This window comes from Mauremys mutica, chromosome 10, assembly GCF_020497125.1.
Source record: "Mauremys mutica isolate MM-2020 ecotype Southern chromosome 10, ASM2049712v1, whole genome shotgun sequence".
Lineage (NCBI taxonomy): Eukaryota > Metazoa > Chordata > Testudines > Geoemydidae > Mauremys > Mauremys mutica.
Window position 1 is genome coordinate 61,544,980 of NC_059081.1, and position 144,179 is coordinate 61,689,158.

Sequence of the window (144,179 nt, forward strand, 5' to 3'; positions counted from 1 at the left end):
AAGTCAGTGCCCCGTTGTACAAGGCATGTACAAACATATAACACACAGCCAGCCCATGTCCCAGAGAGCTCTCCGGCGAGGATACAGACCATACGCAGCTGGAGAATAAGCCGACCCACGGTGGGGAGAGGGATGGGAAGGCAAGGTAATAGCAGAGACGGGCGCACTGAACAGAGTTAAAATCCTAGGGAGCTATGGAGTCAGTCACAGATGGAGGACCATGTTTTTTATTTTTGTGTATGTATTCTAAGAGCTGATTGGGATGTACCTGCTAGTTCTGCTACTGGGAAGAAAAGGTGCTCCTTCTGGACTCAGTCCTGCTCCCACTGGAGTCTTTGGCATAGAGCAACTCGTGTGAGTTCAAGCCCCTTAGGAGTACTCTCACTATTGGGTGATTTACGTTAGGTAGCTTGGTACAGCAATCTTGGTTACCAATAGAACATCCTCACCTCAGATAAGCATATAACATACAGCACAGCCGCATTTTCCGCAGCGCCTGAATATCCCTAAAATCTGCCCCAATGTCTCTAACAGCTCCGACTGAAGAGTTGGGAGATAGTCCTCCAGTATCAGTCCTTCCCCACCTTTAGTGGCTTTTCAGCATCTCTGCTGGGCAGGCAGGGCGCAGGGAGGGGCACGTGCTTTTGTTGGTTAAACATAAGCATGTGTAAATTTAGTGTTGACAAAAGAGGGACACGAATAGTATAGGCTGGAGTTCTTCCGGGTGCAGACACGATTCCAGGTTTTCTCCTTCGTGTTGCTCCTAGACACCCAGAAATTAGAAATGGGTGTGAGAGGCTTGGTTACTTAATGTAGCTAAGGTCATCCAGGAGACCAATGGTAGAGCCAGGTAGACTGCTAAATGGTGCTGCCTCCCTTTACTATACCAAGTAGGATCGTTTCATGGGTACTTTGACCTCCCACCTGTTTGTGTTTTCCTAACATAGTGTCTCTTATTTGGTTAGACTGCCAGCATTTTGGGGTAGGGCCTGGTTTTTTAAATTTAATGTATTGTGTTTATACAGCCCTGGTTCCTGACTGCAGTACAAACAATAAATTATATTATTATTTTAGACTCACTTCCCCGTCATAGTCTATCTAGATTGTCTTAAAATTGTTCCTCGTTTCTGCGTTTATGAGAAGAGCAGTATGAGCTGGATCGTTTCTGAACATCCTATTATTTGATTAGGCAGGTTTCTGAAATACATCACCTCCATTTCACATGAAGTCTAAAAGGCATCCTATGAGTTACATAGACACTTGTATCCTTGAGGTGGTTGTTTGCTGAGTTAAGCCCAACATGTTAAAAGTGGGGAAGGAGAACTAGAGCTTGTATTAAAATTGCCTGAGGGTTTTTGGACTGGTTCATAAAAATAGCGGCATCAAAAATCTGAAAAACAAATTCAGCACCAAATAGTTTCTAGTGCCCCCGTCTATTTCAACTAGTGTGATATTAATAGAACACACAACAGCAGGGAGTGGGAAAATCAATGTATTCTCACTCACATAAGGGACTGACTAAATGACTCTCAAATGCAAAAATAAATAAATGGCTCCCCATGATAATCTGAAACTGTATTACACTGGCTGAAACAACTTGGCTTTTTAACTGTAACCTAACATGTTAAATTCAATCAGTTTTATTTGAGGCCATAGATAGATTGAGTGATCAATCTCCATTACCCTGGGCTCTCTCTTTTTTTCCCCCCACCTCCTCATCTTTGTGTTACCATTTTTCTTCTTACTAGACATCTGAGTTCATTTCTGTGAGCCTTCTTCATCTTAATGGCTGAATTCCATATTTAACAATAAACCCCTCAGACATCTAAAGGGAAGTGTGTGTGTGTGTGTGTGTGTGTGAAAGAGCAATGACCATTTTAAAATAATAGAGGCTCATTAACACTTTGTGCACTGCTGTCGCTGGATAAATAACATATTTTAGCTTTCACAAATGGGATGTTCAATGTTGTACTGCTGGCTTCAGATGCCATTAAAAAAACTCCCTCTCCCTTCCCTTCCCCCCCCCTTGTATAATTGGCAAACAGGTATCTCCCCCCCACACACACACACCCTGTGAGAAATGGAATGAGGACATAGCAATTAACTCTCCAGTTTCTGCAATCAGAATGCTAATCACATCCTTAGCAACTGCTTGGTCACTACGGTACTGGCACCATCCCTAGCTCAAATCCTTTCTTAGTCATTCTCATAGTAACTTTGGTCAGAGCAGAGGTTATGCCCACTTGCTGACACGCCGCCAAACAATCCCATCAATCTCCATTCTGCAAAGTCGGACCTCACTGCAAATGAAAGCAAGCTGGGAGGCTCAAAAGGCAGCCATTAACTGGCCAGAGAACCCAGGCTGTTTGCTTTCCAGACCCAGCGTGTAAATGACAGACAGAACGTTTTTCTACAGCCTCTCTACTATAATAGTCTTAAATGTGAGGCTAATGAACTTTATCTTTCAACTCCATTGAACCTCATTATACTGTAAATACCCCTTGTGTCACATCTTCCAGTGAATCAGCTGCCAAAAACAATAACGATGCTATCAGTAAAGAACTATGGTCTAAAAAACAGCCCAACTAGATTAATTTTTCTCAGTAAATGTTTGCCCTCTGAAGAGTAGAGACAAACTACAGAAGATGTAATAGAAGAACTATAGACGTCCTGATACCTGAGGATACTGAAAGAATCAATCAGCAATATACAGTCAATAGGTCAAAATTCTCTAGTCCTGCTGAAGTCAATTGACTCCTGTGTCACTAAGATTTAACCAGTTAAAATGGCTCAGTTTCACTCAGCAGTTCTCATTTGGCCAAAGTTCTGCTTTCAGATCCACCACTATAAATCCAGAGTAACTACTGTATGCAGGTGAAGCAGAGAGGAATTTGAATCTCATCTAGTCTATAATGAGCAATCTCCCAGACCAGGTGTGAACTATTGTAACTGGGTTTCATTCACTGGATATTTGGAGTCAAATTCACCAGCTCGCTCTAGTGCTTTGAGCCACTCCAGCAACACAAACCAGTCATCAACCCAGTTTGCTGGTCCATTAAAGTGAGCTTGTGAGTGACAACTTTGCATTGCCAGAGCAGTATAAAACAGCCAGCGTGTGTTCATGAATCTAGCCCTTAATTTTTAAATGGCAAAATTCTTGTCTATGGAATGGATCCTTTTACACTAGTCAGCCAGTACTCAGAGAAGGAAATCATAGTTGGAAGGAGGAAAATGAATGTGGCCTATTCAAAGTATGTGAGAGCCCATTTCATGTGTCAATCTCTAGCTATTGGGGATACAAGGAAACAACTCCTGGGGGCAGGTGATTCCAAATCTTCCTAATGCAGGATTTCTCCCTCTGGAGAAGCTGGTATTGGCCCCTGTGGGAGGCAGGATACTGAACTAGCGGGTTTGGCGCAGTATGGTAATTTCTATGTTCAGATTTGGAGAACACATTCAGATATAAGGTCTGGGTGTTGAGATGCTGTAGAATAGCCAGTCATTAACCCAGAGATCTGTCTAAGCATTAAATAAATGCATGGCTTCAAAATGAGGTGCAGAGTGGACATTTTCAGTAATGGCAGCATTTACTATATATTTTTAATTGGAGGATATAAATTTTCCATTTTCCTAATTGATTCCTGTAACAAAGATGCACTGAGTGCTGTATACAGCTCTCTGATTGCTGGGCAAACATTATTGCAGTGTCAATATTTGCTCTTTTTTCCTAGAGCTATCATTGTCTGAGAGGCTGTAATTCATTTGGGACAATGCTCTAGTAGTTTTGTATTTAATACACATGGAAAGTATCTGGCAAATTAACCTACTTTTCTTTTAGTTTGCAGTTAAAACAGTTGTAACTTCATTACTAAGATTGAAGGCCAAGATGTTCAGAAGTCACTACTGATTTTGAGTGCCTTTTTTATTCTTACCCTATTGAAGATACCTTTAAAAGGGGCCTGGATTTTCAAAGGATGTGGGGCCCAGAATTCCTATCCACTTTAAGGCCCTTTTACACTGCCAGAGAGAGGCTGTGTAACTATGTTGGTCCTTCATCTTCCCATGCCCCATCTCCATCTGCTCTGACTGTTCCAGTCGCTTGTGGCATTCTGATAGGCTCTTTAGGATAGGCACTATCTCTTACTATGTGTTTGCACGGCACCTCATGCAACAGGGACCTCCATCCTGATTTGTCTCTCCTGGCACTACTGTAACATAAACTAATCAATGATAAATGTGCCCCAAACGTTTATGCTGGCTGTGGGGGTTCCGTTGCCTGCAAGAGAAGGAATAAGCAATACACCCAGATCTGGTCTGATTTTATTGTGGATGGAATGAGGAGGATAGTGGATTGAACAGGAGGAGGGAGAAGCTTTATTCCGCTCTAGCCAGGGATAGGGATAAATGAGACTTACCAATTCCTAAAGGGCTTATCTTTTTAATTACTACATGGCTCTGCCATGTAACCCTAGAGCATGAGCAGCAAACCTCCCGCTACTGCTGGTGGGTCCTTGGAGACTTCCTATGACTACAATTTTGGCCAAGTTGTCTGAATTAACCTAAACGTCATGCAAACCACAGCACGGGATCTTCATGGTATTTATCCTACTTGCAATTTTTGATATGTTGTCTGGGATGCACCACCATTGAGTAGTACTTCAGATTATTCCACTGGTCCCTGGGTCTTTTGCATATACATAATTGTGTTTCAGATAATACTATTCCCAGTTTCACAGATGATCACTATAATTTATGGTAATGAAATGGCTAGGGAGACTCTTCTGTGTCTGGAAGGAAGCCAGAACTAAAGAACATTGTGAGAAATAAGTGCCTGGGTGCTAGACCCCAATATAGGACTAGGTATTGGCTGAACAGTGTTCATCTGTTTCAGATGTACAGAGCTAGACATCCATACCAAGGTCTTCTCACAGCCAGATCTGAACGGAGAAACTGGAATTCTGAAAGGATAGGATTGACTACAGGCTATTCATAATTGCTGCTTTGCTTTGCTTACTGTAATGTTCATTTTCTGTGTTCCAAAGGGCAGAATTTGGTCTTGTGTGTGTAAAAGGGGAGGAAGGGGAAGAAAAGCATCTTTCCATGGGCAACTAAAATGGGTCACTCCTCTGCAAGCTGATTTGAGAGGAAGCCCAGAGTCCAATATTCAATTCTCCCTTACATGCATGGAAATTCAAGTTGCATGAATGAAACCCCATCCAGAATATTGGAGTCAAAATCCAAAGTGTGGATCTAAGAAGAGTTTTGCCAGATCTGTGAAAAAAACTTATATTTATATGAGATGTTACCAAGATCCTGCTGCCCAAGAACTCATCTTACTGATTAAAATGATGATCATTGTGACACACTGGCCCGTGTGGGCTACAGGTCCCGCTCTGTGCCCAATCCACAGAGGCTATGAGTCTTACAGAGCCCCAGCTGGAGAGCATTAGTTTAAGCTGTAGCCACTCACGCGTTTAGCTTTGGAGGTCCCCGGTTCGGTCCCCAATATGTCAGCCAAGATCATAGCTGCACCGGACACTTTGCTTTTTGTTCTTCATTTCTGCCAAAGTTTCCTCTGACAGTCAAGCTGATGGTCCAGCATTAACCAACAAAATAATTTGAATTTCAAAATAAAGACAGCTACCCCGCGGATAAACTATTTTTCTGAGTCCTCAAGCATTCTCCCTCTCAGCCCTCCTCCCTGTCATGTCTTTTTCTGCCACAAGTTCACCTGGACCTTGCTGCAGCTGATAACGCTTCCAGTAGCAACCCTTGCAGATTTGTCTCTGGGACAAGTTCTGATCTGACCCCAGTTTTACATTAGTGTAACTGCATGGACTTAGATGGAGTTATTTTTGGTTGACACCAGGATAAATGAGATCAGAATAAGGTCCAGATTGATTGTCAAAATCAACTGGTCGGTTTTCTCTAGACTCTGACTTGAATAATGAAAAATGAATTTTAATGTGCTGTTCTTTAACTCCAGCAGCCCTAATATAAGAGATTCATGGCCTGGTTGTCATTGCCATTAAGGTCCCTTTACACCACTCCACAATTTGAAGGAATCAGTAAATTGATATAATTTGTCACTTATACCCACTTTAAGACCCTTTATACTGCTAGAGCAATGTACAAAGGCCTTTATGTAAATGAGAATCAAGCCCTTAATGACTATTTTGTAGCACCAAATACTTGTAAGCAAAAATGACTGCATAAAATGATGGTCTGTTCTTAATCTCTTCCACTGCATTTATAAAATCAGAAACATAAAGACCAGCTCCTGTGCGACAAAGACACTTCCTGCTGGATTCCTCAGTAACAGGGGAATTGTAGCGAAAAGCTACCCAGTTGCAGGAGAATTTCAGATGTGCTACCAACAGTTGGCTACCAGAGCCTAGATCTGCCTTTTCCTATGGATATGGGCTTTGTAGTCTAATAGAAAAGACAAAAGGAGGAAATTAACAAGAACTTAACAAGAAGAAACTTCAGAAAATAGAAACAGGATTATCTACTAGGGATGCCATTTCCTCCTATATCCCATTTAAAGCCCTGAATCTGGGAAGCCCTTAAGCATGTGCTTAATTTTAAGCACGCGTCTAAGTGCCCTTTGAGCATAGGAATGCCTTCCTGAAGTGGAGCCCTGAGTGCTTTTTCCATTCTCTGGCTCTCTAGATTCTACCCCCCCACCCTTATGTACAATGGAATCTCTGAAAAGTTTCTCTTTTCACATTGCTAAATATGGTGGGTGGGTGGATCACCATGGGAGGCAACTTATTCAGATAGTAAGTTAGGGAATAGGTTATAAAAACAACAGCACATACCCAGCTTTTTAAAGAGGAATTTGTGTTTCTAAATCATTTCAAGTTCACTGTAAGCTTGAGAACTAAATATACATACATACTGACCCAGGATCTGAGTTTTATATGGATGTTCTTTTTCTATAAATACACCAGCTTAGTATGTTTTGGAAAGCCATAAATTAGCACCAAAGAGACTAACAAATAGTAAGTTCTTGCATGTTTTTGGTTTTTTTTTAAGTTGAGTCATCTCTGGGTGGTTTTGGCCATCTTTTGGACCCTTGCCACAGTATATTTCTTCTGGACATTTTTAATGTGTGGGAAAAAGTTTCCAGTGCTTTTTAATACACTTGATAAAAAGGAAGGCTTTTTTCTTTAATTGCACCTCAAGAGCCTGCTCCTATTGACAATGAGTCTCTGTAACATTTGCCTCTGATTTTCAAAGAAGCATAATCAGTCCCTACGATCAGTGGAGGAAAATGACCATTTTAGATCCAAATTTCTGGGGCCAAGATTGTCAAAAGTGACTAGTGATTCCTCAGGGTTGTTTTTGTTTTTTGGAGTGCCCAACTTGAGCCACCTTAAAGGAGACTGATTAGGAAAGGGCAGGGGTTCGGCTCTTTGTAAAAGTCACTCTTCAGGGTGTCTCAGGTTGGAGATAGTGGTTTACCCACTGGCACATGGCTTGAGAATCCACATGAATCCAAGAGAATCTCACTTGGAACCAGGGACAATTTGTATAGTGGGGGTGCTGAGCAGGGGCGGCTCCAGGTACCAGCGCACCAAACGCGTGCCTGGGGTGGCAAGCCGCAGGGGGCGTCCTGCCGGTTGCTGTGAGGGCGGCAGTCACGCCGCCTTCGGTGGCGTTTCTGTGGGAGGTCCACTGGTCCCGCGGTTTCGGCAGTAATTCGACGGCGGGTACGCCGAAGGCGCGGGACTGGCAGACCTCCTGCAGGCATGCTGCCGAAAGCCGCCTGACTGCCATGCTTGGGGCAGCAAAATACATAGAGCCGCCCCTGGTGCTGAAAGCCATTCAACAAAACTGTATATGATGGAAACCACTTCAAGCCAGGGGTGCAGCGCCACCCCCACCCCTAGTTCCAGCACGTCTGCTTGGAACCCAAAACTTGAGACGTCCAGAACACTAGTCACTTTTGAAAATATTGTCCCTGCCTGTGTGTCACTTTGATAGAAACTAGTAGCTGAACCTCTAGAATGGAGAAAAGTAATCTTAAGGGACTTTTAATTTAAATTTTTGCTACTTCTATTTCTGTTCTTCCTGAATACTTCTATTACTTTCTTTTTTTAAAAGATATTGAACTTCCTGGAACAGTCTATACATAGCACAAGCACTCGCGATACACAAACCAAGTGGGGACTATAACCTGCATTCATTACTCACTCCCGTTGGCTACAATGACCTTAACTCTGCAATTTGCTTCCTCGTGTGGCCTGATAGAGCCCAAGTCTGCTGACCACCTGCCGGAGAGTGCCCAGTGCATCTGTTTACTCAGGGGCTAAGCTGGGAGAAGGGGGTTATAGCTCATGCTGTGGGATTTTACTTGATGTTCTTTTAGTTTAATGTGAACATTTGGGGCCATATTGCACAGCTGTCAAGCATTGACCTAGGTGACTAATCCCATTGATTATTGGATGTGCTCTATGAGAATGTCTGCACTGCAATACTAAAACCTGCTGTATCGAGTCTCGGAGCCCAGGTCAGCACAGGGTCACCCAGAGGATTCAGGGGGCCTGGGGCAGGGCTGGGTCTTCGGGGGCAATTCAGTGGCAGGCCCCTCTCGGAGGGAAGGACCCGCCACTGAAGAACGAAGCGGCGGCGGTAGAGCAGCCTAAGTGCCGCCGATTGAGCTTCTTTCTTTTTTTTCCCCCGCCACTTGTGGCGCTTGTACTCCCTGGGCGGCGCTCCGAGGCTTCGGCAGCACTTCAGCGGTGGGTCCTTCACTCGCTCCGAGTCTTCTGCTGCACTGAAGGACCAGCCGCCAAAGTCCCGGAGCGAGTGAAGGACCCGCCTATGAAAACCCGGAGCAGCTCGCGGGGCCCGGGGCCTGGGGCAAATTGCCCCACTTGTCCGTCCCTCCCTCCCCCTCTCTGGGCGACCCTGGGTCAGCAGGCTCGGTCTGGGGCCGCAGGCTATAGAATTGGTAGTGTTCACATTCAGGCTCTGAGAACCTGCAAGGGGAGGTGGTAGGTCTTAGAGCCTGGGCTCTAGCCTGAGCGTCTACACTGCTATTTTTAGCCCCACCGCCCAAGCCCTGTGAGCCAGAGTCACCTGACCCAGGCTCTGAGGCTCGGTGCCATGTGGGTGGGGAGGGGTGGAGTTGTTGCAGTGTGGACGTACCGTTATAGGCCCCGGTCCTGTAAAGGGTTAACCAGACTCATTGAGAGTAGCCCCACTGACTTCAGTGGGACCAGAGGTGAGCTGGAGCCGGTTTGCGTGAACCAGTTGTTAAATTCTGAAGTGGTTTTAGAACCGGTTGTTAACCCACTTCCCTGCAAGGAGGGGGCACTGCGGCTTTGATGGGCTCTGGCCGGGAAGGGTGTAATTCCTCCTCTGGCCGCCAGGGGCGCTGCGCTGAGGGAGCCATGGGGGCTGCCACCTGGACCTGTTGCTGCTGCTGCTCCCCTGGCCCTGGGGCTCCCGCTGCTGCCTGGTGGGTCCCCGGCTGCTCTGCTAGGCCTGGGCTGCGTCCTGCTGCTCGGGCTGCTCCAAGCTGCTCTCCCAGTGAGTACCCCGCATCCCCTGCCCTGCCGCAGCCAGCCCCTGCCTCCAGCCAGCCCTGCACCCCCTGCCCACAGCCAGCCAACCCCTGCCGCTCCCCCCTGCAGCCCTGCCCCGTCTCCAGCCAGCCCCGCACCCACCTGCCCCGTCTCCAGCCAGCCCCGCACCCTCTTGCCTCCAGGCACCCTTGCACCTTCCTGTCTCCAGCCAGCTCTGCACCCCCTGCCCTGCCCGCAGCCAGCCCTTCCCCCCCCGCCTCTAGCTAGCCCTGCCCCATGCCCCTGTCTGCAACCAGCCCCACGTCCACTGGTGCCCTGCAGTTCCCAGGGCAGTAACCCTGCACACCTGCTTCAATGAGGAGGGAGCAGCTGGGACCCACACATGTGCACACCCTAGGGTGATCAGACAGCAAGTGTGAAAAATAGGGACAGGGGGTGGGGGGTAACAGGAGCCTATATAAGAAAAAGACCCAAAAATCGTGACTGTCTCTATAAAATCAGGACATCTGGTCACCCTAGCACACCCCCCCAGGCGTGGCGGGGCCCCACACATGTGAAACTGAGCTCATTTCTAGTTCAGGCCCATCTTTTTCAAAAAGAACTTTAGGTGGGGTTAACATACAGCCGTATTTTCCCAGACATGTCAGCCTTTTGGTTCTTAAATCACCATCCGGGAGGAAAATACGGACGTATGGTAACCCTATTGGTACAAAAAATACGTACTGTGGCACATCCCTTAAATCAGAACTTTTTATAGGGAACCGGTTGTTAAGATTTTGGCAGCTCATCACTGAGTAGGACTCATTGCCTGCAGTAGGATTGCTCTGAGTGAGGTTTTGTAGGATGGGGGATGTAGTTTGTATATACCTCCTGATGGCACAGGACTATTTTATACACACACTGCCAGCATCTGGGAGACAGCTGGACTATCACTAACAGGACAGCGTTCTGGTTCAGGGGCCACACAATGGGAAGAATCCCTTCTAACAAAATCTCATTTGTAACACTGGGGTGGGAGCCTAACAATTGCCTACTTTAACCCTCTACTGCCCAAGTTAATACAAGAGGCTATGTGCTACCCTTGATGCAGATGTAAGTAAGGCTCCCCATGTCTGGAGGGTATCAGTGGGGACAGATCTAGAGCTCTGAAAAGACAGGCCTTGCACTCTTCATTCCCCCCCCCCTCCGCCCCCCCCCGTGGCCTATGACTCTTGGGGGTACTCAAATAGCCTCCACCTTGAGCCTACAGAAGTGAATGTCCGCACTTGAGACTGTAAGATCTTTCTGACTAGCCATCTATGTTTTTAGATTCTTCTTACCGAAGTTGAGTATCGCCATGCTAGATCTTGGCATGACTCTTCCCCAGTGGATGTCAGAGTTACGCTGTTTTATTTAGTGGCTCAGTGAGAGTTAGTGCTTTGAACATGATTCAGATACACATTCAACTGTCTGGTCTTACCACTGAGAAATGCTATCTCCTATGGCATCTTTCAGTTCTAGCGTTGGTCTCCCACCTCTGCGACCTAATCTGTCCTTGCTGTCCAGTTTAGACAAGTATTACAATAGCTTATTGATTTTTGTCATTTCACCATTTTTCAGAAATGCCCGTTATGTCAAATTCCTCTTCCATTGCCAGGCATGCTACTTAACCTGTTAGCAGTTTTATGTTTCTGATTTATAGACATGTACAAGATTTGTTTTTGACTATGTATCTATTTTTAAACAACTATGTTTGCCTGACTCCTTATTACTTTTCCACAATATGGTCTCAGTCCACCTCTCCCTTTTCAAGGTCAGTGGCCATTCTTGTTCCTGTCCCTCATTACTGGGTACACAGTTGCCTTTATATCACTGACTAAGGCTGGTCAAAAAGAGGACACACAAGAATGCCTTTCCTTTATCATCAGTGAATTTTGAAACTATTTTTTGAGCAGTGATATCATAGAGCTGGTCAAAATATAGGATTTTTTTAAATGCAAATTTTTCAGATGTGAAATGGTTTGACTAATGCTATTATTGACATCTCCATGAAGCTGGTTGGAAAGTGGTAGAGTCTTTGTGGGGAAAAAAATCTGGAAAACATTGAAATTATTTTTTTCCTGCAAAAAGGAATGATTTTTTCATTGTATTCAACATTTTTCATTAAAAAAGGAATTTTTGAAAGTGTGGGTGGGTTCTCTTTATTTCCCCCCCCCTTCTCCTTTTTCCACTTTTTCACTGAAAAGGTGGAGGGGGAAACTGCATTGTCATCTCATCCATGCACTTCACCTCTCATTTGTCCTATATCTAAGCTGACTCTGTGAGTGAAATTGAAAGCATTTCACAGAAGGCGAGCCTATCAGCCCTGAGCTGAAGCTAAAATTCAAACATTTTTAAAATAAACTTTTTTTTTTTACCAGAATGGTTTTTAGAAACTAACATTTTTCAGTTTTTGGTTTTGATTTTTTTTTTAATTGAAAAACAGATTTTATTTTTTAATTTCACACAAAAAATGGCAGTTTCCGTAGTTCCCTTAACAACTAATTGAGCAGTGCCATTCCCTCAGTTCTGAATGCCCACGCGTGCCAAGCTCCGTTGTGGTCACTCTGTCAGTGCCTCACTCTAACCCAGTGGTTCTCAACCTATTTACCATTGTGTCCCACAATGTGTTACGTGGGCCGCATCCAATACTACCTCTATGGCCCTGAGGATGTCACGTGGGCTGCAGCTCTGTGTTTTATTGGGCTACAGGTTGAGAACCACTGCTCTATCCCAAGGAGCCTCTCAGTTTGAGAATCTACATGAAACATGAATTCCAGGAGAATATCACAGGGCTTCAGGTTTTGCCGGAAAGGTTTCACACAGCTTTACTGGCAGGCGGGATTAGTGACCCACAAGCGGAGAAGAAAACCACTCAAGGTAGAGTGAATTAAAAAACATGTCACAGTCATTGTAATGCTTGGAAAAGATGTCCTTCATTATTGCCACGTGGAAATATGTGGAATAAAAGTATCTTCAGCACCATTTTGGAGCATTTGCTATAAATACACTTGGAAGGAATCTAACTCTAGCCATAAACCATAATTTTATAGGAAATTCAGCACACTGGGTCACCATCACCCAAGGGAGAAGTACTTGGCGGATGTTGTTAATTTGTTACATTATTAATGCTGAGCCCTGGCGTGGTCCCTGTAGAAAACATTGCTTTCTGTCTCCAGCTGTGCTTATTAAAATCAGAATTGTGCAGAAGAGCAGAGTCTTCACAAGACCTTGCTGCTTGGGGGACCAGGATCATGGGTGCATACAGAGAAATTCAAGTCAAATTATCTGCTCTTTGTTTCTATTTTATGACCCAAAAAAAGCTGGAAAAGCTTGGTATGGGGAACGAAAGTCTCAGGATTCAGCACCAAGAATTCAAGGCCTGATCAAAAATCAGTTGAAGCAAATTGGAGACTTTCCTCTGTGTGTGTGTGTGTGTGTGTGTGTGTGTGTGTGTGTGTGTGTGTTGTGGGTCTCCCCCCCCCCTCGGTGGGCTTTGGATCAGGTTCCAGGTTAGCAACGATTCTTAGATGGGAGCTCTGCATCTGATTCGCACCTGAAAACTGCACACTGAATCTAGCTGCTCAGAGATGCAATAATTGAGCTTCTCTCTCCCTCTCCTTGGAGATGGTTTCACCTCTCCCTCCCCCCCCAAAAATAACCCAACAGAGTAATAGCTGCCAAAGTATTCCGCCTCCCTCTTCCTCGCCCATACGCGTGGAATGCCCATGAGCTTTAATACTTGCTACCCAGGATGCTCTAGGAAAGAGAGAGATTGAAGCATACACTGATGTGCTCAAGCAGTCCTGAGGCAAGTATGTAGCGCACACATGCTGCAGAAAGCGACTCATCGCTCCTCACATATGTATCTTCTTTGTTACCTTGGAGGGACAAGATGCATTCGTTGTTGATCTCAAAGCTTTTCATGGAAGCAGCTGGGTGCATGTTTTGTTTCTGGTGCAGATTGAGATTTGTGAATTCTGCAAAGATCTACTTATAGATTACAGCTACAAACAAATAGGCATTGAAGCTAGGTTTAGGAATAATGATTCTACACTTGTAAAGCAGCATCTAAGCGTTGTATAGCCATTAAAATACCCCTCTTAAGCAGATATTCATCCCCATGTTGTAGATGAGGTATAGAGGCCACATGACTGGCCCAAGACAATGCAGCAGATTGGTGGCAGGAGCTGGGATTGAAACTCAAGAGCCCCCAGCCCCAAAATCAATCCGCTGCTCCCTGCTGTTTGTAGTTTTCATATGGGAGGATAGTGCCCAAGTAGGTTTATTATTGTGTATACAGTTTGTGAAAGCGTGCTAGGCACTTCACAGAACACACATGAAGATACTGTCACTGCCCAGCAAAGCTTTTAGATGTGATGCCACAAGTGACAGTAACAAACAATAGCTAGCATGAAATAGGGAAGGAATAGGGTTGTTGAGTTGTGGTATTTGCATACCCTGATGTTTCCATTAACTTTAATCTTATTTTATGGTAAATTAAGTTGTTTCTCTAGTCAACAAAGGAGTAGGTGTTTAGGAAGGATATGAACGAAGCCAGGGCTTAGGGGAGGGTGTTGCAGGCCAGGGAAAAAGTCAGAGGTGAGTGAGGTGTCATTTTGTCGAGTATATTTATATGGCTCCCCTTGCTGTAGCATGTGAACACCTCATGTTGAAAGGTATTTATCCTCATGACACCCCTGTGAGGTAAGACAGTGGTATTATCCCCATTGTACTGATGGGAAACTGAGGCAGCTGACTTTCCCAAGGTCATGTGGGAAGTCTCTGGTATAGCAGAAAATTGAATCTAACTCCTAAGTCCTAGACTAACATAACCACTGGATCATCTTTCTTCATTTGCTTCAAGTAGGAGTGGGCATGGGAGAATGAGACAGGAAACCAGGCTAGAGATGGTGTTGCCATCTTACCTGTCTTGATCTCTTCAAGGGCAACATTTTGATGCTGTGACATTGCACGATGAGTCCATGATGTTGCATGAGTTCATAAGATTATCTGTCCTGTCCTGTAAATGTTAGGAGAGATGCAGGGGCGGCTCTAGGAATTTGGCCGCCCCAAGCACGGCGGCATGCTGCAGGGGGTGCGCTGCCGGTCGCCGGTCCCGCGGCTCCGGGGGACCTCTTGCAGATGTGCCTGCGGAGGGTCCGCTGGTCCCGCGGCTCTGGTGGACCTCCCGCAGGCATGACTGTGGAAGGTCCGCCGGAGCCGCCTGCTGCCCTCCTGGCAAAATGCCGCCCCAAGGGCGCGCTTGGCACGCTGGGGTCTGGAGCCGGCCCTGGAGAGATGGCAGCCCCAGAGGAGAGGTAAAAGGGCATAGGGATTTTCACAACCACGTCTCCAGTCTGAATCTAGAGTCGGATGGTAGTGACCATCTGTAAACTATCTCATAGCTGATTGGTGTCCTACACACAGCAAATGGATTGGTAACTCCAGTCTGTTTCTTAGACCTTGTCTACACTTGCCTATACTTGTGGCGATGTGTACGGTACATTTCGCTACATGCCACAGCGAAAGTCAGACTGTGTCCACGCTCACTGCATAGCTACACTGTGTGTAGCTACATGTGGCAGTGAAAGGCTCTGGCTCAGGGAGGCAGAGTAGAAAAGCTATGGCAGCTTCCTGCTGCTGGAGCCTTTCACTTCTGGCAAGGAAAGGCTCTGGCAGAGGAGAGGCAGTGTTTATACCTGAGCTAGCCAGATATCTAGTATAAGTACTCTACACACCACCAAAAGAGAAGACCTTCCCTTACTGGACATGTATCTACCTTCACAATTGGCATTGCTTGGCACCGTTGTAGGCAGCCAATGCAGCAAAGACAAGGACTGAATAGGAATGGAGATTAAATTTTCCTTTCAATCCTAGAGGAGGTCACTCTGGGTCAAGGTAGATGCACATCGGTGGTGAGGTATCAGGAAGGTTCTTTTCCCTGGACAGGGAATCTTAGCATTTTCACCAGCAATAAATTCTCTCACACACACAACCAAACCAAACTCTCACAAGAGGGATGGTGTGTGGGCAACAGGCAGCTCTTGTTTTCATTGTCACTTCATCATAAGAGAGTTGGCAGTGTAATTAGAGAGAGAAGAATAGCAGAGGTGCATGAAGGAAAACATCCTTCAATTGGAACAGTGAGTTCTCTGTGATTATTTACAAGATCTCTTCAGAAAAACCATACAGGAATGACTGAAAGCTCTCCTCCAAAACAGTGTCAGAGGCTGCTATGTAAACAATGAATTGCATTGTAATACATGTTTTGGACTAGGTAGTGAGAGGTGCCTTTCCCAAGCTGCTGTCAAACACAACTCACATGCCATATAGACTCCAAACTTACCCTTCCTGGAATTTTGGGTTCGTTAACACGGAAATAAATTAGAACAAATAAGAGCTCAAAACTTCTTCCAGGCATGGTTGCTCCTAGGGTTCCTCCCTCTCAATTGCTCAGTCCTCACTCTAGATCTTCTTGTTCTAGCAAGTCATTTCCACCTTCCTTATATTCTGGTTAGGTGACAAGCAACCTACTTTAGTGAGGCAGCAGAACCCCCTTATCTGCTAGCAGATGAGGTGTCTCGGGCAAATATTACCAGCTTGTGACTTTGGAGTTGTTAAATATGAGGGGAATGATTTCATTTAGCTGAGTATGAGCACATAAATGGAGGAGGGCATGGGGAACTGAGGCAATGAAAGATTAAGTGACTTGCCAAAGGTCACACAGGATATCTGTGGCAGAGCTAGGAACTGAACTCGTGTCTCCAGAGTCCTAATTCACTCTTTCACCACAAAATTCTGCCGGGGTCTCACTGTCTCTAAATCTGTGCATGATCTTTTCTCTTTAACTTTCGCTTCGTTCCTCTCCCTGGGCCAACAGCTGCAAAAAATCCTGAAGTCTGAGCTGTGTCTATTTCTCTATTAAAGTAGAGTGCCCAGTGTTGAAAGCAAGCTGGACAACCTGATCTGACACAAACATATAAGCAATTTACTTGTAGCTGTTGACTTCTTTTTAATCTACTCAGACCAGCTTCCTTCCGGTTTCTTTTCCGACTGGAAATGAAGCCTTTTAGAGGGGGTTGGCCAAACCCCTTTTGACATACAGACTTGCTGCCAGCGATTACTGATTAATTAGGGGTATGTTCTCCCCTTGGTATGTGTGTGATACAATTCCTACTAACATCAAAGGGAGAACCGCCCCCTTAGGTTGGCTGAGCAGCAGCTGCCCAGGGGCTGCTTCTGTCTCTTGATAACATATTGCTCTGCTTCCGGATGTTTGGTTTGCCCATCCATTGTAGTTGCCCCGCTCTTTCCCACACCTCCTTCTGGATCTCCCTCCTCTTTGCCTGTTAACTCAAAGCACAGCAAGACAAAGAAGGGGGCGATCTCAAGCCTGACTGCTGGGGTCTGGCACATGCCTGGATGCCCTAGCAGCGTTGCTGAGTATTGTACAAGGCTGTATCAGGGGCACTGACCGGTCACCTTTCAACCCTGGGGGGACAGGTAGTGAGGGTAACACCTACTCACCGTGGCTTGGCTCCCCATACATCCCTGGTGTCCTCCCTCACATGCAGTGGTCACCATTAAAAGGCCAACAATTGCTTCCAATTCCAAGAATAATGGCAAGCCTGTGGAGCCGTGCAGTCCGCCAGTGCCTTTCAGTAGCAACGACTGTAGCTGGTGCACCAGGCTGTGTTGCTGGATATACCAGCTGGGTCCATTGTAAAGTGTCAGCATGGCAAAGAGACCAGCAGCTAAGGGGTTGATCACAATTGCGGCCGAGAAGAATATTTCCAACTGCAGCATTTTTATAATTTATTTAGTAACCAACCCTGCGAGAGAAACTCGAGACTCAGCAGCAAGCGCAGCTGGCTTTGCAGCGGGAGCAGACCACAAGAAGCTGAGAGGGTGGGGAAGGTCATCACATGGCTGCGCAGGGAGAGAACGGCATGATTTCCACGTTCTGTGAAAAGATTGGCTTCACCTGTGTTTCCTGTTGGTTCCCCTTCACCATCACAGGTCTTGCTTCCTCTGCAGCGATTTCCAGTTAGTTAAAGAAGCGTTCAGGCTTTCCCCAAAACCAGCCATCACGATCAGGGCCAGCTCCTGCGTTTGAAGTCAGGGAGTGTTGGTTGTACAAGAGAAGCACGATCTGAACCCCAAGATTCAATGTGCCATGTAGTAATTTCCCTCCACGCTCAAATTCAATAGCTTTCCTGCTGGAGAAAGAGAGGCCTGGTGGTTAAGGCATTGACCTTGGGTTCAATCCACCCAGTTCTGCTACAAACTTCCTGTGTGGCGTTGGGCCGGTCGTTTAATCTCTCGGGCCCAGATGCCCAAAGGTACCGAGGGACTGTTCTGCTCAGCATTGCAATACCTAACCCATAGTGGAATCCTCAGCCAGGTGCCCAGGCTCCCTAGAGAATATGTGGGGAGAATTAGGTGCCCAAGAAAGGGATCCTCAGAAACCAGAAAGCTGAGTTGGGAGTTGCCTGAGGTGGCGAGGAGAGGGGTGGGGAGAGGCGCCTCAGCGGCCAACCTTGGGTGCCCGTCTGATGGGACAGGGAGAGGCACCTCCTTTCACTTGGAATCCTCAGCCACAAACACTCTCCTTGAGTTAGACACCTAAGCCAGGTCAGCTACTTAGGGAGCCCATGTCCTGGCATCTGAACCAGCTTCCGGCTCCTGCTCGATACCTGTCTCGCTTTCTCCCTGCATTTTCCAACTGTCTCTTTTGTGTCCGTGCTGTGCTGTTGCCTACTCCTCCTACCCTGGCTACATCTAGCCCTCCTGTTGCTGGGTGAGATAGGTTTTTCCCCCACCTAGTTTGAGAACCCTGCTTCAGGGCGAGTGAGGGCTGTTAGCTGTGGGACGGCATGGGGGCTTAGCAGCCTTTGCAAAAGCTCACCCGAAGAAACTTTCAGGCCTCTATGGGGTAAGGTAGCATGAGGGTTTTTTTTGAAAATGTCAGTGTGGCCTAAATGGTGGACTTTGCTTCCTAAAGAGGCAGATATGTGCCTAAATAAATTTGAGGCTTTGGGCCTTGGTGCCTCAGTTCCCTGTCTGTGAAATGGGGGTGATACGTGCCCTCTCCCACCTCTTGTCTTTTATATTTTGAGGGGTGCGATTTAGTATTTTTTCTCTGCCTTTGGCCAGGCCCTGCTATGTGAGGTGCTACAAAGTGGTGCCCGTAACTGGGGAAATTCTAAATGCTATCTGGTCAGGAACATACAAAACTCCTTCCAACAGTTGTGGAGGAAGAGAAAGCAAATGAGCCCTCTCTCTTAATCACTGCCTCACTCTGTGCTGAGCTTCCTGCCCCCTCTTCCTGCCTGTACTCTCCAAGAATCACAGGAAATTAGGTTTCTAATGTGGAAAAAATAACCCCAGCACTTAGCAAAGAAAATTGTAAACATTTCCACCTAGGAGAGGCAATGCTATTTGGCTTGCTGAGAAAACAATTAACTTTATAGAGAAGGGATCTCTGAGCAACAAAAGAATTTTAACCCCCTACACTGAGCGCTAGTTATTGTGGGAATGAAGGAAAGTGTGTACACTTCAGTGTGCACAGAGGGAGGAATGCTGAGGAGGGGAGAGAAGATTGACAGCTGTATCACAAATACCACAGCAGAGCAAGGCTGGTCCAGTGGATGAAACACTGGACTGATACCTGGGTTCAATTTCTAGCTCAGCCATGGGTTTCCTGTGCGACCTTGAACAGTTCACTTAATCTACACTGTGCCTCGGTTTCATCTCCCTTTATAAAATGGGATACTTCACAACATCAGTTTCAGGTGGGGAGGATAATGTCCATTAGTGACTATGAGGTAATCAGATACTATAATGAGGATGAGGGCCATATAAATTTATAGATGGACAGTGTAGCTGCGTCCTCCTAGGGAAGTTCCTTCTAGTGATGTCTAATTACCCAGGCACTTAGAAGAATTCACCGTTCACTAATGGCCCACTGATACAGTGCACGTATAGTGAAAATCTGTCACTCCTTCATTCTTTATTTTTAGGTCAAAGCGGCTAAGTTTTCTGCTTTACCTGACACACACTTAGGCTCTCTTCACACTGACTCACCAACACATCGTTCTCTTCACTGAGCTGTGGAGACTGTGACCAGGTCACTGTGCCCATTGTTTCTTGGTGGCCCATGTGCTCCCTGTAAGTAGAGCCTCTTAAACTTGAAGGAAACAGCCTATTGAAGTGGTCAGGCAGAAGTACCAACGTGTTCTTTCTCCAGGCAATATTAGAAACCTGAAATTCACTCAACGGCAGCAAGGGATGAGACACTTCCAATTGAGATGAATTCGAGAGACAAGGTGCGTGAGTTAATAAAACTTATTGGGCCAACTTCTGCTGGTGAAAGTGACATACTTTTGAGCTATCCAGAGCTCTGTGGAGCTTGAAGGCTGGTCCTCTCACCAATAGAAATTGGTCCAATAAGAGAGATTACCTAGCCCACCTTGTCTCTCTCTAATATCCTGAGAACGTGGCAAACATGAAGCTGAGAAACGTTTGGAACAGATGTAGACAAGCAAAGCATTATAATCTGTTCACACAAGGATACTGTGATGACTGAGATGATCTGGGCTTTGTTTGTTGATGGAGTTGTCCGGGAGCTACTACTTTGAATTTATATGGAGAGGTAAAAGGAACCCTTCCTCCTCTCCAATGGCGCTCGGAGAGTTCATGAACACATAAGCACTGTTCACAAACATTTCCCACAGTGCTACGTCTCGTTGCTCTGATTACCAGGACTGCTTTATCTTCCCCTTTCCAGATGAGCTCAGCTATCGCAGATCTCTTCCTGTGTCCTCTGCTAACCATATCATTGCAAGGTCTGAGGAAGGCATTGGAGAGAGATTTGTATTTGGCCTTTCAGGGAGATTCTGTTACTCGAGGCTCTTTTTGCTAAGATTTTGACTCCCAGCTCTGCCCCAGCTTTCTACTTCCTAAGATAAGTGGAGTTTTTTTGGAGAGTAGGAAGCCGCCTATTTTCAGAAATCCTTCCTGAGCATCCAAAAATACTTTTACACCTCAGTTTTGAAATAGTGCTCCATTTAGCATCTCCATCTCCAGTACTTGTGTGGCCCTCGTACCACAGTGGCTCCTCACAGTCTTTAGTGAATTTGTCCTCACTACACCTTGTGAGGTAGGGCAGTGCTATGATCCCCATTTTACAGGCGGGAAAATGAGGCACAGAGAGGCTTACGTGCCTTCCTCTAAGTTCCCTGGGGAAGGGTCTGTCCGGGGGGGCGGGGAGGGGCAGGGGAGAGAGAGTAGGAAACTGAACCTTGGTCTCCTGACTCTTAGGCTTCTACTCTAACCACTGGACCATACTTCCCTTCGAGTACGTACTCTGCACTGGACTATTCAGTCTAGTGAGGACTGGGCTAAAATCACCATAGCTGATTCTTTTCCAGCTTAGACCAGTTTTACACCACTGTAACTCCAGTGACCTACAGGGATTACCCCTGATTTACGCCAGGGTGAGTGACAGGAGAATCATGCCACCAAATGTAGGCCCTGTCATTAAGCAAATTTCCATCAGTGTCCTTGTATCGGGGAGAATTTCCTAATGTTTCCTAATTATTTCTCTCCGAACTGCTGGATACTAAGATGGGGATGTATCATGAGGTACACTAGTAAAGTTCAGAAACTTCATAATGAGCCCCAGACCAGATGAAATCTGCCTGGTTTGGGCTTTCAGCCTGAAGTCAACACTCTGTGCTGCTTTGGGAACACGGGCTGAGTTTGAGGCTACTCCTCCCCGCCCCACAGGGTAGGTAGAGATTTATGGTTTGGGATAGTTTCCAGATGAAATGCAGCAGCTTCTGGTGAGTTTTGTCAAGTTTCTTAGTGCATTTGGGGGAAGAAAAGCAAATGCCGAGGAGCTGTGAATGCACATGATTAGACCCACTACAACCTGTGCTGGTACCTCTATAATTTGAACACTAGCCAACCAGTGTAAGCAATAAAAGAATTTGAATCCGCTCAGTTGGATGCCAAGGAAGGGTCTTTGAACACAGGAAACCTCCTACGTGGTTTGAAGCAAAATAGCGTTATCAGGAAACGAAGCAAATCGGCAACCCCTTGCCCTAGAGAGCCCCTGTGACTCGGAGCTTTGATGACTCTGGTTGCCTTCCTACACTGTGGTGAAGACACACACGCCAATGCTGGGTCAGCAGACGTGGCTGGAGAGAGAACTGACTTAACTCGGTGATGTGGAGGATCTTTGGAAAGACGAGGGGGAGAGGGAGCTGGTCAAATTTTCATTGAAAAGGGTTTTTTTTTTCATCTTCAATTTTGGCAACAATTTTAAAACTATTTTAAAAAAATTCAAAATACTTCAGAATGTTTTCTTTATTTTTGGTGGGAAAGCCTCCAACTGGAAAAAAGTGAGGAAAAAATAGTTTCTTCGTTTTCTTTTGCAAAACCATTCCTGCATTTTGTTTCAACCAGATCTAGATGAATTTCTGACTAGAAAACAAATGCAAGCTGGCAGCCTTCTATGACACTTTGTACTGTCCACCAGATAGCCTTATACTCTTGGAGTCATGGCTAGGAAGAGGCTGATGAGTTAATTCAGGAGATTGGATTCTTTTAGCCTGAAGGAACAGCCTTACCAGTTCTGCTCTTACCACACCCTATTCCAGCTGATGGGCCTTGGAGGAAGGGTATCACTTCTAATCTGGGTGGGGAAACAAGGGGGGACTGACCCTAGCATCAGTGGATGCAGATTTGTTTTAAATGGAGCGAATGCAGTACTGGAACTTGCCCCACGGCAGGAAGAGCACTGGCAGTGGAAGCTGTTGAAGGAGCTTGTTCTCTTTCTGTTAGTTGAGCAGTTTGAGTGGGAAGATGTTTCTTTATATGATCAGCTTTCCTGGCCTTAAGCCCAGGGAAGCGTGTGACTGCTATTCTTGTAAACTAAGTATGTAGCGGCTCCTAAGAGGAAATGAAATATGATAAGGTAAAGGATAGGATTTTTCTGAAAGTTCCTAGAGAATAAAATTATTAAAATGTTTACCTGTAAGTGAGAGTTCTGCATCTGATACACTAGTCAAAGGTTTGGCTCAGTCCTTTATCACAGGCTAAGCAGGCAGAAGTCAGTCAAATTGCTCCAAAGGTTTTAGTGATGATGGCTACACTTACTTAACCCAAAACTTCCACAGCACCCAGTGGGGGAGAGAGGTTAAGGATTTGGGCATAAGGTTTGTATGAAAGATGTTATAAAATGCTTATTATATGGTTATAATTCCATATATTGTAGACAGTTGAAATAATTATGTACACTGCTATAAATATAGCCACATAATACAAGTATTTCCACCTATAATAAATGGACAAGTGTTTCGGCCTTGTATTTTTGTGGCATGATATCAAACTACTAAGACTATTTCACACATACTGTAAGAAAATATTTCATTTAAAATACAATGGCTTTTTTTAAAGCAACATCAGGTTTGGACTAGATGACCTCCTGAGGTCCCTTCCAACCCTGATATTCTATGATTACTATTTGATCAGCAGAGAGTAAGGAATGCAACCTCAACACTTAAATAAGTGTTGCATTCTTTGTTGGCACAAGTGTAACTACTAATATACTCCCAGATAGGACATGTAGTGGTCACCATTAAATATGAAGCATTGATTTATGCCATCATATTGATTACCAGTCCTTAATTTGTGGTTGGGCTGAGCCCTGGCACCTCTGGGCTTGGCAGTTCATAGCCCCAGCATCTTTCAGCTTGCTGCATCAGTTATGAATGGAAAAAAATTGCTTGAGCCCTGGCACCTCTTTCATTACAAAGTAAGCCCTGCTGATTATCCACCCAGCTGGAATCTTTGTCTCCTAACCTATGGCAGGATTTTCAGAAGTGCTCAGTATTGGCTGAGCTCTTCATCCATGAAAGTTGTTGGGAGTTTCACCATTGACCTAAATGGGAAAAAGAGTTAAATCAGTGCTGAGTTCCCACCCCCAAATGCCTCTTTTCACAAGCCCCGTTAAGTGTATGTGGAACATTAAAATGACAGCTTTTCTCTTATCGAAAACCCAAAGCACCCACCACTTTTATATTTCACCAGAAGCCCTTATTAAAAATGTATGCTTATAATAATACAGTGCTCATTCACTAGTTACCACCCACGGATATTGGAAATACTGTGGGTACCCTCTTTAGTCTTCCCTCAGATATGACTGTAGTAGACTTGCATCAGTTTTGATCAATATCACTGAGATCAAAACCAAGCCATGGATGTACTACCAGCATCGAAGCCCAGTGGGGATCTCATAGAAGTCACTGGGAGTTGTTCACACGCAACTGACTGGATGATCAGGTCCCAAGTGTCTAACATTAATAATGCTATTAGTAATTCTCTGGGGTAATGAGCTAAGCTGTCCTAAGGAGGAAAAACAGATAGATTGCATCATAAGGGCCCAACCAGCCCATCGGATGAGTGCATGCAATTCCTAATGAAGCAGGTGGGGTTGAATATACACTTCCACCAGCATAAACGTAAAGGGTTTCGAGACAGATTTTAAGAAGTTGGCCTCTTTATTTTATGCCAATTACTGTCGGCCATCCAAGTACTTGATTTGTTGGTACAGTCAGGGGCTGGGACATCCAAGTGAACTAACTTGTGTCTGCAAAATTGCAGCCACAAAAAGAGGGAGACTAAGCGAGAGTGAAGATGGACATTTTGCTCTATAGTACCTTGGGATGGAATGTGCTCCATAGACAGGAGCATAGGCCTGGAAGTTGGGAGACCTCAATGCTGTCCCCACCTCTGCCACTGAGTTGTTCAACCTTTAGCAAGTCACTGAATCTCCTTGTAAAAGGGTATCATAATATTTACTTACCTATATAAAGTGTTTGAACCGCTATAGATGTAAAGAGCTATGCAAGTGCTGTATGTTGTTATAAAAATGCCATGGGCCAGATCCTCAGCTGGTGTTAACTGGTGTAGCTCCAGCAGAGTGATGCTGATTTATACCAGCTGAGGATCAGGAACATTTTTAATCAAGGGAATATCTTTAGGGTCAGTCTCCCAAACCAGGCATGTAGAGGGCATGTATGTAAATGACACTCAGCTGGTCTAAGGTAAAAACGAAGTAGATAATTTAGTTCCTGATCCTGATTTCAATGGTCCCATTCATATACTTTAAGGCTGCCATAAAAAGAGATGGAGAAAAATTGTTCTCTCTTGCCCCAGAGGGCAGGATAAGAGGTTCAAACTACAGCATGGCAGATTTAGATTAAATCTCACAAAAAACTTCCCAACTGTGAGAACAGTAGGACAATGGAACAGACTGCCTAGGGAAGTCATGGAATCTCCTTCATGGGAGGTTTTCAAAAAGAGGCTGGACAGCCATCTGTCTTGGATAATTTAGATCGGGGTCGGCAACCTTTGGCCTGCAGCCCGCCGGGGGAAGCTGCTGATGGGCTGGGCCGGTTTATTTACCTGCCGCGTCCACAGGTTCGGCTGATTGCAGCTCCCACTGGCCGCAGTTTGCCATCCCAGACCAATGGGGGCTGCGGGAAGGGTGGCCAGCACATCCCTCTGCCCACGCTGCTTCCCACAGCCCCCGTTGGCCTGGGATGGCGAACTGCGGCCAGTGGGAGCTGCAGTCGGCCAAACCTGCGGACGCGGCAGGTAAACAAACCGGCCCGGCCCGCCAGCGGCTTTTCCCTGGCGGGCCGTGTGCCAAAGGTTGCCGATCCCTGATTTAGACACAACAAATCATGCATCTTGGCAAGTGGTTCGACTAGATGACCCCTGCAGTCCCTTCTAACCCTATGGTTCTATGATTCTATGTACGTGTTTGCAGCGTTAAGGCCTTATTATCTAAAGAGGTTTCATTCAGAGAAGTTCTGATAAGGAAATAACATTCAGGACACACTGACCATTTTCAGGCCAAACACATTCTACTGTTTATTACACATATTACATTCTTAAATAAAAATGCATCACATAACATTTTTGCATAGATATCTTACAATATACCAATTTAAAAAAGAATTATGAAACAGACCAGTAACAAAAATAAATTTTTTCTTCATTAATAATTTTGTAACATTAACATACCACCATCATATAATACAAATAATATTTTTTAAATCTTAAGACTTTTTGTACAGCAAAAAAACTGACAAAGTAATATATTTATATTTATATATATATATATTTATAAAAAGCTTAAAAAAAATAAAATGTCAAAAAAAGGCAGAACTGAGGGCTACAAGATTGGGTACTTCTGTGATATATTAGAAATACCAGAGTAGGCCTGAGAGAATGTGACTGAGGGCATCTCCAAATGCACTTGTTAGACACATTTGGCAAAAGAAAAATTATAGTGCAAAATGAACATCCTTCAAGCTATGGTGTGTGTGGGTGGGGGTGGGGGGTTGTTTTTGTTTCAAATGGGGAGCACTCAGACTTTTGTTTGTTTTTTGTTAAAGGAAAGACTGATATGGTAGGGAGCAAGAAAGAGCTTAAACGGGGGTGGGGGGGCAGAAAGTAAACTTTGCTATAAAAGAAAAATATCTTGGCCTTATTATTGTTTACTTCCTGTTTAAATGAGCAGAAATACTAAGGCCTTGTTTTATGTGAGAAAAGTTACAGCAGTTCCTCTGGACTGATTTTTAAAAATCAATCTAGTTAAACCGGAGCCAGCCTCCAATATAAAGGCACCTAAAATAGCTTAGCTGTTTCTTACATCAGTTAAGATTAATTAAAAGTTACCAATTCAAACTAAACAGACTTGAGCAAAGGTTAAGTGCACCTATGTAGCGGCTTTTTTTATTAGTTTAACTAGCCTGATTTAATAAAACTGGTGCAACTTGTCTGGTAGAGACAAGGCTCCGGTAACAAAGTAGTGTTTAAACCAGTGTTTCAAGCTACTCTCAGGGCCTGTAGGGCTCGTGTTCTAAACTACCGGAGAGAGGAGTTAAAATATAAGCTAAGGATCAGCCCCCGCAACCAACAGGCCTTTCTGGGACTGTTGGTTTTTATTTTGCTCTACAGTCCAAAGATAAAGGCTAAAAATGTCATCTCTCTCCATTCCGTTTCATTCTCAGGGTATAGTCTGAGCCCTCTTTTCCCCCGCCCCCTAGTTTGCAGCCGACTAGCTCACAATACACAGCAACAAATATGGTTGAAAGCTTCCTATGTGCGCCCAAGCTATTTCTAAAATGCACTGGCAACAGTAAGCGACCCTCCCCAAACCAAAGGCAATAGGCACAGTTGGCTACCACACTGAAAATGTCAGTAGCTCAATTTCTCCTTCCATGTAAGTACGTGCTGTACATACACACCCAGAGAGAGGGGGTAGGGCCTGTTTTCTGGCAGTATACAGAAGTTGGAATCAAAACACTTAAAAGGAAATGCTTTCATTTTGAAAATTATGAACAGTCCAACTTTAATTTTTACATAAAAATGCTATTGATAAGCTTTAAGGGGGGGAAAAACCCAAAACCCTGTTTGAAAACACCTGCTTCTGAATGTTTTCAGTTAGGTAAATCGACTTTTGAGGTGGTACAGAAGGCAGCCGGTCACCACATTTTTTAATATAACTGACCTCTTTCTCAAAGAAGGGAGAAAAGTTTCACTACATAAGAGAGACCTTAGTGTGTGGAGGCCAACTCTTACAGTTCTTTTATGGGCAAAACTTGCCACTGAGATGTTGTGGCTGAGTAAGATTGCAGAATTTGTCCAGGTTATTATTAATGCAACACTTGGAAGATTAACCACATTAGCTTCATTGTGAAATCATCATTCCAAGGGACTAGAAATAATGCTAGTAAGAGAAGGCAAGACTCTTCAATCAATGGGTGTAAAATCTTATGAAGAAGAGGATTTTCATGGTTTTGTTTTTCAAGCCAATGCTGAATAGAGTTATTTTCACATTCTTTGTAAAATATATGATCTACCAGAAACCAGCAAAATGTATTTTAAGGGAGTGTTGGGTTAGAGGTTTTGCCCACAAATATGAAAGCTTAAACATACAAAATCATACTGCATGGGGATGCCAAGATGTGTTGACGCATGAATAAAAGCGTGATTTAAAAACCCTGGAGCCACTGGCGGTTGGCCTTGTGAAAGTGAAATTATTTACGAACTTTTTCCCCTCACTTTTTTTTGTATACGTTGACACATGTAAGGTGGAGGGGGAAAAAAGGAAACAATTAAACAAGCTTGATTTGTTTCTTGTATTGCAAGCATCAGTTATGATCTCTTCGGTACATAGAGAAGCAAAGATCCCAACAGCTTAAATAGGGGGGAAATCTTTGTATTGAAAACTGCTAAAGAAACAAAAATGCCCCAAATTGGGGAACAATGAGAGAACGAGAGAGAGAGAGAGAGAGAGAGAGCTTCTGAGTTCGCAAATAGTGATCAAGTCACAGAGAAGGTGCATTCAGTCACACTAGCCACCATATTCATCCATTGTCTTGGTTTTAAGCAGGACATCAAAGGTTAGTTGCTTTTAGTTTAAATTAAACACAGAGTCCTGAAAGCAACGAGTGGGTCCCACTTTTACATTCCAATTCACCCTCTTCTCCCATATTTGGTCAATGGTTTCAGGGTATCAAGTAAAATGGTGCTTGCCTTTTTAAAAAAAAAATAAAAAAAATCAGATTCCAGTGAACCCTGCTGCCAATGAGAAGAAAGATAGTATTCTAATGTGCATATGCACAGTGATGTAAATTACGTTAGATCTAAAGTAATTTAACTCCAATGTGTCGGGCAAGAACCCAAGACATAAGAATAGGCTGCATGTACAGTAATGTCTGCTGACAGAGTCATACTGGGACTTCCATAACGTTTTTTTCCCAAGACTTCTCTCCTCCTCATTAAATTCTATAGGACTTTTCTATTAGGAAACTAACAGAGGTCTGTAGAACACCTCTAGGCCTGATTCTATGTTTTGCTACACCAGTCTAATAGAGCGAAGAATCAATGCCACAAAGTGAAATTCTGGGCACCAGTGAAGTCAATGGGAGTCTTGACACGGGGCTAGGATTTCATTCATGGAATTTAATAGCAAATTATATCCACCTTTTTGTTTTCTAACCATTGAGGATGTAATTCTCTGGTGCAGCAGATAGAATGCTGGTCACTGGAGTAAAGGATTGAAGTATTTGCTAGGCTCTCACTTGAATTGCTGGAATTGTCTGGCATTTTGTATATTATATCTACACTTTTGGGGGTTGTTTTTGTTACTCTGAAAAGTGACTAAGAACATGGCATTATGGCCCTCCATGCTTGATATGGGAACAGTGAGACACAACAGGAGTGCTGAGGATACACATCAAAAAGGTGACCCCAAAGAAAGAAGGAAACCCAACTTGCATGTCAGATCCCAAGCTGAGTTATGAGATAACCGGCTTTTACACCTACACCAAGAAAATCTGGTATGGAATAACTGAAAGAAAAAAATAAAGCCTCATAATGAAACTTTAACTCACTTTTTGAAGCAGAACCCCATTAAGGGTGTACATTCTGCTCGGTTACACCAGTGTAAATCCAGAATAACTCAGGTACCCCAGTGTCCTAATAGATGAAGTGCTCTTCTCCAGACTAATGCTACATCATATTCAGAGAAACTCGTATTCCTCCTCTGTGCTCTTTTTCCACCAGTTTATAGGCATCAGGTTTTTTTGTGGGACTTGTCTCAATTTGTTCCCACCACACAATTTCCCCAGTGATCTTGGAAGCCATGTCTGGTCATTTTATATGGCTTCTGTTCTGCAAATGGGCATGAATTCAGTCTGAAGGGAAACCGGGTAAAGCCCTCCCTTTAAGGCTCTTTTGTAAAGCTGCTAGATAACTTGGTTCCCAAAGCAGCCTTACAGAGAGAATTAGCCCTTTCCCATTTTTCATGTATCCCAGGTAGATTGTTACTAGTGATTCTTTACAATGTGGATGAAGTGAATGCAGCTGTAGCAGAAAAACATGGACTAAGACCTTCAAAAGTGGCTAGTGATCTTGGGTGCCTCAGGTTTTGAGCTCTCGACTTAAAAGGGCCCTGGTTTTTCTACAGAGTGCTGAGCACCAATGCATGGAAATCAGACCCATTTAAGTTGTCTCAAGTTGGGCACCCAAAATCCTTGGTCGCTTTTGAAAAATCTTAACTATGAACAAACTGTTTGCTTTACCCACTGTCCTCTATGATACTAGAACAAGCTTTTTCTGCTATAAAATGACTGACAGAGTGCACTGAGCTGAGACACAATATACGCAGATTACAAATGTCTCTGAACTATATCAGTGATGGTCTTGAAACCCAACATTTCTCTTTCAAAGTTAGAGGACCATTACTGACAGGGCCCAACTGAGAAATCCCGGTCTTGGTTTGGATTCTGAACCTATTTCCTATGGTTTTGGGGTGTTTTGATCCAGGATTTTGATTCAGGCCTATCGGTAGAAACTAAAGAGTTTCCAAATATTTCAAAAAATTTTGATATTTATCTAAAGGGCCCTTGTTCTGCTATATTTTAAATGAGATGTCAACAAGACCTCAAGTGACAAGAGGAAGCAAATATTTTCTCTCCATTTTTTTTTTCATTTTTAAAATAGCCTTGTACTTAAATTGCCTTTAAAATTAAGTCTTCTGGACTATTAGTAACATTTCTAGAGGCAGGAGTACCTAGAGTTCTGAAGAGAATATTTATACAGGTTCATAGCCAATGACTAATGTAGTGGCAGGTATGTGCACATGTACTGTAGGATGCTATGGGAATGAATTTCTTCTAGAGTTTACTATAATTTTATCCAATGCACTGAATGGATGCTCTATAGTTTCACTCAACTGAGGTTCAAGTATCCTCAAGCTCCCATGACACATCCTGGTAAGATGCTCCACATATTCAAACACAAGTTGGGTGGTAGGGCCCTCAGAACCCAACTGAACTCCTGGTTGGAATGGCCATAAGAAGTATGCAAATACAGAAGTAGAGAACGACGAGATTGTCAGCAAGCAGTGCTCCAGTAATTTTTTTTAATAGTATAGTTAGTTTTTTAAATCTTTGGACTAAAACTCAATTTTCTCTTACCTTTTTCACTGTTACATCATTGCCCCCTAAAAAGATGGTTAGATTTTGGTCCATATCTCATGCCATATGGGCCAGATATCATATCCCTCACCAAAGTGTCCAACTGACAGTCAGTGTTTGTAAAAACTGTGAGCAAAATAAACATCTTTCAGGTAGATTCAATCTCTGACTGGAACAAAGGTTGCGCAAACGCTGAGAACGCAAGTACCAATGATTCCAGTGACTGCTCTTGCGTTTTACAGCTATGGATTTTTTTTAAGAGTTCAGTTTTGCATCCCAAAAGGGAAATATTTAACAGTCAATGAGTCAAAACAGTCAAAGGAGGGCAGTTGGCTAGTACAGTATAAAGAGCAGCAACCATTTGTGGACCACATGCCATTTTGTTTCATTTCTAGACATGTCTTGTAGGGAGGGTCCCAGAATATACAAAATATACAACCTGTCCTAATGACCACCCCACCTGCTTGCATAGGCCATTTTATATGGTCCTAAAGGCAGTCTTTGGAGTTAGGGCCAGTGCCAACTTGCTATAAATGCAAGTTGTGTGTATATATATATAACTTTTTTTTTTTTAAACAAGAAATTTAGTCCACTTTGAGCCAAGATGGTCAAATTATCTACAGGATTCAAGGGTGAGCATGAGGCTTCCACTGATCCTGGATGGTACAGACTGAAGGTCGAATAGGACCCATGCTACCAATACTTTAGACCGATCACTTGGAAAATCCTCAGTGCTGTGCACAAAAGCCAACCCTTCATTCACCCTTTAAATATTCTTACAATTTTTTTTATATCAGTGGGCTAAACCATCACCTTCATGAATGGCAAAGGAGGACTGTGATCTTTACTTTAAAAGATTAATGCTGAATGAAGCCACTTTATTTGGAAGCGGTCTCACCTTCCCACTCTGGGACTGGAGTAGTATTTTTGGCTTTTTTTTTTTTTTTTTTAAAGATGCTTAACCAAGTTAGGCTTAGAAAATAAATGTTTGCAGGTGCTCTTTCAAGAAATAAAAGTCCAATGTTTTAAACTGGTCAATAGAATAACAAGAACACGCAACACAATTTGTCAATCACTGTGGATTGTAGCCAACATGCTCACATGGTGCTGAAGGAAATCTGTAGTCATGCCTGATTGGCCAGTCCAAGACAGATAAGCAGGTGAAGAAAAGGAGTTCTGAAGATCACTTGTTCATGGAGAAAAGATAAAATGTCTAAGCTTCCACGTGAGCTTTTCAAGTTTTCATTAGACAAAACAAGAAGTCCTAGCTATGGCAATAAGGTGATGCCTATGGAGATATAACGTGGTGTTTCAGGGACTCTTCCTTTGGCTGCTTTCCAGTCATGCCAGCAGCTTCCATAATCCCTACCAGTGCATAGGGCATGCAATAGCCAAAAAAAGTTAACACAAAAATACCCAAACAAAAATATTGTCCTCCATGAAGTCTACATAAACTCAGGCCAAACAGATGATGTATATGTCACAGGTGTCACTCCACAGTCAACTGCCATTAAGGCTATTGGTATTGACGTAAAAGGATCTTAATAGCTCAGTTCTAGGAAGAACCAAAACAGATCAAAGTGTCTGTGAGAAGTTTGACGTGTCGAGCATTAGGAATTCTCAGACAAAGAACAAAGGAACCAAGAAGTTAATTTTGGCTACCAAACTGGGATTTGGTTTTCTAGGTCATTATTTCCCACCCCCATCTATTTAAAAAGAAAAGTTAGTGCTACAAATATGCAACTTCAAGATGACATATTCTCCTATGGAGTTGCATTGAGAAGCGAGTTAAATAAGCCCCTCCTTCTTGCTGTCCACCTGCAGAGAAGCCTCTTCCATTTACTTTGATTTCTACTGGCAATAGCTGGAAACAAATCCAAGGGTGATGAAGTACTGTAAGCAATTGTTCTATCTTACTGACTTCACCTCTACCCCATCTCCTCTCCTGCACCTTCTTCCATCCAGCTGGGGCAAGGCATAAAGAACAGATGTACATATTTAAGTATAGTTGGGTGCATGACAGTGTGAGTGTGTGGTCTGTGTACAGAGGTTTACATGTGATCAAGTTCTCTTCTTCTGCAAGGCAGCGGGTTATAACTGAGTTCCACCCTTCATGCCATGTCTTTTAGCTCAGCTGACATCTATGCCATGCTGACTGATTTTAGGTACTTAGATGTGTCTCTTCATGTGGAGGGCAAGATGGTCAGACCTGGAAAAACACCTGTGGAACAAACAAAATAAGGATTTTACAAAACAGGCCTTTCTGCTCCTCCACCATCATGCACAAGAACAATGTTCACCCAGGAACATGCCACATGTGGTCACAAAGTCAAGGTGACTTCCCCTCCACCATTCAAGATAAGCAGCTATGCTGGCTCTTCGTTAATAGATTATTCTCCCTTCACTCCAACCCCACCAGATTCATACTGTTAGAAACTGGGGAACGGGCAAGCTAACTCATTAAGCAAGTAGCTGTAGTAATAAAATTAAATAATTTTTGCATATTTTCCAGTGCTCAGCACCCTTAGGTGTGGTCATTTCTTCAAAAGACCTCAGCACCCATTTGGGCATCAAAATAAGAGGCCAGATTTGAGGGCTGAGCTGCTCATTTTGGTACCTAAATCGAAGCAGAGCTCTGTTGAAAATCTGACCCAGAGAGCCTGAGTGCTATACAGATATTGATGACGGTAGTCTTGCAACATCCCTGAGATGAAGCTAGGCATTATCCCCATTTTATAGATGAGGACACTGAGGCACAGCGAGATAAGGAATTTGCTCGAGGTCCCACAAGAAGTCTGGCAAACCCAGCAACAGAATCCAGGTCTTTCACTTCCCGGTTCTGGGCTTTATCCCCCAAGGCCATCTTATTTTTAGTCCGCATGCAAAACATGCTGGCACTTCTACAAATGTAGATGCATGTTCGTGCTTATGAAAGGTTCTCAGAATGAGAGCCCTAGAGAATGAAAACCTCTCTCCAATCACAACATTAACACAGTGCTTTGCTCCACCAACATGTATTCACTGTGACTGAACTTTTGAGGACAATGGGCAATTCTTTCTTCATGGCCATTCGATCCTTGACCCTTCTGCTAACATTTCCAAAAGGAAGAACGAACATTAATGCCAAATATGATATGCTAGGAATTGGACTGAGAGCAGCAACTCATTTCACACTGGCCACCCAAATGCCACTATATACAAAGCAGCCTTAGGCCAAGATTTTCAGAAGTGCCTAGTGATACCTTTTTAAAGAGGACTGCTTCCAGAGGGCAGGTCCTTGGCACTTTCTGAAAAATAAGGCCCCTTTAAGATGCCTCAGACTGGGCACTCAAAACCTGAGATGCCCAAAATCGATTGGAACTTTTGAAAATCTTGGCCTTCACTCTTGTCACCCTAACCGGTAAGACACTTTCTAAGTTATATTTAGTAATAATAAAAAGAATCCACCACAAATTACATTTGCTGCTTGTTGCCGGAATCTTAGCGCAGTGGACATTGTGGCAGACCACTTCCAGAATTAACTTGTCTGTGATGCTTTGAAAATTCATGCACTGCCACACAAAGCTACATTACAAAATAAACACTGGCACGCGCTTTTTTTTTTTTTTAAATGCTTGTTGCTAGAATTTGTCATGCACACAAACAGATTTAGGCTGAATAAATTATGATCAAAGTAATAATGTAATTGTCTGCATTTCTCAGTAAGAAGCAGGTAAGGAAATTAACTCAGTCTTTTTTTTTTTTTTTAAAGTTTAAAGAAAAACATCCAGATAAACAGGTCCCATAGGTGCCTTCAGCATAAGGGAAAAAAGAATCATGAAAATCAGAGGGGAAAGACTTGGTAGTGCACTTAGTCTGTCCTTTTGGCATTATTCTCTGATTCTCTGTGTGCCTACTTCTACTTGTATGCAGGGGTGAGCAAATATGATAAATGTTTGTAAGAGCAGAAAATCTGCAAGAAGACTACCTTGGCCAGATCCTCAATGGATCGGCATAGCTCCAGTGTAATCAATGATGCTATGTTTCATACCAGCTGAGGATCTGGTCCATGCTTCTTTACAAAGCAGAGTAGGAAAAAATTAAAAAGAACAATTTTAGTATGGTATGGACTTAGAATCCTGCCTTCTTTTAAGTTCCAGGGTGAAGTATGTGCATTAAATCTGGATAGAGAGAGACAGAGAGAGGAAAGCCTTACAATGGACAGTGGGTTTCTAATACACAAGGCCCACCACAGCTAGTATTGTCCAGCTGCAGGGTACCAAATATATCCCTGGACAGCTATCCCTCTCATCAGGATAATGGAGAAAGCAGCATGCTATGGATATTACAGCTGCCAAAACAAGCCTGGGTGCCAGTAAGAAAGGCACCAGCTGGCATTTTAGACTATGATCAGCCATAAGACCATCACCTGACCATTGCTTCTCTCAGGTGCCTGCTAATAACCAGAAGCAATTCTGATTAAAAGTTTGCTGAGTCACTGACATGGCAAGATTTGTTAATGTTAATAACAGAACCAAAACTTTGTTTTGTATCAATAACCGTATGTTCTGCTCCAATATATTTTTACACCTAATAAAATGATACATAACTAATCCTGCGGGCTTTTTCCCGGCTAGTAACTCAGTTAACTTCATCTACTGGGGAGGCTCCTAGAGGAGGACAACAGTTTCAACTGGGGAAAAAAAAAGTCAAAAAAGAATTAGATAAATTCATGGATGATGGGTCCATCAATGGGTATTAGCCAGGATGGGCAGGGATGGTGTCCCTAGCTTCTGTTTGCCAGAATGTGGGAATGGGCAACGGGATGGATCACTTGATAATGAACAGAACAGGTAATCCCTTCTGGGGTACCTGGCATTGGCCACTGTTGGAAGACAGGATACTGGGCTAGATGGACCTTTGGTCTGACCCAGTATGGCCATTCTTAGGTAAGTCCCCACAAAATTTTACAGCTAAATCCTACCATCAAAAAGCCCAGGACACATCTGCAGCTATTAAGTTGCTGAGGTCCAGCCACATTTTCCCTTCTTGGAACTGGTGCTGGCTGTAGAGTTGGCCCAGAATGGGCAGTTGTCCTCAATAGGTTCTGAGATAGGGATCCATGAAGGAAAATCCTGTGGATCTCTGGTCTTCCACTGGACAAGTCTCTGTCTCCACAATTTTGCCATCTCTATTTGCTGCATGTTGTACCCACACCCAGCACGTACCCCCTCCAGGATTCAGAAAGGCTGCATGTGTCCCTGCATTGTTCCTAGCAGTGCATAAAAATATCATAATTCCTGATGGGCTTGCATGGACATAAACTGCCTACTCCCAAACATGCTGCTGGGTTTCATCTCCGCATCTGCAGAGCAACAAGAGGAGGCAGCTGGGATGGGAAGAGAATATAATGTTGAGCCATCTTTTTCCTCTGCCCAGATCCTGCCCAGTGGGATTTGGGCCTCTTAGCAATCTACCTACCCCTCCAGCTGTGTGGAGGGGAGCACATGGGTCTTCGCTTGCAGTCCAGGAGGATACCCATATATATATTAGAATAAAGTTGAAGAGTTTTACATCACGTTTCCCTCAGTTGAACACATGTGACAGCTATGGCCATGGCTCACCCAGGTGTCCTGACATAGGGTATGTAAAGTCACCCATGGTTCTGAAAAGCTTCTCAACTAATTCTTCGGCAACTCCAATAACCAACACGGTCATGGTGCCTCAGCCACCCTGGGGACTCTTTCATTTCCTTCTGGGCTACTTCAGCTCCCTCTGCTATCTCCCCTGCTGCCTCCAAAGCACACACCACTCGCTGTACATATGCTGCTCCTCACATCGGTGGTAGTTTGCCAACCAACATTTACAATACGATCTGTGTCCTGTAAGACGTGGGGGCAAAACTAAACACTTCATTTTAAAAGGATCCTGTTTTTCCAGAAGAAACTTCAGCTGTTAACTCTTTGTCATGAAAGGGGATTGTGTTTACACCCAAGGCCAAAGGTCTGCTACAAAACCCTCAGCACCCCCGTTTACGCCAAAGACTGTGTGTGCCTGAAATTTCGGTGCTTTAAAAAGATGCCACCAGCATTGTTTGAAAAAGAGAAAGTGTGTGTGCGTGCACACTTAGGGAGAGAGAAAACAAAGTGACAGACTTCTAGCTTCCTGTCTTCCCACCCCCACTTCCTTTTGTCACTAAAAGTTATAACACCTGAATCGACCTATATGTGTTGTTTTTAAAATTGTCCTCTAGGCTGATAGCATGAATACAATCCAAAAGGCTAGTGGTGTAAACCCACAGCCCTGAAAGAGGGGTTTTCAATGGACTCGTTGATGGATCACGTACATAAACACTCCCCCTACTGGTAGTTCAATCACCATTTTCATGCTCCGATGGCCAAAGTACTCGCCTTCACCTCTGAAGAGTGGTGTGCAGTTGGTTTACACTACATCAAGACTCCTGAAAGATGTACCTAAGGCTACTTAAAGCTCAGAAAACCAGGATGTTTACTGTAGGCAAGGACCCTTCTGTCATTAGTGGACGGTGAAAAGGAAGAACTTAAAAAGAAATCTAAGAGGCAGCAGTTTAGAGATGGAGAAATGTGATTCTATCTGGGACCTTAATTCAGGAAAGCACCTGTTTAACTTGAAGCACGTGCTTAAATGTTTTCCTGAATACAGCTGGACTGAAGTATGTGCTTAAGGGCATACCTGAATCCAGGCCTGGAGTAGGGGGAGGTTAGCACACTTGGAAAGAGGAAGAGAAAGGAAAGAAAGTGTGAAGTCCAAAGCAGGCCAGCGACGTAAAGGGCCATCACTCTGAACCACTTTGAACACAGCGAGTCCCTGAGCTTCCCAAACTAGACTCAGTGAAAGGGCGGTGGGAAACTGGTGGACAGATTACACCACATATGATCAGTTTAAACTGGTGAATACTTTTTACCTAGCCATAGTTCTGGTCAAAGGAGGAAAAATTGACAATTTTAAGGAAACAAATTCATAGAATAAAACCGCAAATAGACACTGTGATGGGGGTTGCTATAGAAAAAACACTTAGATAAAAAGAGAGGGGTGGTATTCTTCCAACTCGACATGTGACAAACGACTAAAGGAGATTGTGGTGTTAATAGTAGGTGGTGAGATCTCCTTGGATCTGAATGATCACAACTGTTGTCTTTTTGCAACAGGAACCAAAAAGGGTGGTTTGTTTATTTGGGGGTTAAGGGACTGGGGGGGGCTTGGTCGGTTCTTAAAGAGCAAAGACCAGCAGAAAGCAGCCTCTTACAATAAAAATGAAGAACACCAATGTTCTTCTACTTCACAGAGATACTTATAAAAAGGCAAGAATCCAGAGGGTTTGTGCTTGGTTTATCCTTTATCATTATGAGCAAACGAGATAATCCAGGGATAAAAGAGAGAGGAAGCCCTTGGTTGGGGGCAGGGGAGTGAGGAGGAGGAGGATCTTGGAAAGACAGGATGTGCAAATGATCAAATTTCCTTCCCATCAAAGGATGTGTCCCTGTTTATGTTCTGTGTATCATTTTTCTGTGCATGCTCTTGGCCAGTCTGGTGTGCCCACAGGCTTTATAAACTCTATATTGTATTACAAACCAATTTCTTATCATAACGGAGAACCTTAGTGCTGCATTAAAAAGATGGGTAATTTTCTTAAGCCTCTTAAAAATATATATAAATAGGATTAGCCAGATAACATGTTCGGATGCAAGCACATGATTTGATTATGCCTACACTGGATCCAGCCTTCACCGTGGGCATTGCCATCCTCCAGTTTGGGAGGGGGTGTTATTGTCTGATAACATCAGTACTGTCAGATGTGATTCCTTGTGTAGTGTGTCTCTCTTGCTCCACACCAATTATATATTTATTTTAAAGAGCCAGATTTTCAAAAATGCTCAGCAACCGCAACTGGGACCAGATTCTCAAAAGAGCTCTGCTTCCATTCAGGCACCGAAATGAAGAAGCCAGATTTTCAAGAGGAATCAGCAGCCAACAGCTCCCATTGTTCTGGATGACAGATGCTGAGCAGACAGCTCTCGAGGCAAACCCTGTCACCTCATTTTTAGCTGCCCCAATGAGAGCTGTTGGATGAGGAGTTTTTTGGAAAAGCTGGCTATGGGTACCTCTCCCTGGATCTAGGTGCTTAACAAGACAGATGACAAAATATTAAATCTACAGTACCACATAAAATGGAGGTTGTCAAGTGTGTGATTTAAAGACAAGAGGACTAGATTCTCAGTCAGTGTGAACAGTAATGGCTCCTTTGATTTCACCCAAAATCCTTGTGGTAAAATTTTCAGATGTGCCTAAATCACGTAGGCACTTTTGAAAATGTTGCCCTTTGTTTCCCCAGGAACTGTCCCTCCAACTGTCTCTAGGAAGAGAGGCAAACATAGGGCTGTGTGCTCAGTTAACTGAACCAGAAGATCAATGATAGATTTAACATGCAGAAAAGGGAAAATGCTGTCAGTCCCCTCGGTTTGGTTCTATATCTTGGGTTCCTTCGCCATTCACCTGAGAACCTGTGGAGATCTCACCACTTACTCCCCATCTTAGGCTGTGTTGACTTGCTTGACCCACTGGTTTGTGAGGTTCGACAGTCCCCAGGTGACTTCCTTTACAGGGACCAGGAAGCCAAGAGGTGGAGCCTAATCACAATTTTGTAAGCGAGGAAGGGCAGCTGCGAATTCAGTCTTTTGTTGTTGCCCAAGTCGCATGGGATCATGGAGCGGGAAAGCCAAGATGTTGCTGCGGCTAGCAGGTTGGGTAGAGTTTATGCACGTTAAAGTGAGATTTTCCTAAATAAAGCTGTGCATTGGGCCAGATCCTGCTCCAGTCAGAGTCAATGGCAAAACTCCCATTGACTTCGCTGGGACCACAATCTGGCCTTGACTCCATGCTTCTGCTTAGGTATCCATAAGATAAAAAGGTACAGAAATTAGCTGCTGGTCTCAGCCCAGTTGCTAGCGGACAAACTTCCTCTTCCCACCCCCCCCCCCACCACTCCTGACACTCCTGCTGGCCCCTGAGGAAGAGAGGGGTTTCAGGGCAAAAAAAACCATTGGCGATGCACTGTAAGGAAACATGCACGGCTGCTGTGTATGCTATGTGGAAAACCAGAGGCTTTGGTCCCTGAGGGCTGGCAGTGTGCTGTCTTTCACCAGCTGTACATTTGCTTGAACACTAGATTTAGAAGGCTGCCTTACCTGTCACAATGGTTGCATTTAAAGGGCTTTGCCCCTGTGTGTTTCCTGTAGTGCCGTGTGAGCTCGTCGCTTCGTGCAAAACGCCACTCGCACCCTTCCCACGAGCACTTGTAAGGCTTCTCACCTGCAGAGGGAAGAGAGATCAGTCAGCACCGCAATGAAATTACTGCTGCCTAAACCTTCCCGCCCTTTGCCCCACACCTGGCCAGCCAGCCCTATTCCCCATATCAAGCTGTACTGCCCACAAGCACCCATTCCTTTGCCCCAGCCAGCCAGGCCTTTGCCTCCCAACTAGCCACATAGGGCACGAGTACCACTGATTTTTTGCCCCACATTTGCCCCACCCCTTGTTGCCTAGCACGCAAGTACCAATGACTTGTATTCACTCAGACTCTTCAAATCTATGGCAGACTCCCAAAAGCAATTGACCATTCTGAACCTGTTTCAAGGCCTGCTGAAGTCAATAGGAAACTTTCCATCAACTTGAATGGTCTTTGGATTAGGCCCCAACTTCATTACATCTTAAATTCTTATGCTGCCTTGGTGAAAGAAATATTTCAAAACCATCAGAATGTTTTGTTTTTTAAAAAAATAAACAAACCCAAACACCCCCACAGCTGCGTTGCCGTAGGCTTGTTTTCAATTCCTTCAGTCAGGGTTGTGTGCACAAATTTGGTTACTACTCATGCAAGTGGCTATTCCTGTGCACAGATATCATGGTTGCCCATGCATGTCAGGCAAATAGGTGTACAACTGCACATGTAATTAAACCCACAGTGCTTAAAATGACACTTAACGAAAAGTATTGCTCTAGTTCTGGCCTTCAGGAGTTGCCTTTCACACACACATACCCATAGCATGCGCATCTCCTCCCACTCAGACCCCATGTCTTGTATCCCCACTTAGATGCACCTGCTTAGTTGATTATAAAGTGCAAATGATGTTTTCGGTGCTGCAAGCGCAAGAGGAGAAGTTTTTTCTTTAAATCAAGTTAATCGCACAGGCGATTGTGACTGATTAGCACCTTTCCGACCATATGTTTATCAGCTGTTATCCCGCATGGAACTCTCTCTCATGCAATTCCCTTGAAGTCAGTGGGGCTGTAGGGGTTGGACGTCAGTGAAGAATCCGATCCGCTGTGTTCACTTTCCCCATTTGATACCACAAACCAGGTTCTAGGGGTCAAATGCAGCTCTGGTGTAGCACCCATGACCTCAAGGACGGTACTCCTTGAGGTCATGGGTGCTACACATTTTAGAATGGATGCCGTCGAGGTCCAAAACTCCTCTCTCCCATGTCCCCTTTCTCTACAGGACTGCAGAGTGTGTGCGTGTGCAGAGACTTACCACATCTCCTCAGAACACATGTTAATGCTCTTCTACTACATTGCAGCATGGCACTATGCCCAGCCCTCCTGAGCCGCCCAGCCATAAAGAGAGGCTGGCTGCATTAGGGGAGGTGGGGATGAGTGAGAACACAGTGAGGAGACAGATTTCATTGTTAAGCTTCAAAGGGGGAATTATTAGCAGGGAGGGAAAGTTGTTTGTTTGTTTAAAATTCTGAAAATTGCTAAGAATGTGCTTCTTTCAATCTCTCTCTCACTCTCAGCAGATTTAAATACCAAATATCGCGTGTCAGGTCTCCACATGTCATGTATTTACCACGGAGTATATTCAGCAGGTACTAGAGAGAGATCTGAATATGTTATAGTCCGAAACTGGGAGCGCCACAGTAAGCAAATGGGACAAGTCAGAAGAGTGTGAGGATCAAATTCATTGCTGGTGTAACTCCACTGACTGCAACAGAGTTGCCCCAGGAACTGATTTGGCCCAGTACGTGTAGGGAAAGCTTCTCTGTGACTAGTCATTTACCAAACATTATTGATTACAAGCTAGGCTCTGCAGCTCCAAAGATAAAGTGGAAAGCTGGCATGGAGAGAAGAGGAGAATGGGCTGGGATATCTACCAGAGTTCAGCAATTCAAGCCTTTTATCCTCAACTCAGGTTTGAAAAGCAAAATCCATAAAAGGATGTGTTGCATCGGTCCTATTAGAAGAGGAAACCCTACATGAGGCTGCAGCAGGTGGAGAAATGCCAGGCACAGATCGATCCATCAGTCAAGCAATCAGTCTACAGGCCCTAAAGAATAAAAGGTAGTGGAGGGGGGAGGGTTTGAGGAAAAACAAAAAAGAGGCAGCAGGATTTTCATTTCAAATCACATTCTCCCTGAAGCTCAATCTAGGCAGGTGCTGTTGGTTTTTTTCCCCAGAATACCATATGAGAGTGTATAAAACAGAGCCCAGGTATTTTAAGCCAATCATGAACGTTCACCGCACTGTACAGGTAACATTCCTCTACAGCTCTACAGCACAAGGTCTTAGAACAGCAGGTCCCTCGTGCGCTGCAAGACCTGGGCAAAAGAGGCCCATGAAAGATGCCTACATTTGTAGGTGCTGTAGTATTTAGGATGCCCTAATTCTCTTCTGATTAGTGTGTTTGTCCTGGCCATTTTGGGGTTAGACCGTAAAAATAAAAGAAATCCTAAAGAAACCGCTGGCTGGTAACAATGAGAAAATAGAACAAACATATAGGGCGACCAGACAGCAAGTGTGAAAAATCGGGATGGAGGTGGGGGGGTAATAGGAGCCAATATAAGAAAAAGACCCAAAAATCTGGACTGTCCCTATAAAATTGGGATAGGTGGTCACCCTACAATCATAGCACAGGCTGGATTGGAACAAGCTAGACCCATTGAGGCAAATTTGTTTAAAAGGAGTTTTCCACTCAAAAAGCCATTCAAAGTTTTCATTTCCATCAGAGCCTAGATCATGGGCAAGGTGGTGCTTCCCGTGCCCATCTCAGCCATGGCTCGGACACTGCCCCCAATGCTGGCCCACCCAAACACTGCCCTCAAGAGTGCTACAGCCCACATGCTCTCCCCTAGAGATCCAGGGCAAGATCTGCATGCTCCCCTCAGTCTCCACTGGCATAGAAAGCGGACACCCAGAAATGATGCCCCATATTCTGGGCTTGTCCCTGATGGTGGAACATTCAGCTGCTGCTCTACTGGGACAACTAACACGTTGTTTTTAAAAGCAATGCACCACAGTAACAAATTGTGTGCAAGTGTGGGAGGAGGTAATTTGCATGGTGAAACTCATTTAGTTTGTGTGGCTGCAAGAGAAGAGATGCCTCGCTCGCAATGGAGACAGCAAGGCAGATGTGTTTCTGTGTGGCTGTGCCTTTGTTGCATATGTTACGGAGAGAGTGAGAGACACTGACGCTTGTTCAAAACTGGCAGGTACAGACAGCCTAACGTACAATCGTCTATGGAACAGAAGGGTTGTTGACAAATACTGTGGTCTTTGCCTGAAATCAGCGGGCATTATGACTGAAGCAGGATTTGTCTAATTAACATTTGCCAAGTGCTTCAGAATGTAGCGTGCGTATTTAGCTTATTAGAGGCCACCAGTAATTCTGTTAGGCCTGTCTAGAATACACGTATGGGTGGCATGCTACGTATCTCTGTTGCCTGTGCTCCAGGGGCTCTGTCCCCAATGTGTCTTTGCATAGCATAGAGTCCGGTTTTGTTTTCAGCTTCCCTTCCTCTGTAACATTAACCGTGTTCTGCCAAATGTCAGACAGCGCTCCTTTGTGCTCCCAGGCAGCCTGCTGGCTTACAGTCAGCTGTGTGGCATAACAGAAAGGCAAAAGAGCCCGTGACCTTTAAAGCCATGTCAAAAAGGGATCCTTTTCCCCACAGACCTAAAAGAGATTAGCTTCCCCCACCCCCACCCTCCTATAGCAATTCTGAAAATGAGAGTGTGGGGATAGGGAGAGATTTCCGTGAGAACCTCTGTGCACAAAGGATAAAAACTAACTGTATCTTTTCATTGCTGCTTTACTCTTACTCATTGTAGATCAAATTAAAAGCCTCTCTTGGCTACTGGTCCCACAGAGGGTGTCTAAGAGTGGGGTGTCCCTCTGATCTCATTAGTGGTAATGGTAGAAAAGAATGGTAAGGGATGAATTCCATGCGCTCTTCTATTTTCGTAAGAAAGTACATGGTGAAATCCTGGCTCTACTGGAGTCAATGGCAAAACTCCCCATGACTTCAACGGGGCTAGGATTTCACCCAATACACCAGGAATGAGTGTGCCCGCAACAGTCACAATATTTCGGTTGCAATGTCTTTTGTGAAATCGTGACGTTTATTTGAAGTAGTATTAGACCCTGATTCATGCAGGAAGATCCTTGCGTTCATGGGGTCCACGTGCACACTGAGCTCTTTGCAATGTGCAGGCATAAGTCCCTTATGATCTCTCTCAATTCGCCCCTGTGAGACAGTAAGGAGACTCTCTTCAAGCATTGCTGAGTCAGCCAAAATATTTTAAGAATGTGGGGAGAAGGGGAAATAGATCCTTGATGACATGTACATTTTGAACTTCATTTAAATTTTTTTAAAAATCACTTTCATTCTTCAATACTATTTAAAGGCACCTTTAAAACATACAATTAGAAAACCTCCATAAAAAGTCAGCATATGCTCTTCCACTGTAACTTATTTTCACACAGTTTCAGGACCCACAATTGTGCATTTTTCTAACGGGTACAAAACTGGAAATTCTATTTCCTTCCCTTTTTAAAAATTGGAGATAAAATCAGATTATTTGTGAGAAAAACAATTTCAAAAGCCTGAGCTGCTAAGAAATTGTGTGGGCTGAGAGTCACTGCTAGAAATTTGTGTTCCACTGGCTTCCTTGTAGAGATAGTCAAAGGTGAACTGCAAAGCAAAACTGAATATGGAGTTAAATGCAGGATCTTTCTCCTGAACTTCTCCCCTAAGCAAACTGGGGGGGGGGGGGGGGGGGCAAGCAGCAGGAAGCTATGTCAGTAAGATCAGGACCAGAGCAGCTTCACTAACTTTTTAGAGAACCTTGTAATAGTCTCCTTCCCACCCCTTCTGCAAAATCCTTAGTACTTGCTGTTTCACAGAGAGTAGCCTAGAATGGGCCATCACACACAGCAGAAGTGCCAGTGTCACTGAAACTCATGCAATCCAAGGCACAGGTCGCACAGTAACACATTCTGGGATTGCTTTAGTGAAACAGGAAGTAACAAGAGAATTCCAGATGGGGGTGTGGTGGGGGTGGGATTTTAGTGGTGAATAGTTCCCAACCCACACTGCCTTGAGGAGATGTGTAATACATTAATTTGGTTTTGCTCGCTGTTTGTCTTAATAACAAAAGCCTATTGTATCACAATAAGAAGCCTAATACAATAATCACATTATATGTATCTTACATTTACCTCTCATCCCAGAGAGCTTGACAGCGTACCAATGAAACAGAGCCTTTACTGGGGCAAGGGTAGTAATCAGGCAGAATGCGCAGCGTGCTGGGTAACAGGAAACACTGTTGGTCAAAAAGAACAGGAGTACTTGTGGCACCTTAGAGACTAACAAATTTATTTCAGCATGAGCTTTCGTGAGCTACAGCTCACTTCTTCGGATGCATAGAATGGAACACACAGTTTCATACTCTGAAACCTGTCATTGTTGGTCAAGCACACTAGATCAAACCTTTATATCTATGAAAGATGCCAAGTGATCTTCAGCATCAGCATGTTGCAGAAAGGATGACCGATTTCAAGGACGCCTCCAAAAGACTCATACCTTAATAATAAGCCTATTCGTGCCCTATGCACCACCACTACCCACCTCTCATTTCACTGTGCACACTCTACTCCATGATGGAGCATGGGGTTTTGTGAACCCCAGTCTCTCTAGAGACAGATTTGGAGTAGTCCAAGATCCTGTGCTGGCTGCCCAGCCACAGTTTCAGGCGAGGACACAAGTTACAATTGTATGGCTCACACAGCTGAGTTGGAAAAGTCTCCTGAAAAGACACATAGACACACCTTCTAGAGGTTAGCTGTACAACCTCTGTGTCCTGCAACTTGTGTGCCTCTCCTCAACTAAGTAAAAGTGAAACTACTTATAAAGTCAATTTCAGCTTCTCTTAAGGTCCTTTCATTCTTCTAATTGATTTTCACTGAGAAATGGAAAATGACTTTTTATTTGAATATACAAAGGACTAGAGGGTACTGGACAGTATTTAACTGTTTCATCATTCTTTTCTACCTATACGAGAATTGTTTTATTCATTACCATTTTGGCACCAGCCAGAAAGATAACTACTGCCTCTAAGGTGACAGTACAAAGCAAACGTACATTAGGCAGAATGTGACAGGCGTGTCAAATACACCATGAGACAAGGTTGTGACTCTTTTTAGGTCCATAGGAATGATTACGTGTTAAAATTAGAACTGATTTGCATGTACACGGTATAGATCTTTTCATCCCAAAAGCTCAAAAGTGCCTGTAAAAAGGTGGCTATATTCATGCCCATTTTAGAAGTGGGGAAAGAGAAATTAAACGCCCAGTAAGTGTCTTTCACACACAGTCATTCAGTGCATGAAAATACATTATTTGGATTCTACCTTATTTCCTATATACATACACCTCCCCCCACCACATACAGGTGTAGAACCAACAAGGTTCAAAGCATGTAACTAATTTCAAAGAAAGGAAAACATTCCATTTTCTACCCTCCTTGCAAAGAAGCATTTATTAAATATCCATTGTCCATCGACACAAACACAAAGCAGCCTGAGGAATACCACGTTTATTCTCCCATAAAGAACCATAAAGCCTTCTAAATTCTGATTTTCTTTTAAATATAGTCTAATTAGCTTAGCCGAGGAAGATGCTCCAGGATTCTGATGTGTGCTCAGAGCAGAAGGATTTAGTTTAAAGAGCAGCACTGGGGACACAGGTGCCAGACATTGTGTAGAATTTGCACTTATGCTCCATTAATTGCCAACATATCCCCCCCCCCACCCCCTCCCGACCCCTCGGGAGAACAGCAGAGCAGCAGGCCCAGACTGGTACCCAGCAGCAACACCAGCAGCAAAAGTAGCCAATTAGCCTCTAGAATAAGTGTGGGGGGGAGGGGGGAGTGGATGCAGTTGCCTAGCAACCAGAGAGCAGAAACAGCTGTGTAGCAGGCCAAGGTTGGTACCCTGGCAGTGACTGCTAGCCAATTAGCAGACTGCATTTAATGCTGATGTGGTTTCCTAGTAACTGGCTGTACAAATCTGTCTGTTGCACTCTCCTCCTCCTTTCCTCATATTTTCCCCCAGTCATGCTAGGCATTGCTGTTTGCCCTAATTACTGATTCTCTGCTGCTTCAAGCTGCCATTATTTTTGTCCCCAGAGAGGTTGGAAGAACTAAAAAAAAAAAAAAATCTCCTCTAATAAGAGCTTTTAGTTTCAAATTCAGTTTAGCTCTAAAAGCTCGAGATGCAAGATGAGGTGACCACAGCAAAATAAACAGATGAAGGGGGCAAAACCTCAAAGATTTCAATTCACTGTGAAAGATTTTTCCAGGACCCTACAATAGAGATATATTTTTTTGCAAGTTACACAGAAGAGCAAGTAATGAAAAGGGCTATTTATAACACACCATAAATTTCCACAAAGCACAACTCTGTGGCAAAGACCTATAGTTCGTGGACTTTCGTTCTGTGCATATAGATTCTCTGAGAAATCCCAGGCAACACAGGAAGACTTATCAGTGATTAGAGCTGGTGGGAAAATGGTTAAATATTTTCACAAAAATATGCTAACATTTTAAATTCTTTTTAGTGCTGCAGGTTTTGAAAAGGGAACATATTTTTTTTGGTTTGAAATTCTTTTGTATTCATTTTTACCCTTTTTTTTCCTTTTGCCTCTGAAAAATAGGGAGGAAAAAAAGAGGAGAGGAGGAAAAAGGAGACAGGGAAAAATGAAAAACTCCCTAGAATTTCTCATTTTCCAGTTTTATTTAAAAAAAATCTGATTTTTAAAAAGTAAAAAGGCTATTTTTGAATGAACAAAAAAAAGTGGCTAAAAATGTTGAATCATTCTACTATGATGCCATGCTGTAGTCTTTTGCTACGGTGTATTGTGCAAGCCAATTTATGATGGGTTCGTTCAACGTGCATGAACTCTTGGCTGGGAAGTTTATATCAGGAATTGCATTATTTCATCTGGATTTTTGGAAACAGGCATGGTTAAGTCTCTTCAGTTCTAAGGGAGATGAGAACACCAGCTCATAAGTCATCTGGAGTAATTAACTCCATCAGTGTAATTAACTATGTTGTGATAAATAAGGACACAAATGCACTAAGAATATGTATCATTTGATGACTTAGAAACTTTACCAGGTTAGTGACCTTATGATATGGAGGGTCGGGGGGAGAAGAGAGATTTATCTATAATGACAATACCCACTTGCTGGGCCTGATCCAAAGCGCACAAAGTCAATGAAAAGACTGTGCCATTCATGGAAATCTGAGCAACACTTAAAAGTGCTAATAAAATTGTACTAATTGTATTGCACATGTGTGAAGAGCAATTTTCAATGAATCATAACTCAGTCAATCCAAACCAGTTTTCACCAGATATGCTTAAGTCTTCTACACAAGGGCTATTTCCATGACCAATACCAACTTTCCAACCCCAGTCCTTATAGTGTTACAATTTTTAAAAATTGTTTTCTAATGGGAAAATGTTTTCCTGCCCTGCCCCTCCCCAATACTCCTGCCTCTTTTACAAAAAACAGTTTTTGCTCAAACTTTAAAACAAAACAACCAACCACTCCCACTGGGTAAAGACCAAGCACCTGAAAAGATGAACGTTTTGCAAACTAAAAGGTGACTGAGAGCTTATGCAAGCAGCCATAGTGTCTACTGCTAGTTCAACATATAATATACTAAACAAAAATATACACAGTCTATTAAATACACAAGCATTTATATAAAATCATCCACCTTTAAATAACATTTTGCTTCCAGGAGCCTCTACTGCATTAATAATCATTTATGGACATGGGAATTGGCCTACTCAGACTGCTCAATTGTCCAGCTATCCCAATATCCTGCTTCTGTCAGAGGTAAAGGAACAGATGCTTCAGGGAAAGGTGTAAAATCCCTATTATACTTCTGGTTGTGCAATATTATACCATGAGGGAACAGTTCATTCTGGGCCCAGCTGGTGATCAGCTTTTATCTTGAAATACGAACCCTTATAAGGGTTATCTTAGCTAGTAGAACTGCAGATGTTTTCCACTGTGGGCCCAACCTTCAAATATGAATTCAACAGTTAGTTGCCTAACTAAAGGTTTAGGTGTCTAAAGTAGCACTTGCATGCCTAAACCCAGATTTAGGCTTCAAACTGTAAAACTCTAGCCCATAAATATCTTTTTTTTTTAATTCGTACTCAGCCATTTGCCTCAAGATCTTGTAGCAATAAGTGGCAGGAGTTAATCAGATGTACCAAAAAAAAAATTCTCATCTGTTTTAAAATTGATTTGCAAAGCAAAACAATTGGGTTTATGCCCTTTTGGGCTTCTTTTGTAATGTATAAAGATGGCTGTGAGCAGAGAAAGACTTAAGCCTGCTAGGCTTGATTCCCCAGTCATACAAAGGTGTTTGCATGCCCTCTGAGAAGTCTGGATAATTTGGGTTGTACTGTATGCTTCTACCTTCTCCATTTCAAACTGACTAGCCTATTACTTAAACTCTCCTTAGATGGAAGCCCCTGTCTCTTAATCGTTTTTAATCCATTACAGCACATGATCGCTTACCCTTTGGTTACCAAAATTCCTTGCACATGGCCTTAAGCGAAAGCTTCTTGAAAAGTAAATAAACTGATCCCTGCTGGTTCTAGACCCTGTCCTGACCACACTCTCCAACAGCTGCAGCAGGTTAGAAAGGCACAATTATAACTTACAGAAACAATGCTGGGTTGTCCCCATCCTATCCAGGTCCTTTATCTGTCTTTAAATTGATTTTCCCAATGGGTGCTAACGTAAGGTTCGCAGTTCTCTATTACCCTCAGGCTTCTGTTTCAGTGTGGACGCAATACATGGGGGCACCATCCACTCCCCAGGCACTTCACTTTCAAGCACATCATTTTGTTAGTGGCTCAGATGCTTCAACCTTGCTTTCCTCTGATATGCTCAGATCAGTCACATCCAGTCGGTGATGTAACCGCGACTGCATTTTAACAATTTGTTTCCATCTCTGACTGGTTCTCACCTTTGCTAGGTGTGAAATGCATTCCCAGAGTAGAGATTTCTCCATCATCCTCTGTTGAAAAAACGATGCAGAGAAACAGTTTAGGGCCAGATTCAAATATCCTTACTCCTGCTGAACGGTGCCTGACTCTGCAGGAAGTGCCACTGATTTCAATGGGATGGCTCAAGCAGTAAGATGTCACCCAAAGGGAGTACAGGTATCAGAATCTCCCCCTTAGCTTTGCTGCACAGTACATTACTTCCCTTTGCTAGGTATTTGATTGTCTAGGCAGAAGTTATTGCACCCCATTACTCTTCTCTTACTAGGTTCAGGAATGTTGTTTCCATCTAGGCCTTGTCTCCTGGCCAAATCACTCTCGCTCATCTATTCTGCTTTTAAGCTGATGGTGTTGGTATCTGTATTTTCCATTTGTGATGATGTACCTGGTTCCGTGACCTTATTTTTCCTGATGCTGCTTCTTCAAAGGATTGTTCCTCCTTCTTCAGCCCCAGCTCTTCTTTTGCCAAAGCCAAAGTTATCCCTTACTACTGGTCACATACTTTTATGAAATGCTCCTTGTCTCCTTAGTAGATATCATGCTCTGTCCCCTAGCTCCTATATAAAAAAATCTTGTGAAACCTTAACAGTACACAACTAGGTTTTGTGTCCGTAGAGCCTTTGCATCCAATGATCTCACAGGTTAAGCTCCCCATCACCTCCATGAGTTGGGTATGTGAACACAGAGGCACCACAAACTGAAATGCAGTTACACTGCAGGAGAAACACAACAACTCTTCAACAATGCATAATCCCACTACACAATGGGAGGTGAATTGAAACTGCAGGGAGAACTTAGGTAAGCAGAAAGCAATTACCTGGACTTCATTATGGCAGCGTTAGCATCTCTACCTTTACAGAAAGTGCCATGGGACCTTAGATTACCACTGGAGGTCATCAATTCCAAGAGTCAGTATCTCCAGCAGTACTGTGCCCCCTCAGCTCACAGGGAAGGGCAAGGGAATTATCTTCCTTATCTAGGTCCTGGTCCCAAGCTGCCATGCGTGACAGCAAACAAGGAGCCCCCATGGCATTGCACTAAGCACAACCTACACCCAGTCTCCAGACTTCTATGGAAAAAAACTCATCAGTTCCACACAAGGCTCCTCCCACCACCCATCTGTGCCACAACAAGATTTGGTCCTATCAGAATGAACGTGTGTTTCTGAGAAGTCACTGGCTCGGGAGAAAGTCTTTCACCCCTCAGCCACCATTTCTAATCCAGCTCAGGACAGCGGTAACCAAAATCAACTATGAGCCAATGGTCACATAGAGATCTATGTGAAATGAGACAAAGGTCTCATTACTTGAGAATTGTTGTCCATGTAATTGACACCTTTGTCTGGGCTCTGCCTCAGCAGAGACCAAGGACTGAATGGGTATGAGATAGCTACCCAGAGACACTAGAGGTGGCTCCTGTACCCTGAAGCAGACTGGCATGTCACATGGGTGACCTCACATGGTGCTGCAGCTGGTGTGTAGAGAAAGTACGTACATTTTAGAATGTTTTCTATCTATTGGTAATTTAGGTCTATGTAGATATTCTCCTTTGAAGGGCCCATTTCCACAGCCACAGCTCTCACTGGCATAAGACTTGAGCACTTTCAAAAGTGAAATGGCAAGGTTTTTCCAAACCTAGCTGAACATTTAACAGACTCAGGAAGGGAAAACCCAGACTAGGCTCATTTTAATCAGTTTAGATGAACTCTAGTTTCACTTCTATTCAAATTACAAAACAAAAAACAAAACAAAAAACCCTTCAGGTTTAGCAATGCAAAAGTATAGCCAACTACTCCAAAGTAAATATAACCAAGAAATGATTTCCTCCCACTAAGTATTTCCACTGTTTCTGTTGTCACACCTAGGGAAGCTTGGAATTATCTGTGACCAAGGTCGCCCTTCCAGCCCTCCCACTTCTCACGTTGCTAACCCCTGCAGATTATCTTCTACACATCACATAAAGCTGTGAATCGTTCTTTTGGCACAGCAGTAATCCTGGGCCAAAGGCAGGCAATCTCCCGTCTTGATTTCTTCCATGCTGCCTGTGCAGCTCTTCCAAATATCTTTCCCCAATTTGCTTTGCTTGGCTACTCATATCTTTCTCCTCTTGCTTGGCTGGCTTCCTACCCACTTGCGCTATCTCATTAATACAATGTAGATATTGCTTCACACGCTAATGCTATCACTGGTCTTGCTGTCTAATGCTATCAAATCATCTCATTTCCCCAATTATTCCTTGACTTCCTATTCCTTCCCGTTATCTCTCACTCTTCTTACCACTATTCCTTCTTCTCTTGCCATTTCTAAATACTATAGTTTTCCTCTTCTATCCCCTACTTTTTGGAAATCTCTTCCCCATTGTCATCAAAAGCCCATCTCGAAGCCTTTCTCCCCTCCTATTGTTTAATGCTGCTTCCAATCAGGGGCGGCTCTATGAATTGCGCCGCCCCAAGCAGGGCGGCACGCTGCGGGGGGCACTCTGGCGGTCGCCGGTCCCGCGGCTCCGGTGGACCTCCTGCAGACATGCCTGTGGAGGGTCCGCTGGTCCCGCGGCTCCGGTGGACCTTCCGCAGGCATGCCTGCGGGAGGTCCACCGGAGCCGCCTGCCGCCCTCTCGCGGCACGCCGCCCCAAGCACGCGCTTTGCGCGCTGGGGTCTGGAGCCGGCCCTGCTTCCAATGATCTGATGTCTCCCTTTTCTTCTTGTCGTAACTCTAATAATTTGTTCTCATGCAGGACCACCAGTGGTTGGCTTGTTTGGGTTTGTTATTCTTACCCAGCACTTTGGATAAAAGACACTATATAGTAAAACGGGAAGACAATGTGAGACAGGCTACTGCTTAAAGCCCTGAAGATCCCTGGGGAAATGAAAGCACTGGGAAGTTAGATCTCACCAGATCCTAATTAAAAAAAAAACCCATCCCAAAAGACACACAAAGGAGTCCCAAGCAGGATCTGTCAGAGGGTCATCTTGAATAAAATCCCCTGCTTAAGGATCTTCCTTGCAAGTCCAACAGTGGTGTTTATTTTTGGCCATAAAGACTCCATCCCATCATTATACTCCCCCCTCCACCCCATATTAGTACAAGAAAGTCCAATATGACAAGTCTTATCTGTTCCACTGGCCTCTGAACTTAGGGACAAAACGGATCGTGGTCACTAACCCTTCTTTAGGTCATGTGCCAGCTCATTTCTAGATGTGTTTGCATCCAGACCCTCGCCAGCAATATCCTGCCTTCTAATTTAGGAGGCAGCGGATGACTGTATATTTTTTTTGTGCATTCCAATTAGCTCCCCCTCTGCTCCTCGCTACATTGGTAATTCAGCTCCATGCATTTGTTAAGACTGGGCTAAAATCCCTGTCTCCCAAAGAGACAAACTGTCGTTGCTTGCGCTGATGTTTGCTATGTGATTAAGTGCAAGTGAATGTGTTAAGGCTGGATTACATCTGCAGCCAGCCCGACTCCATTTATGCCATTTAGATTCCACACCTCACTCCCGCATTAGCTGCACGTCTTTCCCCGACACACAGCTCACCTTTTTCTGCCATTTAAAGTTCTCTGTCACACACGTCTTCCTACCCACTGCTTGGCTTCCCCCATTTTGGTCTGTACAACCTCCATTTTAATTTCCCCATTTACTCCATATTCCCCATTCCCTTCTGTTTTGTTCAGATTATTCTATCCCTTCCAAATTAAATTCTCTTCCATGCAGATAGTTGTTCATCCCTTTCCAAAGGCTGATGATTTCACAGTGAAAATGTTGCCTCAAGCGTGCCATAGAATAATCTCCTGAATCTTTTACATATGGTGCAGCAGTATAATAGGAGTTTGTACAGCACCTAGCACGTTGCGACCCCGATCCTGACCGGAAACCTCTAAGCGTTATTGCTTATATAAACACTCTATATAAGAAAAAAATCAGATCTAGTGGGTTGCTATTATTTTGTGGCATGCCTAGCTCAGTTTGGATCGTCACACACTAAAGAAAGCCAGCTAAGTGTCCGGTCAGCATTACAGACAAACAAAAAGGAATGCAAGCCTTCCTCCAACAGACATGGTTTTAATTTTCAGGGAAAGGAGTGAATCATTTTGATCTGGCATGTTGTCTTTATACATGAGTTGGGTGATCCTCCTTCTGCTCTGTCTGAACCCCATACTGAGAGCTCTTTGTCTGCAAGCGCCATCCTGCCCTTTCTGCACAGAGCAGTAACTGGCAAATGGCTCTTGTATTACACACGAGCGAGCTACCAGCCAAAGTAAAATATTTTGCAATCATTTCAGACCCTCTAGGTCAGATACCGACTGAGCCAAGTGGCTAGTGGCTACTGGCACTGTCGGCCGCATTCACAATCGACAGCAACATTATACCGACGACAGAGCCAAGCAGGCTGCATGTGAAAACAAAGAACCAAGCGAGACGAGTGCTTCTTGTCTATAATCTTGGGTGTGGGGGCTGGGAGGAGACAGCTTGAGCCGTGTACAATACATAGCCCAGAATTTCCCAGCTCACTCCCCTCTAACATTTACTGTCTATGTTTTGGAGGCAGTTGGACTCTCTCCTTGTGTTAGAACCACTAGCTTTGTTGTTCAGAGTGATCAGATTTAAGCTCTTGATCATACTACACATGCAATCCTGGAAGGAGATCCTGTTACAATGCACCAAAAGTTCAAACCATGCCCAAGGCTTTCACACTGCTCTTAAAATGAGGTGAGGTGTCCCGCCGCGATGGCACAATGGAACTGTGCTTTAAAACTTCCTGGGGACAGCCGTGATGTAACTGGGTCCACCACCGGGGCTGTATCTGTAGCGTAGGCGGGACCTTCATGGAGAAAGTTCCACAGCTGGGTATTCTTCATGCTTTCAGAACCACCTCTGTCATCGGCCTTTCTCTGTGAAAGCCCAGTAGGTCCTCTTCCAAAAGCCAAGAAATAATCTGTGATCTTATTCTGATATCTTTGTTTACACCAATTGGCACTTCAGTCCACGAGTAAACCCACTGAAGCCAATGGGACTATTTGTGGGCTGGGACCTCTGTTCAGCACAGGAAAAGGAATCAGAATAAGGCTCTCCAGATTCAGGGCTATAGTGAGAAACCCTTCTCCCCACCTATAAACTATAAAACATTTGAAATACAGATGGGCTAAGGCAATGATGTTAAGATCTTGGCTGGCTACAGGTTGGAGTTCAGACTTAACGTTGAACCAGGCAGAGGGCTTGGAGTTCAAAAGCATCAAAAACACAGTGGGCTGTTCTTGCAAGATTTTGACTCCAAACAGTAGAAATTTCACAAGATCAGTAGCTTTTGCAAGCTTCCTCCCCCGCCACAGTCTTAAATAATGAACATTTCATGAGGTCATCCCTTTCTTGTGAAATGTGGCACATTCTCTGCCAACCTGTGTGACATCTGAAGTGGATCCAGAAAATAGGTCACTTCTGGTTTTAGAGCAGGAGCTACAGTGGCTTTGGCTCCGGAGAGATCACGGTTTCAAATCTGAAACACACATGCTCAACATACGTGGTCTGTTGGGGGCACTCTCTCCAGTTTAAGCGTTTTGACCGATATAGGTATTCTGACAGTGGTGACGCTGTCTTACTGCTAAGTATTCTCAACATGGAGCCTAATGCCGGAGGTGGTAAAACATTTATCCTCCTGCCCAAGTGGAGATTGATGTGGCTACTCCTTCACTGGCTAGGTCACAAGTGAGGTTACTTTTGGCAAGATGGCTCCCACCACTGGGAGCATTTAGAATGCCCATATTAATGATAAAAAACAATTCCATTTTTACATTACGATGTATGTTTTACACCATGTAACTTCTCAAATGCTGCTGGGAGCAAGATGGATGCAGCGCTATTAACAATCCACAGATTTGTTTGATTTACTGCACTGGTCCAACGTGCTGTTTTCACCTTGCAGGATTAACCTAGCGTCTAGGAATCCGCTTGTATGACAAGGTCGTGAATTAAATGTGCAGTTATCATAAGAGACCACACATTTTAATGTAAAATTGAAGAAACTGATTACAGCAATCCCTCTGGAAACGAGAATAATCACATGATAAGATAGTGCTAATGGGAATTTATCATCCCCTATCACATGTGAAGCTTAGAACAAAGCAGTGACACTAGTCGATTTCACCGTTATTATTGTCAATGAACATTGCAACCAAAAAGCTTCTGGGGACTATAAACAGATGACAAGGGATTGGGGGTTCTGAATCGCCAAATCTAAGCCAATTTGGTATGCTGCAAGTAGCTTAGAGAGTGAAACGCACACACATCATTATTAAATATTACCCAAAACAACAACCCAATCTCCTTTTACAGCCTAATCTCCTGTCCCCTTCTCCCCATACCCACACACAGAGCTAAGATAGATTCACCAGTACATTCTGGCTGCTTTGCATCACTAGAGCAGCCAAACAGAGCCAGAATTTATGAGTGTATCTAGCCAGTTTTCTTTCTCTCTCTCTCTCTCACACTCTAATATTTATATATATATATAATCAGATTTAGAATACAATCTTTTGATTTTTTTTTAAAGTTACCTACAATATTTTCCATTTCAACCAAATAAGACTTGATTGAAATTAAAATTTTAAAAGGCACCTGTGGGAACGAGGCATCCAAATCCCATATTTCAGTAACAACCATTTGAATGGGAATTGGGCGTCCCATTCCCTTAGGCAACCTGCATTGATTCTGCACCAAAACCCGGTAAGCAGATCTCTGTGACACGTAAGACAACAACAGGTAAATCACGAATTCCCCCTTCCCTACAGACACAGATGCAGGCCTACAACATTTTTCCACCTCGGTCCCCATTTCATAGCTAGAGGCTTTGACTTTTGGGAAGAGAGGAAGCCTTTTAAAAAAGAGAAATAAAAGGAGACCATAATGGCTAGGTGGCAGGAGAACAAGGAGAGAGAGAGGCATCCTACACCAGTACCTGTGTGAGTCCTCTGATGAGCCTTTAAGTGGGAGCTCTTTGTATAAACCTTCCGGCACCCATTGAACTGACAGCGATGAACCCTCTTCTTGTTTTCCGGGGATGCCTCGGCCCCTGCCCCTCCTTGCTCGCTGTCATTCTGCCCACTCTTTATCGTGCCTCCGGCTGCCACCGCCGCCACTCCCACCTTGACTGAGGTGAGTGACGCCTTCTTGGCCACCAATTTCAATGTCACCGTGCCATCCATTGCGGAGAGAGTTTGTGGGGTTTTTACCAGATGGCGGCTGAGCTCAGGAGAGGAAGGGGGCGTTAATGAGGTCACTGCGTTGAGTTGGGCCTGGTTGACAGCGGCGTAACCCTCTATGGAAGAGCCGGTGGGCTGCAAGCTGAGGCACGTCTCAGACAGCAGCTTGTCCCGTGAGAGGATAAGGTCCATGTTGGTGCTTTTGTCGCATGTACTCGTCTCCACTGGCAATAGGATGGGGTCCAGCCGTCGGATACTGTCCTCTGAGCCTGAAGGAGAGGAGGTGTGAAGGAAACAGTCCAAATCCTCGCCAAAGTTCTCTGAGATCTTCCTTGGCTCTGTCTGAAGATAACGTTCCAACTCAAGGCATGTCTGCAGGGGGGATGGGGAGGGAAGGAAAGAAACCATCATTAGAAACCCATCTCCGCATTAACCCCCAGCTGGGGCAGGAGGCGAGGCATGGTAATCTCTCTGTGTCCAGAACAGTCCAGACATAGCATTTATGCACGCCAAAGCAGTCACGCAGAAAGAAACAAGATAAACCTACTCCTGTGGTACAAACCAGCTTTGGAACTACGTTGTGATGCAATGCATGTGTCCGGTGCACTTTTTGATTGCCTCACCTGCACTCTGCCCACTGATCTGTCTCCACATGGAATTATTCTAACAAGCCAAACCTCTGAGCAGCATCAGTTTTTTAAAAAATAACATTTCCAGATAATTGATTATTCTTTCTCCACACACGTGGTATTTCACCCCCAAAATTACCCCAGTCCAAAGCACTGCTCAGCTAGGACCCAGTCTGATCCTAAAAGTGGCACAGTTTTGAAGTCCACTATCTTGAAACTCTGCAGGGCTAGAAGCAGGTGACTAGAAGAGGGAGATTCCCAATGGGACCCAACATTTGCTGTTCAACCCTGGAAGGTGGAAGATGTGACTCAGTGGAAGATGTGACACAGAAAAGCAACTTTGGGTCATTTTTAGAGGTTTTTCTGGCTCCCTGTACAGTGGAGCACATCTGGCTTTTACTTACACACACACATTACTTACAAAAGACTTGATTATGGTGGAGTTAAGGTGGTCACCACACAAAAATTGCCACCACCCCTCTGTAACAAACTATGAGCATGGACGCAATGCTGTGGTGCAAAGACTTTCTCAGCCTGAGTCGGGATGACCACCTAACTTAAAAGTGGCCAGATGAGGGCCAGTAAAGCTTTTCAGCACATCACACCGTCTGGTATTTGCCTTATTTTTACAGACAATAGTTAGAAATAGTTTGGGAAGTCTTACAGAGTTTAATTAGTGCTATTTTTCACACCCCTCTGCCTGAAAAGCCTGGCCGTGTTCGCATCTTGATTCTAAATCTACAAGAGTTGGCATGAGACAAATCATCTATCTGATTCATTTTTGAAACATCCACAAATTATCTCTGAGAGAGCGGTTCCATATCATAGAAGATTAGGGTTGGAAGGGACCTCAGGAGGCTATCTAGTCCAACTCCCTGCTCAAAGCAGGACCAATACCAACTAAATCATCCCAGCCAGGGCTTTGTCAAGCCGGGTCTTAAAAACCTCTAAGGATGGAGATTCCACCTCCTCCCTAGGTAATCCATTCCAGTGCTTCACCACCCTCCTAGTGAAATAGTGTTTCATAATATCCAACCTAGACCTCCCATTACTGCAACTTGAGACCACTGTTCTGTCATCCACCACCACTGAGAACAGCCGAGCTCCATCCTCTTTGGAACCCCCCTTGAGATAGTTGAAGGCTGCTTTCAAATCCCCCCCTCACTCTTCTCTTCTGCAGACTAAACAAGCCCAGTTCCCTCAGCCTCTCCTCATTAGCCCCAGCCTCCTGATCATTTTCATTGCCCTCCGCTGGACTCTCTCCAATTTGTCCACATCCTTTCTTACAATAGATGGTAAGGTTGGGCTATTAGGGTGAGATTTTCAAAGGAGTTTTTGGGAGTTGGATGCTCAATTAAATATAAGCCTGTAAATCCAATACCTTTCAACACCTGGGCCAGAAACAAAAGCCTCAAACCATCGGAAGAGAGGTGAGAGATTCTTGGCTTGATGGTAGGGCTCCCACTGGTAGTTCTGGGAAAAGTCTGAGTTACTTTTAACCCATTATGGATCTAGGAATGTGTATTGCCTATTCCACATGTAATTTTGCAGGACAAATGTCAAAGCTAGGGAAAGGGGGAAACATTTTGCAGGCAATTCATTTTTAGTTTGTTTTTTCAATGGTAGCTGTTTGAAGACTTAGAGGCCTGAAGTAGAGAGATGGAGCCCTGGGCATAGTGCAGGTGAGGCAGTCAAAATTGCATAAGAAGTTAGTAACATAGCGCTACAGTGTATCACATGGATATAATTTACCTAACTGTCTGTCATGTGTCACCTTTCTGTGCACAGGGCTGGAGCCAGGAGCTCTGCAGATCAAATCTTAGGTGGTTCTGACTTCTGTTGACCTAGTCTTGAACGAATCATTTCTCTCTCTTGCCTCAGTTTTGCAGCCTATAAAATGGAGGTGTTACTTCCTTACCACCACTCAGGGTGTTCTGAGTAACGGGGTTTGTAAAGCACTTTGAAGAATAAAGTGCTAAGCACTAATTCTCCCAGTTTTGAACACGGTGTGGTCCGCCACTAATAACAGGGGGCCGGGATTTTCAGAAGTGACTAATGATTTTGAGACATGTCAGAGTGGCCGGAGGCTCAGTCCTTTCAGCAAATTGGGACCCTTGTGTCAAGCTGGGCACCCAAAAACTGAGATACCTCAGAACCTCAGAATCACTAGTTGCTTTTGAAAACCTTGGCCTTACTCTGTATTTTGTAGTGGCGTGTACAGTAAGATAGAGGAAGGTTTGAGCCAGTACCTAACACTATCTCTGCAGCCCCATCAGGGGCTTTGGCACAAGGTAGAGCTTCCATTTTTTAAAATGGTTTTTTTTAGCTATTATTTGTATTCTCAGAGTGCCTAGGAGCCTGGTCATGAACCAGGACCCCCTGGTGCTGGGCGCTGGCCCAAACAGTTTAGAGTCTAATGGTTCAAAATAACATCTTCCAAAGGGAATCTAATCCAATGCCGTCTTTACAGCCCTGTCTATATTGGGCAAGGTTTACAACAAAATATTCCAACTGGTTTTGGCACCAGCGGGACCCTGGAATAATGAGGCTCTCGCGGCTAGATACGTTTCTAGTCAACACCCCCCATTTAGCTGAACCTGCCTTGAAGAAAGTCTAACAAAAAATGACGATAAAAAGGAAGCTGCCCTCAGAGCTTTGCCCACTGTCAGGCTCCCACCAATCGCCCTGAGAGAACTGGTTTGTAATTATGCCTAGTGTAGACACAATCACTGAATCGGCAAATAAACAGAAATGCTGAGCCAGACACTCGGCTGACCCCAATCAGTGTAATTTCACTGCAGTCAGTGGATGTGTACTTATCTACACGAGCCAAGGACCTGGGCCCGGTGCTGTCCTCTTACTGGGAGGCTGATTCTAGTGACTGTTCTCAACTGTTTCATTGCTGACTGCAGAGAGGCCTGGTCAATCGTATGTGGAGCTTGAGTAGCGCACACCATGTCCCTGAGCTGAGTCCTGGACCCCGAGTAAACGTCTGATCCCATAGGATTGCTCCAAAAAGAGCACATGCCCTTTTCACAGAGATGATTGTACTTCTGTTGACTTTGGTTGCCAGCCGGTATGATGGTAAGAGGGAAAGGTCAAAAGAAGAGGATAAAGCAGTTATTCATAAAGCTCTCTCAGGCCTTGTCTCTAGGAATTAGCACCAATCTGAGCAACTATTGCCGTTGGACCCATACAAATCATTTCATGCACCCATGCAAATCATCGCACCCATACAAGGGCTCCCCTTGTCTACACTGGTACAGCCACCTTGGCAGCTGAAACTGAGGCTAATTCCCTGTGCAGACTCAGGCTATTTCTACCGGCCTATTCATCTGCTTACATGGCCTGCATTACATTAGTATGTGAGTGCTTCACAGTCCTTAGTGTATTTATCCTCACAACTATCCTCTTCGTTAGGGAAGCTCAGACCCCAAATGACTTGCCCAAGGTCACACCTGGGGGTCTGTGGTGCAGCAGAAGATTGAATCCAAATCTCCCGAGTCCCAGGTTACTGCCCTCAACTCAGAGCACCTGTCTCTGGAGATATTGGAACGGTAGCGCCCGGCACACTCTGGGGGTCTCTGTTTGTATTGCCACTGGAGGTGCTACATTCCACAAGGAACTGAAGGGATGGCAACCAACAGCTGATCCCTTTATTTTTCAGTTAGCATTTCAAGTACAGTGGCTGGGAAGCACTGAAACCAGGCCCTCAAGTTTGACAGTTTGCAAAATCCAAGAATAATGTTACAAAAGCCAATCTGGCGTAAGACAGATGCTAAGAACCTGAGACTTCTGTCAGATCTCTTTGACGTGTGGCTCTGCTGATGGTCCTGATTCAGGAGTCGAGAAATTGCTTATTTGTCTTCCCCTCTCCCCGCCCCCCTTCAGTTAGTTTCTTTGGAAGGGTTCCCATTTCCTGCTGCACAATGCAAATCAGCCCCTGGAACATCCGCCCATTTCATCTTCTGAGCTTTCCCTGCTTGCGGCACAGAAGAGGAAGCTTGAAACTCCTGGAGTCGGCCAGGGCCGCCCAGAGGGGGGGGGCAAAGGGGGCAATTTGCCCCGGGCCCCGGGCTCCGCAGGGGCCCCCAAGAGAAGAGCGGAGGCTCCCGCCTCCGCCCCTCTCCTGGAGCCTCAGCGCATCAAGCGCCGAGTCTCCGGCCGAGCCCCTGAGCCCCGCCCCGATCCGAGCCGCGTGGTGAGGGGGCGGGGCTGGGAGCTCCAACGGGGCCTGAGCCCCGCCCCGCTCAGAGCGGCGTGGGGAGGGGGCGGGGCTGGGAGCTCCAACGGGGCCTGAGCCCCGCCCCGCTCAGAGCGGCGTGGGGAGGGGGCGGGGCTGCGAGCTCCGGGCTGAGCTCCCAGCCCCGCCCCCTCACCACGCGGCTCTGAGCGGGACGGAGCTTTGGCCCCGCCGGAGACGCACTCGGGTAAGAGGCTGGGGCCGGGGCTGGGGGGAAGCGGGACCCACCGCCGCCGCCGAAGCGCAGCCCGGTCTTCGGCGGCGGGGGGCCCCTTCTGTTCCGGGACCCGCCGCCGAAGTGCCCCGAAGGCCCGCGGCGGGGACCCCCTCTCCCCCCCCGCCACCGAATTACCGCTGAAGACCGGGCTGCGCTTCGGCGGCAGGTCCCGCTTCGGCGGTAATTCGGCGGCGGGGGGCTCCCGCTGCGGGTCTTCGGGGCACTTTGGCGGCGGGTCCCGTAACGGAAGGGCCCCCCGCCGCCGAAGACCCCGGGCCCCCGGAATCCTCTGGGCGGCCCTGGAGTCGGCATTAAACACTTGGGCAAGTTGTAACAGCGTCACAAGTTGCTGTTGCCTAACTTCCCTGACTACATGTGATTGTCGGACATGCTGTTTGCTGAGGCCTTCCACCTTTAAATGAATGCTGAGGATTTTTTTGGAGGGAAAGGCCCAGTCTGTCGACATGCACGTATTCTTCCCCTCCCCCTCACTGACAAATCATACAAGCCACAGCAGAAATGTGCACTACTAATGAGAGAGCATTGATCAGCTGCAAGATGAACAACTGTTTCTTGAACCAGTTTCAGATCCCACGGATACTGCTGTTGTGGGCACCAGTAACAATTTTATAAGCCTGTCATTCACAGTCCTACCCTGGCACTTCTCTCAGCAAACTGAAATCAGATGCATCAAGAATCGCACGGAGAATCCGCGGCACTGGACCACAGACGCCACTGTCTCTGGGCTATTTGTGCATTTGCTAGACAATAAGAAGGCAGGGCACCCTTCAGAAAAGAAGAGGCCTGTTTTCTATTTAAACTAGGATCTTGGAACTGCAGGCAGCGGATCCAACTTGGGATCCCAAATCTCTCCAGATGCATGATAACAGGTAGTGGGGGCAGATTTTCAAAAGGCACACATGGGAGTCAGGCACCCAGCTCCCATTGGCTTTGAATGAGGTGGACTCCTTTGAAAAATCTCCTCCCTTAGAAGAAAAAAAAAAAAAGAAACAAGTTTGTCAGCTCCCCTGCTGCTTGTTTCATTTTTAATTTCTCTTCCAGCTACCCACTGTCTCTTGGGAGAGACACAGAGATTCAGGGGTTAATAAATAAAAAGCTCCGGAGAGAGAGACAGAGCATAATCTTAGGTTCCAGCAAAGAGACACCGACAGAGACACAAGGCAATTAAATCCAATGACAGTCACGTGAAATTTCAGTTGCACTGACATTAGAAAGGCTGTGTCCTCTCTCCTCATTTCCCACAGAGGGAACAGAGTGGCACTGTCCCTTTAAGGCAGGACTCCCCCCTCCCCACCCCCATGACAACAATCGTGGTCCTGACAGGTTTTCAGCTTCACCATTAATTTTCCATAAAGAGCAGTTTCTCGGCGAGCCCTTTTCAGGCAAGGCCTGACGCTTCAGAAACCTGTAATTATTCTTGGCTCCCCCACCCCCCGCCGTCTTTGCACCTGTGTCAGTTCAAGACACCAGCTGGTCACGTCTTGCCTTCTGCCTCTGAAATCCAAAACCAGCCGAAGGAGCCCATCTCCCCACAGAGGGAAAGAAAACAACCACAAGAAAAAGAAACACTATAAGGGGCAGGAAAGGGGGGAACCCAACGCCAACCCTTGTCCCTCCCCCAAAGCAATAGGGGAAAAAACCATTGAGCCAAGAAAGGCCTCCCTCTAATCAGCATTAGAGACAAAGCCCTTAGCAAAAGGGAAGGGGTCTGACAAGAGAGCTCCAGCACCCTCCTTCCTGTACCCCCAACCACAGTCCTACCTGCTGTTGCCTTTGCTAAGAGCTGGCACTTGGGTGCAGGAACAAAGTTTCTTTACCCCGCACGCCCTTTTCTGCTCATGCTGAATACCTTACCTGACTTTTCTCTCTGCCCCACGTCACTGGGGGAGGCAGGGCTCTGGCTGCTGCACTCGCTTGTTGTATGGTTAAACAACAAGCCACTTTCCTTCACCCCCCGTCACAATGCATTGTTATTGTTCTTAACTGCTAGGCTCACGAAGTCCAGCCTCTGCCTTCCGCCCTGACCTGGAGACACACAGTGGGATCATCCAAGAGACTGAAGGGAGTCAGATGCCGAGCTCCGATCCTATTGACCGGCAGGGCCGGCTTTAGGCCGATTCGCCCAATTCCCAGGAATCGGGCCCCGCGCCTTAGGTGCTTTTTACATTTTTTTTCTTTACTCATCTGGCGGCGGTCCGCTCTGGGGTCTTCGGTGGTGGGGGGTCCTTCGGTGCCGTGGAAGACCCGGAGTGGACCCCCCGCTGCCGAAGCCCTCGACCGCCGCCGGGTATTCGAATCAGGCCCTGCAGTTAATAAAGCCAGCCCTGTTGACCGATTCGTGAGGCAAGAGGGCACCTCTGTCTCCATGCCCACTGAGTCCTTGGCTGCCCTGCCAGCAAGTGCACCCGCTACTGTTGTTTGTAGTGGTGGCTGGTGTGATGTTGACCCGTCCATTGAGAATTGCACTGACTACCAGACTCATCTTCTGAAGAGTCATCAAAGGGCGGCTTTCATTCACTATCAAGCTGGGCTGATTTTTGAACCTTGGTTGGACAGGATATGGGTGAAGTGTCCTCTCTTTGATGGCCAATCCCTTAAGACAACCAGACTGTCCCACAAAAGCATATTCTTGCCATTTAAAGACAGAGTGGAATTCAGTCCTGACTGAATAACTCAGTCCATAATCATGGTCCACTGAGAGGTTTGTCTGGTGTACTTCAGGTTTCTGAGATGCAGAAATTCTACTAAACCTCAGCAGCCAACATCAGCAAGTATCTTTAAGATTTACAGCAATCTAGACTCTGAAGATTCCCACTCAAAGAGGAAAATAGCTCCCATCAGGTATGCAATATGAACATACAGACCAGTGGTTGCCATCGGAGTGATTTTTCAGGCTAGGGATAAAAAGTGATCCAAGGCTTCAATCCACCTGCCCCAATGAATAAGGGATCATTTTCTTTGCACCTTGCTTCACAGTTCAGCCAGCTCAAAGTAAGGATGATTCGCGGGTGACAAACAGGATGTGATTGTACTAGGCTCCATACTTACACAAGGAGCTGGCTAGAAGAGAGGACGGCAATCTTGCGTGTGGCCATTTCCTAAAATACCTCAGCCCGATTTCTCCATTGAAATACAATTGCAAGAGAAGTGCTTTCTGAACATCACATGCTAGGAACCCTCACGGAGACAGAACCCTGCCTGCCCCCACACAGATGCCTACCAGTGCCAACTAGTTTCTTAAATTACAACGTATCCTAAAATACTGTGTGGCCTATATAGCACCCAAGTGAATGCAGGTGTTGCATACTTTGGTATTCAATTTAAACGTACAGGGCTAGATCCTCAGATGGTGTAAACCAATGCAGCGCCAGTTACTTCACTATACCATTTTACACCAGCGGAGGGCCTGGCCTGTATTTTGTGATTTTACCTAAAGATGCTGTATTAGAACTGATCCAATATCAATCCAGAAACACATGCTGTCTAGTTTATGTACTGCCTTACCTCTGGCTCTCATTCAGTACAGAACAATTATTATTTATTGAAACACATCAGTGTACTCTTCCCTGTGCAGCACAAAGCCAGAAAAGCCATGGTGCTTGTCTCTCTGAGTTGGAACTTACATGAGATATTATGGGGTGCCATTTTCAAGAGTGCTCCACGCCAGCCTACCTCTGCTCCTGTTGAAGTTAAAGGGAGTTTTACCCCTGACATCAACGGGAGCAGAGTAAGGTCAACACAGAACATGTTCAAATCCCATCCTATTGCCCCAATAGCACTCTACAGGTTTGTCTACATGGGCAATTATTCCAGAAGAGCTATTCTTCATTGTGAACATCTTTATTCCATAATAAGAGCAACCACACCTGGAGTTAAATTATGAATAGTTAGTCCACTTTAAATTCATACCCCTTCTTACTCCGGATTAACTTTCATGTGTAGACACAACCTCAGTGACAACAGCGTATATCTCAGATAATGCCAATGAAGGCAATGGAGTTCCTCCACATTTACAGCTGGGTAATGCATTAGAATTTGGCCCATACATGTGAGCCCTCAAAGAAAGCGAGTTCAGTTCAGAAGCATCTAGTTTCTCTGTGGAATCTTCATAATACTTAAAAATTTCTGAGTTGTTTTGGGAGTGGGAGCCACAAGGGAGATGGGGTGGGTAAAGGCCAGTGCTGGGTTAACAAGAGCCCAAATACTTACAAGGAATTTAGGATAGAAAATCAAGAAGGGACCTACTCGCTCTGTTCAGCGGATTCTTCTGTTTTATTGATACTATGATATTTTATTACATCTTCATTTTGAATTTTTCTAGCAGACCATGGGCAGTTCTCTCATCTGGAATGTGCTAGTTACTTTTAAGTGCTATTTTACTGCACATATAATGGGACATTAAGCACTGAACCTGGAAGTTATCCAAAACCTAATTAATAAATTTGGTGCTTGGATTAGGCTGTGACAGAAAATGAAAATGTTGAACGTGCTGTATATGCAGGTCTGAACTACAGACTCAGTTTACGCTAGTTACAAGGATTCGTCATGTAGGGGAGTTTATTAGAGTATGTCTGGGTAGCACCTGCTCTAGTTAAGGTCGATTTCCAACTCTCCTTCCAATTCCTGTTTTCCAGTTGCATGTAAAAAAGGCCTCCTCTATAAACTACTGCATAAAGTCTCATGATTGCAAAGAGAGCCTTCAGAACGTGAAAACCGAGACATCTGCCTGAATCTGCAGACTGCCTGAAACAATAATTCGTAGACCTGTAAAATCCCTGCCACTTCCCCTGCAGTCCGATCACAACAGCGTAAAGTGCCCACATACACTAGTTCACTGCTGATCAGGTTGGCAGTAGCATCGAGCTAATGTAGCTCTCTCATTTTTGGCCACAAAGGCAGATATTGGAATGGAGTACAGTGGGTGGAGTGGGGGATGAGGAATTCTAGGCAAAGCCCCCATCCCCAAAATGCAAATCTCCCTCTGCCGCTGTCCAAAAGAGGGAGTTAAAAAGATGCATCTCCTCCCTATTACCAAAAGGCGTAACCACCTCCTGAATAATATAAGCCAACACCAGCTATCATGACTTCCTGGGTTCCAAAAACCATCATCTGTCCCTCACCCAGCTGCCAAAAACTCCAGCTTTTCTTCTTGGCAGCTCCTATAGTGCAGTTGTTAATTATCAATGCAAAAATCTGCAGCCCATTGAAAGTTTAACATTTGAGAGGGCATAAAATAAATTGAATTTAATATCAAAATAAGCCACCCGGAATGCATGACACTGATTGGATTGGACTGGGCTCGATGGCAACAAAGGGGAGAGGCGGTGCTGCATAATTCTGTGATCTCTGCTGCATAGTTTAGATCTAATGTGTCACACAGGATATAGGGCTTATTGCTCACAATAAATTCCTTTTGTGCTGAAAATTTTCCCTGCGTGGTCTCCGCCCCAAAGATGTATTTGGCAAAAACAGCCGCCACTGTGTAATTCAACTGCAAAACCACATTTTTTACTGATCTGTTCCCATCACAATTAAAATGCTATACTTTCCCCAGGTGTTACAAACAGAATTTTTGGCATCTCTGAGAACATAAAGAGGCTGAAACCAGAAACTTCAAACTTGGCTTGTTTTGTAGATCTCCTTGAGACTTAAGGCAGTCAAGATAAAATTTTAATAAAACCAGTCCTGCAGCTTTTTTTTTTAAAGAAACCAAGAAAAATTCAATGCAAAACCAACCATGCAAAAAAACAAAAAACAAACAAACAAAACAAAAAAATACCAGTAATGTTAGTATGAGCATTCAGAAGTAAAGAACTTCCAAAAGTTACACCTGAGCATTCCACCTTAATGCTGTCCTTCTGCATAAGCCAGAAAAACCATCAAATAGCAGCACAGAAATATCATATCATACAAACGAGAGTTTCCTACACAATCTTACATACCAGCACAACTGGTAATCCAGATTGCAGGTAGCTAGATAAGGATAATATAAGAGATAGGAAATACAGTGTTAGACTTTTTATGAAGAGTCCTCTTATTTGCGTAATAAAGCAGGATGGTTCAGAGCCAGCGGAAGACATGGCCTTAAGCTGCAACGTTGGGCCTAGCTGCAAACTTTCACCTACATTTGTTAATTTTTAGATTTCAGTGTTGTTTCCTGTTTGGGCCCATCTCTCGTTTAGAGTTATAAATAGTCAGAAGAAACCGTTAGCTTCTAACACTTGATCAATCCAGCTCCCACTGTACTCAATGGATCAGGTTGCCAGAGCTCCCAGCAAGCACAGTAAAAATGCCATAAGAAGTGGATTTGCAAATAAATAAAAATGGTGCTGATGGCTGAGAACTTTAGAAAGTGGAGCCGTCTTCCAGGTCCTGATCCCACAATAGGATTTACTCCCATGGAGCATGGCCATGGGGCAAGAATCCATGCTGGTGGGTAGCTCTGGACTGGCTCACAGACTCATAATGTACTATTTAGAGCTGGTTAATTAACATCCATGAGCAGCTTAAATTTTCTCCCCATCAACTGACATACATATGCAAATTAAAACTTCACTCTGTACTGTATTCAAAATTGCGACTAGTCAAACTCAAGCCATGAACTAAAAACTGAAGATGTTTGATAAATAAACTCAAAAGATGAGGCGTAACTAAAGCCACGGGACCGGCGACCGGCAGAGCGCCCCCCGCGGCGTGCCGCCGTGCTTGGGGCGGCGAAATTGCTAGAGCCGCCCCTGCTTGAGCCCAATTAGGCCACTGGGTGGCACCTGGAGGGGTGTCAGGCACAACTGGTGATCAAACCCAGCTGGGGCTTCAGGAAGGCAGGAGCAGAGGGCAGTGGAAAGAAAGGCCAGGGAGGAGGCCCAGGGGAAAGGTAGCTAAAGGCTGATGAGAAAAGTCTGAAACTAGGAATAGTGAAGCCCGGGGCTAGAGGCGGATTGTACTGAACTGTGACAAATCCAAAGAGGCAGGAACAGTAAAGCCTGAGGAGCATTTGGACTGGAGTTTGAGGGGCTGCAGAGGGAGAGGGAAGGACTGTACAGTCCCTCTCTGAGCACTAGAAAATGGAGCTGTCTGGAAGACACACACTGGAGTAAGCGCCTCTGGCTGATCCTGCTGCAAGGGTAGGAACTGGACCCCTGAGGAGTACCCTGGAAGGGACTGAGGGGAAAGATGAACGGTAGGAAGGAGTCCAGGGAGGCAGCATCAAGGTGTCTGATGGTGCGGACCTTTGCTGCTTTCTTGGTGTCCCTGGACTGGAACCCAGAGGGTGGGCCTGGGTTCCCTCACCAGCCATTGGGAAGGAGGTATGAAGCCCCCTGATGTAAGGGGGACAAGGACAATTCAGAGCCTGGAGAGGGAGGGGTGTAAGGACTGCTGCACCCAGAGTCAGGGGCCAGAGACCTGACACGAAGTCTTGTGGAGTTGTTTGGACTTTCTGATACCATGAACGGGGCGTGGAACTAAAATGTGACCCGACTGGAGGGCGGAGTTGCAAGATGAGGCAACCTACCGCAGGATGACATTACTGTCAGCAGGGGGCGCTAGAGCAGACAGAGCTGCTACACCAACTTAGCCACCAGGTGAGTCCTCTCTTCTACAATGCCCATTCACTGTTCAATCTTATGGCTCAAAAAATTGTTCACTTCTATATTATTTTTGGCTGCTGAGAGGAAGAGGTGGGGGGACCTGCCTGGGAAACAGGAAGCAGGGGGAAGGAGAGGAATGTGTTGTGGAACACAGTCAGGACAAATAGAATGAAGAGCATTTATCCCATTTCTAAATCATAACAAACACACGGGAGCCAAACTATAATCCCAGTTACACTAAGATCAATGGTCTGAATTCAGCTTAGAGATTCAAACAGCCCAACAACTCTCTTAGATCAAAATCAATAAAAAAGCTAATTATTTGCCTTTTTTGTTTTATCTGTTGGGTTATTTGTGGTGGTAGTTTTTTTTCTTTTTTTAAAGCCATTAGCTATCTCACAAATGCAAGACAATGTGTGTTCCATGGGGATAAAACACAAATCTCAGTGAAGAAAAAGCAGATTAGTTTCAAGCTTCCAACCTGCTTACACTGAGCAAAAAAAAAAAAAAAATCAGATTTTGTTTTTTAAAGGATGGAAAAGGGAGCCATATCCTTAGCTGGTGTAACTTGGCAACACCCCCACTGCCTCCAGTTGCTCCTACCTACACCAGCTAAGCATCTGGCCTCTAGTCATTCCAAACCAGAGCCTGCCCTTGGTTAGACCCATACAGAGTCACTGTGGTTGGGTGGATCTAAGTGAGGGCAGAATTTGGCATGTCCTGTAAAAGAATGATTCTATTTGATGATAAATCTCCCATACTTTACTAATGCCATTGTTACCAAAAAGGGAAACCAGGAAATCCATAAAAGCAGCCACACACTGGTTTTGAAAGTTATGGCTCCCTTCTACCCACCCCCACAACAACTACAGGCACAGGGACCAGTTTGCACGTCCTGATTTCACAAGGTGACCTGCACATGCACATCACGCACTGTCACCTACCAGTCATAGATTTAATCACTTGTGCATGGCCACCGTTTAACTGATTCTTCCTTCTCCTTTGTATGGCATTTGATGCTAGTTGTTGTACAGGTTTGTTTTTCAAGTAGTTCTCTTTTAAAATTGCTTTATAAAGAATTTGCCCCCAAGTTCCAGCCCTCTGTGAAGAGAGCCCAATTATTAAATCCTGGTGGTGGTGCACCCACGATGCAGGATTTGCCTGCCAAGCATTTAACTAGGGATTGCTTAATTCTCAGTTGTGCCTCATCACTATTCTGTTAATGTACTGTCTAGCAGGCATTGCAGCCAGTGGCTAAAGCGTGGGACTTGGAGTCAAAAGACCCACGTTCCATTTGCCAGCTCTGCCACTCATTTTCTGGGTGACTTTGAATAAGCCACTTCAGCAATCTGGGCCATATCATCAGCTGATGTAAATTAGTGCAGCTCCATATGCCATGTGACACTGCTATTGGTGAAATGGGCCTGTGGGGCCTTACCCACGTTTATAAAGCATTTTGAGATCTACCAAAGAGAGAGTGCTATTTAAGTGCAACGTGAATAGCAGCAGTCAGTAAAACCAAAACCTAGAAGGGATGCAATGTCTTGTTGCTTCACAGTGCCCATGTTGCATACCTTACCGTGGTTAAGACAAGACATCTTGATATGCTGGTGTTTTGTTAGGTCATGTAATTGTGATAAATCCATTGTTACGTGCCTTCCCCAGAAACGCTCCCCACTTTCTCTGCCCCTATAAGAAATACAGTATGAGAGGTAGCAGACTAGTGCGCGGAGTCCTTGGGTTTATTGGAAGCAGGATGCCTAGGAGAGAGGCCAGGTGGTGGCATTTCCAGGATGAATGGAGCTCTGACACTAAGATTTTAGAGACTTCTCTCCTAATGAGCACAGCCAAGTCAATGAGGAGACCTGTCTGTCTCCAAGTCACAAGCTTTTTTCCCCTGTGTTTTCATGACTCCCACCCCCCAAAAAAGCCTTGCTCCATTCTACCTCTCTGATCTTATTTGCCACCTCCTCGCCCTTCCCACTCACCACTCCAATCATGAATCTTCACTTCTAGGAATGACCATATCTCAAATGCTGCCCTCCTAGAAGTTGTACGTCTAGGTGAGGGTCACTGCGTCTCTTAAACCCTGCCACCTTTGCTTGTTCTTATGCTTATTGCAGAATATCCCTGCAAAGTATATTACAAAACGACATAGCCGCGCACAATAGTGCCGTTCATCCCAAAGGATCCCAGAATACTTCACAAAACACCTCTGAAAACAGAAACGCAGCCACTGGATAGCACGGAGACTGCATGGGGAGGAGGGTCTGGCCAAAGGCAAACCTCAACTCTTAGATCAATATCACAGGCTCTTTAATGTCCATGCAGAGCACAAAGATTCTCTGTTATATTAAGGTCCCGAAGAAACCTGCTCCCAGCAAACGGCCAGGAACTCAGTGTGTCTCTTTCAGGGACAAAAGGCTGAGCTGATGCTGCTGGAATTCGAACATGTTGCTCTTGGGAATCCAAAATCTTGCAGCTTGCTGCCTAGGCAATTAAATCTTCCCCTCTGGTACTGAATTCATTTTTATGTGCAAGAGCATTGTCGCTAACCGTTGACCCTGTACAGATGGGGATGGCTGCCTTGCTCTACCGCAGGGCCGGCTCCAGAGCCCAGCGGGGCAAGCACGCGCGTGGGGCGGCCCTTTCCCGGGGGGGCGGCAGGCTGGGCCGGCGGACCTGCCGCAGTCATGCCTGCGGGAGGTCCACCGGAGCCCCGGGACGACCGGACCTGCCGCAGGCATGACTGCGGAGGGGGCGCTCGTCCCGCGGCTCCAGTGGACCTCCCGCAGGCATGACTGCGGACGGTTCGCTGGTCCCGCGGCTCGGCTGGACCTCCCGCAGGCATGCCTGCGGCAGCTCAAACAGAGCCGCCGGACCTGCGAACCGTCCGCAGCTGCGGGAGGTCCAGCCGAGCCGTGCGACCAGCGGACCTTCCGCGGTCATGCCCGTGGGAGGTCCGCTGCTCCCGCGGCTCCGGGGCGCCTCCCGCGCATGACTGCTTGGGGCGGCCAAAAAGGTAGAGCCACCCCTGCTCTACCGTCCACGGTGCTCCCTCACCACTCCTCAGAAAGCAAACAAATGCAACCCACTTCTCTTACTTATGATCAAGGGAAAGAGGGAGTCTGTGTTGTGTATGTTAATATCACGTATCCATACATCATACTCTATAGTTGTAGGAGCAGGATTTTATAACTGTACTATGAGAATTAATGTATGATTTGATTTCATCCTGCCAGCCACCCTTTTACAATAGTTCTAGTCCTCCCAATTGTTGTAAACTTCCTATCTAAATTCTGCATTTTCCCCTAGTTTTGCATTTACCTCGGTTTATTTCTGTATAGCCTCCACTACATGAAGCCTGCTTTTCCCTCCTTTGGTTTTGGTTACCCCTTCCCTCTCTGTCTTTCTGAGACAGGGCTGAAGCCCCTGATGTAGTTGTGAGAAGGGGAGGAGTGGAAGAGCGCACACTCTCTCTCTCTCTCTGTCTATAGTTTTGGGGAGGGGGACCTCTTCGGCAAGGTATATTTCTCTGACACTCCGTTTATCACCAGTACTGCCCAATTAAAGCCATTTTTAGTAGCCCCGAAAGCCGACTCTGTTGTGATCACAAACATTTTCAGACTCCTGGTAGTGCACTCTTGTACAGCCCCTGCAGTAGCTAAACACAAACATTTTTTCTCCAAGTACAAATTGCAGCTTTCAAGAGCTGCAATTTTATTTTGGATATAAACATACGAAAGTTTCCTTGACTCCAGCAGAAGCACAGCACAGAGCCCACAGGACAACCACCTATCCTTTGCATGTAGAATTTCTGGAAGCCCTTAATGCTTTAATATTAGTTGGGCCCAACTTCCAAAAATACCATTATAATGTCAGAGTACTATGGAAGAATTAAAGTTCTTAAATATTCATCTCCCCAAATGGGGATGAAGTAACCAAATTAGGCACAGGAGGTGTGGGAAGCCCCAGAATTGCAAATAAAATAAATGCATTTTAAAATGAAAGGCCAAGATCAGAGTTCATGGGTTCCTGTTTCTCTAGCTATCGTTGTCCTACGTGCTCAGGACAAGATTTTCAGGAGAGATGAGTCACCCTGGGTGCCCAACCCGAGACCCCGTCAAAGGGCAGTTTCTTTAAGGTGTCTCAAGTTGAGCATCCGAAAACGGAGCCTTCCCCTGTCACTGCTGAAAAATCTTGGCTTCCTGCTGATCCAGCTATTTAATCCATGTAGGGTGGCCATCATAATTATTTATTTGTATGGCCGTACCCCATTGTGTTAGGCGCTGTACAAATAGAGCGCTTACGGTCCAAGCACCAGGACTGATAAGGGGCAATGCAGAAACTCAGGGTGCTCTGAGGATGCAGTTCCTGCACCCAGGAGAACACAGGGCTGTAATTAGGCTGAGCCCAGTCACACGGAGGCATCCAAAGGAGGTGAGATTTCCTTGCGCCTTCCTCATGTCACCCCGGGTCAGTGTGTGTTACATGTTCCCCTTTGTGCCTGATCCACAGGGGATGAGAGTCTGGCTCTCTAGCTCAAGCTGTTGTGGCTCACGCTTCCTGCTCTGGAGGTCCCAGTTCAAGCCCTGGTGGCCGTCACACACTAGAGCCAGGCACAAGCTGCTGTTCTCTGCCATGAACATGAGTTAGGGACAATGAATGTAGCCTGAATCCTCACTGAATCCAGTAGGAGTCAGAGCGTGAAATCCTGGACCCATTGAGTCCATGGGAGTTATGCCAGTGACTGCAGTGGGCCAGGATTTCACCCAGAGAGTGTCAACATGAATGTCACTGTTCATAGGGGAAGCCTCTTAGTTGCAGCTTCTGCAAGCTGTTAGATTGGCTATGGAGCAGCTGACAGCTCATATTAGGAGCAAGAGGCACAAACCTGATCATAGGCTAGTTAGGACTGCAACTAGCTTGCCTTGCTCCATTTATCTCTGCCCTTCTAAGGTAAGAGATGCCACAGTAGTCACTAGACTCATAACCTCATCTACTTCATATAACGGGGGCCAGAAATAAAGATCAGGCACTATCCAGCCCTCCTGTGTGTCACAAGAGACTTCAGATCTGTTCTCTGGCTCCCGGAGGCAGCACGCTAAAAGTCACAGCAACCATAATTTACAACACTGTCTCTCCGCAGACATCAAGGACTTTCCAGGGTAGAGCAATTGTAATTATCCCCATTTTACAGATGGGTAAACTGAGACACGGATAATTTTTTGAATGTTTGGCGTGAGCCTAATTTTGGGTGCCTCTAGTTTTAGGTGGCTAGCTTGGGGCACCCAGAAGAGCTTGATTTTTCACAAGCAATGAGCACCTGCACCTTAACTGCAACTGGAATGGTGGGTGCTCAGCACCTATGAAAGTCAGGGCCCAAGTGCCTCAAGTTGGGTGCCCAGACTTAAACGCTGACTTAAGTGAGTTCCCTAAGACCAAATGGGCATACCAGGGAACAGACCCCAGGTCTCCCACCTCCTAATCCACTGTTCTACTCATGGGACTTTCCCAGTAGGGGTGGTTGGTCTGGAAACTACCACCCATCAGCTTTTCTTATAAAATATTTCCATGAACCATGCCTCACTGATATATTTAGCAGAGGATGTGGGAGCCATAGAAAGCTTTGGAGTTGCACTGTGAGGCAAACAGCATCGTGATGTACTTAGCTAAGGCAAACCCCAGAAATATATAATTATTAATATATGAGCAGGAGACATATACATTCCCTTGCTGGGAAGTTACGTCTCTTTTACGGGAAGGAAACAGGTAGTCTGGGGGAGGATTTTGGCCAAAGGGTAGGAGAGCAAACATCTGCTCGGATGAGAAGTGCCCTGGAAGCTGTAATGTGCATGCAGAGCGCATCGCCTTCATTTTTAATGTCTCAGCCATACTTTCCCTTCCCTTCCTCCCCCGCCCCTCACTTCATCTGCCAAAGCAGCATCAAGAGTTGTCTAGTGCCAGCCTCCCCTTACAAAATCATCCATTCCTGGAAGCAAGATCCTGGCTGGAGACAAAAATCTGCAATAAAGCTATTTTTATGTGAGTGTTAAGAACTTGAATTCGCATGTCATTTTTCCTCATAAATACCCCCTCAAGGTGACTGCGTTCTCCAGAGACAACTCAAAATGTACTGTAAGTAAAACCGGCGATTGGCAATTTGTCATATGGAAAAATAAAAGCCACATTTGGTTTCTCCATACACTTAAAACTACCACTTACACTGTCTGAGGCAGACCAAACTGCTTAACGAGGTCATGAATAGCAGCTTGGGGAGAGGAGGGAAAGCCCCACCCTGGGCATGTTTTTCTTGCACTCTGCTTTTCTGACTGCTTAGAAAGGGAGCAAAACAACAAAGAGGAAACCTCTCCTGTTCCCGTAACTCGGTGTTTATCCATATTCCAGCAGCTGACAGTGCTCGCTAACAGGCTCCTTGAGGAGCTTCTCAAGGGCACAGAATCAGAGCTGGTTTTAAAGCGTTTCTCAAGTTGAGTTGTGGCCAATTCAAGTAGGAGCAGCCTCAGGAGTTACCTGAAAGTGTGGATGAGAAGGCCAATGGAGAATAGGGCACCTCGAAGTCCTCCAGCCCCCCACCCCCACCCAATTAAAACATAAAAGCTCAAAATGCCCTTTTACCAAGAAAAGGCTAAAAAATGCATTTGAGGAAGCACAGGGCTAAGACCAAAAACAATTGCCCCCCCCCCCCCCCCCCGTCCCCAGTGGCAGCGGAATCTGACTCAATCAATGCAGCAGCAACATTAACACTGCAATACTAGGAGAGAGGACAGGAGTGCTCGCTGGTGTCTACTGAACCTGGGAGGAGGGGAAGAAAATTACTATGGCTATTCTCCAAGGAAAAAGCATTTTTAAAGTGTTAGGTTTTTCATAATGACATTTCCCTCCCCTCCTCCATACGCAAGTCCCTTTTTGAGAGAGCCCAATTTTGCCAGTACTGCTAAGCGCCAAGGGTTCCGAAATCACGAGTCAGGTCCACCAAATATCACAACGTTGGCTTAAAAATCACCAGGGCTTTAAAAATTATATTGCTGTCAGAGAGACAAGCTGGGAGGGGTAATATCTTGTATTGGATCAACATCAAGCTTTGGAGCTACACCGAGCTCTTCAGGTCTAGGAAATGTACTAATGTCAGGGATGGTCTAGCTCAGTGCTTCTCAAAGCCAGGCCGTCGCTTGTTCAGGGGAAGCCCCTGATGGGCCGGGCCGGTTTGTTTACCTGCCACGTCCGCAGGTGCGGGAAGGGCGGCCAGCACATCCCTCTGCCCGCACCACTTCCCGCAGCCCCCATTGGCCTGGAGCGGCGAACCGCGGCCAGTGGGAGCCGCAATCGGCCGAACCTGCGGACGCAGCAGGTAAACAAACCAGCCCGGCCCACCAAGGGCTTTCCCTGAACAAGTGGTGGACCAGCTTTGAGAACCACTGGTCTAGATAATAGTTAGTCCTGCCATGAGTGCAGGCAACTGGACTAGACGACCTCTCAAAACAGCTGATGGTGACATCGTATAAGCAAATCAATATGTTGGAAAAACAGCACAGCTTTTGTAAATTACATGTCTTATTGTTGGTTTTACACTTGGTAACTGCAGGTAGGGAGAGGAATGGAGAAATGAGGAAGAGTATGGCAAGGGAAGAGAGACAATCCCTCATAATCAGCACCAGGCATAAAGGGTTTGTAGGCTTCAGGGCCCTGGCAAGTCTCTGGAGGAGGAGAAGGAAGCGGCTGTACGGATTATACCAGGGAATCTGCCTTCTCTTGCGCCTCCCCCAATACACAAGGGTCTGTGTAGGAGGAAGCATTCAAGGTGTTTAAAGGAGAAGCTGTCTGGTGGGTGGTGAGTAGTGAGACCACTGGTGGAGTGAAGACAGGGGTCAGGGTCATGGTAAATTATCAGATCAGCAAGGTGTGAAGAGCCTTAAAGGCAAAACCAGGAAAGGTATTTCATCTGCTGCTGGAAGGAGGCATCACGCCAGATGTCAGAAATTGCTAGCTGTGCACCAGCCTTAGGGTCACCAGACAGCAAATGTGAAAAATCAGGACGGGGGTGAGGGGTAATAGGAGCCTATACAAGAAAAAGCCCCAAATATCGGGACTGTCCCTATAAAATCGAGACATCTGGTCACCCTAGCCCTCCTTGCTTTGGTCTAACTTGGATAAAAACAACAAGGGGGCTGTGATAACTAGTTCCCTACCGGAGGCAAATTAATCTTACCCGGAGACCCCTCCCCAGAGAAGACTTTCAAAACCCAAATGAGAAAGTAAAAAGTCTACCTAGTGTGTGCACACATACATGCCTAGCCCTGCCTCTATGCAACACATTCATTAAGCACCTTTCACCAGATCCGCATGGAGCTGGTGGCCCCTGATTACTCCAGCAAAAATTAAACCCAAATTATACGAAGCTGCCCCCAGTTTATAAATTAGGGCCGGATCCTTAGCTGGTGTGAATCAGCAGAGCTCCACTGAAGTCAATGAAGCTATGTTGATTTCTGCTGCATGGGGATCTGGCCCATAACCTACTGCCAAAACTGCAGCCACTATTTCATCCGCTAGCCCACGCTTCAGCAACCCAATTGCCAAAAAGGACCATTACAAAAATAATTTAATTATAATTGAGAGTCAGGAGACTGTGATCTGTTCCCAACTGTATCACTGACTCACTGTGTGACAACAGAACATAGAGGTTCATGAGTTGCCCCAGTGTTGCCACCTGTAAAATGGGCATAATGAAGCTTTCCCAATGCTTTGAGATCCATGAGTGAAAGGCATGATGTGACTGCTAAGCATGATCACTAGATCAAACGACAATGCCTGGCATCTGAATGTGGTCAAACTTGGGCACGGGAGGAGCCATTTCCAAAAGTGTGTGCAGTGGCGGGAGGGGAGAAGGGTCTCGCTACTGAGACAGCTGTCACTGGTCCTGGAAAGTTTGATTCCAAAACTGACAGCAAGAGCATTCCAGCCAAGCTTGATTTGCAAGATTACAGGGTAAAAGGCATAGGTGCTAGAACTACGGGTGCTGGGGGGCTGCTGCATCTCCTGGCTTAATGTGGTTTCCATTATATCCAGGGTTTGCAGCTTGGTTCAATGGCTCTCAGCAGCCCCACTATCCAAATTGTCCCAGCACCCCGGGGTGCTCTCTGTGGTAATCAGGTACTAGATTGTCACATGAGGCGATCACATGATTTCATTGCTTTGCATCACTGAACACAAACTATAAATCTAATGGAACAGCGATGATGAAATTCTGCTTTGCTACTGGTCCTAAACTGCTGTAAACTGAGCTACCTATCCAGGCCAACGTGCATCTTAACTTTCAACCACAATTGTGTTCTTCGCATTTTACCTTTGGATCTGGCCTTTCTCAGTAGTTACTGACTGGGTGGATTATTGGACCTATAGCATCTCCTTGGGTCTTCATCTCTCCCAGTCAGTAGTTAAATAGTAAGAAACAGCCAGTATTTGGACCAGGGCAGTCATGCCAATCAGTTATGAGGATGACACGTGCTCCCACTGTGTTTAAGCCACTTTCCTTGTTTGGCATCCTTGGTGCTAACAAAATCATTTTGGATTAATGTTTGCACGATGGTCCTGGTCTATAGGAACGGTAGCTTTGACTGTCAGGTAATTCCTACACATGGCGTCTCTTTCACGAATTGTATTCACAGAATCCCTGTGCCTGGCACAGATAACAATCCAATGCAGATGCTCTGCATGATTACAAGATCATTCCCTGAATGAGCTTTCTGTTAGATTAACATCTCGAGTATAAGTATTTCACATTAGACCTGCATTAATTTGCCCTCATCACCAGGAGACCCACCGAAGAGGGCTGAAGTTTGCAGGTTAGTAGGGGAATGCAAACAAAACAAACCCAAAAGGATAATCTGTTGCAGGATGTACTTTAGCTTTGATTCTGATAATACTTCCTGATATACCAGTATCCTTGAGATCTTCCTAGAATAGAGAACTCGCTCTCGAAGCTTTGCTGGGAGGAGGGAACGGACCACAGTTTGTGAGTCCAAATGATATAGGGCCAGATCTTTAGCTAATGTAAATCTGCATCGCTCCACTGATCTAGCCAAAGGTGTGCACTAATTTTCCAGTGAGGTCCTGCTGCTTTGTTACAAGCATAAAATGCCAAACTCTGTGTTATCTGGTTGCACCTCACACAGGATAGACTGGTACTACATGTCTTCCTAAAAACAGGGAAGATCTTTTTTGCAAGCCTCCATAGCAACCAGCCCAAATTCCTCAAGAGAGAAACAGACAGACTAGTGTGTCAGGAGATTCTACTGCCTGCAGTTAGTAGCCAGCCTCAACGAAGAGTGGCTGAAAGCTCAAAACATCGGCACTTTTTGCTGTCAGCAGACTCAGACATTTCTTTAGGGCTGCTGGATCAGGATTAGTCTCATCTCTGTCAGGCCTGATCCAAAGCCCTTGATTTCCACTGACTTCAGCAGCCTATGGATCAGGTCCATAGTGCCTACCTGGCAATGACATCCAAAGTGCTAGCTTGAAACAGAGTCTTTATAGTATTCTGTTTGCATTTTACAGTATTTTAGGCTTAGCAGTGCCATGCAGGGAGCCTTTAGTAGTCCACTCAGGAGCAGCACTCTCGGAAACAACAGTTGCCCAATGCTTTCTTGGGGCCTTACTGGTCTAGGACTCTGGAGGTTTAATATTCAGGCAAAGGTCATACAACATCCTCAACTCCTGCGTCTGGATTTTCTGGCAATCCCAGCCATCAGCTATAGTCTTTTTACTGGCATCTCTCCTCTGCTCTCTGGTCAGCTAGGAGGGTACTTCAGCAGAATTAAAAACTGCACCCCATCTCCACCCTCTAGATAAAGTAAAAAAGCAGATCTGCTCAATCCTGGCACAGAGATTCAGGTATCCTACTCAATGGTCTAGTTTAAATATATATATATATTGCACCCGTCAAAAAGGCCAAGCAGAAACATGCAAAACAGTGGGGTAGGTCCAGTGTCAAGTTGCTGATGTTGGTATGGAAGGAACAAAAATTCTAGCACCAGGAACTCTGTTCCTCTACACACTGTGACTGTCAACCAGACACAAGTCACATTTTTGGGCCCTGAGATTTTCCACTATCTGCCATCAGTGGTCAGCATTCAGAACTGGCTATTTGCAAGGACGTTACAAGAGATATCATCTGTACTGGATTTGACTTTGCCCTCCTTATGATCTTTTCTGTCTTGGGCGGGGGGGGGGGCAAAGCAATTGACATTTTAAAAAAATTCAGTTACTTTAGTCCACATCGCTAAATTTAACAAGAAACAAACAGAGAACACGTGTGAGTCTGATACTCAACACAAATTAAAAACCCAAGGAAGGTAATATAAAGCTCTCTTTGAAAACAAAGAAAGCAAAGAAAAATCTTAAAAGGAAGTGTTGTCTTTTAATGATGCCAGTGAAGGGATTATATAAAGGGATCCACAGAGTGAGCAGAGACATGAGCAGAAAATAAGTAGGTGAGATTCAGTTATGAAAAATGCAGACTAATACATCTAGGAGACTCGGCGAATCTGAGCCACGCATACTCAAGGGGAAGGAGAGAGCCAGTCAGATGGGACCTAAAAACTGAAAAGACGTGATATTACAATGGGAGATGGCAATAAAAAGGCCCGTTTAATTTTTGGGATGCATTCTCATACACATGTTATGGAGCAGAATCCATCTCTAGGACAACGTCACCTAGAAATATTAGATTCACTTCTGTGAACCGCAATACAAGACAGGTATATAGGCAAATTGCAGGAGCCCAGAGAAGTGCAACAGGAATTATTAGGAAGCTGGGGAGAACACTTTATTCTTTGTATTTCAATAGCTACTTCACCAGTCAGGGATCAGGGTCCCAATGGTGCTAGGAGCTGCACACTCCTTTAACAAGAGGATGGTCTCAGAGAGCTAATTTATGTATAGCAACAGCTAATAGAATGGAGATGTAAGTCTATGAAGATTTCATAGAACATCAGGGTTGGAAGGGACCTCAGGAGGTCATCTAGTCCAACCCCCTGCTCAAAGCAGGACCAATTCCCAACTAAATCACCCCAGCCGGGCTTCGTCAAGCCTGACCTTAAAAACCTCTAAGGAAGGAGATTCCACCACCTCCCTAGGGAACCCATTCCAGTGCTTCACCACTCTCTGAGTGAAAAAGTTTTTCCTAATATCCAGCCTAAACCTCCCCCACCGCAACTTGAGACCATTACTCCTTGTTCTGTCATCTGGTACCATTGAGAACAGTCTAGATCCGTTTGAATGGTCTGAACTGCAAGGAGGCAGTGGAATTATTTAGAGCAGTAAAAGGAAATATAAATAGGAGAAATTTGATTCAATTAAGGAAAGGGAAGTAGTCTTTTCTGATATTCAGCCTGTAACGATGAGGTCTATTAGACCGGATGAAGTATTGTCCGTGTACAGTAAGGAATGGCACATTGGCAGGAAGACTAGATTATTGTAACGGGGATTTTCCAGTTCAATTTCTATGATCTGAATAAAAAAATTATACATGTGCACCACTGTTTATGGGCCCAATTCTGCAGCCCTGCCACACATGACCTATGGACGGGTACGCTGTTCACTATCATTGGCTGAAGGCAGTGGACAATATGGCTTTCACATTGCATGCTCCCAGCTCATTTGCCTTCAGAATCAGCCAGGTGGATTCTCAGACTGAACCCTCGCCTTTTCCAGATACTTACTGATCATCTGGGCCAAACTCTAACCATAGGCAGAAGAGGCCCCTGGGCCTGAACCAAAGCTCACTGTGATCAACGGTGTCAAGTATCGGGGTAGCCGTGTTAGTCTGTATCCACAGAAACAACAAGGAGTGGTTCTCCACTTGTGAGGTAACTCCCTTCTCATGTGTCATTATACAATGCCTGCATCTGTAATTTTCACTCCATGCATCTGAAGAAGTGAGGTTTTTTTACCCACGAAAGCTTATGCCCAAATAAATCTGTTAGCCTTTAAGGTGCCACCGGACTCCTCGTTGTTTTTGTGATCAATGGCAAGATTCCCTATTGACTTTAAAGAATTAGGATTTAATCCAAAACCCATTGTGTATAAACGCGGGCTTTCCTTAAAAGGTTTTCTTCTAGAGCCACTCCTGATGCTATATGCAATGTACTCTCTTTACCCTGATTTTATAAATGAAACATTGTGTGTGGACCCGCATGTGCACACACCCACCATCCCCTACATCTTCTGAGAATAAATCAGGGTAGATTTGATTTAAATCACTAGTCAGGAAGACTCGATTTAATCATGGATTTCTACATAAAAGTACATTCTTGTTAGTTGTTATAACCTTAAGACATATTCTTCACCGCTCAGAGATAGGTGTAGGTTTCATTTTTATAAGGTACACACTATACATTTTTAAGTGATTTATTCTGAAAACTTTTCAGATTAGTTTTATATCTATATCAGGAAATGAATGATTGTTTGGTTATTTCATTGACCAAAAGGTAATTGAAGCAGATAGTTCACCTCCCAATTACTTCATAAATATCTCCAGTTCAACAGGTTAATCATTAACATTTAGAGGATTTTCTTGCCAGGCTGTATTAGGAGGAGAACATCACCAGACAAACATTTAAATTGTTGTATTGTATTCTGGATCTTTTTCTTCAACAGCAAACATATAATATTTAAACAAAACAAGCATATGAATGTTTGAATTTAGTTAAACATTCAAGTTTTTTTTAAATCAGGTTTGTTTTTGTTAAAATTAGATCGACTATGTCAGCCAGGTCAACATAAGAAATTTAAAATATTGGCTTCTGCAGCTAACTCAGTCATCTTCACCTTCATTTTCCTGTTTGTTCATAATCTGGAAAAGAAAAACAAGCTTTCCTGCTTTTTCAGGTCCCAAACCATTTCTCAATTTGGAATGAATTAGTCCAAAGGAAGAAAATATTCTTCCTACACTGGCAGAAGAAGCTACTGCTGTTAAAAGTGAGATGATCACTTCAACGGTCTCTGAATCCAAGTGCTTAAGTGACTTCCACCAGTTCACTGGTGTGACTTTCTTTAAAACATCATCAGCAAACATATATTTCTTGAATGGTTCACCCTTAGCTCTGAAGTTTATTATAGTTGGCATTATGGAGGGATGATTGCTGGATGCATTTTAAAAAAATCTGATTTTTTTTTATTATTTAAAAAAAATGGATTTTTATCCACTCTGGAATAAATCCAAATCCTGATTCTCATTTACACTAAGGCCCCTTTGCACCAGGCTTGCAGTGCAGCGGTGCCTCCAAGTGGGCCTGACTCACCTACTATCCTGCATATCCTGACGGAGAATTGCAGGAAGGCCCATGATGAGGTGCGTACCCCACACAGGCAAGGAAAGGGTTACGGTTTTATAGCTATATCATTTGTTATCATATTGTGATGCTACCTGGCTGCATCGGGACAGTGGGCCAGGTTTAAATAAAGTTGAAACCCAGCTGGGGAAGGAGCTGGGTGATGTGGAGAAAGGAAGCACCGATTAGAAGGGCCATAGGGAGCAAGAGGAAACAAGTTCTGCAGTTTGGGGTTGGTTTTGTTTTTCGATTGCACAAAACTGTATCCCTTTCAGAAGGGACGCAATGTACACCCCAGATAGCTCCCCACCCTTCCAACGTGGGAGAAGGATGTGGTTATGCTGTGTGTACGCTGCCCCTTCCCCCCCCATATTTTTGTCACAGAAGAGCTACCACTTTTTCCTGGAAAGAAAATTCCTTGCTTGTATGTATTTCTTCCCATTATTTGTTACCTAAAAGGGTGCGGATGATGTTTATAGAATTCCTAAGGCCATACTCACTAGAAATAAGCTAAAACAGTCAGCTGTGACTTAAAGGTCAATGGACAGTGTTAAGTTATTCTCTCATTCCTTCCAAAATGCCACTGGAAATAATACTTATGGAAGACCAGGAACTGCTTCATTCTTGATCAACAATCATTAAAATGGGCATATTATTTTTGCCCTGTTTTTATTTACTCTGTGTCTTGTATAGTGTGTAGAATGAAAGCACCTAGTTGCTGTGCTGTGATTAATTATACTTTGCTTTTCTGTAGAACCTTCTAAACAGAGGTCTCAAATGACTTGACAGACGTCAGGCCAGATCCTCAACTAATGTAAATCAGCCTAGGCCCATGGAAGTTGATGTAGAGCCACAGCTGTCTACCGGGGTTGTCTATGTAGGGCAGCAATGAGCATGGTCTACATGGGCCAGCTCGCCCGCAGCACGTTGGTGCGCTTTAGAAGTGACACCCTTGTAGTCCATGTAGACAAGCTCGTAGTTGAGGATCTGACTGAGTCAGACAGACAAAAGCCCAATGCAGAGCAGGTATTACTATTCTCATGTTATGTAGAGGGGGGGAAATGATGCATAACTGACCAGCCCAAGGTCTCTTGACTGCATGAGACTACTTACCCCTCAAATATATAGAAGGCAAAAAGAGATGAAAATGTGCCACCCTTTATTAAAGTCTCTTTTGGCCTAAAATGTTGAACAAACTGAAACTCTGCATTGGGGTTTTGTCTGTCTGACTCAGTCAGATCTTCAGCTTGTCTACATGGACTACAAACTGAAAGTGAACGAACAAAAGGATGTGCAATTGGGGCGGAGCTCACCAGATGAAGATGGAGAGTCAGCAAGAGAGAGTGTCCCAAAGTTGAGGGTCTCCAAATGACAATGTCCTACTCACTCTTGAAAGCAGCGTTCAAGACACTAAGATGAAATGTCCCAATGGTGGCCGTGGACATTAAAGAAGGATATGGTCTCAGCACTAAGCATGTACTTTCAAGAATAGCAAAAAATGGGGTTTTACTACAAGATGTACTCTCATGCTAAACCACAGTAGAATAGTTTACAATAGGGAGGTTAGGTAACACAATGGATAATTTAGCTTCATGGCATTCAGCCTGCACCTTGGACCACTGTAGTCAAAAGCCACATGTAAAGACGAATATGCATTCAGTTTAATGGTCCCACTTGTGTAACTAGCAAGATTTACACTCTAGATTGATTCAGGAGAAAATACAGATTAGCTGAAAAGGTAAATGGAGTTTGAGTTGAGGATCCTTGCAAATCAAGGTTGAGGTTGACTGGACAAGAAGCTCGGGCAGCAACATTTTGCAATGAAGTTATCAATAATTTCTGTGTCTAATGCTGCAATGGGCTTTCCACACTCAGTCAGCTCCTAAATATTATGACTGTGGTTTGCCAAAGACATTAGTGATTTTTGTTAATACCCAACTGGAGACAACTTAAAAATGGCTCCTGCTTTCAGAAAGTGGGTGGGTGGTTCAGCCCTTTATGAAAACAATGGTCCTTTGAGGTATTTCAAGATGAAAACCTCAGCCCATCTTCCCATCATTCTCCCCCAAAATTCTTATCTTTAAAAGTAGTAGGAAAAAAATATTTCAAATACCATTTTATGTAGATCAGCAAGCACCCTTTGCCTTCCCTTCAGTACCTAGAGACTATATATTTGGAGTGGTGAACTCCTCACTTTAGGATTCAGCTTGGCATTTTGATTTCTCTGCTCTTTCTCAAAACACTTGTGGCTTATATCAGATATAAAAACAAAATAGAAAAACCTACTGCAAACCGGCACATCTAACACAGAATATTTAATCAGGGTACCCTAAAACCTATCTGCTATCTTTCAAGAAAGATCAATACAGGAGTCACTCTTTGAAACCATAAAGCTGTCTCGTGAAAGTGGAAAATCAGGGCTGAATAAACATAGAGAATGTCATCCTAGCCAAAGGAGGACTAGGGAGCATTGCTGTAGAATAGCCCAAACGGAATTTGAGGCAATTAGCATAGCTTCCTCACATGGCTCTGTGGACAGAATTCTTTAACCTGGAAGCATCATAATTCCTCGGGCTCCAATTCAGGGAAACATCTCTATTCAGGAAAGTACTTAAGCACATGCTTTAATACCCACTGAAGTCAGTGAAGTTAAGCATACGTTTAAGTGTTTTACTGAACTGGGACCTAAGGGGCTGATCATACATTCACTGAGGTCAATGACAAAGCTCCCATTAACTTTGTACAGGATCAGTACCAAAGTGACTGAGGGCATGTCTACATTACACGCTGGATTGACGGAAAGTGATTGATCCAGCGGGGGTCGATTTATCGCCTCTAGTCTAGATGCGATAAATCGACTGCTGAGTGCTCTCCGCTACTCCACAAGACTGAGAAACTCAGGCAGAGTCGATGCGGGAGCGTCAGCCATCAACTTACCACAGTGAAGATGGTAAGTAGATCTAAGTACGTCGACTTCAGCTAGATAGATTTCCCTCCCCACCCACCCCCAGTGTAGACCAGGCTTTTCTCTGTATGGAAAGATCCCGTAGAACCACACAGAGGTGAAACCTGTAGGGTTCTACAGATATTACTCGAAAAGCCTACAGAGTGATCACCTTTTAAAAAAAAATATCTAGAGAAAGAATGAGACACTTAAATTTGGCAGCATGGTTTAAAGAGAACCTATAGAAAGCTTGTCACTTCCTATTCTATAGGACTTTCCCATATGCCCTATTTTTCACAAGAAACTAGGTAGATTCCTCTTTAGATTTAGTTTGTACAGAACCATGTGACATCCACTTATCCCAAAGCTCCCAGCCACAGAAGCCATTAAAAGGGCTTTTATAAGCTATTTCAGTCAGCACATACATCATTGTCACACTAACCCCATAACCATCCACCTCTCTTCTCCCTACCCCGAGACACAGGCAACCTCTAAGCTGCGTCGCTGCCTCATTGCTCTCATACTGAGCAGACATGCACTATTGCCAACTCTGGCAATTTTCTTGACCATCTCACAATATATGATATTTCCCTTAAAATGTCAGCTCTTAGAGGTACGTGGTTATGTGAGAATCTCAGCTTTCATGTTTCTAAGAAATGAATACAATTCTAGCTTTCATGGCTGTGCAGAAAAGCCTGCAAACATGACCTAGTTACACACAAAGGGCTCAGAACCAGAAGAACCTCCCATTTTTAATCTCATGATTTTGTGGAGCCCTGACATGTGATACAGTATTGAAGTGGGAGGTAAGTTTCTGGTAAGAGTGGAGAGGCATGGAGTTCTCTAAACTGGTATTAATCTCTTCTTGGCCTTAGGCAGGGACGGTGGTGTAACCAGTCTTGCTCAGTTTTTATACCCCCTGAAGCAATCTTATTCAATCTTATTCACTGCACTTTGCTTCCCCAATTACTCGTTTTCAAATGCACAAAAAGAGAATAAAAGCCACTCACACCACACCTTTCCACCCATCCAATCCACACAACAATGCAAAAGGTTTCGCCAAACATAGGAATTCCATTAGACAGTGAAGGCAGCCTCTCCACTGGTAACATGTCAGAGACAAAGCAGTTTCTGGTTTGATGCTTTCCATATGAAGCACCAGCTCATCTTCCTTCCCTCACCCCCAACCACCCTTTTTCATACCTCCTTACTCACATGGCAGCTCTTAGTAGCTCCAGTTGAGGGGGATGGTTTTGCAGAGCACTGTGCGTTTTCCAGCCTGACAAGGAAGGCAATATATGGCTACAAAAAAGTTTCAACCAGTTCATTGGCTGAATTAAGCCTTGTAGAGTAAGCTATGCTTTGGCCAATGCATTGGTAAAACCACTGTGCAATTGCAGGAGACGAACAAAAACATGGAGCTTTTCATCTCCCCCTGTACAGCTGAAAGAGGAACCAGCATGAAGGTTCTAAGTAACCTCAAACCATTCAGGGACAGCAGGTTCCTAAGTCAGGGACAAGAAGGAACTGGCACGAAAGCGGAAGCCTCATGCAGAGCCAAGCCTTACACTTCACAGGGCAACAGACAACGGGCCCAAGCTTCCAGAAAAAGGGGTAGGGAGTCAAGTGAGACAATCAGCAGCCTCTCTCTTCATTCCCACCAGCAGAAGAAACTCTGATGGGGAGTTGATTCCTGGCTATCTAGTGTGGGGTTGAGGAACGATCAGTGAACTGCAGAACCTGGAAGGGCCAGGGAGCCCAAAAGAGCAGGGCTCCAAGTGGTTGCTTACACTTGGAGAGGGACGCCGTCCATTTAAATGTCACATTATTAAAACCAAACGACTAACAGCGCATTAGCTTATCAGGAGCAAAAGCATTTTTGAAAAATCTAATTTACTTGTCAAATGCGCCCTGCATTTCTCCCAGCAGGGCAATCAAAAGCAACCAGGGCACTTTCACTTTCGTTACTACTCACTTTCACTTTCAGTTAACAGCGCTGGAACACAGTAGCGTTGGCCCTGCCAAAACAGCAGCTGGGCTGGGTTCTTTGTTTTGTTTTTTCCTTTTAAAATTCTGCTTCCCATGGAAATATTTCTATTGATAGTAGGCTTTGTAAAGAGCTATACTTATCTGCAAAGTCTAAATTTGTGTCCAAACAGACTTGATGGCATTGCCCCTTTGACGCTGACCTTGAGATACTTGTACATAAGAGAAGAATTTATAAATCTGGATAGTTATTGGAACAATTGTCTGTGCGCCAATGTCCTTTTCCTTCAGATCCCTCCTGAAAATCCATTTTCTCCACAATGCCTTCCTATGCTCTGCAACTGCTCTTCAATTCGTTTTAGTGTCAGAACTGTTCCCCTGTATATCCTCTCTCTCTATATATATATAAAAATCTTTAGGCCCCAGTTCTTCAGTTGGATCCACAGCTGCCCAGAGCTTTGGCGATTCAGCTGTGGGATTGGAGCTTTAAACTCTTCAAAGCATGGAATTTCTACATCAAGATTGGATGTTTTTCTAAGAGAGAAGCTCTAGTTCAAACAGGAATTATTTCAGGGAAGTTCTGTGGCCTGTGTTAGACAGGAGGGCAGATTAGGTGATCACAGTGGTCCATTCTGGCCTTGGAATCTCTGACTTCGGTGATTTACGTATTTACCCAAAGTCCTATTTTTTTTTTAAATGACGTTGGCATTTAGGTGCTTAATTACTGTTGATTTTCAATGAGACTTAGTGACTTAAGCGCTTTTGAAAATTATATCCTTTATCTTTTTGCATGTTTTAGAGAATGCCCTATGTGTCCTTATGGCTCTTTCTAAAGCAATGTATGCAGTGCACAGACAACTGCATGCAAGAGTGTCGAGGAGTGGAACCGTTCTGGATTAGAAGGGGGTACCTCAGATTTACAGAAAAGGGGAAAGTAAGCACCCGTCCCATGAAAGATCAATAGATTGTTTTCTTTCAGGGTCTGACATAAGTTTCCTACTCACCGCCTTCCTTTATACCTCTACCTCTCTGCGAAATTTAAGTCAAGTTAGTTCTACCTGCTGTTTCCTCTCAGATGTCATAGACTCATTACATACATTCTGGGAGGTGGAGCAGTGGAGGTGGGGGATTAAGCTTACATGTAAGAACAATTTTTTAAACCAGAGGCAAGATTGTGAGCACTGCTGAGAGCTATTAGAGACGGGGAGCTGTCCCACAGTTTCAGCAGATATCAGTCCAACGAATGTAGGGAATTAAACACCAGGAATATAGTGTAGTAAGTCTCAGAATAAGCTAGCTATCTTAGGTCTGCATCACTGTAGTGTCTGAGCATCTCCCAGTCTTTAACCTCACATCAGCCCTGGGTGCTAGAGCCGTGCTGTTATCCCCATGGTACAGATGGGGAACTGAGGCACAGAGAGATTAAGTGACTTGCCCAAGGTCACATACAAAGCCTGTGATGGAGCAGAAATTGAACACAGGACTCACACAGGCTCTCACACTCACCACTGGACCATCCTTCCTTACAAGCTAATGTTGGGCATATAATGGGTGATACTCTACATAGGGCCTGATTCGCTGCCACTTCCTCTTCTGTGGATTGTAGGCACTGCCCAAAGGGCTTACAACCTGTCTCTTACCATGTATGTGTAGAGCAGTGTGGCTAACTTGGGGGACTCCACTGAGTCTCAGAACACGTGGTGTTTTTTCTTAAAGCTCCAGCTCATGGAATCATGTCATTATCTGAGAATCTCAGCTTGCAAAGAATATATAAAAAATTAAGCCCATGACAAAAGTGCAGTTAACTTCAACACTGTAGGGTCAAGGGCATAATACACCTTTACAAAACATTTGGGTTAAACACACACATTCTCCAACCAAGTCAAAATCAGGAGCTCTTTCCTTAACAGATTTTAGTTACTGGGCCAATTGAGCTCCTTAGTCCTGACCCCAAATACACACACATTCTAACTAAGATGATGGCTGGTATCATTAGCAGACACTAATGGAGGCATAGGAAACGGACACTTTCTGGGGGCACCTGAAGTTTGAAGGCAGGGGGTAGAAATCACAGAAATGACGCTTGTCGTTCCTGGGCCGTGCTTGCCTACTCCTATTGGAAAGGATGGAGGGGGTAAGTTTTGCAGGTTTCTAGAAGAAGCTGTAGCATAGGATGATAGTCATAAGGCACCTGAAAGTACCGGCAGGGGAAGGGGGGCAATGCGTGTGAATGAGAGAGAGAGAATGTGCAGCACCATTCTTACAAAGCTCCATTATCACCTGCTTGGTTTCGCTTTATGGTCCTAAGCCAGTGTCCATTGCAGTCAATGGAAAAACTCTCACAGATGCCAATTGGCTTTGAATGACCCACTTTGTGGGTGAGGGCCACCTGTCCAGGTGTGACAGGCTTAACCTGGAATAAAATCTGTATCTTCTACTCTGACACTTAATTTACTGACCCCCCATGCCGTACTCTGCTGAGAAGATGAACAAGCTGTCTTCTTCTCTAGAACAAAGAATTAAAAATAACTTAATATAGTTACAGATTTAAATGGAAGCTGTTTCCTCCCCGTGCCCTTGTGAAATATGTCCTAATAGAGAACAGGGTTCCCCTCAATGGAGAACCATGTAATAAGGCCTCAAAGGATTCAACAATATACAGAAAAATATTAAAGACAATTCACCTCCACCCTGAAAAGCCAAAATATGAAGCTATAACTGCATGGAACTGAAAATTTCCTGCCATTTCAAAACGATAGTACCTCTGTGGAGTCTGGGTATATTGTGTGTGCGCGCACGCAGGTGTGTATTGAGAGTGAGAGAAAGAGACAGGAGTATGTATATGGCGGGCGGGCTGTATATATATACACACGTACACAATCTCACATTAGAATAGTTTTTATATATGTGTGTGTGTGCGCGCGTGTGTATATATATAGATATATAAAATGTGTGTATAGACTCCATATTATTTTTTTTAAAAGCACAAATACTCATTTGATTTCATGACCATGAGCTTCCACTATAAAAAAAAATATGCATTTGGTAATTGTATCTTTTTAACTATACTAAATAATAGAGAATATTTTCCCATTTAGTACCTACACTATTAAAAGAAATACATTTACCCAATCTGAAGATCATACACAAGTCACGCATTAAATCAGCTATTTTATCCTTATAATGGAGTTTGCAGGTCTCCTTTGTGTCTACACATTTATACCAGCAATACTAAGTGCCAAGAAGTGATAATATAAACAAGGTTTTCTGTAAGTAAGGGACGCAGAAAATGATATGAACAGTGGCTCCAGTTTGCTGATTTGATATTTTTAAATTTATTTTTGGAGGGTGACAGGAGCCTGCTTTCAGTTCCTTTAGCAGACAGCGAGCCTGTATACGGGTATTGAACATGGCCCACAGTCCAAATACATTGCATCACACATGTGGCTGTTCTTGGAAGTCAACCATTTCTGCAAGTTATCCTCAGGAGACCTGATGTACTATAAGCACTTAGAAACGTGTTTCACTGTGACTGGAACCAAGATGAAATAGCAATATTAGAGGAGATGGTTTAGTTTATGTAGTGGCCAAGTATGCCATTAAACTAGAACAAATGAGGAGAGTGAGGAGGTAGGAACATTCTACAATGTAATTTATTCCTTTCCAGTAGCAGTGGAAATTTTTCCTTCAGGCCTGAACCTGACCCCATCTGCCAAATATAAATCGGAATCAACTAACAGAGTTCTTCTAGATTAGTCACATCATAATACAGTAATACATTGCACTTACATAGCACAAGGATCTCAAAGCACTTTCCTGGCATTGAACTATTTAGCCTCACAATGCCTCAGTAAGTATTATTAAGTACTGTATTATCATCACTCATTTAACAGAGAGGAAAACATTTGCACAAAGATTTGCTCAAGGATACACTGAGGAGCAGAGGAAGGGTTTCTACAGCAGAGCCAACCCCTCCCCCTCCCCGATCTCTCGAGTCCCAGTCCAATGTCTCAACTCATCCTTTCTTCCTGTTCTAGTGTAAGAGAAACCAAGCTTAGTTCATCTAAGAACTAAAGAATCATCCCAGAGAGAAGGAATTCAAATCAGTCTAGAAGCATCAGCCCCTATGTTTGGAATCATATTTCTTTTTATCAGAAGAAGAGTTCCTGTTTCCAGTCCTCCCGGCGAATAGGAGCTCTGACCCCACTCCTGACAAAACCTGGGAGAATGGGAAGGGCTTGACACCCAAAGTCTGCTAATTTCAGAGTTCCCCTGGAAGCGTGAGGCCATAAGCATAGAGACCCTGTGCCTCAGCCCATCTTCCAGGCTCCCCTACTCTGCCAGCAGGGATCCACTTTAGTCGCACTACCAAAGTCTTCCATGCCAGAGGCTATCCCTTGGGGTCCTCCTTTAAGGGGATGAGAGGCCTTGTAGAAAAAGGAATGAAGCTCCAGGCTGTTCCCTGACCCTTTTCCCACTGGTGGATTCTGCGCCCTGGGAAGTCCTTCCTAAAGCCCAAAGAAGGGAGGGGTGGTTGTCATGGGGCAGCGGATGCCTCCCTCCTATGGAGCTGCACATCTGTAAGTGGATGATCCCCTCTGCACACAGCTCACCTAGTCCCGTGTCTTCACCGGATCAGGCAGATCCCTCCAAACCCCTTCCCTCCACCGGGGGTAACATGCTGTGGATCAAAGGCACCTCCTGGCCTTTTATTGTTTGAAATCTGCTTTTCACACCCTCTACAGGTCTCGTTTGATATTCCCAGAGTGCCACATCTGGTGAATCTCTCACAATAACAGTGCTCGTGAACCCAGGGTTCTTTACAGTATAGGACAGGCAGGGAGGATTCATGCCAGCTCGGGCTTCCCCCTCTGAACAGGCTCCTAACGTGTAGTCAGCTCACAGGAATGGAAACCAATGAAGATGGTTCAAATGAGAGCCACAGTGACGCAGTGGAGGGCCATTTACAGAATCTATCTGAGCTACCAGGCAGTTGAAATACACCCTGGGCCTGATTTTTAAACATTCTGAGCTGACTACCACATCTATTGTCGATGAAATAGCAATATTGTGGTAAATTGTGGTCCAGACCCTGCATTCCTTGCTCAGGCAAAATTCCCACTGATCTGAGGGGAGTTTTGCCTGACAAAAAAATCAGGCCTTTAGGAACTGCAACATTAGTTAACAAGAATTAGGCACCAAAGATTACACCCCCACATAAAAACGTACATGAAAATAATCTAAACACACAGCACCTTCAGATTCCATCTTAAATTTCAAACACACAAGCCTTCCCATGTTTACAATTTAAGCTATGTTCTCCCCCTCCCCCTTGAAATCCACACATATAAATACATTTTTAATCTCCTCCTACCAAAAATCTGTTCACTTTGCACTTACAGGTTGGGCTGTCTAATGACTGTCTTATTTTAACTTCCAACACTAATTAAGAGAAGCACAGATACTAAACTTCCTCTCACTTCTGTTGCGGGGGAGGGGAGATCAGTTGAGTGTATGCAAGTGTTTAGCAACCAGCCTGAGCCGTCACTGCAATTAGTGATGCACATTTCATAATCGGAAACACTAGCAGTTGCATGCAACTGTCCCTACTACACACTTCACCAAGCAGCCACAAAACAGTGGCCCAAACTAGGGACAAAAGGAAGAAGGTTGTGTCAACAATTTCACCTAGCTTTAGGGTAAAACTATCAACAGCCCAGATGTGTCTTTATAGTAGAGAAGGAGATATCACTCACAAGAAGTTTTTAAACTGGCACACGCTAACCTCTCTACCACGAGTGTTATAAGCCTGTCAAACAAGAAACAACTTTTACCGACAACGTGATAAAGAATCTTGCTCTTCACCCTTAGAACCATACTGTTGCCATCTTAAAAGAGACTAGAATCATCTTCCAAAACACTGCTGCGCTGCTGGTGGAAGAGGTAGTATTCTGGATCGTTACTGTAGTATTTATATTGCACTGGGTTTTCATTTGAAGAGATGTTAGAATGATCCGTTCAGGTGCTTTCACTTAAAATTAAGGTGGCTACCTTACATTCTAGGAGGGCTCCATGTAATGGCTTACTGCCCCGAGAAGAGGAAAGGCAAAGGCAGACGTTACTAGTTATCTGTCTCCCAAAAGCATGGTCTCCAGATTACCACTTTTAAAGGGAAACAAATGGAAAACACACACGCCCCTGAAAGCTTTTTAACCTGATTATGACAACTGAAAGAGATTAGGAGGAAAAAACACCTCTCTTTTTCAGTTGGTTTTACTTTGCACATTTGACAGCACCTTGTGCACCAGTCAGCTTCACTGTTCCCTGTGTCAGCCAGTTTTCCCCCAGTTGCTTGCGTGGAGACTTCACACAGCAACAGGGGAGGAAAAACATTATAAAAATAGGATGTACTATAAAACAACAAGAATGGGACTGAGGGGAAGAGGTAGCCTGTGAAAATGGTCTTAGCTCCTTTTCTAAAAATTAGCTAGATTTTTTTTAAGTGATGGTGTTCCTTTACAATGTAGCTCTTACAATAGGATTGCTTTGATACACTATTGCAGAAAGTGAACTGCTTCCCTTCCTTGTATGAAGTCAGGCAGCAGTAGACAAAGTATCACATACAGTATCTGCCTTAGGCACGCTGGCTGTGTCAACAGATTATCTCACATTGAACGGTCTAGACTGTTATTAATATGCAACTGATTCAACAGCAAGGACAATGCAGAATTAAATGGGGATTCTAAAATGAAATCATATTAACCGCTTCAGTTTAATTTAGCATGTTAAAAATCTAAAGGAAACCAAATGTGACCGTCACTGAGGTGCCGACTGAATATTAATAACAAAAAGTGTTTCCCCCTTTGGAGTATTAAGCAAAGTTGGACGGTCCAGTTGCAAATGAAATCTGAAAATGTTTGTCCCGGGGCTGCCAGTAAGCCTTTCATAAAAGAAAGCTGAAGCCAAAATAATTTGACTAGTTAAATCTCCAAGTATCCAAGCACAGCTCAAGTAGGTAACAATGCCACAGATTGTCCTGGAGTCCTACCATCCACCCAGAAACAAAAACAAAAAATCCTACCGCCCACTTACTAGAGAAATAACACATGCTAGCCTTGTGCTGGCAAATATTGCACTGGGTCAATGCAAACTGAAATCCAGCGCTCATTAGTCTTAACCTGCTTCTGTCACGGGGTATGTAAGTTACATGAGCGCCACATGCCATTCTACCCACCCCTGACTATTCTTATAGACTTGTCGATTTTTTTAAGAGACACGAATTTACAGAATGTTGACAATCTGACTAACCTGTAATCACGTCAGGCAACACAGTAGCTTAGCTCTTATCCTGCTATAATGAGGAGTCCCCTGTTTTTTCCTCCAGTTTCCCAGTTGATAGTTATTTATGGTCAGTTTGTATTTGGGCTGGTCATGACTTTTATACATCTCGTCCATTTCTCTATAAACAACTCTTCCCCTTGATATTATTTAGTCATGTCACCCATCATTTTTAATGCATCCATAATACCAGATTTCCACCTTTAGAAGTACTCCAGTTCCTTCTGCATATTAACCCTATAGTGTCTCAGTACACCCTGGTGGTTGAAACCAGCCTGAAGTGTTATTGTCTTAAACCAGTTTAAGATACAAAAAGAAGTTTTATCTGTCCAGAACAATTCAAAAATAAGTCGTCTTTCTTATTCCAGATTTCACTTACTGTCTTTTGCTGTTGATACCATTCCCACCCCCATCACATCTCTAAATTAAGGTAGGATTTTTATTGACACATACTAATTACCTGGAAAAAAAGAATGATCTATTCCGTTTCCACCAGCTGCCAGTTGTCAACACTGGCTGGAACAAGTGATCAGCCTTGTTTCAAAGAACAAAAAAAAATCACTAAGCTTTAGGAATAATAATAAAAAACAAACCCCAAAGAATTTCACCGGATCTCAGATACTGCCTGGTGTGTTTGTATGATTGAAGGCAGAAAGCTTTGAATGGACTGCTTTGTTTCTAATTGCAAAAAAAAATTAAGGTGTTAGCCCCGCACACAAAAAACCTCCAAATTAAGTATTAAAGAAAAATAAAATAAAATCAGAAATGCAGCCTTAACGCACCGACTGTCTGCACTTAAAAGATTTACAGGAGTAATTTAAATGGTTCACCTGCTGCCAGTTTTCCTCCAAGGATGGCAAAGCTGAGAAGTAGCCGGTGTCGTGGACAAGCTGTAGTTCCTGGAATATACTATAACTAGCCAACACATCCATGCTGCTGCTGAGCAAAACCCTTTTGTTTTGTTTTGTGTTTGTTTGTTTGTGGTGGGGTTTTGTTTTTGATCATAAAAAAACAACAATAGATCCAATGTCCCCTTTTTGTTTTGTTTCTGTCACACTGTAAAAAAAATCAATTCAGGAAAGAGAGGGGAGGGAGAAAAAAAAACCCAGTGAGAATGGCTAGGTGCACCCAATATGTACAGTGCAAACAGCAGCCAGCAAAAGAGGGGGGACTCTTCCACTTGTAGTAAATGCAATTCCCTTCCAGGGCTCTAATCACTCCACTTCTTGGACCAGGAAGGGGGAATGCAAACTCCCTGACACGAAACTGCCATCTATTTCTGCATTGCTGCTCGCTGCTCAGTGCAATCTTTGCTCTTTATTTTTGGGAGGTTGCATTTTTTTTTCTCGCGATCGCTTTTTTCCTCAGCCCCCATTGTCCCCCCCTTTCAAAGCCAATCCCCCCCCGCCTCAATCCTGCAAGCTCAGAGCCCCCCCTTCTCTTCGTCCCCCTCCCCTCCCATCTTTCCTCCGCGCAGCCGTCAGCTCTTGAAGGAAGCTGTCCATTAAGACAACGCGTGACCATGTAAGGCGAAGAGGGGGTGGGGGGTGGGGGGAGCCCGTGAAGTCACTGAAGCCCAATGAGGGCCGGGGAGAAGGGGCCGGAGGCGGGGCCCGGCACGGAAGGGCCGTGCGGATTGGATGGGGGCTGAGCTCCCCGCTGCCTTACAAGGCAGGCTACGGCGAGCTATTTTTAGAGGGCTATATAAGGGGCGCGCGGCGGCGCGCGCCTGCCCGGGGATGGGAGCGGGGGTGATGGAGAGACACGGGCCCTGGCCGTGTGGGGCGGTTTGCACAGCGAGCCCCGCATGCTGCGGGCGGGCCGTAAAGAGACACGGCAGGTAGGCGCTCGCCCCGTGCCCGGCTCCCAGGCCGAGCTGGGCCGGCAGCGTGCACACACAAGGCCCCACAACCTCCCCCCCCCCTCCCTGCCTGCCCCACCGAGGGTGCACCGGGGCTCTGAAAGCTGCAGCCTCGGGTGGCATCTGAATTGCAAAAACCCAAGTGTTGCGGGGAGACGGACTCGCTCGTTGTTTACCATTGTAAGGAGGAAAAGCGCCACTCTTAAAATACAAGGCACAGCCGGGAGGGGAGGGCAACACTCCTATTCGGAAGGAAGCAGGGTCTGGCTTCTGGTCTCTTTTATTTAGCTGCCTGTTCCGCCCCAGGAGGAGAGTATCAGCCCTTCTCTGGAACGTGCCACCGGAACAAAAATCTTTGACTGGAACAAGGGTGCAGAGAGTGGAGGACAGACATTCAGTATAATCAGAGCAGAAAAGCAGAGAGTTAAATCCAGGCTCTCTGCTTTACCCCTGTTCTGCAGACTTAGCTACATCTAGTTCTGCTCGCCAGCTCCCCAGCTCAGCTCTGCCAGGAGTACCAGTGTGAGCGCCCCTACTTCTTTTCTTCCCATGCTGAGCACTGAAGGGGGAGGATCTGTAGAAAAATTCCGAGTCCCAGACAACAGCTGATTGGGAGCGGGCACTTCAGACTGATGTGTAAATTGTAAGGGGTGAGAGGGGAAGACTAAATAGCGTTGCAGCAGGTGTGTGAAATCTGTTGGCATATGAAGGATTTGGGAGTGAGTTTTAGACACGTGCCCAGTGTCTGTGTATATTGTGGGTATCTAGCCCAGACCAGGATAATGCAGCCTCTGAGAAGCAAGAAGAGCTGAATGTTAATGAGGCTGGAATACTTCCATAAATGTACATGTATTTATTAAGTCAATAGAGATTCATCAAAGCATTTAACCGGGCTTAGCTGTTACTTGATCCTCCTGCATACTAGTTTGGGTTAGCTTGTGAGCTGTTTGACCGTAAATGGGTAGTGTGATGGCAGCTTCCCCAAATTGCTCTTGGAGCCGGGCAAAGTTGCATTTCTGCTTTTGGAATGATTGCAGAAGTGTGACTGTGCTAATTTAAAGATGGTGTTTTTTTCCAGTAATAGAAGAAATATGTTCTCTTGGTCTCTCTTGAATTCAAAGGGCCCATGAGTCCCATCAGATTCACAGCCAGGGCCATATCCTGCCATCATTCAGCGTGCAGAGTTTCCTCCAGTGCCCCTTTGCTGGGGACCCTGGAGTGTGAGGGTTGGAATGGTTATCAACATAAACAGATTTTGCCACAGATGCTGCCATGTGCTCTCAGGCCATCTGGTTTTGCAACAGTTGCATCACCACTTTTTTGCCCCTACATGAATAAGATGAACACATTTAGCCACCATCTATTTCTGCAACCCAACGTGAGTTCCTGGGCCAGATTGTCAGCTGCTGTAAATTGGAATAGCTCCACTGACTTTAGTGGAGCTGTGCTGATTTACACCAGCTGAGGATCTGGTCCCTTAAGTGTAGCTCACAGTAATGTTCACGTATAAAGTAAACTCTCGGGCAGTAATGATTTTTGCATGTGTTTTGTCCCCTTCTGAGTTTTTTGCACAGAAAGAGACCATCAGGGCCAAATTCTGGGGAATGCTGTTTTCTAGCACTGACTTCACATTAAATGCAATAATTCTGTAGCTGAAATTTATGTTTGGAGGAGATATCATTTTGGATTCTGTAAACAATAATCAGGAGCGAAGGTGGGCTTGGGGACTATACAAATAAATGTCTTTGGCACTGCGAAAGTACACATTCTTTTAGATTGTGGGGTTGTTTTGAAAAATAGTTGGATGGTTCGTGGACTTGCTCAAAGGGTGCTCAGTCTTTCACCTCTGCAGCCTGCACAGTTCACTGGTGATGGTGAGTTACTGTTTATTGGCAGTTCAGAGGTCTGTGTGTGGGGGGGAAGCATTTCCTTTCTCTCTCCATTCACTAGCCCATTGTAAAAGAACTATCCCATTTGGCAGAGGAGAAGAGAAGCTTTGCACTGGCTTTATCTGTGCTGGAGGTGTTCTGAGGAGAGAAGTCATCAGTTTCCAGGGTTTATTGGTCTCCCAGAGTAGTGAGAGATTTTCTGAGCACACAGTAAAGATCCTAATGAAAGGACAAGAAAAGAAAATCCCAAACCAAGAGGGTCAAATATGATAGGAAACAAGACAAGGCAATTGTTACACAGCTACTGTACCAAGAAAAACCTGTTTTAGAAAAAGCTTTCCGTGAGCGTTTGTCCTTCACAGATCATCTTTGGGAAACGATTTCAGAGCAAGAGACTTGTAATGAAGTTGCACTTGGCCTGTTTAAGGGTACAGAAGATGAAGACGACTGAATTTGCACAATTTGGACGATTTAAGTCTCCATTTCTATCTACTGATGTGAGAGTTTCCCAGGGCTGAAAAAGCTCTTTACGCTGCACCTCCAGCCTTGAATCAGGTGTCGTTTTTTAATAATTCTGCTCATCTACAATTTTAATAACAAGCAAGGTGCTGAGCAGTTGGACCCCCAGAGCTAAGGGCTTCCTCTTTCGAAATGATTAACCTGTGGTTTTGTTTCAGCACTTTCCATTTCTAAAAGGAAGAGAGGAGCTTTTCCGTATTCCAGGCCTCCATTTAGACCAGTGTCAGCTCTCACATACACTCATGCCCATCTGGAGTAATGCCGTTGGTTTCAGAAAGGGACGATTTCTATTCTCACTTACCCCAGTGCAGATCTGTAATGGAGTTACTCCAGATTTATATTGGTGTAAGTGAGAGCAGAATTTGGCCTTTATGGCTTGGGGATAGATTGCTCTAAGCTCCAGGTTGTCGGTCCCTACTGACAGACGACCTTCTAGGAGTCTCCTGTGATACGGTACTGATCAATTTCACTTTCTTGCCCTACCTGTCGTCAGAGATTTCTGCTTTGGATCATCATTATTTGTTTTGATTTTATTTCTTTCAAGCTTCCCTGGCTAACCCTGCCCATGGAGAAATTACTATATCTCCGTCCTCCTGGAAAAGGCTGCTCTCAAGCAGGGCACTACACTGCTGGACATCAGCTGAGAATCTAGCCAGCAGTCTTTTATCAGGCCGCATGGTTACTAAAGGCCAGACTTTGCCATTCGATATAGATATGTGGCTCCCGTTAGTTTCAGAAGGACTGCATGCTTGTAGCTGAAGGCAGAATTTGGCCTTAAGCCTTGATGTGAAGATCTGTGCTAAGATTCTGGCCACCTGCCTGGAAATGATTCAAAGGGCATCACTCCATGGTTTCCAGGAAGGTGTTTAATTTTTATTGTCTGCAGCGTTGTGGATATTCTGCTTAGACGTTGGTTCAGAAAGCAGGCTCTGCCTTTCTCTTAAAGCCAGATGGGAGTTATCCTTTGACAGTGTTGGAAATGTCTGAACCTGGAACTGACGCTACTCCATTTAGCCTACACAATCTTCCCTGTGCAAAATGCACCACGCAACTGTGCTGATTCAGGAGCAGTGAAGGAAGGAGTCAGTAGAGAGCAGTGTAGGAAGGAGTCGTTTCCTGCTCCACCCTGGCTCCAGGGGTGGTAATCTGCTACTGGCCACTGCTATTAGCAAAGTGCAACTCCTCCTCCCATGACTCAGCCACACTTCCCAGCACGCTGAGTGACACCTAACTCTTACTTACAGACTAGTTTTCATCAGTAGATTGCAAAGTGCTCAACAAAGGAGGCAGTATTCGGATGGGGAAACTGAGGCACAGAGAGGGGACGTGACTTGCCCAAGGCCATCCAGCTGTCTAGTAGCAGAGACAGAAAAGCTCCCAGTTCTCCTGAGCCTTAGCCCAGTGTTCTGTGCACTAGGCCTCACTGCCTCCACCAAACCTTGCTTGTGGGTGTGGAATTAGTGGGCTCACAGGCCCAGAGCCCCAAAGGTATTTAGGTGCCTGACTCCCATGGGAGTCAGGCACCTAAATACATTTGAGCGTCTGGACCACAGTGCCTCCATACCCTTATGGAGACCCAATGTCCAGGGAGGCTGCTCATGAGTTTGAGGCGCATCCCATGACCCCTTGCATCCCTGCCCAGCTGCATAGTCCGAGTCACCATCTGATCCTCAGCGAATCGGATGACCGCTTTGGCAATGGGAGCGGTTTGTGCCATTGATTTTGATTTGCATTTTTGGTACCCAAGAGCAATGGTGGGTTTTAGTCCTGGGGTGGGGAGCGGGGATGTCTTTCCTTGGTGACTCTGGTTTCTTGGGTAAGGACAGAGGTAAATGTTTTTGGTGGCTACTTGAAAGCCTCATCTCCCATTCTGGCACCTCAGGCAGCGACTACTGCCCTCACCCCAAACTCTGCCGCTGTAACAAAAAGGGGCTGCCTCTGACCATTTGTACCATAATTAGAATCCCGAGCTCTTACAAAGCGCTTTTCGCTTTAAGCGTTTTACAAAGGTCAGTCTCATTATCCCCATTTTACAGATGGGGAAACTCAGGCACAGTGAGGGGACGTGACTAGCCCCAGATCGCCCAGGAAACCAGTGGTAGATTTGGGCATTGAATCCAGGTCCCCTGTGTCCCTGCCCAGTGCCCTATTCACTGATCCTCAGAGATATTTAGGTGCTTTACTTCTATCGATTTCAGTGGGAGTTGGGCACCTAAATACTTGTGAGGATCTGGGTCTAAGCCATGTTGCCTCCTCAACAGTGCCCTGAGCTTGGCCAGGCCCTTACGTGCTCCTGTAACACAAATAGTAATAATGATTATTTCTGTAGCTCTGTTCAGGCTCCTGGTGTTTTGTTCAGGATGATCTTTCATGCACATTGAAGCCTGGCCTCGCTGAGCCCTGGAGCAGCCCTGGGGGATGTTTCAGTAGGATGCTATGAAATCCCAGTTTGTGTGGAGCATTTACCTTTGCCCGTGTATTGTATTACTCTGGATTAGCAAGGGCACAGTGTGGTTTGTTTCATGAGGATAAAGAGCCGGGATGTTCTGTTGAGTGTGGTATAAACTCCTGGACGGATATATTGGTTTTGTTACCAGTGTAGGTTTCAATTCAGGGTTTCTTAGAGATCTAATCATTACATTGGGATGGCCCTTTTGAATCCTGGCCGCTCTCACTTAGCTGTGCATCATTCCTAAGAAATAAACTGAATTGTGTGCATTTACACTGTGTGGGTTTTCATGGTGAGATTTTAAAGCCTGAGATCTTGTCTGCTCTGCTTGGCCAGAAATGATCCCATGGCACTTTCCACACAAGTAAGAGTTTGCCCAGGTGTCTTGGCCAAAATTTGCCTTTTCTCCACATCTGCAGGGCTGCTGTCTGCATCATTAATCTGCCCCAATGCCCCGCTCCATCCCAGAAGAGGCTGCAATTCAGAGATGCTGTGTGTATATCGGCCCTGATACTGCAAAGGGACCCACAAGCACTTATTCCTGAAGTCAGTGAGTCGTCGCATGGGTCTGCACTTGGGGGTGGCTTTCCAGGCTTGGGGGCTATTGGGGCGCCATTAGGATAAAAAGCACTCTGTACACATTATGAGCTTGATTCTCTGCTGGTGCAGCTATTTCCTGTTGTGCAAAGCAGGTGTACAGTTCTGTCATCACTCAGTGCGAGAGGAGAATTCTGATCTGGCAGCTATTTACAGCCTCTTTGCACAGGTGTAAGTGACTGCCCAAGGTGCAGTGCGGGGGATCAGACCCTGGGAAAGCATTGCTGTTTTGTTTAAGTGCTATCTGATTCCAGTGCGGATGTGTTCCACATCTCTAAATCTGGTCTGAACAGCTGCAGTTTTTACCAAAATCCTAATAAACAATAAAGAGCCATAAAAGAGACAATTTCCTTTCCCAAAGCCAAGCATTTTTCTTCAGGCCTCTGAAGTCCCTAATTTCCTCTAAGTTTTGATAGCTTTCCCCTTCTTGTCAGAAGGCCTTTATTGATGGACTTTATAGTTCCCACCCTCACCCCTTAGCATATCAGTGAGTGGGAGGATAGTTCAGTATGTCAAGTTTCCTAACATGGTCTCTTAAAATGCGCGCTGATTTGAATGACTGCACGGCCGAGCTAGACCAGACCAAGAGGGAGTTAGCAATGTTGAGTGCTGGGATAGAATTCATGCTCTTCTCTTCTGACCCTTGTCTTTGGGGCAGATCCTAGGGTGGAGGCAGACAGGGCACAGTGAGAAATCTGGTTTTCTAGGGCATGGAAATCCTTGTTGGCCCATAATTTTTAACCTGCTTTTTAGATGAAGGTATTTCTCCGGGATAGCTCTTCAGATGGCCCTGTCCCCATTCCGACTGGCGGAAGGCGAGATTGTATGAGAGAGGAATCTGATTAGGCCCTCGTTCTGTGTCCAAAAGGGCCCCTGAACTCTCCAACGTCCACAGGGAATGCAGGACTTCTGTTGGACAGCTCCTCTGAAGAGCAAAGCACGCAGGCTGGACATATGTCTCTGTGCACATGTGTCGTCTCGCTTGTTTGTAACCCAGAAGGGCCAATCTCACAGTCATAGAATCCTAGAATATCAGGGCTGGAAGGGACCCCAGGAGATCATCTAGTCCAACCCCCTGCTCAAAGCAGGACCAATCCCCAGAGAGATTTTTGCCCCAGATCCCTAAATGGTCCCCTCAAGGATTGAGCTCACAACCCTGGGTTTAGCAGGCTAATGCTTAAACCACTGAGCTATCCCTTCTGACTGAGGAGCATCTCAAATGAACATCAGTGGGAATTTTGCCTAATCAGAGGAAAATTAGGAAGCGGTGGGGCCCACTGGATGGAACCATGGTGTAGGAACCGGGAGACCTGGGTTCTATCCCTGGCGCTGACCTTGAGCAAGTCTCTCTTCTTCCCTCCTGCCCTTTGTCTTGTCTATGTAGATTGTAATCTCTTTGGAGCAGAGACCGTCTCTTACTATGTGTTTGTACTGTGCCTAGCACCAGGGGGTCCTGAGCTTGGTAATAATAATACAGACTGCTGGATTGGGCTCATCATGGGGCACACACATGGGTTCATCTGGAATGTCGTATCTGGGGGGTGCAGTTAGCATTATTCTCCAGGCACAACTTTGTAGGGAATCGCACTGTAGAACGGCTACCCTTTTCTAGGATTGGCTAGGCTGGTGGTTTTCGAGGGTCCCTCACTGCTGCTTCGCAGGTGGACAGCAGTGGTGGCTGATAGTGTCTTCGGCTCATGTGCAGCTTGCCAGCAGACTGTGATTTTTTGCAGCATGACTTTGCCATTTTCAGATTGGGGGACCGGAACATGCTTTCCTGGGGATGGCCCTCTTGGAACCTCTAACAGCTGAACGCAGTGGGTTGGGTTGCCGTGAGCGCACACAACTCCTGTGTTCTTTGTTCTTTGCTGGCTACTGGTTCTGTTCCTGATCCAATTAAAGATGCAAGTGACAATCCTTAAAACCCGCTGGTCTGGGATCTGGTTACCAAAGGGATTGTTCCTCCATGATCCGCTGTCACAGTGGAAGTCCAGAGAGATACATGTGATACTAGAATTCCAAAGCTGGCAGAAGCAAGATATTCTCAGCTGAAAGATCCCACCTTTGCAGCTCACGTCCCCTGGTAGAGCCCCAGACTGTTAGGTTTAATCAGGCTTTTGACTAACTATTCTTTTGTTATCAATTTGGGGCGGGAGGGTTGCTTTGTTTGCTTGAATGGAAAAATTTCAGAGGGTTTTAACTAAGAGCAGGACACTTTGTAAATGAGTTGTCATCTCCCCTGGGATTTGGGACCGCATTCCTATTGGCCACTCACTTTCCTCACTTGCACTGCCTCTCTACCAGCTTTCCCCCCTGCCATCCACTGCCACTGGGCTTTAGCATGAGATCCCTTTCATGTCTGAGCTAGTTGCTATGGCTACTGGCAGTCTGCTACCTTCTGGGTCTCTGGGAGCCATAAGTGAAGGTGTTTTTGCAGCATGGAGGTAAACGTTGCCTCTTCCTTGTGTGGCGCATCCAGCCTCACTCAATCAACACACACCGGCTGGTGTTTCACCTTGCAAATGGGCCTGGATTTGATGGGATGAGAGGCTGCAGTTTCTTCTTTCCTCTTTGAAAACAGCTTTTTCCTTTGTATAGCTTTTTACTACAAAGGGGAGGCTTCAGTTCTAGGCATTTTCTTGCTTTGCAGGTATTTGTGTATGTGCGTGTGTTCTCCATATATCTTTCGTTGCCCCTTCTGTTTAAAAAAAGTCAGTTTCATCTCTGGAATTGTTCTGCGGATAGGGAGACTTTCATCTCCTCATATTCTCTGGGTTTCTTTTCTTGAGGATATGTTTTGTATCCTTGCTTCAGTCTTTGCTAAATTGCCGGAGCGATACCTCTTTAAAAGGATTAGTGTGCACCCTGGGGCACAACCTTTCGATTGAAAACAAACTGGTTCCACTTTGCATAAGCTCGTCTTTGCCAGCCCCTGATTCCCCTAACCGAATGTGCATGTTCTGACCCAGTGCCTAGGCAGCTGTTTTGCCTTCGCTCTCCCAGGGAGAAAGCCTGCTCAGCTGCTCTGAACAAAGGCGGAGCTAGGAAAGGGAGGTTGGAATCGTGGCGTGTTGACCCTCTGTTCTACTTTGCTGAGAGATCAGGTCCCAGCTGGAGACTTGTTAAGAAACGGAGGCTGAGATTCTGTCCTCCCCCTCCAGCAGGTGCTGCCCAGAAGGCATAGCCCAAGGGAAAGAAGGTGGAAGGTAGCTTTCAGACACCTTTGTGCTCTGGGATGCTTGGCTGTTCTAGCACTTGGTGTGATCTTCAGTGTAAATTGGAGCAATCAGGAGCTGCCCCCACTCCCACCCCAATCCACTCTCTCCTGCTCCAACTCCACCTACGGTATTTCCACTGAGCTGGGCCTTGCTTCGCAACCCCTTGTGGCTGGTCTGTCGCCCCTACATGATGTGTAGGGGCCAGAACGGTTGGCAGAATCCTTCCCAGACTGCAGGTCACTTCCATTCTGTGGCATAATGAGGTTCCCATGTTTTCCCTAATTCCTAAAATGGGCATAATTGGTTTTCTGTACCTTTCAAGTCATTGAACCATGGAAAATGAAATGGCAAAATAACATTAAGGCTCTAATTGCTATGCAGCAAGTGAGCACCCTTCAGAGGTAAGACTGAACACACTTAACCCCATAATCTTAGCAGAGTTCATCCAAAGAGCTTAACAGACTTTGCAAACTAATCACAAATCACTGAGTGTGCCCACAGGAGGTGCAGCCCAAACCAGAGCAGGGGCTCATCTAGCTCAGGCCTGGTCTACACTAGGCGTTTAAATCGGTTTTAGGAGCCTAAAACCGATTTAACGCCACAACCGTCCACACTAGGAGGCACCTTATATCGATTTTAATGGCTCTTTAAATCGGTTTCTGTACTCCTGCCCAACGAGAGGAGTAGCGCTAATATCGGTATTAACATATCGGAATAGGGTTAGTGTGGCCGCAATCGACGGTATTGGCCTCCGGGAGCTATCCCACAGTGCACCACTGACCGCTCTGGACAGCATTCTCAACTCGGATGCACTGGCCAGGTAAACAGGAAAAGCCCCGCGAACTTTTGAATATTTCCTGTTTGCCCAGCGTGGAGCTCCGATCAGCACGGGTGGCGATGCAGTCCGAAATCAAAATAAAAAAAAGAGCTCCCGCATGGACCATGCGGATGTGATCGCTGTAAGGGCAGGCAAATCCGTTCTATCCGTTCTATCAGCGCTCCGTTACAGAAGATGAAATTCAGAATCCTTTTTTAAAAATCTCCAGACAGACGCCATAGCAGGGACTCAGCGCACTGCAGCGTGACAAGCGTAACGGAAAGCCAAAGAATCAAATGGATGCGCATGGACTGGAGGACTGAAGCTATCCCACAGTTCCTGCAGCCTCCTAAAATTATTTGCATTCTTGGCTGAGCTCCAAATGCTTCTAGGGTCAAACACAGTGCCCGCGGGTCAGGGCATAGCTTGGCAATCTACTCACCCACCCCCCACCCACCCCCAGAAGCGAAAGGTAAAACAATCCTCTGACTCTTTTACATGTCACCCTATCTTTACTGAATGCTGCAGATAGACGCGATAGTGCAGCACTCAACACCAACATCCTTGCTCCCCCCTCGTCATGGGCGGCTGATGGTACAAAATGATGGAAATCCATCCTCATCATCAGCATAAGCTGATTGTGCAAAAAGATGGAAATCCATCCTCATCATCAGCCTCAGCTGATGGTACAAAAGGACTGGTAACCGTCCTCGTCATCAGCCTATTGGCCCTAATTTTTTCTGGTGGATGGATGGTGCAATATGGCTGGTAACCATCCTCATCATAGCAACAGGGGGCTGAGCTCCATCAGCCCCCACCCTTCATGTGTAAAGAAAAGATTCAGTTGCCCCTGGACTAGCAGTGGGATGCTGGGCTTCTCTCCTACACACTGCTTAATGTCCTGTCTGGACTATCATAGCAGCTGGAGGCTGCCTTCCACTCATTTCTCACTAACAAGTCAGTGTGTCTTATTCCTGCATTCTTTATTAATTCATCACACAAGTGGGGGGACAATGCTACGGTAGCCAAGAAAGGCTGGGGGAAGAACGGAATCAACAGGTGGGGTTGTTACAGGAGCACCCCCTGTGAATAGCATACAGATAATAATTTCTGCAGGCTCTGACACAGAGCAGGTGGTTCTCTAGCACACTTGCCTATATTAGGCAGCACTGATTCTATTTTTTTATACCAAAAAGGAGGGATTGACTCAGGGAGTCATTCCCAATTTTTGCTTTTGCGCCCCTGGCTGATCGGCCAGGGGCACTTATGACAGCAGCCAATGGTACAAAACGATGGAAGGTACAATATGGCTAGTAACCACTCTTGGCTTTTGCGCCCCTGGCTGATTGACCAGGGGCACTAGCAGCAAATGGTACAAAAGGACTGGTAGCCATGATCATCCTCAGTTCCAATTTATGGAAGGGTTTGGATGGTGCAATATGGCTAGTAACCATCTCTGCTGTCATGCAAAAGCAAAAGCATGCTTCTGTGTAGCGCTGCTGAATCGCCTCTGTGAGCGGCATCTAGTACACATACGGTGAGAGTCACAAACGGCAAAAAAAGCTCCATGATTGCCATGCTATGGCATCTGCCAGGGCAATCCAGGGGAAAAAGGCGCGAAATGCTTGTCTGCCGTTGCTTTCCCAGACGAAGGAGTGACTGACGACATTTACCCAGAACCACCCGCGACAATGATTTTTGCCCCATCAGGCACTGGGATCTCAACCCGGAAGTTCCAAGGGGCGGGGGAGGCTGCGGGAACTATGGGATAGCTAGGGAATAGCTACCCACAGTGCAACGCTCCAGAAATCGACGCTAGCCTCGGACCATGGACGCACACCACCGAATTAATGTGTTTAGTGTGGCCGCGCGCACTCGATTTTATAAAATCTGTTTTACAAAACCGGTTTATGCAAATTCGGAATAGTCCCGTAGTGTAGACGTACCCTCAGTGTCCTCTGTCTCTGACAGAGGCCAAGCACAGATGGTTCAGTGTAAGGTTAAAAACAATCGTACTGTGTGGGCTTGATCCTGGAAGGGGGTGAGTTCCGTTGACTCCCCGTCTTCAATGGGAGTGGAGGGTGCTGAGCTTCTCTTAGGATTGAGCTCTTACAGAATAACTTTGCCATCTATTAATGGTTGGATTATATGCCCTAACGTGTTTATATGCCTTATAATTGCTTTTTAACTCATCTAATTGTAGCTGTTCTCGTTATTCAGATTAAGACCAGTCTGCGTCTCTGTGGCTGCGTTTGTATCCGGGACATCAGAACATGGTGTAAAGTAGATGTGGCTCAGGTGCTCTTACCATTGTGTTAGGTGACATGGCGGTAGCAATAAACTGAGCCCTGGCTAGGCTACGTCCTTCGCCCTGGCTACCGATGGAGGAGTTGCACCCCTGGGGAATTACGGGTTCTAATTTCTTAGTTTAGGCAGGAGCTGAAATGCAGCCACTTTTGGAGAACTGCTTTCACTACCCCAGTGTCTTGGCCAAATTCCAGCTCAGCTAATGATGTTCCTACACCCTCAGAGTCCCCGCTCTCACTTCAGCTGGATACAGTCGTCTTCATTTTGCGTCGGTTCCATAGCGTGGCTTTGCGCTATTTTGGTAAAACATGTTTAACAGACATTTGACTTGTCCACACTGACCGGGCAAGCATCTTAGGTCTGTGTTATTAAATAACAGATTCAGATAAAGCACCTTGGACCAGAGCCTCAGCTGATACAGGTGAAGGTGCAGCTGCTTTGACTGCAATGGATTGACATCAGCTGGAGATCTGGCCTGATATTTTATGTGAGATAGATGGGGCAATGGAGGCTATCACAAGGGTCTGAACCTCTCTGGTGGGGTGGATGGAAAAAAAGGGATTTCTCCCCCTTTTAAAACTTTTAGCCAGGCGGAAGCTGGTTTCCTACTTAGTTTGCTCTTGGGTTTTTAAATCACTTGCAGTGACTTTGACTCCTAAGTAGAATATGTGAACCAAGTGGCATCCTGGAAGGAAGAATTCACTTCACGATTGGCCTGATCCTGATCACATCAAAGTCAATAGGAAAGCACCTGTTGAGTTTAACAAATTCTTAGTAGGAATTTTGCTGATTTGGGCCAGATTTGATGCTGATTTATAAGCCCACTGACCTCGGTGGAGGTTGCAGTGTTGTTGTAGCCATGCTAGTCTCAGGATATTAGAGACAAGGTAGGTGAGGTTCATTGGACCAGTTTCTGTTGGTGAAAGAGACACGCTTTCAAGCCTTTCTTTCTTTCTTTCTTTCTTTCTTTCTTTCTTTCTTTCTTTCTTTCTTTCTTTCTTTCTTTCTTTCTTTCTTTCTTTCTTTCTTTCTTTCTTTCTTTTAACTTATGACTGCAGACATATTGATGGGCCAGTTCACCTTGAATTGTCCCATAGAATATGCATTAACTACATATGCTAAACAATCTATTCCACTTTGCACTTAGCTGCGACACTCTGTATATCTCTACACTGCCATTAAAACCCCCCAGCTGGCCCATGCCAGCTGACTCAGGCTCACAGGACTCAGGCTAAGAGGCTGTTTAAATTGCAGTGTAGACTTTCGGGCTCAGCCTGGGACTTAGGACCTTGTGAGGTGGGAGGGCACCAGAGCTCAGGTTGCATCCAAGCCTGGACATCTCGACCACAGTGAAACAGCCCTTTGCTTGAGCCCCGGGAGCCGAAGTCAGCTGGCAAGGGACACCTGCAGGTGACTAATTGCAGTGTAGACATACCCTCCGACTGCCATTCCCAGAGGTGAAGAAGAGCTCTGTGGAGCTCAAAAGCTTGTCTCTTCCACCAACAGAAGTTGGTCCAATAAAAGATATTACCTTGCCCATTTTGTCTCCGTGGAGGTGTAAGTTAGCAATGAATTTGGTCCATAATGTTAAATTATAAACTCCTTAATATGGGTTCATTCCAGTGCGCGTGGAATTCAGTGAGGGTCTTTCCATTAACTTCAGTGGGCTTTGGCACAGGCATTCTGTGGTTTTGGTTTTAGAAATTAATGCAGGCAACCAATGGATGAGATTCAAAAATGGGTTAGAATAATAATACTTTGTATGTATACAGCATCCTCCGTCCGGTCATCTCAGAGCACTTTACAACACTGATTCGTGATGGATTAAATCTGTCAATCAGTAACGTGGCATTATCCTATTTTGCAACAAGCGCAGAGAGGTTATATGGCTTATTTGAGGTTCCCAGGCCTGAGCTTTTAACCACTGATCCATTCTTCCCCACCAAAAGGTTCGCTCACTTATCTGAACCTTATCTTACTATCCAAACCACTTGGGTCTGTAGACCAGCCTGTAAACCAGGTAAGGGCAGGCTTTCTCCAGAGATATCAAGTAATTCCTGATTCCCGCCAGACCAGAAATACTGCAAGAACATTGTTCCTTGCTGTACCTCTACCTCCAGCCCAACGCAACAGTAGGAGTACAAGGGTGAGCAAAAAATCCAGAACTAAAACTGTTTATCCACGTCATCTGAATGTTTCTGGCTCTCCCTGGGTGAGGTAGCAGCTGTCTTTGTTCTACGTGTGTCCAGTGCCAAGCACAGTGGGGCTTGGAGCACTTCCTTAGGCCCTGTAGGTTCTACTGCCATACGAACAATAAATAATAACTCAAACACAACTGTTTTTGCAGATGGTTTGGGGGGATGGTTCCGATTGGCTCTCCTGGTTCAGCCGTCCCTGCTGGAGAGTCACTGTGATAATTGGTATTGCAGCTATGCCTGGAAGTCCCTGTCAGCACTTAAGGCCCCATTGTGCCAGGCTCATAATGAAAAGGTGGTCTGGCCCCAGAAGAGCTTACAATCTAGGTAACAGGTGGTGTCTGATATGGCAATGCCGTGATAGGTTCATAAACAGTAGCTGTCTTACTGCTGGGCTGATCCTGCTCTCGCTGTTTGGGTCACTGCTGAATTCGATGGGAGCCAGATCAAGTCCCCTGGCAACATTCCTGGCCCCTCGTTCCCATGTTGCAAAGGAAAATAATGCATCAGGAGGTGCTGTAGGGTAGTTCTCAAAGAGGAGGTGGAATTGTTTACATGGTGTGTGCCTGCGATTTCATATGTTTAACAACCAAACCAGCTGACTCGCAGATAACTTATAGGAAACGTTGCAGGAAAATCAAGGAACGTTGGCAGGTCCCAGGGGACAGCGCCTCTGGTAGCTCACACTTTTTTGATCATCAGCCCAGACCTTATGTAAAGTGGTGGCATTAATCCATAGATAGGATACGCACCGACCAATGTTGGATGTGTGCTGCTCTCGCCACAGCGAGACAGTAAGCATCCGTGTGCCGCTCGCTGCCTCCTGAAAGGCTGGAGTTCTCAAGGAAGCAGAGGTTAAAACAACGCTGCTGGTTTTTTCTAAACAACTCTCAGATGAAGGATATGCAAAGTGTTCAGACTAAAACCTGCCTTCCAGTCAGGAGCTGCCAGAGCCTATTACTGAGCTGTTTCCACATCCTCGGGGGGGGGGGGGTTCACTCCTCTGCTGTCCCTTATAACAAGCTACTGAAGACACGGCTCTCACGGTGCGGTATGGATGTGTGAATTAATGAGGAGATTTTCGAGTGCGACGAAGAAAGTAGAGGCTCCCAGCTTGACTGTCAGAGCAAGTCACGCTGGATGCACCCAGGTTTAATAGACATACCAATAGCCTAGCAAGTCTTTCTTCAGACTTCCTGATGGAGAGGTGAGGGGAATAAAATACCCAACCTGGCCAAAAATGCACACGCGACGAGGGTGCCTGCGCCTGGTATCAAGGGGGAGATGTGTAGGGAGGAAAGGGGAAATTCACATCCCTTTATTCAAGCCACAGGCCAGATCCTCAGCTGGTGTAAATCAGCGCAGCTCCATTGGCTGCTCTGAGGATCTGGAGGCTCTGTGTTGTGGGGTAACAGGGTGGCATTCCTCAAAGTGCCAGCTTGCCATTAATGTCAGCATTTCGGAAGTGCCGTTCCAAGTGTAAGGAGCAAGCTGCATTCTGCCCCTTGTACCTAGCTGGCCGCACTGAGGTGGCTAATTACCAGCACTGAAAGGGGGATGGATCTGTGTGTCTGTCTGCCTGGAGCATCCCATGCTGGAACGTGATGTGTTTATATGGTTTACTTTGCTCTGATTTTGTCCTATATGAAGGGTCAGAACATAAGAATGGTGATACTGGGTCAGATCAAAGGTCCATCTAGCCCAGTATCCTGTCTTCCAACAGTGGCCAATTCCAGGTGCCCCAGAGGGAATGAACAGAACAGGGAATCATCAAGTGACCCATCCCCTGTCGCCCATTCCCAGCTTCTGGCAATCAGAGGCTAGGGAAACCCAGAGCATGGGGTTGCATCCTTGACAATCTTAGCTAATAGCCATTGATGGACCTGTCCTCACCTATCCTCTGCCCACTTATAGAGCCCAGCACTCAGCTTAAATGTGGTGTTCTTCAACAGTATGTGGCGGGGAGAGAGATCGTCTCCCTTTCAAGCTACAGCGCAGCAGCAGAGCTCCTCCACACCCTCAGTGCAACCTCATTTGCAAACTCACGTGTTCTGTGCCTTATTTTACACTGCCCTGCACCTGCGGGCAGAAACTCTGCCGTGAGCATAGAACACTCTCAGGAGAGTGTATTGCCCCTGTTTAAGCCTTAAAGTGGAGGGGACGGGTCTGATTAGGCTGATAGCTACGTTATTCTTAGTAGAACTACAGTAGTACCTAGACGCTTCTGCTAAGATTGGGGCCTCATTGTGCTGGGCACTGTCCAGACACAGAATAAGAGAGAGGCCTGGCCACAAAGAGCATAAGCCCAAAACCTCAGAGGTATTTAGGCACCTAATTGCCATGGCAGTCAATGGGAGTTTGGTGCCTACCTTCCTTTGAGGATCAGGGCTTTGCAGTCTAAATGGACAAACGCTGGGAGAAGAAATGGAGCCTTACCCAAGGTCGCTGGTAGAGCCAGGAATAACACCCAGCTTGACCAAGTCCTAACCCGTGCCCCAGCCATTGCACCACACCTGTTTTGCTCCTCCTTCACCTGGAGCCCCAGGCTCCCATTCACTCCTTGATGGGGGTAGACTCTTGATTTCTAGTGTCAATTTGCCAGTTGGTGGAACTCGGCTGAGCCGTCATTTCCTCCAGGGTGATGCTTAGAAGGGTAGCTTGCAGTTTGTCATCCCTGCCCTTTCTACCAGTAGCAATTGCTGTCATGAGTGAGTAATTGGTTATTACTATTAAAGCCACAGGGAATGTTATGAGATTATTTTACAAGGGAGGGGGGCGGGAAATCATTTTATAAAGTGAAGGTCACCAGCTTCCCTCCTGCTCTTTAACAGGAGGTAAATATGTTAGCCTGACGGTTGTTCTTTCAGAGGAAAAGAGACAAAAAGGCAATGCAAGTGATATGTGGTAGCCATGATCCGATTCTTGCTCTGCACTTCCCTGACTTGAGAGTGAGTTTACAGAAGTGAGGCTAGACGTGTTGTGTAATCATTCCCACTGGAGCGCTATAAAGCAAAAGAGAGATCTCAGTGTGTGCCGTGGATTCATATTGATTTTTGAAATCAGAGATAAAACTAAGCGAGGCAGAGTCCAGGAGAGAACAGAGAGACATGTCACCTCATATTCTCCTAGATTCTTGGAAACAGATGACCTTGTGGTTGCTTTTATCTCTGACATCACTTTACTCTCCATGGCAACCCATCATGATATCACACTCAGGTGGGCTGGAGGTAAAAGCAACCTGTAAAAACAAACCTTTCTGGCCGGGAGGAGAAATATATTGCCTCACTTTGATTTACACTCAATGCACCACCATTGAGAGTCTGATCTGGCTCCTGTACAAGTCAAGAGGAAGACACCCATTGACTTGAATGGGAGTTGGATCAGGCGCTGACCCTAACCCCCCAAAGCTGTAAAACAAGGTGAACTATCAAATGCCCCAGGAAATGGAACATTGGGATTCAGAATCTGATAGGGAGCCAATTTCATTCTCCTGAGAAAAACAGTTGCTTTAAGAGCCACCTCTCATTATAGACTGTGGGAGTTTTGCCATTGGCTTAAATAGGATAGGAGCAAGAGGGGGACAGCTTTCTGATTCAGACAGATGAGGGAACAACTGGGGTGTTGTCCATTTTTTATTGGGTTTTGACCAACAGGGATGAATGAGTTGCAAATGTGAAGGTGGTCGGGAACTTGGGAGGAAGTGATCATGATCTGATAGAATTCAAGATCCTATGGAAAGGAGGACATGAGAAATAGTAGGCAAGGTCCCATGGCAAGACCAATTAGGAAGAAAAGGAGTCGAAGGGGCTGGCAATTCTTAAAAGATGTAATACTGGAGACTCAACATCATGCTGTTCCAATGCAGAGAAAAGATAAGATCTGCAGGAGGCCAATGTGGCTGCACAAGGAGCGTTTTAGCTGTCTAAAAACCAGATGGGATCCATACAGGAAATGGAAGGAGAGGAATGTCACCATGGAAGTATACTGGGAATAGCATGAGCATGTAGGGACTAAATCAAAAAAGCCAAGGCAAAGAATGAGTTACAGCTGGCAAGAAATGTTGGAGACAATATGAAGTGGTTCTTCAAATATGATAGACAAAAAAGAAAGCTCAAGGATGGTGTGAGTCCACTGCTTAGTGGAGAAAGTGAGCTGGTAGGAAGGCAGAGCTGCCCCATGCCTACTTTACTTCAGTCTTCTCTCAAAAAAATAACGTGTGATCGAATGATTAGAGAAGTTACCATAGACAATAAAGGGGAAGGGATGCAGATCTTCTGATCAATTTGAATGAATTCAAATCAGCGGGACTGGATGCTATTCACCTAAAGGTACTGAAGGAATTAGCTGAAGAACTCTGGGGGCCACTGGCAATAACATTTACAAAATCATGGATGACAGGAGAAGGTTCCGGAAGACTGGAGAAGGGCTAACGTAGTGCCTATCTTTAAAAGTGGGGGGGGGGGAGCTGGGGAGCTATCGATCAGTTAGCCTGACTTCAATACCTGGGAAGCTACTACAGCAATGTATAAAACATTCTGTTTGCAAATAGCTGGAGGATGAAGGGGTAATCACTATCAGCCAACATGGATTTACCAAGAACAAATCATGCCAAAACAGCTTGATTTCCTTCTTTGGCAGGATAACTGATCTGGTGGATAGAGGCATACGGGGGGCATAATATACCAGGACTTCAGCCAGGCTTTTGGCACAGTCCCACATGACATTCTGATCGGTAAGCTGGAGAAATGCGGGCTCCGCAGAACTACCATTAAGTGGATACATAATTGGTTAAACAACCACAAACAAAGAGTAACTGTTAATGGAATGATGTTGGATTGGAGGGAGGTCTCAAGTGGGGTTCCACATGGATCTGTTCTGGGTCCAGTTGTTTAACATCTTTATTAATGACTGGGATGTCAGTGTAGAGAGCCTACTGAACAAGTTTGCAGATGACACAAAGGTGTGGGGGGGCAGGTTTGCCAATACTTTGGAGGATAGAGATAAAATTCAGAGGGATCTTGATAATTTGGAACTAGAGACAACAAAATGAAATTCAGCAAAGACACATGTAAATGCTACACTTAGGGAAGAAAAGCCAAATGCACAAAAGTGGAATGGGGGGAAACTGACTTGGCAGCAGTACTGCTGAGAAGGATCTGGGAGCTGTGGTGGATCACAGCCTCAACATAAGTCAGCAATGCAATGCTGTTGTAAAAAAAGCAAATGCAGTTTTGAGTTGCATTAACAGAGGTAGCGCATGCAAGTCACAGGAGGTGATAGTACTGCTCTGCTTGGCACTGGTTAGGCCTCAGCTGGAGTGCTGTGTCCAGTTTTGGTCACCAATGTATAGAAAGGATGTAGAAAAACTGGAAAAGGTCCAGAGTTGAGCAACAAAGATGATCAAAGGGATGGAATGCAAGCCATCTGAGCAAAGGCTGAAGGAACTGTGTATGTATAAGCCTGGCAAAGAGGAGATTAAGGGGAGATATGATAGTGGTCTTCAAATACTTGAAAGGCTGCCATAAAAAAGGTGGAGAAAAGTTGTTCTCTTTTGCCCACCAAGGGCAGGACCAGAGACTATGGGTTCAAGCTACATTATAGCAGCTTTAGATTAAATCTCAGGAAAAACGTCCTAACTGTAAGGGTAGTAGGACAATGGAACAGACTGCCTAGGGAGGTTGTGGAAGCTTCTTCACTGGAGGTTTTCAAAAGGAGGCTGGAGAGCCATCTGTCTTGGGATGGTTTAGACACAACAAATCCTGCATCTTGGCAGAGGGTTAGACTAGATGACCATTGCGGTCCCGTCTAAACCTTATGGTTCTTTGATCTGGCCTTAAACCAATCATATAACACTTTAAAATTGAGAGGCAGTGTTGCCTAGCAGATAGTGCACTGGACTGGGACTCAGGAGACCTGGGTTCTATTCCCATCTCTGCCACTCTCTGTGCCTCAGTTTCCCCATCTGTAAAATGTAGATAATGATGCTGACCTCTTTTGAAAAGTGCTAGGAATTATTATTATTGAAGAACTGCTGCTTTTAATAGTAGCTGTTATAGGTATTATTAATTATAGGGATTGCTTTTGTAATCTATCAGTTATTTTCAAGTTATTGGTGTTGGAGAGGGTGTATGTCAGGGCAGGTTTTGTCCCTTTATGTTTTGTGCAGTCTTTGTTTTTGAGAAGCTATTTGCGAGGTCAGTGTTTTCCTGGCCCCAGTGGTATGGCTCCTGTGGGGAGAAGGAGTGATGCTCATTCTTGGAACCGTTTTCCTTCAGCTCACCAGTTGCAAGCCAGTGTTGTCAATCATAGTTGGAACCGGACAAGGTGATTTTGTTTCAGTGACCATCCATCCATCAACAGGGAGTCAAGGACACATACCCCGTGTCGCAAAGGAAATGCATGAATATAACACAGCATTTCCAATCAAACCCAGAGTCCTGCTGCAATCCTCAGCAACAGTTATATAGAGTCACACAAATGTTAATATCACCCTCTTTAAAACAGCCAACAACAAAACACTTTTCCCCCCACTTCCATTGTCATTGTTATTACCTGGAAAAGAACAATTCCAGGGTTTCTTTTCCCCTTCCACACTATGAGTTCACTATAAAATTTTCTAGGAATGTAAAATGAGGCAGCCCACAGAAAGAAAATGCACAAACACAGCCTTCCTGAAGAAGCCATTATGTAGCATTCAGAAACGAGGAGACAGCTAATAAAATTACATTGACATTATTCCAGTAGCTTGGCGCTTAGCGAATGACTCCCTAGAAGTACCTAAGACAGATAAGACAGGGAGATAGATTCGAATTTACTGGATGCTTTTGCCTCTACTTGAGTACAACAAGCTAACTAAAGTACAAAAAAATGCCCTATTCAGCATATGAGACTGTTTAGCATCTTGCCCAACCCTGAAAATTACAAACTATACTGTAGGATTTTCAGTCAATGTTGGTTTATTCCCATTTGTCTGTAAGTGATTAACATAGATCTCAGTGTCACATCCACTGGGGAGTGTCCGAGTTCAGGGCTACTGAAACCGTGGATCGGGAAAGACTCCCAGATGTACAGAAAGTCTTGGCTTTTATGTCTCAGAGCATAAAGTGCTTTTTGTCGGGGTATAATATGGGTTATCTTGATTTGCCAGGAGGCAGTTCAGGTTTCTAGCTCAGTCTGATTCCTCTGAGTATTTGCTTTAATAAAAAGGAATTGTTGTGATGTCCAGATTTCTAAAAACATCTGCTATCAAGCATACAGAATACTTTCCATATAGAGTTTTAGTCCACATGGTTACTGCACAGTAAGGACAGCACATTATTTGCATGTAATAATTATACCTACCTCTCATATACCATTTTTCATCAATAGATCTCAAAGCACTATATGAAGGTCAGTATCATTATCTCTGTATTACAGATGGGGACGGTCTGGAGGGGGGGAAGTGACTTGCCCACAGTCACCCAGCAGGCCAGTGCAGGACTCAGGAATAGGCTCCTGAGTCGCAGTCTAGTGCTCTATCCGGTAAGTCACGTTGCCTCTCAATTTTTAAGGTTAAAATGCCCTGTCTTGGCAGTAAAACCATAACCATTCTGAAGGAGCAGCAGGGAGCCTTAGCAGCATGCACTGATGAATTAGACCGAGGGAGTCAAAGGATCTGTCCTGCTTGTTGTATAAATCCGGCCTCCCTGGAAGATGAAGAATTTGTGGAATGTAATATTAACATATATGTACATATATTTGTGTTCAGACCTTGTGATTGGGAAGAAAATCTTCTGGATGTGGCACAGTACAGTGCTGTAGGCAGCCCAAATGGGTCTATGGCTCTAAGAGAAACGTGAGTTTCCCCTTTTGTCTCAATGGGATATTGATGCTAAGTCACTTTAAATAGCAATACTGGTAGCTGTCAAAGGCCTTGTGTATACTGGGGGGGTTGCTCAGAAACCAGTGTATTTGCACCAGTGAAAATCTCTAGTGTGGGCAGGCAAAGCTGCTCTTTGCACTGGTGGAACTTCTGTTTGCACTGGTGGAGCGACTTTGCCTGTCTTCATGCAGTAGGGGTTTGCCTGGGGGCAGCTACACCAGTTGCAGATGGCAGGAATCAAGGTAAATCCCCAGTGTGGCTGCTGATCACATCCACCTAATGTGCTTATCCCAGGAGGTGGGAGGCAGCAGTGTGGATATCAGGAGTGGCCACTTGCCATCCCAATCAGATTAAAGGAGATCTCTTCTCCAAACCCTGCAATGCTGCTTTGTCTGCCCCTGTCCTCTGCCTGAGAGCAGGAGCCAAGGAAGGAGAAATGAGCCACTGCTGGGCTTCCCCCACTGCTGTGCTCATCAGGACAGGTGGTCAGGAGGGAATGGAAGAGCTGATTTTGCTGTGCTTTTCACCTAGGACTGCTAGATGCCTCCCCTCCTTCTTCATCCTCTTTGCTCTTTCCCGACTCGGTGCAGCCAGCCACCATGGGGAGCTGGGTGGGAGGCACAGCAAACCCACAGGCAGTGATATACATTAGTAGCCCAAAGGATGGGGACAAGAGACTCTACCACCTGCTGTCCCTGAGGAGGATTGGTCTTGGGCATTGGCACAGAGGGACGAGTGAGATGGGGGAGAGTGTGGGAGTGAAGTTGAGAGCGGGAGAAAGAATTCGAGCCCCACAATGATATGAAGTCAGCTCTGCCTTTGGAAAGAACAGATAGACAAGAACAGTAGAGGAAAGCAAGCCCAGAGAAGAGAAATGTAGGGAGAAGAAAGGATGAGAGACGTACAGAAAGAGGGGACTGACTAGAAACCAAAACTGGGGAGTGGGGGTGGGGAGTGGGAAGAGATAGGGAAGGAAGAGATTCAAATGACAGACACAGCAGGCCCAAATGGGCCCTGGCAGCACTTTTGTTCGTCACTGATGCCAAATGTTCACCAAGGGCCCATTTGTACTCCACCATAAGACTCCCATTGACTTCACTGGGAGCTGGAACTGGCCCTAAAGATGTAGCAGCTACCTAAGGGCCATGTTCTCCCCTTGATCTTTACAGCGAATCTCCCGAATTTTCTCCCGAAATTATCTGTTTCCCTGCCAGTGATGGGAGGATGAAGGACTCCCTAAATGCACATTAACCTGATAGACTTTAATGGTTCAGAAGAGGCCTTTATGGTCTGCAGATAATGGCTCACTGAGAGGTTGTCAAGTAGCGGATTTGGTAAAACTGATTAGCTAGAAAAATTATTTTTAAAAATGGGTTTGTGCCCTTGTTTTATTTTGCTACTTTGTGATGTGCAAGGTGGCAGGGAAGGATTTTTTAAAGGGCATAAATTGGGGGAGGTGCTGCTTATTTTTTTACCTAGAAATATCAGCAATGTCAAGTCTGGTCTTCACTGGTTTTTGTCAGAGGACTTGTTGGAGGTCTCAGGTGGTGGTATGTAAATGAAGAGATAGAGGTGCTGAAACTTCAACAAAGGCATCTTTCTCCCAAATGCATTTTCCCGCCAAAACAAACTTTTGGCGGGAAAATACATTTTCACTGAAATTGAAATATTTTATGGGACCATGTTGATTTGGAAAAGTTTTCAATGGGAAAATTGTCAAAATGAATCATTTCAACTTTCTCATTTTGTCTCTGTAATGTCAGTGTTTCATTTCAGTAAGGTAAAAATGTTTTGTTTCGACTGTCACATTTTATTTCATTTTGTTTTCACTTATTAAATTATAATTTTATTATATTGAAGTCTATATTATATTGTGAATTTTTCTCCTTATTGAAATGAAACATTTTGACACTGTCAAAAGGAACGATTTGATATTATTGAAACAAAAAGTTTTGTGTTTCAAACTGAATTTTTTCAGAATTTCCATTCCATGGTAAATTTTGACTCTTTATCCCAATTTGGAATGAAAACAAATTTTAAAATGGTGAAATTTCCCCCAGATGGTAATTCCATTTTCTCACCATGTCTTCTCTCAGGCCTGGTCTACACTAGGACTTTAAATCGAATTTAGCAGCGTTAATTCGAATTAACCGCTCAACCGTCCACACCAGGAAGCCGTTTAATTCGACCTAGAGGGCTCTTTAGTTCGAATTCGGTACTCCACCCCGAAGAGGGGAATAGCGCTAAATTCGACATGGCTATCTCGAATTAGGCTATGTGTGGATGCAAATCGAACTTAGTAGCTCCAGGAGCTATCCCACAGTGCACCACTCTGTTGACGCTCTGGACAGCATTCCAAGCTTGGATTCTCTGACCAGCCACACAGGAAACGACCCGGGAAAATTTGAATTCCTTTTCCTGTCTGGGCACTTTGAATCTGACGTCCTGGTTGGACATCGGGGCGAGCTCAGCAGCACCTGCAACGATGCAGAGCTCTCCAGCAGAGGAGTCCATGCAATCCCAGAATAGAAAGAGGTCCCCAGCATGGACAGACCGGGAAGTCCTGGATCTGATCGGTGTGTGGGGCGATGAGTCTGTGCTTTCGGAGCTGCGCTCCAACAAACGGAATGCAAAGACCTACGAGAAGGTCTCCAAAGCCATGGCACTCAGAGGATACAGCCGGGATACAACGCAGTGCCGCGTGAAAATCAAGGACCTGAGACAAGGCTACCAAAAAGTCAGAGCGGCAAACGGACGCTCCGGAGCCCAGCCCCAGACATGCCGCTTCTACGAGGCACTGCATGCCATTCTAGGTGGGTCTGCCACCACTGCCCCACCAGTGACCGTGGACTCTGAGGATGGGATAGTGTCGACGGGCAGTTCCTCGGCGATGTTCGCCGATGGGGAAGATGAGGAAGGGTTTGTGGAGGACGACGCAGGCGACAGCGCTTACAATACCGCTTTCCCCGACAGCCAGGATCTCTTCATCACCCTCACAGAGGTCCCCTACCAACCCTCCCCGGCCGTTAACCCGGACTCAGAATCAGGGGAAGGATCAGTCGGTAAGTGCTATAAACATGGAAACATTTATTTTTTAAAAAACTGGAATAAAAACTATATAAAAACTATATAAAAACTTTTCCATATAAAACTATATAAAAAGAAGGTCCACACATATAGGGATGGAACAGAAATCCTCCTGGGACACTTCCACGAAGCTCTCGTACAGGAGCTCGAAAAGCCTCCGCAGGAGGTTCCTGGGGAGAGGTGCCTTATTTGGTGCTCCGTGGAAGCACACTCTTCCGCGCCAGGCCATCCTAACGTACAGCGGAATCATTGCCTCCACCAGCATGGCAGCATACGGTCCTGGTCTGTGCAGGGATTCTAGCAGCATCCTCTCTCTCTCTATCCGAGTGACCCGCCTCAGGGTAATCTCGTTCGGCGACTGCTGCATCTAATTAGGGCAATTAGTGTACTGTTACTATTGTGAATGCTTGACTTTTACTTTGCATAGCAATGACCTTCGTTTAACAGCCACGTGTTGGAGGCCGCAGAGGAAAAGCATACAGTGATCTTTCCCGGGCACAGCCGCGAGGGGCTGGAACAGGGTCAGACTTTATGCTTTACAGATTGCCTTCAGCGGGAGGGCACAGCTATCCATTAACTGTTAAGCAGCCTATAGTGTAGTGCTTACCAGGCCTGGCTGCTACACGGATTCAGCTGTACCGCCCCGCTTGTCCGATCTCCTGTGCAAGACCGCAGCCAATGAAAGCGTATTCCGAAATCTCGAACTTGTCTTGAGAGCTCGTGAGACTAGGTGCCCTGTATGGTCTTGTTCACAGAAACTGAGTAGACTGTGTTCAGTGTTCGCAAACATGTATCTTTTCAAGGAAATCACTTCCTTTTTCCCATCACACAGCTGCGGCTCTTTCACGAAGTGCCCCAGCATCCCCCTCACAGAGGCTGGCGCAGATTAGGCGGCGAAAGAAAAAGACTAGGGATGACATGTTCTCGGAACTGATGGCCTGCTCCAGAGCCGAGGCGGTCGAGCAGAGACAGTGGAGGGAGACCCTATGTCAGCACCAGCGCTCACACAGCGAACGGGAGGACAGGTGGCGGCAGGAAGACCAGCAGGCGACTCAAACGCTGCTTGGGCTAATGAGGGAGCAAACGGACACGCTCCGGCGCCTTGTAGATGTTCTGCAGGACCGCAGGCAGGAGCAGAGAGCCCCTCTGCAGTGTATCTGCAACCGCCTTCCCCCGCCACAAAGTCCTGTCCCCCCCTCACCCAAAATCACAAGAAGGAGGGGCGCTAGGGGCCGTGAAAACTGTCACTCCACCCCAGCAGAGCGCTCATGTACCAAACAGCTCTCATGCCATAAATTTTGAGAAGTGCTTCCCTTCCTGGATCACCCAGTCCCAAATCCAAGTTTCATCCCCCCACTGTGTAGTTGAGTATTAAGAGTAGTTTGTTGTTATTCACTATTTCCGTCACGTTTTCCTTGTCAGAAGACTTTGTGTGAAGGGGGGGAGGGGTTTTTTAATTGCATAGGACAGCCTCCATTACCAGGGTACAGACTTGGGGGCAGGATCAACAGTAGGACACACACAGACTGCAGTCACTAGGCACCAGGGTCAGTCTGGGAGGTGAATGCTGCCCCGGGTCAGTCTGTGAGGTGTATGCTGCCCCAGGGTCCTAGCGCCTGCCATCCACAAATGGCAAGGCAGGCTGCCCTTACCATGCCCTTCCACCCTAGCCACGAGCCTCTCCGATGCCCTGAGCCCCAGCAAGAGCCCTCATCCACGGACACATACTCACCCTTCCCACACACCCCTCACCCCTTCCTACGCCCCAACCCCCAGCCCAGAGCCTGCATCCAAACTCCGTCCCAAAGAGGGCACCCCTCACCCCTTCCTGCAAACCCACCCCTTCCTGCACACCCACCTGCAACCGTCCTCCCCCCAGAGACCGCTGTAGGAGCAGGAGCCTGTCATTCCTCTAGTGTAGAAGCGGTCTGTACATCAGTGCACACCGTACCCACCACAGTCTGCGTCCATGTTTCAACCCTTGAACAGGAATTCATAATTAAAGAAAACTTTATTAATAATCAGTGTTCCATTAAATTTATTTTAAAACGTGTGTTGGAAGGGGGGAAACCTGGAGAACGGGGTATGTAACCGCAGATCGAAGTCAACAGTCACTGAAACAGGCTCAGGTTCAGCTTCTCTATAAATCAACTGGAGAGTCATAGGTTACCCTGCTCTCCGAGGAACCTAGCTTTCAAAGCCTCCTGGATGCACAGCTCTTCCCGCTGGGATCTTCTATCGGCACGGCTGTCTGGCTGAGCGTAATCAGCAGCCAGGCGATTTGCCTCAACCTCCCATCCCGCCATAAAGGTCTCCCCCTTGCTCTCACAGAGATTGTGGAGCACACAGCAAGCAGCAATAACAACGGGGATATTTTTTTCGCTGAGGTCCGAGCGAGTCAGTAAGCTCCGCCATCTCCCCTTGAGACGTCCGAAAGCACACTCCACCACCATTCTGCACTTGCTCAGCCGGTAGTTGAAGAGTTCCTTCTCACTGTCCAAGGCGCCTGTATAGGGCTTCATGAGCCAGGGCATTAGCGGGTAGGCTGGGTCCCTGAGGATCACTGTAGGCATCTGCACATCCCCAACCGTTATTTTGTGGTCCGGGAAGAAACTACCTGCCTGGAGGCGTTTAAACAGACCAGAGTTCCTGAACACACGCGCGTCATGAACCTTGCCCGGCCACCCGACGTAGATGTTGGTAAAACGTCCCCTATGGTCCACCAGTGCTTGCAGCACCATAGAAAAGTAGCCCTTTCGGTTAATGTACTCGCTGGCCTGGTGGGCCGGTCCCAGGATAGGGATGTGAGTCCCATCTATAGCCCCACCGCAGTTTGGGAATCCCATCGCGCCGAAGCCATCTATGACGACCTGGACGTTTCCCAGGGTCACTACCTTTGAGAGCAGTTGCTCAACGATTGCGTGGGCTACTTGAATCACAGCAAGCCCTACGGTAGATTTGCCCACGCCAAAGTGGTTCGCTACTGACCGGTAGCTGTCTGGCGTTGCAAGTTTCCAGAGGGCTATGGCCACTCGCTTCTGCACAGTCAGGGCTGCTCGCATCCGGGTGTCCTGGCGCTTCAGGGCAGGGGACAGCAAGTCACAGAGTTCAAGGAAAGTGCACTTACGCATCCTGAAGTTTCGCAGCCACTGTGATTCATCCCAGACCTGCAGCACTATGCGGTCCCACCAGTCCGTGCTTGTTTCCCGGGCCCAGAATCGCCGTTCCACACCATGAACTTGACCCATTGCCACCATGATCTCCACGGCGCGGCGTACCCTGCTTTGTGAGAGGTCTGCGCCACTCTGTGAATTCCTGTCCTCACCGCGCTGCCGGAGCCTCCTCGCCCGATTTCTCAGCAGCTGACTGTGGAAGAGGTGGACGATAAGGTGCGAGGAGTTGACAACGGCCATAAGTGCAGCGATGATCGCAGCGGGCTCCATGCTCGCAGTGCTGTGGCGTCCGCGCTGTAACCGACCAGAGAAGGGCGCGAACAGATTTCCCGCCGGCGCTTTCAGGGAGGGAGGGCGTGATTGACGGTTCAATGATGACAGTTACCCAAAACCACCCTCGACACATTTTTTCCCCCAGCAGGCATTGGGGGCTCTACCCAGCATTCCAATGGGCAGCGGGGACTGCGGGAACTGTGGGATAGCTTCCCACAGTGCACCGCTTCCAAAGTCGACGCTGGCCCCGTTACTGTGGACTCAGACAGTCGAATTAGTGTACTTAGTGTGGATACACAAATTCGACTTCATAAGGTCGATTCCACAAATTCGAGTTAAGTAGATTCGAAATAGTCTTGTAGTGTAGACGTACCCTCAGGCACTTGAGTTAAATTGGTGCTAACAATTGAAAAAAAAGTAAACAGTCTGAACAAAAATCACTTTCTCTCTCAGTTGATCAGGCTTCATTTGTACAGTGTCACGAAACTAATTCTCTGGTCTATAGCGTCTTTCAGGAAAAAGAGGGTAGACAAGACCAGAATTTCTAATATAAGACAATAATCATGAAAAACGTTCCTGGAAAACTCTTGTCAGTCATAAAGAAGTAAAATAGGACACAGACCCTGTTTTTTTCTTCATTGCAGATTATCTTTAACCATCTTCCATATTAACTATGTCTCCCCTTTACTTCTTGCTCCTCTCCTCACTGCCTTTCTGAGCCTGTGGTTTATGCATAATATCCACACTGCTCACTGCCTCACATGGCCATTTCCTCAGCCACAAGAAAGTCTGCAAGCCACATAGGCGGGCCTCGTTCTCTCCTTATGGTGCCTGTGCAATCTTAATTTGGCAGCCTCATGCATGTCTTTAATTACATGATCACATACTGTTTTCCCCCCACATTTCCTAACTTTGACTTGGCAGCTTTAAGTGTCATTTTTAATGTCAATTTGTAAGGTTTTTTTAACCTTAAATATTTGGGGAAAAAGTTCATCATGTCGAACCTTGTTGCTCCCCCCATGCCCATTGGTCATCAGCAGAGTTGGAATCTTTGGCTCCACAGAATAGTCCTCTACCACTTGAGCTAACAGAGTAACTGGTAGCAGTAGAAGGCTGTCATCTTCTACATAGATCTGTGTAGAGGGGCATGTAGGTTTCACAGCTACTAGCTACACAGCGAAGGATTGTTGTGATTTGGGAATAATGGGTTTAAAAATCCAAGCTCTAGAGAAGAGTATTACAGATCCTTTGGTCCTATTCACCTCCGCTTCTCTCTGTTCTCTTCTGCTTCGATTTCCCACTCCCTACTCCTGCCCTGTCCTCTATCTTTCCTGGTTCTTCTTCGAGTGATTGCTCCTATGCATTCCATTGTAGGTGTACGCACCGCGCGTGCACGGTTCTTCGGAACATTTTTACCCTAGCAACTCCGGCGGGCCGGCTGGCGCCCCCTGGAGTGGCGCCGCCATGGCGGCTGATATATACCCCAGCCGGCCCGTCCGCTCCTCAGTTCCTTCTTTCCGCCCGTGATGGCTAGTAGGAACAGTGGAGTGCTCCCTTACCTCCACAGCCCTAGCGTTTCTCCATAGTTTAGTGTATATAGTTGTTAGTATTTCGTTAAAGTTTCCTGTTATAGTTGTTCAGTTAGTTGTATAGTGTAATAGTTAGGGAATTAGAGGGGTTAGCCCTCTTCTTCCGCCCCGGTGCGGGCTTATGCCCGGAGCACCGGGATTCAAGCCCTGCGTGGCTTGCCAGCGGCCGATGCCAGTGAGTGACCCGCACGACTCCTGCCTCCGCTGCCTCGGAGAGTCGCACAGGACAGATAAGTGCCCCATTTGTGTGGCTTTTAAGCCTCGTACGAGGAAGGAGCGAGACTCTCGTTTAAAACAGCTCCTTATGGAGTCAGCTCTCCAACCGCCGGCACCAGCTCCTTCGGCACCGAAACCGGCCTCCGTGAGCAGCGCACCGGCAGCACCGAGCCGCTCCGGTACCGACACGTCTCGGCACCCTGCTCCAAAGACCCGGCACCGCTCACTCTCTCCGAAGAGGAAGCAAAAGGTGCCGAAGACGGCCACTGCGAAGCAGCAGCAAAAGCCGTTAGTCCAGCCACCACCGACCAAAACGGTACAGGCTGAGACAGTGCACCAGAAGTGCACCAGGCCGTCGACTCCGGCACCGCAAGGGCCGTCGAGTCCGGCACCTCCCAGCTCCCCGGTACCGACCGAGGAAGAGCTGAGGCTCCCATCCACGCTGGAGGCGTTCGCGACGGCGAGGGAGCTGATCGACCTCACTGCTGATACGGGCCGTCAGCTTCTGGCACCGCCGGTGCGGACAGTGAGGTCCATCGGAAAGCCAGTGATGATGCGCCCTCCTTCTCCTGGCAGCCGAGGTGATCGGAGCACCATGATCCGCTCTCGCTCCCGTTCCCCCTCTAGACGGCAGTCGCCAACACACCGGGGCCGAGCCGCACGACGGTCAACGTCGAGACGCCGCTCCCCATCTCGTCACCGGTCGCAGTCCCGGTACTGCTCGCACTCCCGGCGGCGCTCTAGGTCCCGGTCACCAAGTCGCCGGCACCGCTCCAGGTCCGGCTCCAGGCACCGCGGGCGATATCGAGACTCTCGCAGCCACTCACGGCGACGTCGATCTCGATCCAGGTCTGACTCCCGGCGCCGCCGGTCGAGCTCCCGGCGCCGCCGGTCGGGCTCCCGGCACCGTGCTTCGCGCAGATCCCGTTCGCCCGTCAGACCGCATGACGACCGGCACCGTCCGTCGGCACCGGAACGGCAGTTGACTCCGGCACCGGACGTCCGCCCGGGACCCGCAACGGCTCCTCCCTGGCCTTCGAGGGAGCCCTCAGTTGCTTCCCATGAGGGCAGCGCAGTAGACTTTAGAGCAGGGTCTCTGCCGCAGGACCATGGACCCCAGCAGTGGGGATTTTGGGTGCCCTGGGCTCACCATGAACAGGGGGCTCCCCTTCCTCCGAGACAGCTGGGCTCGGCGCGCTCGGTGCCGGTGGCCACGGTCAGCAGGCCACCCCTGTCTCCAACGCCACAGACCGCCACTCATGGCACGCCGTTGGGGCATGAGACGCTGGCGCCTGATCGCCCAGAGGCAGAGCAGGCACCTGAAGAGGTGCTTCCAGGTCAATCCTCGTCCTCCTCTCCCGACGAGGCTGTGGCAGGGGCGTCACCATCGGAACCCCCGCCAATTGACCTGAAGGCACATCAGGACCTTCTGCGGAGGGTGGCGAAAGCCATCAACTTACCCGTTGAAGAGGTCCAGGAGGTGGATGACCCCATCACGGATGTCGTGGGAGCTGACGCCCCCGTGAGAGTGGCGCTACCTTTCATCCGCATGATCCAGCGGAACAATGCCGCTATTTGGCAGTCGCCATCCTCCGTCCCTCCCACGGCACGCGGCGTGGAGAGGAAGTATTCCGTGCCACCTAAGGGGTACGAGTACCTTTACGTGCACCCCACGCCGGACTCCTTAGTGGTACAATCTGTGAACGACCGGGAGCGTAATGGACAGCCGGCAGCTGCGCCCAAGTCTAAGGAGTCCAAACGCATGGACTTGCTGGGACGCAAGATTTACTCGGCGGGCGGCCTACAACTTCGCATCGCGAATCAAATGGCCTTGCTATCCAGGTACACGTTTAACATCCTGGGATGCCTGGGGAAATTCGCGGAGCTGACCCCAAAAGACTCCCGCCGAGAATTCTTGGCCCTCCTAGAAGAGGGCAAGCTGGCCTCCAGGACCTTGATTAAGGCGGCGGTCGACTCAGCGGACTCGGGGGCCAGGACGGTGGCGTCCGGTGTAACCATGCGACGCATCGCATGGCTGCAGTCGTCCACTTTGCCGCCGGAGGTACAATATACCCTCCAGGACCTCCCCTTTGAAATGCAGGGCCTGTTCTCCGAGAAAACGGACACACGTATTCAGACCCTGAAGGACGGGCGAGTGGCAATCCGCACGTTGGGGATGCATACACCGGCCACTCAGAGGCGTCCCTTCCGGCAGCAGCCCTATCGGCCCGGGCAGCAGGCCAGGTCTCGGCCATTTAATAACCGCAGGGCCCCATTCCGCCGCAGACCATCAGGCGGGCGGCGTAACCAGTCCCAAGGCTCGTCCAAGGCCCCTCAAGGTCCCAAGCCGGCCTTTTGATGGGACGCCCAAGGACGGCGCACCACTCTCACCCCAGGATCCATCCCCTTTGTTTTCAAGTCGTCTTTCCCGCTTCCTTCAGGCGTGGTGTTCTGTAACATCGGACAGCTGGGTGCTCAACACCGTGCAGCACGGCTACCGCCTACAGTTTATTTCGCCCCCTCCCTCCCACCCACCTTCCCCGTCCCTCTTCAGGGACCCCTCTCACGAGCAAGTCCTCTTACAGGAGGTCCAGACTCTGTTGAGCGTGGGTGCCATCGAGGAGGTGCCCCCAGGCAGGCGGGGCAGGGGATTCTACTCCAGGTATTTTCTCATCCCCAAGGCGAAAGGAGGTCTTCGTCCCATCTTAGACCTCAGGGAGCTAAACAAATACCTCTGCAAACTCAAGTTTCGGATGGTAACCTTGGGGACCATTATCCCTTCCTTGGATCCGGGAGACTGGTTTGCCGCCCTCGACATGAAGGACGCTTACTTTCATGTGGCAATTTACCCCCCCCCACAGACGCTACCTGCGCTTTCTGGTCAACGAGACCCACTACCAGTTTGCGGTGTTACCCTTCGGCCTCTCCACCACACCGAGGGTATTCACCAAATGCATGGCGGTCGTAGCCGCAGCCCTCCGTCGTCGCCAAATCCATGTGTACCCGTACCTCGACGACTGGCTGATTCGTGGTCGTACCCAAGACCTTGTAGCGGCTCAGGTGTCCGAGATACTGCATCTGTTTCGGTCCCTCGGCCTGCTCGTCAACGCCGACAAGTCCCACTTGGTTCCGACTCAAAGAGTGGAATTCATAGGAGCCGTCCTTGACTCCACTCTGGCCAGAGCCTGCCTCCCTCGGGCTCGGCACGAGACGTTGGCCTCCCTGATACGGTCACTACAGGCCTTTCCAACGACAACAGTGCGGTGCTGCCTATGGCTCCTAGGCCACATGGCGGCGTGTACGTTTGTGACCGCGCACGCAAGGCTGCGACTTCGCCAGTTCCAAATGTGGCTGGCATCGGTGTACCACCCTCAGCGCGACCCGCTAGAGATGGTGGTGGTGGTGCCGAGTTCCGCTCTCCAGTCACTCATCTGGTGGCTGGATCCGGAGACGGTCTGCGCAGGGGTTCCCTTCCGCCCTCCTCGGCCATCGATCACCCTGACCACGGACGCATCGGCGCTTGGATGGGGGGCTCACATGGCAGACCTGCACACCCAGGGCCTCTGGTCAGCCCAGGAGCTCTCCCTCCATATCAACGTTCGGGAGTTGAGAGCGATCCGTCTGGCGTGTCTCGCCTTTCTGACTCACCTTCAGGACCGCTGTGTAGCGGTGTACACGGACAACACCACGGCCATGTTCTATGTCAACAAACAGGGCGGAGCTCGCTCCTCCCCGCTCTGCAAGGAGGCGATGCTCCTCTGGGACCTTTGCGTGACCCACTCGATTCGCCTCGAAGCGTTTTTTCTGCCAGGAGTACAGAACACGCTGGCCGACCGTCTGAGCAGGTCCTTCGCCTCCCACGAGTGGTCCCTTCGCCCAGATGTGGCTTACGCAATCTTCCAGAGGTGGGGATTTCCCCAGGTAGACCTCTTCGCCTCCCGGGCCAACAGGAAGTGCCACAGGTTCTGCTCCTTCCAAGGGCGAGCTCCAGGCTCCCTCTCGGATGCGTTTCTCCTGCCGTGGACAGAGTCCCTCCTTTACATGTTCCCTCCGTTCCCGCTCGTCCACCGAGTGCTGCTCAAGCTTCGGAGAGACAGGGCTCGCGTAATACTCGTCGCTCCGTCCTGGCCGAGACAGCACTGGTACACCCTGCTGCTCGAGCTGTCGGTTCGGGATCCCATTCCCCTCCCGCTATGGCCGGACCTCATCACTCAGGACCTCGGCAGGCTTTGTCACCCGAACCTGCAGTCCCTGCATCTTACAGCTTGGTTCCTGAGTGGTTGACCGACGCAGAGAGAGGATGTTCGGCGGCGGTGCAGCAAGTTCTGCTGGAAAGCAGAAAGCCTTCCACACGCTCTACTTACCTCGCGAAGTGGAAACGCTTTGCGCTATGGTGTGACCAGCGAAGTCTTAACCCCTTCTCAGCCCCCATCCAGACCGTCCTCGATTACCTCTGGTACCTGAAGGGTCAAGGTCTCGCGATCTCGTCCCTCAGGGTGCACCTGGCAGCTCTGTCGGCCTTTCGACCCGCTGTAGGAGGCCGCTCCGTCTTCTCCAACCCAATGGTAGCCCGCTTTCTCAAAGGGTTAGACCGTCTCTACCCTCAGGTGCGTCCTCCTGCTCCGACTTGGGATCTGAACCTGGTTCTCGCCCAGATGATGGGCCCGCCCTTCGAGCCCTTAGCCACGTGCTCTCTGCTCTATCTCACCTGGAAGACGGCCTTTCTCGTGGCAATCACATCCGCCAGGCGAGTCTCAGAACTCCGCGCCCTGACGGTCGGTCCCCCGTATACCGTCTTTCACAGGGACAAGGTGCAGCTTCGACCACACCCGGCCTTCCTCCCCAAAGTGGTCTCGGCCTTTCACCTCAACCAGGAGATCTTCCTCCCGGTCTTCTTCCCGAAGCCGCACGCCTCACCTCGTGAGCAGCAGCTCCACACCCTGGACGTCCGCAGGGCCCTCGCTTTCTACATTGACCGAACGAAGCCCTTCCGGCGTTCGACACAGCTGTTCGTAGCGATCGCAGACCGCATGAAAGGCGAACCGGTTTCTTCGCAGCGAATTTCCTCCTGGGTGACGGCCTGCATACGAACATGCTACGAGCTTGCTCGCGTCCCCCCGTGCCGACTCACTGCACACTCGACCAGGGCGCACGCCTCGTCGGCCGCCTTCCTGGCCCATGTTCCTATCCAGGACATCTGTAGAGCAGCCACCTGGTCTTCAGTCCACACCTTCGCCTCCCACTACGCGTTGGTGCAGCAGTCTCGAGACGACGCAGCCTTCGGCTCTGCGGTATTACACTCCGCCACGTCTCATTCCGACCCCACCGCCTAGGTAAGGCTTGGGAATCACCTATATGGAATGCATAGGAGCAATCACTCGAAGAAGAAAAGACGGTTACTCACCTGTAGTAACTGGTGTTCTTCGAGATGTGTTGCTCCTATCCATTCCAGACCCGCCCTCCTTCCCCACTGTCGGAATAGCCGGCAAGAAGGAACTGAGGAGCGGACGGGCCGGCTGGGGTATATATCAGCCGCCATGGCGGCGCCACTCCAGGGGGCGCCAGCCGGCCCGCCGGAGTTGCTAGGGTAAAAATGTTCCGAAGAACCGTGCACGCGCGGCGCGTACACCTACAATGGAATGGATAGGAGCAACACATCTCGAAGAACACCAGTTACTACAGGTGAGTAACCGTCTTTTCCTCTCTCGGTCACCAACTCCTGCCCAGTATTCTCCACCCCTGCTCCTGTTGTCTCCCATTCCTGGCTCCTACTCGTCTCCCTTCTTACTTGTTCCTATCCGCTCTCTTTAGCCCTCTCCCCCTGCCCTCTTGTAGCTTCTGCTCCTATGATAAAACCCTATAGGTTTCTAGAGTAGTAGCTACAGAACCTCTCTACATTTCTGTAGAACCCTCTGTTTATTCAATAGAACTAAGGACCTTTTTGGTCATTCCTAGCTTCTGGTCTGTGCCACTGGGTCATTCTGGAGTGAAGCTGAAAAATATTAGATGAAATTAAGAAATGTGACCTCTCTATATCTATCACTGAGGCAACATCTGTGAGTCCAATAAAACTTAAGTCAGAAATTGCTGGGCAAAAAGGAAGATGGGAGGAAAGACACTTGTGTGACCTGTAGTGTGAATGTTGTCATCTATGTTGCTCAGGAGGAGACTGAAGGAGTCTGATACCTGTTGACACTCACAGGAATCACCTGGATAACCTATAATGCTTATAAGTTGTGCATGTAAATATCACTCAGAAGCAACAGTGCCCCAGTTTTTGTAATCATGTTGATAATTCATTGGATGATGCCATCAAATTATGCCAAGTTAATGGCTCTTATACATCACACTTTGAAGATGCTTTTTATTGACTTAATGTGAATATTATTGCCATTGTTTATTACTGAGAAGTATCTTGTAGTAATTGAAATACAATATGGTGCCATTAATCACTCTGAATGCAAAATGTTAATTTTAAACTGTTCATCGTGCATTAAATGCTCTTCTAACCATAAAACACTTTGATTTGCAACAGGATATTTTATAAATGTCTGGTGTTTAGGATTTAATAGGACTGGCATTTGTGTTGCAGTGTTTGGTGTTTCTGTGCATATGGGTAACAATTTCCTTTTGAATTTCTGTAAAAGATGTGGTAGTAAAGTTTTTTATTGGTGCATTGGTGTAAGTAAATGTAAACAGCTGAAAGCATGGGAATTTGCTGTTTAACAGCATCTCAGATGATGTGGTCATAGTATCAACGAAATTCTAAATTGTACAGTAAACTATATGCAGTACGCTTACCTCCTAAAACATTACAAGTATTTTATTCCCAAGACTCCTTGTAAAGGACTGAAGTAATAAAGCAGCAGTAGAAAAGATAGGTAAAAGGGAAGAGAAATACTCAAATTGAGAGATTGTATGTAGAGCTGGATGAAAAATAGCAATTAGTTTTCGCAGGAAATTTTTAAACAATTCCATTTTTTCCTAAATTTCCTGCAGAAAAATAAAATTTAAGAGGAAAAACCAAAAGGGATTTTTATCATTTTTGAAAACCATCTGCAGTAAAACAAAAACAGCAAAAACAAAAACACTGAAAAATTGAAATTTTAACTTCGTACTGAATCTGATTTTTTTTCTCCATTTTTCATCAACAAACAAGAAAATTGTGGACAACATGAAAATTTTCTTTTTTTGTTGCAAAGCCATTTTCATTTATGGGAAAAAAATGTTTTTATGTTCAGCTAGCTCTAATGATAGGCCTATAGGACTGTCTTAAACATCAGCAAATTTTCCATTGAAGTGAGTGAGGCAGTATATATGAATGGTTCTTAAAAGATCCTTTTATCACTCTGTTTGCTGTAAGCAGCCATACAGGGCATGCTCTTGCAAGGTGCAGAGCACTCTTGCAACCTGCTTTTGGATGCAATAGCAGCAGCGTGAGCTCAGCGCTGCATAGCAGGTGCTAAACACCTTGCAGGATCAAGCCCATAGAGACTGAGATTTATAACTGAAATTATTCCTGTGCCTTGCATTTCACCGGGTCTACTGTCTGATCCTGCTGTCACTGATATAAGAGTAAAAATTGCCACTAACTTCAGTGTTCAGGATTAGGCCTTTGTCAGTCTAGTATGGTATCTAATGACAAGAGTCACTTAAAACATGTATGGAATTTGAGCCCAAACCCTTATTTAACCTAATGCTTCCAGAGAAGTTAATGAGAATCTTGCCAAGTATAGACTGCAAGATCAGGCTCTCAAACTATTTATAAAAAAAACCTATTTGTATACCCTGAGAGTAGCTGAGCACCTGGCCTTCCACTCCCATAGATGTCATTCGGAGCAGTGGGTAATCCACATCAGGCCATAGCTTTTCATTTATTTATGTGTGTGTGAGATCAGTACATTCACAATATAGTCATGCCTGTTATAGGACCGACCTTGACGGGCACAACCATTCAGTTGTATGCAGGTGTATTATATATGCTACACAAACAAAATATATGGCCTGACCCGAATCACTGATGTCAATGGAAAGATTTCCCCCCCCGCCCATTTGACTTCAATAGGCTTTGGATCAGTCCCGTGGTGTTTTTCCGTAATAAAATACTCCAGAATGCTAAAAATGTGCATCATGCCGTGGATTTAATAAACACCGATATTAAATATTTACGAAGATCCTCACTTTTTACTATCTTACTTAAAAAGCAAATTTAAATTACATTTACATGATGTAAAAATACATGTAACTTCAATTTTCTAGACAGATCTTTAAAGGTTTGCCAGAAATACAGGATGAGGTTGGTTTTGGTTTGGGGTTGTTTTGTGTGTTTGTTGAGTTGGAATATTTACTTGTGAGATGTATTTTTAATAAAAGGTAAATAATGGAAGCAATAGCATCTGACTTAGCTCTCTGCTGCTCAGCTGGTGACATTTAGAAGGCAATGCCACATCTTTTCAAAACAGTCTCTTCTTTGTAGTTACTGTATTGATGTACACATTTATTTTAGCACTGGCAGCAATGAGATGAAAATGATAATGTATGAAAAATCCCACAAGGCATGGATCCATGGATTTGAAACGCAGCTCACTTGCCTTTGGCATAATTTGGGGGATAAGGGTCATAGATGAGTCATTATGAAACAGCACAGGCACTTCTTTCATACATACTCAATACTGTCTCATTTTTCTCAGTTGCTGTTGACACCAGCTGTGTATATCTTAATCATCTCAGCGAGTTTACATTTCTTTCTCAATTATATGTAAACAAACCATAACAATTACATGGCAGGTGATGGCTGGGGAGAACTGGTCAAGTGTGAGATTGTGTCGTGAATGGGGACAGGAGAAAAGAAAAATAAATATACGTGGGGCTATACAAAGCTCCTTTAAAAATATATCTATATAGCTGCCCTAACGAGCATCCTATTGAAACACAATACATTTACTGCATACAGTCAATAGAAACCACGGGCCAAGTTAATCCCTGGTGCAATTCTATTAACTTTGGCACCATGTGTTTCTATTCCAGTCTCTTTAAGACCACAGTTCAGGAAAGCATCTAAGCACGATGGGACTTATGCACCTGCTTAAAATTAAGCATATGCTTAAGTGCTTTCCTGAACTGGGGTCTAAATGAACACCAAGTAGACATAGGAAGTATTTTCACTGCTTAAAGGCCCAACCCTGCAAATCCTTGCTCAAATGGGTAGATTTTGCTCATGCAGGTAGTTCCACTGACAGCAATAGGTCTAACTGTGTGATTAAGGATTGCTCCAATGAGAGGATTTTCAGGACCAATGAAATCAATACAGCAACATTACAAATATGCTTTTATTTCCAGATGAGAAAATAATCATAAGGAATATTTATGTCTGTAGATATTATTTTAATATGCAATTGTATATCTTTAGTGTGTCTGGGCTTTACGTCTGCCTCCTTGTCCATCAGTTTACCAGATGGGATGGGATTTGTTGTTAAACCTGGGGGCAAATTCTGCCCTTTGGGTTTAAAATAGGATTTCTCTGAATTATTGAATATATCAATAAATAAAGCCAAGGAGGCAGGCAGAAGAAAATTGAGGATGTAAACTCTGGCAATGGGATGTTACAGCAGTAAAAATAAGGAAAACAAAGGGTCTAAACTAGACTTCTTTGTTGTTTTGTTTTTTATTGAGTTTGGCAATTGCTGGTCAGGTGTTTTGGTTGTATTTTTTTTCCCTGTGGGTTCCATCTGCTGTCATGACGAAGGGAACACTAGAAATGATTAGATAAATAGCCCAGGCAAATGGAGTAAGGAAAACAAAAATCATATTCGACATTTCCCATGGCTCTGCCATCTTTGCAGAGCCAGGGTGTAGTGCTGTGGTGCTGATTCTGGGAGCCTGAATGGGAGCGCTGCATTCAGGTGGAGGTACCGCAGGTGATGGTGACATTTCAGGCTAGGACAGATGCGAGGATACCATAGGAAGCCTGCTAATGCATTTAAGAGTAGTGTTGCATTTTCTTTCTCTTTCTTCTCTCAACATAAATTCTCTTTAACACACAATACACAAACAGAAAGGGGGGAAAAAAAGGAAAGGAAAGGAAAGGTCATCCCTCCAGAGAGACACTAACTCAGCAGAGGATGTGACGTTTCAGGCTATCGTTGCCATGTGCCTTGCAGTAACCCATAGCAACAGTCATTCTCATAGCAGCTGTAAGGTATTGATTCAAACAGATAATCTAGGTGCTGGCCTTTAAAAATAACCCCACAGATATTTGCATACTATGATAATTTTGCATGTGAGGTGTGAGATTTCTAGTGCACAAAGCAGAACAGCTTTGATGTCAACACATAATTAAGTAAATAGAGTGAGGCAATTTCAGTGTGACAGAGTAATAATTTTTGAATGGAAGAGAATGTTCTGTATAGGTTAAATATGTTTTCATTTAAGCAAGTAAAGCGTTCTTGGCTTATTGAGAATCATAAATAAAACAGAAAGGTGTTTCCTTAACTCTGCATAGGACAGAGGGGAGGGAAATTGTGTCCCAGGCTTGTAAAAGCTTGCCAGATTGACAGCCACAAAAAATAATCTGCCCTATTTATCCATAGAATAGGTACAGCAGAGCTGCTCAACCGTGACATAAACTCTGTACTTAACCCTGATCTAACAGGACCCTATCTAAGGAGTGACACCTGTCATATATTGAAACAGTAGCTGATTGTGAATGTCATTTTTGGAGCATACAGCTTTTGGAAATATCACAGAGGAGTGATTCAGAATAGCTGACAAACAGTCAAATTCATCAGGGAGGTGATTAATAATACATTGCATCTTACAGCACATGTGCAATCCTGTCCCAAAAATTAAGATGCCCCTTACACTAGCTCTCAAGAGATCTTGTATGAGGAACAATTTAAATGAGTGTTACATTATTTACAAGTTTCATTATTATTAAATCACTGTTGCTTTTTTTTTTTTAGACAGAGCTATAATTTGAACAACATACTAATCAAGTCTGAAATCGTGGCTCCAATTATTTTACCATTAATTTGCCCATTCAGCCTCCTCTACATCTGTTGATTTCTTCCATACTGTCTAGAATCTTGAAATGTATTCCATGAAAGCAACTACACAGAGATTTTGTGCTGTTAAGCAGCAAAATCACCACAGGGAAACAATAGGAGATGTTTAAGCCAGACACAGCTGAGGCCACCAAAAACACTGCTGCAAAGAGGCTGTTAGATGTCGGTTTCAAAGGAAGCACAGAATTGTATCTGAATATCGCTTATTTGCTAGCAAACCTGTGGTTTCTTGTGATCCATGCAGCTTGTGAATGTAACTCAACAAACTTTTCTAGTGGAGGCACAATATTGAAAGAAGCCACACAGCTGTGGGAAATTCTCTCTGCAGATCTTAGGAGTGAAACTGTGTGTGTACAATACAAGTTAAGCCACAAGTTAAGCATGAAGTTTGCATATGAAGATAATCTATCTGAATCTAAGACAGTTAAAAGGAAGATAATGATGACAATATTAGCAACCCTAACAAAGCTTCAGCAGTGTTGAAAATAAGCCAGAGTTGCTAAAAATGTTTCATTATTTAATGCTGGAAGAGCAAGCTTTCCTGACATGATCTCAAAGTCCTATAATTTATTAATGCTATTAGCTTGGAGAATGGCACCTGGTATCTTCCTTGTGTCTCTGCCATTTCTGGTCCACATTTGCAAAATGTCCTCATTCTGGTCTCTTAGACCTTGATCCTGCAAACGCGTATGCATGAGTCATTGTGCGCATGCAATACGACCAATGCCAAATGTTCAAAAATCATGAGTTAGGCTTAAAACAAATTGTGATTGGCTTAAAAATCATGAGATTTAAAAAAAAAAAAAAAGAGTGAGGTTCCTCATCTTTGTTATCTAGTTTCTGATCCTGTAGCGGGCACTCAAGCTTCCCTCTGAACCATGAGAACTAGAAATGTACTTTTAAAAAAATGAAAGCTCATATAATCACTGGCCTCCAGGAGACAAGGGGCTAAGAAAAACACCAAATTCCGTGAGATAAAATCCCAAGAGCTGGCCACACTGAGTAGTCCTGCCCACACGTGTGTTTGGAGGAGTGAAGCCTAAGACTCTTCCCACAGGTTTGCTCTTGCAAGATTTTTTTTGTGTGTATGCAATTTTCAGCTGTTTTCACACATACAAAAATTCAGATGTGTGTGTGTGTGTGTGTGAGAGAGAGAGAGCAATATCTGAATATGCAAATCAGGTCATTACAAGCAAAAAACACCTCCACTGCCATCTCTTTTCCCTTATTTCACAAGTATGAATTTTCAACTAAAAGTGGCTTTTCAAGCTTCACAAATATCCAGAGAGTGGGAAAAAACGGTATTAGAAACGACATCACATTGCTCCAATTCTGGGAGTTTTGCAAACTCAACCTCCCTCCCCAGTCTTTCAGCTAATATTTTGCTGAATTCTTATATTCAGCTAAATTATCGATAAAATGAAGAGTAAAAAGCATCTTGCTCCCTGATCCTGCAGTCAGATCTGCTAGCACAGCCCCCTGTACCTATGTGAATTCCTGTTGTGAAATCAGTGGGAAAGCTGTGCTAACTTCTGATTGCATGACCTGGGTTTGATCTGTCAGGTGTCCTCGAGGATTCTGGGAAACTGATGCCTTGTACAAGGGCCTGATTTAACACCCAGTGACAATAATGGGAATTTTCCCATTAGTGCATGGGCCCTGCTGTTGATATTTCACAGGGCACAGCTAAAATCGTAATAAAATGCATATAACAGCATGCACGGGGAACAGCGGTGCTTATGAAGATAATGAAATGTGGGTATGAAAAACCCTCAGCGAAGCCTCTTTAGATGTGCCTAAACTCTGTTCATTAATCTGTGATAATTAGACATATTTGCAGAGGTTAACAGCGGTGGCACATGGTAATTAACCACTCATTCCCTGCCTAAGGAATCATAAATCTTCTCATATGACACGTGTCCAGCTGCAGATTTTATTGACAGGGCTCAGCTACGAAAGTATCTGCCTGCAGAATAAAGGTTCCTTTAACAATGAGTGAGGTGGTTGATTTATCCCTGTATGGCTGGGTGACTGAAAGATTTAAATTGCCGCCAATCCTCTGCTACTGGCTTGTTGCTATAAAGGCCGCATAGTGGTATGTAATGGGGATTGAGCATAGACACGTTGTGCTAGTAGGAGCTTTCCGGCGGTGTGACATATGCCCCCTCTCTCCAGTTCCAACTTCTCTGTCCTGTCTGTGCAAATCAGACCAACTCCCAGCCCTGTCCATCCCTGCCAGTCTGCCACGACTAGCCTCAAATGGGCTTGACACTCCCGCGGTGCGAGCAGTAGGGTTGTGACTGGCCCCTGGTGCAGAGGGGCAAGGGGAATGGATGGCTTGTGGATGCTTGTCTTGCACTAAGTGCATCAAGCTGCTCCACAAACCATGTGTCCCGAGGCATTTTGATTTGAATCAAAATAAAGAGACTAGGGAAGAGCAGCATGATCCAGTAGGTTGGAGGCCATGGCTCATAATCAGCAGACCTGTGTGCTAGTCCCTGCCCCTTTCGGTGACTCAGTTTCCCTGTTTGAAAAATAGGGTTAATAAGTTCTTGCCTCTCTATGCAAAGCATATTGAGATCTATGGATGAAAAGTATTATCATTATTAAAAGGGCTGATTAGATCTGCCGAGCCAAGGATTTGCTGTGAGGGAGATTTATTATTGTTAAAAACCAAGAAACGCCCAGGAGTTTGATGTGTAAGGCAACCTGTTCCCTGCCCCAAAGAAATTGCCATCTGAAGGTACATAGGTTAGTGCTGGGGACAGAGTGAAAGCAGGTGGTTGAGCTGTGATATCGAGCGCTTGTTTTGCTAGTTCCATGGGTTTTTTTTGTTTCTGCCCCTGCAGTTTATTCTTTAGTAAACACTGTGGGTGAAATCCTGACCCCACTGACGTCCACGGAAAGATTCTCACTGACTTCAATGGAGTCAGGATTTCACCTTTTGTGTCGTGCCAGGCTGGCTGTTGAGAATGTGATCCTGGGGTTGGCCAGCTCAAGAGAGAGGGCTTGTGTCAGGGCATTATCCCTGCACCTGTTTGATCTCAAATGTATTAGCCTTGCTGCCACTTCTTGTTGTTTTTGAGGCACTATCAGATGATGCTCTCAGGCAGCCTGAGTTAAGGATCCAAGTGGCAAAAGGAGAGCCCAGAGGGCTGGTCTTGGCCAATTTTTGATACACAGCTGGTGTATTCGTTAGCAGCTCTCCTCTCTCTTACCTCCTCATCTGCTGTAAGGGTGTGAAATTGGGCTGCACAACACTTGTTTTCACAATCCTCTTCTCTCCCCTCATCCCCCTTTGCTTTTGAAAGACAAGTGTTGACACTTCCTGAGGAAAAATAAAATTCCTTGCAGTGCTGAAGAGAGAACTGTAATAACACAGCAGGATCTGAAACACACACACACACACACAAAATGAGTACAGAGGAAAGTCAGCTTGTTCTGATCTGTTATTGGCTTCTCATCTCTCTCATCACCTCATTCAAGCACTGGCCAAATTTCCTCCCTAGATTTCAGCTTGTCCACATTTAACTACCTCTGACCATGCTGCAGCATCCACAGGGCTATTTGCAGCATGCTTGCTCAAGCAGAGCTAGCCTGAGTCTGTCTGCCCTGGGCTGGGCTGGGAGGCTCGCTTCCAGCTGCAGTGTAGACACACACTTTAACATCCACCACCATTGTGCTGCTTACAGTTATTTTAACTGACCTGTCTACAGAATTCCCTGTTGTTAGTTCCTCTTCCCCTAAACCCAGCCTACCTGGGGCTGGCTGACTGCACTAAGTGCCTCAGGGCCCAAGCGATCCCCTATGGAAAGCACCTAGCACATCTCAGGCACCCTTGCAAACAAACAATAACTAATCCTCCTACTTTCAAAGCCAGTGCCGTGCATCTGGGCAGCCTCAGTACGGAATCTGGATTTGGATTTTGTCAAGGATTTGAGGGACGCAGGGTCGAGCACAAACCTAGGCCCAGATCTTCGCTGGCATGAAGCCGGGTGGCGCCGAAATCAGTGGAGCTTCACCGGTTGACCCCAGCTGAGAATCTGGCCCCTAAACTTGATTTTGGACCCCACGTTTGAGCAAAGCTGTAGTTCAGCAATTGAGCTGTCCGCCTTCGTTGGTTGAGTCTCTGAAGCGAGGTCTGATTTCTATTCCGGTTTCATTCACAATGAACATAAAAATTCAAGAGCTAATGGAACCCGTCAGTCACTTCATCTCCCTTCCACCCTCATGCTTTTTTCCTCGCTGGAGCTGTGAAGTTTATGACAGAGCAAGAGTAAGAACCCTCCTCACAGCGTGGAGGGGCTGATCCAACATCCATTGAAGTCAGTGGCAGTGTTGCCATTCATTTCAACGGGTGTTGAATCCGGCCCGGGGATAGACTGATAGTATCATATCCGTTGTGGGTGTAAATTGGTCGAGCTCCATTGACTTCAGTGGCGCTATGTTGATTTACGCCAGCTGCCGATCCGGTCTTGTATGTCCAGGGCTCCAAATGCCAGGGGCGGAGGGTGGAGTTTGGATACCATCCCCCTTGTGAAAACAAGCT

At 45.8% G+C, this 144,179-nt stretch overlaps 1 protein-coding gene across 2 annotated transcripts; it reads right to left on the bottom strand.

Annotated features, from left to right (window-relative positions):
• Positions 1 to 30,331: 30,331 nt before the first annotated feature.
• Positions 30,332 to 97,857, bottom strand: KLF7 (Kruppel like factor 7). Of its 2 annotated transcripts, none has more exons than XM_045031830.1 (4): positions 97,347 to 97,857; positions 57,142 to 57,570; positions 39,826 to 39,949; positions 30,332 to 32,843 (listed from the first exon to the last, which is right to left on the bottom strand). In XM_045031830.1, exons 1-4 carry the CDS (start codon positions 97,446 to 97,448, stop codon positions 32,806 to 32,808), a joined length of 693 nt encoding a protein of 230 aa, XP_044887765.1. In that variant the 5' UTR covers positions 97,449 to 97,857; the 3' UTR covers positions 30,332 to 32,805. The 2 variants fall into 2 exon arrangements, with proteins under 2 accessions (XP_044887765.1, XP_044887764.1); XM_045031829.1 differs by having other exon boundaries at positions 56,955 to 57,570.
• Positions 97,858 to 144,179: the final 46,322 nt, after the last annotated feature.

Coding starts and splice junctions, on each gene's coding strand:
- KLF7 (XM_045031829.1), bottom strand. CDS start 97,448: ATGGATGTGTTGGCTAGTTATAGTATATTCCAGGAACTACAGCTTGTC. Junction 57,571..97,346: donor TGGAGGAAAACTGGCAGCAG/GTGAACCATTTA, acceptor TCCCCCCTGCAG/ACATGCCTTGAGTTGGAACG. Junction 32,844..39,825: donor AAATGCAACCATTGTGACAG/GTAAGGCAGCCT, acceptor TTTGTTCCACAG/GTGTTTTTCCAGGTCTGACC.